Raw genomic sequence first — 144,179 nt, 5'->3', positions numbered from 1 at the left:
GTACCAAGCACCGTGACGATAGCGTGCTTAGGCCGCAACCGCCAGCCACTCCGGTACAGCGGACCCCGGCTGACTCCAGGCCTCACCGCAAAGGGCTAGGCCCCGGTGGGGGATGTTGCAAGTGGCGTCACGAACAGGATTGATACTTCTGTGCCTTATTACGACATTAAAGACTTTCCTTTATTGAAAAGACTGTGCTGCCTAACCCTGCTGCCATCCGGATTTAGGCCCAAGTATTTGTGTGTTTCTACATTGAACTTTATACTGCTGCCATGTGCTGTCGAGCGCCGCTCCAGCACTCAAGAGGTTAATTCCTGCAAGAACTGTGTCAGCTCTGCTACATCCGGCGCTGCTGCGCCTGAAGCATTTACCTCAGAGGCGTGTGGCGCAGCAAGTATTTCAAGCCCGCCAAATCTTCACTGGCGGGAACTCCAGAGGCGTCATTAGGCTCCGCCCCCTGCGCGAGTGGCGCAAACTACCGTGGAGGAGGAGCTGGAGCGAGTGTGGCCGGCAACGAAGAGGGTTAATCGGCCATCTTGGATTTCGGCGCAGGCCGCGCCTGAAGCCTGCCAGCAGTGTGCGCCTCATCCGGAGTTCCGGCGTACGTGTCCTGCAACCGGAGAACACCGCGGAGCATCACTGAGCCCTGCTGCCTGCCGGACATCGGGAACGGAGACCTTCGTGTACCGGAGCTGTCCTGTCACCGCGGCTGATCCTGAGTGAGTACCGCTGGGGAAGTTAAAGGGGGGTAGAGATTGTTTCCGACGCTAGGTTATTGGCTCACCTCCCAGGGAATAGTGACTGTGTCTTAAAGTGCCCACGTCCCATTCTAGCCATCGCCCATAGCAACGGACATTGTGTAACCCTACAGACTTCCCTCAGCTAGGCCAGTCATGTCCGCCCAGGACGAAGATACGGGACTGGCGCAAGTCCCGTCCCCTGGTCCCTCCTCAGGGTACTGGAGCATGTTAAGTCCTCCAGAGAGTCCCTTCAGCCCTGCTACAGCTAGTGTCCCTGGGACTCCCACCATGATGCCTCTGACCATGCCCTACTATCTGGGGGCCCCCTGGTTACCCTACTAAGAGGGAGAATCACATACTCTCCCTGAATTCAGGGACAAGTTGTTAGCCACCTTCGCCTTGCTCCCATTCACAGAGGAACAGAAAGTGGGCATCCTCATCGGGCAGTTGAAAGGACCCGCTCTCCGGGAAGTCAAGTCTTGGCCCCGAGAACAGTGTCAGAATGTGGTCCGGATTCTTGATAGGCTACGCAACACCTTTGACAAGTGTACTGTCTCCGAGTTGAAGCAGAAATTCTTCGGGAAAAGACAGAAGCCCCAAGAGTCCCTCCGAGACTTTGCCCTCTCCCTACAGGAGACATGGAAGGCCATCACCTGCCTTGAGCCCAAAGACGCTGAAACCTCTGATCAAACCTTAAGGGAACAATTTATTAATGGACTTGTTGATAGAAATCAAAGGTGTCAACTAAAGATCATCTCTTCTCAACATGCCCAGGCCTCCTTCCTTGAGTTTAAGGAAATTGCCATTGACATATTAGGGGACCGACCGCCTACTGGACCGCAGAAAGAGCCTGAATCCGTGGAAATGGAGGAATCTGCTCTAGCTTGCTATCCAACGCAGTCGACATCACCTACTCCTGCGACTACGGAAGTTGCTGACTTAGCAGGACAGGTCTCTAATCTGGCGGACACACTGCATAAAATCCTCGATCGGTTGACCCAGTTGGAAGTGACTGTCTCCGCTATGAGGAGGAAACCTCCAGAGAACCCGGTACGGTCAGCTACTCCTCGTGAATCTCCGACTAAACAGCGCCCAAAAGAAGCGAAGTCGTTAAGCACCTGGAGTCAGAAGAAACCCCGTCAGCGGTGCAGCTACTGCCATAAATATGGGCATGAAGAGAATGACTGTCGTCAGTTAAACGACAAACCCTTGGAGCTAAGGGACGACCTCCAAGGGAAGAACTTGTAAGTCCCCGAGATGCTAACTGGATGCCCAGGTTCGTGGGGACTCGCCCCATGGTTCATGTAACCATCAATGGAGTTACCCTACCGGCCTTAATTGATACCGGCTCTCAAGTGACCACCCTCCGGAGTGCTGCCTTCGAGAAATGCCGAGGAAAAGCATCCTTAGTCCAGCCTCCAAAGGCTTACTTGAACATTATTGCTACGAACGGAAAACCCGTACCCATCCGCGGCTACTGGGAGCCCACGCTAACCATTGGAGACACTGAGTTAACCAGACAGGGCGTAGTGGTGACACGTGTGCCCGAAAACGGTAACTTCTCCCTGGTACTGGGTACCAATGTCCTCCGCAACTGCTACCCTGAAGTGCTGAAGGCTCTCCACGACTCCCTGCCACCAGTGCCCAACGGTTCCCGGAAGGTAATTCAGGAGACTATGCAGGTTCTAGCGGCGCAACAGAAGTTTGCTGGCCCTACTGGAGAAATCTGCAGAGCCCGGATCAAGGATCCACAACCTGTCCGCCTTCAACCTGGGACTGAGACGTTAGTATGGTGTCGAGCCTGCATGGGCGTCCAAGGTCAAGACTACCAGGCGATAGTAGAACCTCTACCAGCTGATGAAGACCTGCCCATTCTAGCCGCCAGGAGCCTAGTCACTGTATCCCGAGGACAAGTACCCATTCGATTACTAAATGTGGGAGACTCCCCAGTGGATCTGAGAAAGTACCAAGCCGTAGCCACTCTCTTCAGTGTTCATCCTGAAGACTTGGTGGAAACCTCTCTGTCTGCCTCCCAACAGTTGGAAGTGAAGCAAGGTGCTGAAGATGAGCCTGCCGAGCAATCCTGGTGGCTTGAGCTCAATATTGGAGATGACGATTTTACTCCTGCAGACCAAGTACAAGGTGTCCTGGATGTCGTTATGAAGCACCACCGGGCCTTCAGCAAACACCCACTGGATTTTGGGCAGACTACTCTGATCCAACACACCATCCCTACTGGCTCTCATCCTCCTATCAAGGAACGATACCGGCCCATACCTCCAGCCCGCTACCAAGAGGTGAAAAAGCTGGTACAAGAGATGAAGACAGCCAACGTTATCCGGGAGAGTCACAGCCCATGGGCTGCCCCGCTGGTCCTTGTGAAGAAGAAGGATGGAACCCTTCGATTCTGTGTTGACTATAGGAAGATCAACAATATCACCCACAAGGACGCATATCCTCTGCCTCGAATCGAGGAATCCCTCGCAGCCCTAGGGTCAGCTGCCTACTTCTCTACCCTGGACCTGACCAGTGGCTACTGGCAAGTGGCCATGGCACCAGAAGACAGAGAGAAGACGGCTTTCACCACCCCAATGGGCCTGTTCGAGTTCAACAACATGCCGTTCGGGCTATGCAACGCCCCAGGCACATTTCAACGGCTGATGGAGAGATGTTTGGGTCATCGCAACTTCGAGACCGTCCTGCTATATTTGGACGACATTATCATCTACTCCAAGACTTATGAAGACCACCTCCACCATCTGGCTGAAGTCTTCCAAATCCTGACCCAACATGGGTTGAAGGTCAAGCCATCCAAGTGCCACCTGCTACAACCTAGTGTCAAGTACCTGGGACATGTGGTGAGCGCTCATGGAATTGAGCCAGATCCAGAGAAGATTGCAGCTGTCCACGACTGGCCTACCCCATCAACCGTACGGGACATCAAAAGCTTCCTGGGATTTGCCAGTTATTACAGGCGTTTCATCCCGAAGTTTGCCCAGCTGGCGGCTCCCCTGCAAGAGCTCCTAAGGGGCCTGCTAAAAGAGAGCCAACGTTCCCGAGTATCCATTGAGTGGACGGCCGAACGAGAAGCTGCCTTCCAGATGCTCAAGCAACGGCTGACTGAACCTCCGGTGTTGGGATATCCAGACTACAGTCTGCCTTTCACCCTATACACTGATGCCAGCAAGCAAGGTCTAGGGGCGGTATTATCCCAGCTCCAAAACGGAACTGAAAGGGTCATAGCCTACGCCAGCCGTTCCCTCCGAGAACCGGAGCAAAACGACCAGAACTACAGTTCCTTCAAGTTGGAGTTTCTGGCGTTAGTCTGGGCTGTGACCGAAAAGTTCAAGGACTACCTAGCTGTATCATCTTTCACTGTCTTCACAGACAATAATCCGTTGGCGCATCTGAACACCGCACGTCTTGGAGCACTGGAACAACGGTGGGCCTCCAGACTTGCCAATTTCAGCTTTACCATCAAGTACCGGGCTGGTAAGACCAATGACAACGCCGACGCTCTGTCCCGTCTCCCTGACCAGTGGGAGGGACCCTCCACGGATGCTCAGTGGGAAGATGTCGAGATGCCAGCATTCTATGCCCGGTTTGTGCGTCAAGATGCCCAGAGAGTTTACTCCCTACCGACAGAGGCAGCGCCAGCTACTCCCCAAGAAGAGTCAGAGCCCCCTGCGGAAAAGGACCTCTGGATGAGTCTTCAGGCTGATAGCCGTGCCATAGGAGAAGTAATGGACTATCTCTCTAGTGGGCGAGTGCCTGAAAGAATCCGGCGCAGAAGAGCTGAGGGAGAACTGTCTCAATTGTGGCGCCAGAGAAAGACTCTGAGCATGCACCAGGGTCTGCTAAAGAGAAGAACTCTGGACCCTATCACTTATGACTGGCTATACCAGATTGTGATTCCCAGGAGGGACGCCAAGATAGTACTGGAAATGTACCATGACCAGTCCGGACACTTTGGCGCTCAGAAGACTGAAGCCACCCTCCGAAGGCGATTCTTCTGGGTCAACATGAAGTCCGACATTGAAGCCTGGTGTCGAGAATGTCCAGCCTGCGCCATCGCTCGAGGAGAGCGACACAATCAAAGGGCCCCTCTACGTCCCATTGTGAGCCAACGGCCCTTGGAGATCCTGGCATTGGACCACGTGAAGTTGGAGCCCAGCAGATCCGGTCACAGTTATGCTCTTACTATCATCGACCACTATACCAAATTTGTGGTTGCAGTACCTGTCAGAGATCTGTCTGCAAGGACTACCGCAGCGGCCCTGTGGAAGAGCTTCATCCTCCCCTATGGCTGTCCGGACCAGATCCTTACAGACCAAGGAACAGCATTTGAGTCCCAAGTCTTCCAGGAGCTGTGTACTCTATATGGCTGCAAAAAGCTGAGGACCACAGCCTATCATCCCCAAGGCAACGGGCTTTGTGAAAAGATGAATCAGACTCTAATCAATATGCTGAGGACTCTGACCCCTGCAAAAAGGACTGACTGGCCAAAACTGTTGCCCGAATTAGTGTACCTGTACAACAATACCACTCATTGCTCCACAGGATACACCCCGTATTATCTGATGTTCGGGAGACACGGCCATCTCCCTGCTGATATGACCTGGGACATGGAGTCCCCTGATTCCCAGTCTTTACTCCCCCAGACTGACTGGGTTCACGAACACCAGAGGCGCCTGGCGGATGCCAGAGAAGTTGTGGATCTGCGGTTGGAAGAGGCCCGAGAGAAACAAAAAAGGGACTTCGATCGTAATGCCTGTGCTGAGCCTTTTGCCCCAGGAGATCGAGTGTGGCTGCGCAACAACCATCCTACCAGTAAGCTAGATGGGCGTTGGGAGCGTGAGCCATACCTAGTTAGGGACAGTCTCTCCCCTGAAGTCTACGAGATTTCAAGAGGAGACCGTCCACCACTCCGGGTACATAGGAACCGGCTGAAGAGATGTCTTCGTCCTTTTGCCCCTATGTCCACACCTCTCACCTCGACCCCCAACTTACAGACCTCCTTGTGTTCACCTACCCCCAGTTTCTTGGAACTTGTGACTGTGCCTCAATTCTGTTTTGTTTCCACTCCAGTAAGAGGTACCTCGGAGAGACCATCATCCCCACCGCAGTCTCCAATACTGCTGCCTGTGGAGGATGATCCGGCTCCACTGTCTGCAACCCCTGAAACATCAGAGCCAGCTGAGACTCCGACTCCAGCGCCTGAATCAGAAGAGGACGATGAGGAGATTGTTATCTTCTCCAGGCCGGAACTTCGAAGGTCTCAAAGGGAGACAAAAGGTAAAGCTCCTGCGTACCTGCAGGAGTATCAGCTGGTGTCACGCAGAAGGAGGAGGCAGGTACGTTTTTCTGACACCGAAGTACTTACCACCGAAGAAGATGCAGAGTAACCCCTGAAGGGCTGTAGCCCACTTCAGGTACTGTACATATTGTATATTTATTTCTGTCCTTACCCTATAGAGCCAGAGACTTTCCTGAGACTCTCACCCTTATTTATCTCAGTCAAGAGACATACCTTGAACTGACTCCTGTCATGTGCTATGATAGCACCCTTCCTCTGCCACAGCAGAGAATTTCTTCAAAGGACTCTGTCCCTCTACCTCTTTATTGCACTTTTCCCCACATCAAGGGCTGTACCCAGAAGATGGACTTTGCTATTAAAGACCTTCTGTGAGACTTTTGCCAACTCCAAGGAAAAGTTGCTACTCCATTGACTTATTTTTATATTGCACTTAATGCCTTCCTTTTAGGTATGGACATTCTGCTTGCACTTTTATGCCTTTTCCTTTGCAGGAAAAGAGACATTTACTATCTTGCTACCCTGAGTAGCCTATCTACCTCTGTAACGTTTGTAACGTTCAAGATGTGTACCCATTGGGCTCCTAAGCCAATGTGATATTAACCTGTTTGCACACTGTCAGAAGATATGCCAGTAGTCTGCATTAACCCTTTCATAGGCTTTTCAGGTTGTAGTGTGGCTGTGTCGGACCGTCTATTTGTAAAACACTGACCGCTACCTGATCCCTCAAACTGAGGTTTGCACGTAGGGGTAGTCCGTAAACTGCGGGTCTTTAGGGGACCGGGGGTGTTACAAAGTTAGCACCTGGATGCCACCCATACATGGGTAAGGATGCCAGTCAGGAGGTACTTGTGTCGCATATGCTAACGCAATGCAGATATACACACTATATAATTGCCGCCAGGGAAGAAGCGTTGATAAAACAAATATACAGGCCTTGGTGCAAGGAGTGGATTACAGGACATGACACCACACCTTTCCTACTGTACAGTTCGGTTTAATGGCGTCAGCGACCAACTGTCATACAGCTACATGTTTTTTTGTCTTAGTCCGACACCAACCCAGGTGCCTGTCTCCAGGACCATGGGCGGTTTGTCCCTACACCTCACATAGCCTGCACTTCCCAGAAGTGCCCTTAGCCCCCTCTGTGCCCCAAACATCTATAGTCGAGCCGAGGGCGGCTCTTTCAATTGCCCCCGGGGTATGCAACACCCTCGCCGATGCAATGGCGAGGTAGGGTTTGCGAATACGTCCCACCTGCATGTACCCACATTACACTACATGATCCTTATAGGACATAGGGATATTGCAGTGGTGAATCCTGCCTGGCAAGGCAGAGGTTAAGTATTTTGTATGATGCAAGATGCTGTTGTCCAATGATATGTGTTACATCCTGTGCTCTGTAAGCTGAGATGTGATTGGAGGAGCAGCCACCACCTGACCAAAGGGAGGTAATAAAATTCCCTGGCCAGGAATGTTCTGGAGATCTTCTTACAGGATTATTTTAGTGTGGAATCCTAGGAGAATCAGTGAGTGAGTGAGTAATCTCAGTCTAGCCCATACCAGAGCAGGAAGAGCCTAGCACCTGCCTCTGAAGAGTGGAGTAACAGATTAGAGTTAGTGTAGTGAGGAAAAGGGGTATCATCTTACCTTTAAAGGTGATACCTGAAGCCCTACAGGACAAGCTGAAGCTTCCTACCAGGACACAGCTGCCTGCCAGCCTGCTCTCTACATCCAGGCTGGTGAACTATCTCCTGAGGCTCCCTCCAACTCACATCTCAGCACTCCATCTACCTGTTAAAGGCACGTTGCTGCGGTTCCTGCCGGTTCAAATAAAGAACTGTAAGTTGTTTTCTTCAACTTCTGTCTCCGTCTGGTCCCTGCTAATACGGCTGCCTTCATCACCGGCACCCTGTCCATCACACAGAGACTCACACTCGGGACATTAAGGGGTTGCCCCAGGGAGATCCGCTATAGCAGCCGCTCCCTCATCATTTCTTGCCAACACCACCCTGCTGGAGACCTGCCAGGCTGTAGGACAGCCCTCCGGTTCCCCCGTACCAAGCACCGTGACGATAGCGTGCTTAGGCCGCAACCGCCAGCCACTCCGGTACAGCGGACCCCGGCTGACTCCAGGCCTCACCGCAAAGGGCTAGGCCCCGGTGGGGGATGTTGCACATTGCTGGTGTATTTTCATGTTCACACTGCGCTAATGCACATCTTCTATGGCGGTACTGGTCACACTTACTGATGATCAACCAATCAAGGCCATTGGACCATTGTTATGTGGTGTTCATCTGTAATTGTATACTCCTAGTTTTAAGACGTTTTAATGACCAGGTATCTGCTTTGTTTTTGTTTTTTTTTTAAATTAAAGTTAATAACACACCCAATTAATAAAAAGTTGTTACGCTTTGGTGATTTTCTCATAGTGCATGTCAGAAGTTGCTAGTTGAAGCCAGTCTGAGTGACAGGATATGCTTGAAGCTATTCATTAGCACAGAGAACTGGATGAGACTGCCCTATGAACATGGAGTTACTGGACACGTCTGGCGAGACATAGATCCAGAGTAAGGTTTTGTATGACTGCAGTATAATTATGCCTACAGCAAGTGAAGTCTTTTCAGTATTTTAATTACATTCACCTGTTTATAAAGTTTTGTGTTGTAATGGAATGACTCTCAGACTCAGACTGTGCCATAAGCTCCTCTACCTGGATTATACAGATTTACGCATTGTTTAAGCATGACTTCATTGGAGCATTTTGACAATTAATATTTTTTAGAATTTTGAGAAACAAAGGATTTTAACACATGGGGCTTGAGTTACTGGGAGGGTGTTTATGTCAATGTATGATAGATTTTTGACCTCATACAAGTATCACTTGTACAATACACTATAACCCACATTTATCAAAACTAGTACAAAGTTACATTTGCCTGTGGAATGTGCAGAATGCGCCAGATTCATGAAAAGTGGTGCACGGTCTTCTTTAATCTGGTTCTCCCTGCACAGCTCGGGAAGTGTGCACCCACTTTTTTTGTTGCACCTTTAAAATAGGGCATGCAACACAATTCTGTCGAGTCGCGGTAATAAATGTGGCGAACGGTCCGACTCTGTACCAGAATGCTCTATTATGTGCAGGACTTTGTGGCGTGTCGGGCATAGTGCAGACACTTTATAAATACAAGTGCAGGGAATTTGCACATTCTTTCTAGTGCAAAGTCAGACAGAAAACTGGCGCAAACGCTTTAATAAATGTGGGCCTATGTCTCCACTTTACAAACTGCCCCGACTATGGCGCAATGGTGCTTATTTACTAAGGGTCCACGTCCGCACTTTTGTCGGATTTTCCAACCTTTTAGGGGATTGCATGGCTGTGACAGGTAGTTAACAGGGGATTGTGTCGCACGTGATCGGATTTTGGCGATCCGACTGATTCGGAGTGCAAGATTTAACATTCGAATTGTGGTGCCAGCCCAAGCACTTACAATCGCCATGAAGAAGAGGTGCACTCCGTCTGACTTGAGCAGGGAAGCGACACATGCAGGATATTGGGCGCACGATCGTAGTGAATCGCGCCACATTGCATTCTCGTCGGACAATACACTTTAGGTGAACTCCCCCGGATGTGTAAGTAAATGTGCCAAAAATGTGTTTAGCACAAGAAATGATACAAGCAGCCACAAATCTTGTATCTGCATCTCCATATAAGATTATAAGGCAGTCACAGAGCCAGGGGGGTGGCCATACATTTGGTCACATTATTGTATTACTCCTAAAAAACCACTAATGTTTAATTTCCAGTTCCAGTCCGGGACTGAACCACTGATATGGGCAAAACGTTGCCAGAAAACAGCCAGAATGCAAACATCCTATAAATAATACAAATCTGTACATTCCCTCATAGACTTGAATGAATCAGTATCCATATCTGGGAACTCAAGCAATTACATAGGTTGTGTTACAGGTAAATCCATGTATAGCTATAGGTTTGCACACTTAGCGGACTTAACTTGGCCCTGGGGTGGAGTTTTATCATAGTCCAAATGGTGGTGATCTATGATCACACATTTAAACAGACCTGCTCCACTCCCGGTGCGTGCACCTCCAAGAATGCCTTGCTTCTCTTTCAGATGCAGTAAGAAAGTACAGATGAGGTTCGCACTCTTGCTTGTTCGTGGTAAAAAATCTTTATCTTTATTCGATCATGGATACAGCAGTTTTACAAAAAAGAAAGAAATCTGACGCGTTTCTGACCCTTCCGGTCCTTAGTCATAGATAAAAGTGAATGAGGTGAGAGAGACACTTGTATGCTGGTTACCGGAAATAGTAAGGTAATTAACCAGGTGTGAGTGTCTCAATCTCCTTTCCCACAAACTATGTTTACAAACATGTTAACATTAAAAACATCGCATAATGTAATAAAATAAACATAATATATAATAAAATACACACAATGACCTGACTCTAGAATTTAGTAGTTGACCAATAGATCGTTTCTCACATTGAATCCTTTAGGATATATGCAGTCTTTAGTAAGGATCCAGAAACCCTCCCGGTTTAGGAGTTTTCTTCTTAGGTCACCACCCCTATTGTTGTGTTTAACCCTTTCCAAGCCACAAAAGGTAAATCCTGATAAACCTCTATCGTGATATTTAATAAAATGTCTCGCAGCATTGGACGGATTTATGTAATCTGCGTTAGTAATACCATTAAGGTGTTCTCTTATGCGTTCCTTTAGTGCCCTACTAGTGCAGCCTATGTAATCCTGGTTACAGATAGTGCATGTAATGCAGTATACCACGTTTTTGGTATTACAGTTGATAAAATCACGTATGGTTATGTTAATATTTTTATTTTTATCAAGCGTGGTTTTACAATTGCGTGCATAGTTACAGCACTTACATATTTTAGCCCCACATCTGAAAAATCCTTTTGTGTTCAACCAGGATTTAATATGGGTATTTTTATGTGTGTCACTAGGGGACAATATGTTTCCTATAGTGGGGGCTTTTCTGGTAGAGAAGGAAAAACCATATTGTAACAATTGTCGTAAAATGTCATCCTGATACAACATAGGTATGTAGGTGTTAATAATATTTTTTATTGCTCTATGTTCAACACTATATGTTGTAACAAAGGTAGGTTTGATATTGTGAGTAGGAGACATTATAGATTTGTGGGAGTCGGAGAGTAAATTTTCCCTTGATCTATTATGACTGATGTTTTTAGCTCTTTCTAGGCTCCATTTAGTATAGCCTCTATTTTTTAATCTCTGTTCAATGTTATTAACTTCATTTGAGAATGCTATGTCCGTAGAGCAGTTTCTCCTTGCTCTCAGCATTTCTCCCACCGGAATACTTTTGATAGTGTGAACTGGGTGACATGAAGAACTATGCAATATGGTGTTCCGGGCAGTCTCTTTGCGGTAAGTAGATGTGAAAATTTGATTTGATCTAGGATATGTGTCCAGGTGTAAATCCAAAAATGTGATATTGTTTTTGTGCCACTGAAATGTAAAATATAGGTTTAATGGATTGTTGTTAAGGTACTCTATGAGCTCTGAGGCAGACGTATCATCATCACCCCAAATGATGATGACGTCATCTATATAACGACCGTATCTGATCATTTGAGTACTGAACGGATTGTTATCTGAAAAAATATACATCTCCTCCCACCAAGCAACATATAGATTGGCCAGCGAGGGGGAAAACTTGGCCCCCATCGCCGCTCCCGATTTTTGCAAAAAGAAAGTATCATTATATTGAAAGTAGTTACTATTCAATAGATATTGTACAACTTCCAATATGTACATGATGAGATCTTTGGAGTAATTAGAATATTTATTCAGGTGATATGACAACGCTATAATGGCTAAGGGATGTGGTATGTTGGTGTATAAAGCTTCTATGTCACATGTGAGCCATGAGTAGTGATCTTCCCATTTGGTTTGTTGTAGAACTTGTAAAATATGTTTACTATCTTTCAAATATCCATAACACCGTGTGACAAGAGGCTGTAACAATGAATCAAGCCATGCTCCTGTATGTTCATTTAAGGAGCCGATGCCGGCAACTATAGGGCGCATAGGAGGAGGAAATTTGTCTTTATGTATCTTTGGTGCACAGTGAAATATAGGAATAATAGGATTTTTAACATGCATATATTCTGCTTGTTTAGGTGTGAGAATGCCTAAACTAACTCCTTCTTCCAACAGTATGGTTAGACGTGTCAGAAAATGTTTCGTAGGGTTATATGTGAGTGGGGTATAGTTGTTCCGATCCTCTAATAATAGTTTAGACATTTTGTCATATAAGCCATGATTTAAGAGAACTACAGCCCCTCCCTTATCTGCTCTACGTATAGTTAGATCCCTGTTGGATTTTAGGGAGTACATGGCATGTTTCTCTCCATTGGTTAAATTGGATTTTAGATTTTTAGATGTGTTAATTTCACTGTGTAGTTTAACAAGATCAGACTGGATAACCTCCTGAAATTTGTCCAAAACTGGAGGTTTAGATTGTACTGGGTAAAATAGTGGGTTCGCAGTTTTAAAATTAGTAGCCATATTTGTGGTATCATTATCATTGAAGAACATGCTACCCTCTAAATTATCCAATGTATCACATACAATAACATCCTGGACAGATGGAAAATTCAAATTATTATCTGCTAGTTTAACATCCTGTACATTAAATTCTTTAGAGTCATCAGCAACATAACAATCCATATCTTCTACTTTATAAAAATGTTTTTTTACCGTTAGCAAACGAACAAAATTATTAACGTCCAGGATAGTTTTATATAAATCAAAGTGATTAGTGGGAGCATAGTTAAGTCCTTTAGAAAGGAGAGACAATTCAGAGTCATTAATGATATATGATGATAAATTTAAGACGCTTACTTTTTCTTTGCAGGCTTTGTGTTTCTCCTCGGATAATGTCTTTTTATGTTTTCTTCGCCCCCTCCTGGTGCGTTTTTTGCTTTGTTTTGATGTTTAGTGGTTTTGTAGTAGCTTGGAGGTCCCGTTGGAGTTGTGGATTCTGATATGATGGAATCATCTGAGTGATATTCCGAACTTTCCGCATCGGTGGAGCTAAAGCTGACCGTTTTCTTATTGCCATTGTCTTCTTCAGTGTCGTGTATAGAGGGTTTTTTCTTTAATATGGATTTGGGTATATATCTATTTCTTCTACCCCATTCATACACAGTGTTGGTCTGATAGTCCAAGAGGTCCCGTTGAAATTTATTTTTCTTGACTAGAGTGATTTGTTTCTCAAGGTCCGAAATATACCTTTTCAATTTGTTGTCAAGGTCTGCAAACTGGGCATGTTGCATATGGGGTTGCAGGTGTTTTTGTGTGCTTTGTATTTCTGTTCGTACACTGTCTAACGCCATTTTTTCATGTTTTAAAATTAAGTCCATCAGGCGTAACGAACAGGTAGTAAGTATTGAGTTCCAATTTGTAACGAATTCCTCTGAATACACGGTGGTGGGAATTTTTTTGAGGCGAAGACCTCGTGGAATCATATTCTTCTCTGCATATTGCTGTAGCGTTGAGAAGTCCCACCATGTGCGAGTTTCTTTAACGAGGAGTTTTTCCAGGTCCCAGAACAATTTTTGTAAATCCATATTTTGGGCGTTTTCTCCGGTTGACAGGTTAAAAATATTGTCCAGCATTGTATGTCTGGACGCGGAGTCGCAAAAATTAAAGACATTTGTAGTGTTCAAATCGGGTCCTGTTGCTGTGTTATCCATATTTAAGATAATACACGTATATGTCAAGCTATTTAGGAGGAGCGCGGTCTGTTACAGAAGGCAAACAATACACAGTCCAAATGGTGGTGATCTATGATCACACATTTAAACAGACCTGCTCCACTCCCGGTGCGTGCACCTCCAAGAATGCCTTGCTTCTCTTTCAGATGCAGTAAGAAAGTACAGATGAGGTTCGCACTCTTGCTTGTTCGTGGTAAAAAATCTTTATCTTTATTCGATCATGGATACAGCAGTTTTACAAAAAAGAAAGAAATCTGACGCGTTTCTGACCCTTCCGGTCCTTAGTCATAGATAAAAGTGAATGAGGTGAGAGAGACACTTGTATGCTGGTTACCGGAAATAGTAAGGTAATTAACCAGGTGTGAGTGTCTCAATCTCCTTTCCCACAAACTATGTTTACAAACATGTTAACATTAAAAACATCGCATAATGTAATAAACATAATATATAATAAAATACACACAATGACCTGACTCTAGAATTTAGTAGTTGACCAATAGATCGTTTCTCACATTGAATCCTTTAGGATATATGCAGTCTTTAGTAAGGATCCAGAAACCCTCCCGGTTTAGGAGTTTTCTTCTTAGGTCACCACCCCTATTGTTGTGTTTAACCCTTTCCAAGCCACAAAAGGTAAATCCTGATAAACCTCTATCGTGATATTTAATAAAATGTCTCGCAGCATTGGACGGATTTATGTAATCTGCGTTAGTAATACCATTAAGGTGTTCTCTTATACGTTCCTTTAGTGCCCTACTAGTGCAGCCTATGTAATCCTGGTTACAGATAGTGCATGTAATGCAGTATACCACGTTTTTGGTATTACAGTTGATAAAATCACGTATGGTTATGTTAATATTTTTATTTTTATCAAGCGTGGTTTTACAATTGCGTGCATAGTTACAGCACTTACATATTTTAGCCCCACATCTGAAAAATCCTTTTGTGTTCAACCAGGATTTAATATGGGTATTTTTATGTGTGTCACTAGGGGACAATATGTTTCCTATAGTGGGGGCTTTTCTGGTAGAGAAGGAAAAACCATATTGTAACAATTGTCGTAAAATGTCATCCTGATACAACATAGGTATGTAGGTGTTAATAATATTTTTTATTGCTCTATGTTCAACACTATATGTTGTAACAAAGGTAGGTTTGATATTGTGAGTAGGAGACATTATAGATTTGTGGGAGTCGGAGAGTAAATTTTCCCTTGATCTATTATGACTGATGTTTTTAGCTCTTTCTAGGCTCCATTTAGTATAGCCTCTATTTTTTAATCTCTGTTCAATGTTATTAACTTCATTTGAGAATGCTATGTCCGTAGAGCAGTTTCTCCTTGCTCTCAGCATTTCTCCCACCGGAATACTTTTGATAGTGTGAACTGGGTGACATGAAGAACTATGCAATATGGTGTTCCGGGCAGTCTCTTTGCGGTAAGTAGATGTGAAAATTTGATTTGATCTAGGATATGTGTCCAGGTGTAAATCCAAAAATGTGATATTGTTTTTGTGCCACTGAAATGTAAAATATAGGTTTAATGGATTGTTGTTAAGGTACTCTATGAGCTCTGAGGCAGACATATTGTCCCCTAGTGACACACATAAAAATACCCATATTAAATCCTGGTTGAACACAAAAGGATTTTTCAGATGTGGGGCTAAAATATGTAAGTGCTGTAACTATGCACGCAATTGTAAAACCACGCTTGATAAAAATAAAAATATTAACATAACCATACGTGATTTTATCAACTGTAATACCAAAAACGTGGTATACTGCATTACATGCACTATCTGTAACCAGGATTACATAGGCTGCACTAGTAGGGCACTAAAGGAACGCATAAGAGAACACCTTAATGGTATTACTAACGCAGATTACATAAATCCGTCCAATGCTGCGAGACATTTTATTAAATATCACGATAGAGGTTTATCAGGATTTACCTTTTGTGGCTTGGAAAGGGTTAAACACAACAATAGGGGTGGTGACCTAAGAAGAAAACTCCTAAACCGGGAGGGTTTCTGGATCCTTACTAAAGACTGCATATATCCTAAAGGATTCAATGTGAGAAACGATCTATTGGTCAACTACTAAATTCTAGAGTCAGGTCATTGTGTGTATTTTATTATATATTATGTTTATTACATTATGCGATGTTTTTAATGTTAACATGTTTGTAAACATAGTTTGTGGGAAAGGAGATTGAGACACTCACACCTGGTTAATTACCTTACTATTTCCGGTAACCAGCATACAAGTGTCTCTCTCACCTCATTCACTTTTATCTATGACTAAGGACCGGAAGGGTCAGAAACGCGTCAGATTTCTTTCTTTTTTGTAAAACTGCTGTATCCATGATCGAATAAAGATAAAGATTTTTTACCACGAACAAGCAAGAGTGCGAACCTCATCTGTACTTTCTTACTGGAGTTTTATCATACAGTGGCGCTAGGTGCACTAGAATATGATGTAATCCATGCCGCCCCTCCATGCCAGAATTATCACACCAGGGGGCAGTTGCACAGCAGGTCCTGCACTATAGCTGGTGCCTCTGCCCCCTTCTCACCTCTCCATACCAAGTGGCATTGAGGGGAAATTAGGCAGTGTGCTAGGAATTGCGCATATTTCAGGGCTTATATGCTCGTTTTCAGGTGTACAAGTATAAATCTGACGCCTGGTGTCTAAGACCCTTATAACCCTTATAAATCTGACGCCTGATGTCTAAGAAGGCCGAAAAATGCCTATGCCACACAAGATCAGGACATAAACTATCCGCTAAACTATTACTATTTTACTAATTTTGTATAGAATTAGCATAAAATGGAAACATCTCTCTGTAAAATGCAATTATGTTTTTTTTATCACAGACTAATATTTCCTATTTATAGTCCCATAGTCCTTTTTATAGTAGAGGGGCCTCCACACCCCCTAAGACACATGGGGTAATTACCACTACATTTTATACATCAGTAAGTATAACACTACAGGATAGATGTGGGTTGGAAACTTCGTAATTGTTACTTTAGCGAATGGCCTGGGTCCCATAAATCAGAAGCAGATGCTGTATCCTGTTGTTAATTTAGTATTTTTTTCCCAAAATAGTTTTACTTTTTCAATTTTTAAGTTACTGTACATATTTTCCCATATGAGGGCTAACCATAACCCTTCCAGATCACCAGTGATTTAACTCAAGCCTTTAAATCAGCACTGCCTTGGGAAACCGATAACATGATAATTCGAGAAAATATAAGATATCCTTTGATCAACTGGTTCGTATCTAAAATAAGCTTTTAAAAATAGTCAAATGAGCTGGAGGCACTCAAGGTTCCGTCCGACGAGCGCCTCCTGGCTCCTCCGAGACCTAATTTATGCACATCCACCGCCTCATTATTATTCAACGCTCCCACGTCTCTCCTCGGCCAGACAGCCGGTGACGTCACTCGGCTGTCTGAAATTCTTGAGCAGGCGCGAGATCTTCTATCTTGCGTGGCTTGCAGGTATCCTGGGCAGCTGCGCAAGAAATCAAGCAGAATTCCAGATGACGTTACTGGCAGCCTGGCCACAGAGAGACATGGGAGCGCTGAATAACAATGAGGTGGGGTGTGTGCATAAATTAGGTCTCGGAGGAGCCAGGAGGCGCTCGTCGGACGGCACCCTGAGCGCCTCTCATTTGAATATTTTTAAAAGCTTATTTACTCGCTGTAACTGAGGCCCCTGAGAAAGCAAAAAGATACAAAGATAGAGTGGAGAGACAGAGAGCGCTCCTATGGTATATTGCCCTTGAGAAATTGAATATTGATGGTGTAATGATACACTCACCTTTTAGGGTTGTGCACAAAGGGCACAACTCCTCTTGAATAAAAATTTTTATTGTTAAAAATTTTATTGCCATTTATGGTTTAAATAAAATAGTTTTTTCTAACAAAAACAACGCCATCCCGAGCAAGCCAGCGCCATTTCTTTTTTACATCCCAAAATTGGAGGAGAGGACAAACGCACCCCTATTGGATGCTTCCGAATACTGTACACTGTCAACAGGAAGCAAAAAGAGGCTCCCTCATGCCCTACAGATAACAAGGGTGCGTTATGGGACAGTCTACCGCAGAGAAATGGTAGTAGATGTCTTTTAAAGCTTAGTGGCTACAATGATTACATTAGCCTTCCGAAAGCCACTTTCCTGACCTGAATACAGAGAGCTTTTAATACAGGACAGAGGGTCTAAATTGGGTTCATGGTCTCTTACCTTTCAGTGGCTTTTTGTTGTTAACCCTTTGTGAGCGGGTCTCTATGTTATGGAGATGCCAGTATAGGTACTGCTCCTGCGGGTGATGACAGAGCTGCTGTCTGTGTCTAACTGACTGGAACCACAGAACTGTATCACACAGCCGCTCGCTCCCTAGGGGCGAACCCTTCCCTTATCCATTCCAACTGCTAAAACTTTCCACATTACTTTACTGTGTAAGAGATCTAAGCGTCAGCTTTGCAGTAAAGGTATATTGCCGATACATTGTAAAAAGTGCTTAGTCACAATATTACAGCAGTAAACTGTGTAAACATCATACAATACAGTACAAACAATACTTTAACCCTTTATACTTAGGGACACTACATCAAATTTTGTGGTTGAGGTCTCATATCAAGTTATTATATAGTAAACCTACAAGACACCCAGTGGGCTGTGGTTGGCAGGAAGTGCATCAATTTATAGTTGTTGGGTGCTAAATTACTGATTATTCATTAATGATGAGATCCAGTACCACCAAATAAATAAACTGGATTCTGGTTGCTGAGCTTACAGAGACAGGAAAAAGGAGAGTCCATGTGCTACTACCGTATATGGGGTTGGGAAGGATGAGATGTGCAGATGGTAAAGGACAAAACTAGAATGTGACTGATAGGACTGCAGACCCCAGTGACCATGGCTAACATCTGGTTAACACAAGGCTTTGGGGATGGGTTGTTTGGGAGGTAGGGGAGGGGGGGGGGGGGTGTTTTTGCCATTGCATTTCTTTAATCTGGAATTATACGCTTGGAAAATTCCCTCTGGACTTCTGTACTTGAGGACTGTAGAAGCCCTTACTAGGCCGTATCCAACTATGTCTCCTTACAATGTACACTCCAGTGTCGAGAATGCAATGTATGTCTTCTTGTCTATTTGTAATACAATATCACGTCAAAATCTATGTGATTTAAAAAAAAGAGAACGCTTTTAGCTGGTCTAATTGTGGGGCAAATATTGCACCAAAAAACAAGATACGCTGGAAAATTGTCAGATTCACAAGCGGCATCATAATTTTGCACCCCCCCCCCCACTGTTTTTATTTATGCATTCACTGTAAATACTGTGTTTAAGGTAATGTATGGATTCTCTTGGCTATACCAACTGCGTAATTTTACACATTTTAATTACATTTTCAGGTTGCGTTCAGATGTGGCGTTCAATGTTACTATACTTTTGCTGCTTTGAAGCAGCCAAACTCATAGTAACATGGAAACACATGTATTTTTGAGGCACCCTTAGGGATATACAGGCGGTCCCCTACTTAAGAACACCTGACTTACATACGACCCCTAGTTACAAACGGACCTCTGGATGTTGGTAATTTACTGTACTTTAGCCTCAGGCTACAATAAACAGCTGTAACAGTTATCACAGGTGTCTACAATGAAGCTTTAGTCTTTATCCTGGTTCTAATGACAATCCAACATTTTAAAAATCCAATTGTCACAGAGACCAAAAAAAATTTGGCTGCGGGTTACAATGATAAAGTATACAGTTCCGACTTGCATACAAATTCAACTTAAGAACAAACCTACAGACCCTATCTTGTATGTAACCCGGGGACTGCCTGTATAATGTATACATTATATGTATAATGTATTTATAATATATATATATATATATATATATATATATATATATATATATATATATATTTATTTGTATTTATGTACTGGCATAGAGACATATTTCTTTATTCTGAATTAAAAGTAGGTAAGAGAAAAAGATCTAGAAATAAAGTGAATATAAAAGGGATGTTGGGATTCTCTTCCAAGAAAATAAATATGTACTGAACCCACTTTCATTACTAAATGCGTAATAAGGAGCTAAAAAAAATTTTCAAAAACTATGTCTACAATTTAATCTGGTACTGAGGAGTAAAACAAAACTGGGACAAGAAAAAGCAGAGTATATGTAACCAAGGGAGCAACATGATTATAATTTTGCACATACATATTGGATTGGGCTCTGTATTTGGTTGCTGATAACATGTTAGACTTTTAGTAGTGAGATAATGGTAGGATGGTTGATGGTGGTAGAATGGTTTGTTTGTGACACAAGATAATGGGAGACAATTGTGGAGGTCTGACCACATATTCTATTCTACAGTATTTGTACAAATGTTAATGACTTAAGGGAGGCTATAGTTTGTAACACATTCTGTGTAAAACAAAATACTTAAATTTCATTGCAATCTATTATGAGCTGACAACACTGTTAAAAATTTATTTAAAAAAAAGACACTGTGTACCCATTGTTCTAATATTTTGTTCCATGTTTAGTGACTATACAATAAAAATGCATTGGAAAAAAATAATTGAAACTCAATGGGTAAACTGAGCCTGGATCTTCCATAGGCTGCTGTCCCTCTCTCATTCATTCCATCAAACTTTCCATCATCTTCTATGCATTACATCGGTCAATGAAACTGTATTCAGAAAATCTAACCAAACCTCATTGTAACTTCCTTTCATTTATGTGCTAGCAAATCTTTTTCCAACCCAAACACTTTCAGACATCCTGTCCCCAATTCTGCCCAACCTTATGTTTCTTTTGTTTTTCTCACGTTAGATTATAATCTCTGAACACCCTCTTTATCCTTGGCTTTGTTATTTTGTATATTTTATACAGGACTTTGATGTGTTGGTTTACATCATGTTTTACTCTATTATGGATATGAAGTCTTGAAAGGGAGGAAAGCCAAGTGGGAAAAATTACTGATTGGTTAAGCTGGTTTCATCATACAGAGGATCAGAACAATAGACACAGAGGGAACAGAAACATTGTAGATTTTCTGCAAATACAGACAGGTTGGGATTTTACATATACAGTGTAGAGTTGACTCCCGTAGAAGTGAATAGGAGTTAAGGAAATAGCTGCAAGAAGTGACATTGTAATAATAATAATAATAATAATAATATTTATTTATTTATTAAGCGCCATCATATTCTGTAGGAATATTCTGGGGAATATGTGCCAATACAATAAGACATTGTAGCTTCGTTTTATAAATATTTAAAGTGTCTTTTCAGGGAAAACCCCTTTAATAGATCATTGAAAAAAGACCCTGTCAATTGCCCCTTTTTGCTGCTCCGGTCCCCCGCTTCCTAGGGCACACACGCGCCGGCTTCCTGAGATTGAAAGGGCCAGCGTGCCAAAAATTGGTGCTGGCCAGCCAGCCGTTCTGTTTAAATTCTAGCCCTTTCCTGTGTCCCCTGACGGATCTTTGTGCCTTGTGCCCTAGAAAAGATGTGTTCCATGCCCCTTGCTGTTATTGTGATTTCCCGTTATGACCCCGTTCCCATTCCTGACTACGCTCCCCCGCTGCCCGGCCTGACCTTTGTACCTCGCCTTGGCTGCCACTGTGGACAAAGTCGCACCTTTGGAATGACCTTGTGGTACCATGCTGCAACAAGTCCAACCTCCTTTGCGGCGGTACCACTTAGATTCCAGCCCCAGGTGTCGGCTTACGTCCTCATCCGCGGTGGTCCAGAGGATCCACTACCCCTGGAGCCTGACATCAATGATTAACAGGTGCCATACTTGAAGGGATTCTCCAAGTATTTTATTGATTCCTTGGTCCCATGCACAGATAATAATAATTTGTATTTATATAGCATCAAATTCTGTAGCGCTTTACAAATCACAGGAGACATATACAAATATAATATTACATTACAGAGTACAAACAGTCATATGGAACAATAGGAGTGAGGGCCCTGCTCACAAGAGCTTACAGTCTATAAGGATGAGGGGGTGACACAAGAGCTTACAGTCTATGAGGATGAGGGGGTGACACAAGAGATTACAGTCTATGAGGATGAGGGGTGACACAAGAGCTTACAGTCTATGAGGATGAGGGGTGACACAAGAGCTTACAGTCTATGAGGATGAGGGGTGACACAAGAGCTTACAGTCTATGAGGATGAGGGGGTGACACAAGAGCTTACAGTCTATGAGGATGAGGGGGTGACACAAGAGCTTACAGTCTATGAGGATGGGGGGGCACAAGAGCTTACAGTCTATGAGGATGGAGGGGGGACACAAGAGCTTACATTCTATGAGGATGAAGGGGGTGATACAAGAGCTTACAGTCTATGAGGATGGGGGGGGGGGGTGACACAAGAGCTTACAGTCTATGACATTGATGGCAAACCTTTTAGAGGCCGAGTGCCGAAACTACAACAAAGACCCGCTTATTTATCGCAAAGTGCCAACACAGAAATTTAATTTGTGATTTATACTCCCTTCTCTGTCACAGTTTTCATTGATACCAGCACCCTGAGGCACCAATAAAGCAGAAAATAGTCCCAGGTACAGCTGTCACTTTAAAATAGCTCTGTGCACAGCAAGTCCTAGGCTGTCTGGGACTGCAGGAAGATACCTGGGGTCATCTCTGGTGATGGCCTGGGTGCCCACAGAAAGGGCTCTGAGTGCCACCTCTGGCACCAGTGCCATAGGTTAGCCATCACTGGTCAATGAGGATGAAGGGGGTGATACAAGAGCTTACAGTCTATGAGGACGAGAGGTGACACAAGAGGTTACAGTCTATGAGGATGAGGGGTGACACAAGAGCTTACAGTCTATGAGGATACGGGGGTGACACAAGAGCTTCCAGTCTATGAGGATGAAGGGGGGACACAAGAGCTTACAGTCTATGAGGATGAGGGAGTGACACAAGAGGTTACAGTCTATGAGGATGAGGGGTGACACAAGAGCTTACAGTCTATGAGGATACGGGGGTGACACAAGAGCTTCCAGTCTATGAGGATGAAGGGGGGACACAAGAGCTTACAGTCTATGAGGATGAGGGAGTGACACAAGAGCTTACAGTCTGTGAGGATGAGGGGGGGGGGACACGAGAGCTTACAGTCTATGAGGATGAGGGGTGACACAAGAGCTTACAGTCTATGAGGATGAAGGGGGTGATACAAGAGCTTACAGTCTATGAGGACGAGGGGTGACACAAGAGGTTACAGCCTATGAAGATGAGGGGGGACACAAGAGCTTACAGTCTATGAGGATAAGGGGTTACACAAGAGCTTACAGTCTATGAGGATGAAAGGGGTGATACAAGAGCTTACAGTCTATGAGGATAAGGGGGTGACACAAGAGCTTACAGTCTATGAGGATGAGGGGGTGACACCAGAGCTTACAGTCTATGAGGATGAGGCGGTGACACAAGAGCTTACAGTCTATGAGGATGAAGGGGGGACACAAGAGCTCACAGTCTATGAGGATGAGGGAGTGACACAAGAGCTTACAGTCTATGAGGATGAGGGAGTGACACAAGAGCTTACAGTCTATGAGGATGAGGGGGTGACACAAGAGATTACAGTTTATGAGGATGAGGGGTGACACAAGAGCTTACAGTCTATGAGGATGAGGGGGTGACACAAGAGATTACAGTCTATGAGGATGAGGGGTGACACAAGAGCTTACAGTCTATGAGGATGAGGGGTGACACAAGAGCTTACAGTCTGTGAGGATGAGGGGGGGGGACACGAGAGCTTACAGTCTATGAGGATGAGGGGTGACACAAGAGCTTACAGTCTATGAGGATGAAGGGGGTGATACAAGAGCTTACAGTCTATGAGGATGAAGGGGGGACACAAGAGCTTACAGTCTATGAGGATAAGGGGTTACACAAGAGCTTACAGTCTATGAGGATGAAAGGGGTGATACAAGAGCTTACAGTCTATGAGGATAAGGGGGTGACACAAGAGCTTACAGTCTATGAAGATGAGGGGGTGACACAAGAGCTTACAGTCTATGAGGATGAGGCGGTGACACAAGAGCTTACAGTCTATGAGGATGAAGGGGGGACACAAGAGCTCACAGTCTATGAGGATGAGGGAGTGACACAAGAGCTTACAGTCTATGAGGATGAGGGAGTGACACAAGAGCTTACAGTCTATGAGGATGAGGGGGTGACACAAGAGCTTACAGTTTATGAGGATGAGGGGTGACACAAGAGCTTACAGTCTATGAGGATGAGGGGGTGACACAAGAGATTACAGTCTATGAGGATGAGGGGTGACACAAGAGCTTACAGTCTATGAGGATGAGGGGTGACACAAGAGCTTACAGTCTATGAGGATGAGGGGTGACACAAGAGCTTGAAGTCTATGAGGATGGGGGGGGGGCACAGGAGGTATAACAGCTTGTATAATCAGCTGTTCAGACCCAACATAACACAGTGCATGGAACAAAGAGCAGATGAATCAACATTGGAGTTTCAAAAACCCTAACTTGAAGCACGACACTTGGTGTAAAAGTCTCCGCACCATCATTAGGGGCCATAATATTACAGAATAACTGCCATGAATCTAGATACAACATATGTATTCTCCATGGATATTCATGCAGATTTTGCTGATAATTTCTTTGTAGTTCTACGTATATAACCACCTTCAAATCTGCACAGAAAATTCATGGGAATATGGGCCATATGAATTTGCTCCTAGGGGCCCAAACATAATACAAGAAATTTTTTTTCATTTATTTAACCGCTTTTTAAAAAAAAGAGGAAGAGGAAAGGGAAAAGCGCTCATAGGGTGAGAATGTCAGGTATTTTTTTTCAATGAATAGAAATGAACGAGATTCAACAGATTGTTGAATGTTGTGCTCATCCTTAAGAACAACTATAGTAAAAGTAAAAAGCCTGGGCTGGAGTAGGAATAGAGGAATTAAAATCAGGCACACACAGGATAGGGGGACCTTAAAGTATTTGTCAAATCACCATAGTGCATTTTGGGGTCTAGAACGACCCCTTTTTTTTTTAGCAAATTTAACTGGCTCCTCATTTGTCTTGTCCAGCTTCCAAAATGGAGCCACATAGGAGCAACAAAAGGTTTACTCCAGACCCCAAACACGTTGTGATGTTTTCATGAATTTTGAAATGCAAAAATTTTGTGGATTAAAATCGAAAGATTATAAAAACCTTGCATAATGGCTGGGATACATTCCGCAGCCAATCCACTACATATGCACACATCCCTATGAGCACTCATAGCATTAAAGTGCCCAATTTGCAATGTCACATGACATATACAATACCATTACTACAGTATAGTGCATGTTACCGTTGGAACTACAGTGCTCTGAATGCTATAATCTCAACATTCTTTAATTTACAATTAAAGAATATTCTACATCACAGAATTTTTCAAGCTAATAATTAAGAAATCAAACCATATCTGATTTGTCAAAGCGACTACATTGAGTCCTCAGGATAAAGGAATATAACCCGACCACACTATTGAATGTGTCAATTAGAACATGTCAAAATATGCCACTTGGGACATTGGGTTTTAATTGGCATAAGTTACACCTATACACAGCATTGTTATTCCCTCCTCCATTGCATTCTTTCTATTTTCCTTAGAAGGATAAAGCAGATCACTCCCTCCCTCCTTCCTCCCACCCCCTCCTTCTGTCTCAAAGCTTCTGGTTATGCTTGTGCTGCCAGACCAAATGCATAGTGAGTACTAGGGAACAAGATCTGCCGCAGGAGCCAGTAGTCAAGGAGGAGAACTAACAGTAGGAGGAACACCGCACAAAACCACAATAACAAACAGGCACAATAACATGAGATTCGGTCCATCAAAGCTGCTGTCATTGGTACCTGGAGAGAGGCGTAGACATCGGTGACTTCTACATCAGCGCAGGGGTACGTAGTAGTGACTTTCTACTGGAAGGTTTAATTTTCTCTATATTTTATTGTTATTAAGTAGTGTTCTTCAGGCCACATATTATATATTTATATATATTTAAATAATAATAATATTTGAACTCATTGATGAATATCTATTTTTTAGATCTATTACTAGTGCAGATGCAACGTGGTAAATCAGAGTGAAAGCAATGAGAAAGATGTCCGATTTCATAATTTTTAGCTTTCTATGAAGAAAAAAACCTGCCTGACAAGTAAATGCTTTGGTTGGTGGGATGATATGAGGGTATTTTGTGCAATGCTTTGTATCACTGCACCAATCCAAACACTGCACAGAAACTGGTGATATCATATGGAGAAAATGATATTTAGTGGTGTTTGATGTTTGCATTAGAATAAAATTAGGATGAAAAACACCACAAATACCTATCCACAGATAGAAGATTATGTGTATGATGAAAGGTTAATGTCCATATAGCTGCAGGTCAGTAGCATCAAAAAGCTACTGCTACTACTGCTGAATACTAAGCAAATGCTCTATCTAGTACAGTACACTAGTCACATATAAACAGGATGACTGGTGCTCTATGTATTGCCCTCTATTATTTTGGGTTCAAATCATAAGTTATTGTGCAAATAATACCAATCACTCAATTAACTACAAACTGTACAGTAGGCACCAAATATGGAATAAAGCACCACTCTGGGTGCGCCCCTCATTAGCACTAACCCCCACCCCACCCCCAATCACTTGTGACAGGTGTTTCTCCCAAGATGAGCAGATAGTTTGCATACCTAAAACTCTATGTTATGATGTTCACTATAGTATTATCCTAGTGACCAACACCTGTTCAAACACAGTCTAAATATATATTGCTGTATAATTTTGTTACAATTTTAAATGGGCGGCCCTTTTCAGCGTGAGTCACTCCTTTAACTTATGTATATTATATAATATAATATTATATAATAATGTATTCTAAATCTCCAAAAATAATTCATTGTAAAGTCAATGCTGTTGAATGTATCATGTAATAACTGTACACCAAACCTTTTATTAAGGCACAGACCTCAGTATAGTTCCTTATAGCATACGGTTTAAAGACTGTCTGGGCAGTTCTGCCGTATGTCAGCTATTATAATGTAATATCGGTGACATTAGTACTTTTTTTTGTAATGAGTTACAATGAGATCATCATGGGAGGCATTGCAACATTCTTCATCTAATTCCTGCATTCTTTTAATAGGACACATATTTTATAAGCCTGCGTCTGTCAGGACTTGCTGGGAGTTATAGCTTGGGAACACAATTTGGAGACCACTGTTGTAGCCCATGACCAGGACCAGTTATATAGATAATAGGGCTCTACATAGTAATCAAATAAATCCAATCCCCTTCCCTCCTATGTTGCCATTTTTAGACAGTTCTCATAATTTAAGGTAACAAATACTTTCACAAATGACACCCATATAGTATTTTCAAAGATTTCCTACATATTTACTAGGTTACTGTCTTCAGGAACAATTTACCCTGTGTATTATGACAGATAGATAGATAGATAGAAAAATGCATAAATCCAGAGCAGTAAAGCTTTGCATACATAAGTGGTTGCTTTGCCAGAAATCCTTAATACAATCCAGAGAAGAGGCAGCACTTCAGTGTTCAAAAAGTGAAAATTGTTATACTTTATTAAATTGCAACATTTTGGTTATTAAACCTTCCTCAAGATGTTTAAGAAAGGTTTTGTAACTGAAATTTCGCACTTTCATGTGAAATAAATCAAATAAATCACCATTTTCACTTTTTGAACATTGAAGTGCTGCCTCTCCTCTGGATTAGATAGAAAGATAGATAGATAGATATGTGTAAAGAGAAAATGTAAACCTTCTTTAAAAAAAATACAACCATCACAGCCAGTAATGGATTATAATAAAGGCAGTTTGGACGGTAGCCTGGGGCCCAAGCCTTCTAGGGGCCCATTACCACCCAAACTACCACCAAATTTTATACTCAGAAGGACCCTTACCCATGAAATCCTCATACATCTATTCCTGATCTTAATACACATGCTCTCAAAACATTTGAAGGTCCTCCAAAGGTCCTGAGACCATATATTGAAAGCAGGGAGAAGCAACTCCTCCTCCATACCCCAAGAATCTTGATGCTAGCATCACATGTAGGAGGTGATTTCCAGACTTGTAGGGGCTGTAATATTCATACAGCCCAGGGTCCATAGCAGTGTGATTGACAGCAGTCAACAAGTCACTGACAATAACCCTCACTACTCTCAGCTTTTCTTGTTGCATTGTAGTCAGGCCAAGCCTGCCCTAGTTATGTTGTGTTTTTATTTGTTCTCCGCTACGCCTTCAGGAGTTACCCCTGTGCGTTGGTTTTAGGATCAACAGGGTCATTGCTTTCAACGAAATCCTTAGTTGACTTTTCAGTGCATTCCTTGGTGATCCTTCCTTGGCAACTGACCAAAATTAAGAGTTATAGCATCATTTTGTCTAAACTGACTTGCATGCATTTATTATTTCGGCTTATAATAAATAATTACTTTTGCCCTGGATAAATGTTGCCAGGTAACTGCTATACCTATAGAGTAAAGGCAGTGAACCTTAGCTTAAGCTAGGGTATAGGCCACATTAACCAAATCCGTATAATTTCTTAGGCTTATACATGAATCCAAGGTCTTGTGCATGTGCCAAAATAATGAGTCCATGTGGTCTGGAGGCTTAAAAACACAGCTTTATTAGGGCTTCATTTTATTCAGGGTTTCCATGATGGTAAATGGGATCTTCACTGTAACCTGGTAATACCCTAAGGCAGTGGTGGCGAACCTATGGCACTGGTGCCAGAGGCGGCACTCTGAGCCCTCTCTGTGGGCACTCAGGCCATCACCCCAGCATGAAGTTCACCAGACAGCACTCAAAGAATCTTCCTGGAGAATCTTCCTACAATGATAGATGAATTAGCCCTCCTCCTTTCAACTGCGTTGGTGTCTTTAGGAGGCTGAACGATTGAAAGTTGTCAAAGAACAAGGAGAAATAAATTACTGCTTAAATTGCTGCGCTGGCACTTTGCAATAAATAAGTGGCTTTTGGTTCAAATTTGGGCACTTCGGCTCTAAAAGGTTGGCCATCAGTGCCCTAAGGGGTTGCTTATATTCATAATGGTTGCAGCATTTACCCTCGGGTAAGTCTAGAGCCATTACACATGCATTAGTTTCTAATGTACTATGGTGCATATTTGTTACGGCAGGGGGTGGTGGAGCTCAAGTTTTGCATTATAAAAGTTGATTTCCGTACCACTATTCACAGCAATTAATGGCATGCCATTTATTTGCGTAGGATCATAATCCGGATTTTCCACTTCAGAGTTTTTTTGCACAATGTATGTAAGGGATTGTCATAAATCCCATACACTACTGTCCTACTGCGTGGCAAGCCTGTGCATAGTATGTTATTTGGTATGCTAATAGGAGAAATTATACTTACATGTAAATCAGTAAAGTCATGGGGTGGTCTGTCACTGAATTAAGAAGATATAAGAAGCATACCCTAGAACAGTGATGGCGACCTTTTAGAGACTGAGTGCCCAAACTACAACCAAGGCTCACTAATTTATCGCAAAGCGCCAACACAGAAATTTATTTAGTGATTTATACTGCCTGCTCTGTCACAACTTTCATTTATATGAGGACACCAATAAAGCAGAAAATAGAAGAAATTTGGATGATCATTGTACCTTCCCTCCAGGATCCCATAAACAGGAGCTACAATGATTGATAATCCAGATCTGTTTACACCTTCTGACTTCTCCCGGTAGTCCCAGGTACAGCTGTCACTTTAAAATAGCTCTGTGCACAGCGAGTTCTGGGCTGTCTGGGACTGCAGGAAGATACCTGGAGTCCACTCTAGTAATGGCAGGGGTGTCCACAGAAAGGGCTCCGAGTGCCACCTCTGGCACCCGTGCCATAGGTTCGCCACCACTGGAAGGAGTATATGTTCACTATAGAGAACATGAGGCCCCATGGAGGCACCTTACACTTGAAACATTTATGTAATACAGTGTTGCTACAAATTGCATATGCCGGATCTATGGATAGGTCCTCAAAATAATCAAAGCTGATAATTCCTTTAGGAAAAAACCCTTACCAGGGGTGAAAAGGTCTTGTTATGCAATTGAAGCTGTCCTGCAGAAAATATATAGGTTTTTACCTTTTAACATTCATAAATATTTTGTTTATCAGTTGTTGTTTTTAAAAAAAATTGCAATAAAAGTAAAAATCATGGAAAAAAAGAAATCAAGTTTGGATAATACAATTCCCAATGATCTCATGTTGTTTACTACATAGGATATTTAAATGGTTAACAGAGAGATAAGCCAGAAAGCAAATTTATTAGTCATCTGCTGGCAAAAGTGTAGCTGTCTACTGATAAATGCCATCTATATCCGGCCAAGAATGCTCAGTTGTAAAACAGATCAGACGTGGAAGAAATCCTGAGCACAGCAGGAGACTCTTCTTATGGTTGTTCTAGTGATAGGTGTAACGTGTTATTAAATGTACAGTCATTAGCTACTCAGCAATCTGCATCTCTTACTCATATGGTACATTTACTACAGACTGAGTACATAGGTGGTGGGTCACATTGATACCGTCATTGAAACAATATCTAGAACTGCACAGCAAAGCGCCAAACAATCCTAACCATCAAGTTTAATCATCTGCAATATACTACTTTCTGTTATTCCATCTGGTGTCTTACTAGCTAAACATCCATTGCAGAATACATTTATACATTCACATACAGTGTTCTTTGTGTATATTAATAGTAGCAGCAGGACTGTGCAAAAATGCATTTAATATTTTCCAATAAGTCACCAGACATTCACACTGCATGATCTGACCCCTAGGGTTAATTAAAATGAGTATGACGGAAATAAAAGGAAATGACAGCTGTAAAAGTGTTTTGGGCTAATGAGTACATTTTGAAGATACTCTCCCGCCTGACATTTGAGGCCTTATCAACCGGGACAAACGGCAAGTGAGGAAGACCTTTAAGTAGACACAGGAAAATGCTGCAAGGCAAAGATAAGAGGGCTTTACAATAGTGAGAGTGTAACATGGAAGTAAAGCTGGTGGCTTCATGTTTTCCTTATAAGACACCTGCAAATTTCCCACTTCCTTATAATAAAGCGATGTGATAGAGGGAGAAATTCTGTCTGCCAAAGCCATAAAGTTGCCTTTCCCTAGGATTTTAGGACATTGTTGTTGACACCATTGCCTTACTATGTGTTTCCTGAAGGATGCAATGTATTCTGAGCAGTCTGTGGCCAAAGGGCTGCCTCCATATGCCAGTATAAGTCAATGGGCACAGAGTGTATGGTAGGAGCTTTCCTGGTGCATGCGCTGAACGTGTTCACGAAACAGAACCTAAGTGCGGCACCCGTCATGTAAACGATATCCGGATCAGTGCTTTTCCAGAAACAGCTAATCTGCAGTTGAGGAACCAAATGAATGGCCTAGCCTCAGGGTCGAGTGCAGTGGGGTAAGAAAAAGTTGGTTTCACTGAATTATGGATACAAACAGAAGACTTTCTATTTATATCCTGATTTAGTTTGAATAAATAAAAATAGAAGGTCCCTTCAATTGGCTTTACTGTATTACTCCTACTCTTAGCTTAGCACTACACACATCAACTGCTGCACACATCTTTGTTGTAGTTTGAAGTCCATGTTTGACATCACAGTTGCCCTGACTGTATAGAAACGTATTCACTTCTCAGCTAAGAGGAGGACTATCTACAGGATGTACAGAATTAAAACAAGAAACTTACTAAATAAACTTAAACACTAAACTTTAGAATAATACCTAAAATGTAGACTTTGGTCATAGCCTTAGACTATTCCAATTCCCTAATGTTTTATGCACCTGAATCTCTCATATCAGAGGCATAACTTATGGCAACTGTGCACCAAAATCTGTACTCGAGCCTCCATTGATTATGTTATATTTATAGTATTGGTCTTTTTGTAAAGGCAAAAGAAATCTATAAGCTCCCTACTGGGTCCAGGTGCAACCCTCTGTGCCCTCTTTTGTCCCTGCATGCCCCTGATCTCTTTCTTCCTTTAGGGCACAGATAAAGCTAGACAACTAAGCAGCACAGACACGTTTAAGCAGGCAATGCCAAGGGGTAAAAAAGTGTTTATGGCTAGTGAATTACATAGGAAGGTCACGTCATGGCTGTAAGGCGGTAGGTTAGAGATGACACAAGCCTCCTTTTGTTCCATAATTTCTACTATGTCCCAGTCTTCTCTGTCAATAGCTCCTAAGTAGCTCTACTTTCTTGTGCTAGTTTGATGGACAAAACTACCGAATTATAGATAAACTTATACTGAATATTTATTGAAGTAATTAAGAAAAAGAGTGGGGAATTAGGGAAAGGGACATTGGTTGTATAGGGTTTGTAGCTAGATAGCAATCTCAGGAAGACAAACTAAGAGACTAGTGCAAAAGATAATAGGGACATTGTAGCACCAAAACAGGTTAGATATTCAAATGTATTTAATAAAATTTACAAATCTTTAATACATGACATATACAAAAACATATAGGCCCACATTTATCAGTAAGCTGTCCTTATTAGTAACTAAGAAACAAGAAGTGTGTGCTCCTAATCCATGAAAGTGTTATAGGAAGTGTCACTTTTATGGCCATAAATGCTAAAATGCAGGGGTTAAATAAGTCCATGATAACTTGAGGTAGAAGTATAAAAGATATCTGTTAGCAGGACTGTAGGACACTAGATGCTATAGACCTTGAAGAAAGATACTGAAGCAGCGCTGACAGTTTGACATAAACACTTAACTTTCCCAGAACATGGACCATCCAAAAATAACTCTAATAGAATCACGTTCCACTTGTAAGCCGTTGCCTCAAGTACTAAGAGTGACACTGAACAGTCACTAATGTAGCTAAAGTATGATCATAGATGGGGGTGGTGCGGATGCTAAACCAGCCATTCCCATAGACACTAGCTATTCAGAGTGGGTGAGGATTACACATGCTTTATGGGGGTCATCAGACATGTGCATATATATATGTGTATTCAGACACAATGGCAAAAGTGTTCAGAAGGGCAAAGAAGAATAACAAAGCAAGCACTCATAGACAAAGCCAACAGAAGATCCAAAAGGATGCAATTATAAAATGAATGGCTGATATTTTAGTTTTGTATCTGCCTGTATTTGTCCAGTGGCTTATTCTATACAGAAAAGGTCTAACAGTGGCGTAGCCCTCTATAATTATTGAAATAAACAAGTATGCACATGGACCTTGCTTGTTAATGGTCAAGTTAGGGGAATTAGCTTCTGGATAATTTTGTTGTTGAGCTGAAGCTTAACTATTTTATGGCCCACTTAAAGGAAATCTACCAACAGGATCAAAGATTGTAAACCAGGCACACTTACATAAGTGTGTGACCCTTCTGGCAGGATACAGTCTTCTTTTAGATGATTATGCCCTGTTTTTACAAAAAAGGTTTTAAAAATTATACAAATGAGCCTAAGGGGCTCCGGGCACAAATAAAAGCTATGGAGCTTGGAGTCTCTATGGTAATAACTGGGTCTAATGACGGATACCTGATGGATCCCATTGATTATAATAGGGTCTTCGGGATTTCCATTGCTGAATTTTTGCGGGATGTGTGATCTGCTACCAAATCAATGGCAGACAAAATATAAGTTTATAGGTGTAAAGGGCAAAGTAGTGATCATAACACAATACTTTTACAAACCTCACATATCTAACAGGGAACTATAACGTAGATTACTTTTAGCTGCAAAGAGAGAAATGATACAGGATTTAGCAATAATTTGAGGGTTAATAGAGATTTATTATGTTGAATTTTTTATCTTTTCCAGGGTTCATTCACATAAGAAACCTGATCCCAAGAATTGTTGTTCAGGTGAATGGAGGTTAATTGTGAAGTCCTGCACCACGCTCTCTAAACATGGAGATGCTACGCCGCTCATCTGTGTTTGCTGCAGAAGTATTAGAGGTTTTTGACAGGTCCCCCACAGATAAAGAACTGGTCGCCCAAGGAAAAGCTTTATGCAGGGACTATATCCAGGCGCGGCTTCAGCGTGCTGGCCTGGGATGGAGCAAGGCAGAACAAGGCATCTCTTCAGCAGCGGGTGGACGTATGGCGGAGGTATCTGCCACCTTCCTGAGACTGGGTCAGTACTACAGTACTACTTTACTACAGGGATATCTGTACTACAAGCCAATCAGAAATTTGTATTTCATTTTGGAACACCACCCCACCCCCCCAAATTTCACAAATTTGAACAAACCAAAAGTCTGGGATTGTTAGCAGATTCTTTAAGAAAATCCAGTATGTTTGGGAGCATAATGTTTCCCAACCTAACAATGCTCTCCACCTTCTTCTGCTCTAAGGTTAACAATACTTTGGTTTGCTTATCCAATGGGACATAAACCAGACACCTGTCTTAGGCAGATTTAGTTCATGTTTGTGCATATTTTATACAGGATATTAAAGTTCATTTTCATACATTCAACCTCTAGTCTTAACAATGTTCCTTGTTCTGAGTCGTGTACAGGACATCTTTATAGTAGATGTGGAGAGCGTTTAAGCCCTGTTCTGTATACACAGTACTTTCTGTGCCCCTGTTATATCTTCATGCCTCAAACCCAGGGACGCCAGTAGGAAGTTTGGGGCCCCTGACTGGCAAATTTTGTGGGCTTCCACCTCCCACAAATGATAATCTGGCCCTGTGTGCATAAGGATGGTTTTTTGTGACTTGGGGCCCCTTCCCCTCCACAGGCCCCCTGAACACAGTCACACTAAACCCCCCTAATGGCTGCCCTGCTCAAACCTGTCAGAAGATCTAATAACCCAAACTGACTGAATTACAGATTCCTATGATGAAGTGAACTTTGTTTAATGGATTTGCAAACAAACCAGGATCAGATATAATATGGTCTTATTGTATTTTTAGTTTGCTAAAAGTTACAAGTGGATTGGGGATCCACATCTGGCTTTGGCTCAAAACCGGACCTCACACTACATAAAAATCTGTATTATTAAATACGTATACCCATGTGTAGTTTCTATGCGGATTTATTTTAGATACAGATGCTGCCTTGATTTTGGGTCACAAATCTGCCACAAAATCTGAATGTGTCATTCCAGTCTTAAGGGGGTCTACCATGAGTTTTACAAAGTTACAGTGTTAGGAATTGTCCCTGTGTAACCATACCTGTGTGTGTGTGTGTTATTAGTACAGCAGGTCAATATTCCAGGGTTGTAGTTGAACATGGAGCTCTGGGGAAGTCTCCTCACAATGCTGTGTTTTTGGATCACATTGCTCAGCAACCTCTCCCCACACACTGCTGTAATATTTAACCATTAGCCTGCTACAGCTCTTACTCAGAGCAAAGAGTGGGGGAGGGTGGTGCTGTTAGATCTTGCACAGGAGTGCAACACAGTTCATCAAGTACAGCTATATTCCTGAATTGTGAATGCATTTTTCACTGTTCTGCGGCTACTATCAACACACAAAAAGGTATGATTACACTGATCTCCATGGCTGCTACCTAACACTGTCTGCAACTTTCTATAGTCAGAACCACTGACAGATTCTCTTTAAAGGGAACCTGCTAGCAAGTTAGAAGGTTTTGGCACACAAAACCACAAATATATCCATGTGGACCAAGGGTTTATTATGCCAAGCTTGCCTAGGTTAGGTCTGTCATATCAGGGATGTAAAACAGAAAAGCGCTGATGATTACTAAACGATGTTCTTCTGACATGATAGCATCTCTGCGTTGGAGTTAAGCACTGCACATAGGGGCACATTTACTAAGAATTGGTCAAACTGCGCTAACGGTGGATTGCCTGTGCATAATGCAGGGTGCACCAGATTCAAGGTTTCTGGCGCACGTTCTTCATGAATCTGGGGCTCCCTGAACTGGCCCTACAGAGGGCACCACTTTTTGTCTTGGCCATCTTTAACATGGGACGTGTGACACACTTCTGTCTGACTTGTATGTTAAATCTGGCGCATGGTCCGACTGAGCACCAGAACGCCCCCTAATTTGTGTCGTATGATGCCTAGTACAGCTGAGCCACAAAAGGGTCACGTACGACAGAAATGTGGTGCAGACACATCTTAAATACCTCTGTAAGCAGTTTGCACTAGAAAGAAAGTGCAAAGTCCAGCAGAAAACTGTCGCAAAGCACTTAGTAAATGTGCCCCATAATGTTCACTGTGAGACAAAGGTGTCCTTACGTGACCCCATTGGCCACATGTGCATGCAGACCTAACCTATAAGGACTTGTGGATAATTAAGTATTCGTAATTCTCCTTATAGGCCCCTTTAAAGATTTTCCCAGCTTAGGAATCCTCTGGCTTTCTCAAAATCGAGTCACGTTTTTCTCCAGACAGTTGGAAATCATTAAAAATTTGATGAGCAATCATTTTGCAATTTCCATGTGATAAACTTTAGTTTAAAGTGCAAACCATGCCAAAACTAAAATTCCATTTCTAAAAACGTAACTGGTGTTAAATTTAGCTTTATGACTGGTCAAATAGTTACAGTTAGAGGACATAGTAAAATGCACCACTAAACTTTAGCCAAAGAAACAGCTATAGTACATGGGAAATCATAGCATATTATGCTGCAAAAGTAACTGGATTTCTGTATAAATTACTACTAAAACAAGGTCAGGTTTTTATCACAACTAAACACAAATACAGGCTTAATAAACGAACACTACGTAATTGTTAAATCCATGTGTTTTACTGAGCACTTTGGGGGGCATTTATTATTTTTGTTGCAAGGTCTTGTTTTTCTGCCCCTATTCTAGCAGTGTTTTGCAATGTGATATATTGTGGCGCACAGCCTTAATGTGCTGGCGCTCCGTCAGAAATGACAAAACACATTGCTAAAGGGGTTTAGAAGTTGGTAGACTTGCTTTTGTTAATCTTATTATGCGCCAAAAAAATGTGTTTTTGCAAACTAAAACAGCAGGAGAAGTGTCAGGATTCCAAAGCTGTGACCGAATTGAGCAACTAAAAAAGGCAATGAGTGTCAGAAAAATTAGGCTTTTGTGGCACCAACACATAATAAATCTGGTGATACATACAATACAGAGTAAATGCCCCTAATTGAATAAATATTCTTATTATGGAAAATCACTTAAGGCTGCATTCAAACGAACGTACCATTATTTTACGGGTTACATACGGTATTTCAGTTCCGTATGCCCTTAGAAGTCTATGGGGACGTAAAATTACGGGTTAAATACGTCCTGCATATGGATGAAAAAGTAACGTATGTACGGGCTCATACGGCATGGAAATACTTGTCACGTGTGTGAATGCAGCCTAAAGCTATAATCACACAAACTTATGGAGGGCGTATATATATACGGCCCATGTATATACGGCGTATATATGTCACCCATAGCCGGCAATGGGCCACACAGTGCCTTACAAGAGCAGGACACGTGGGGCACCGTACCGCTCCGTAGCCGGGAGAAAGATAGGACATGCGCCATATATTACTATGGAGAGGGGCGGGGGTGAGCAGCGCTCACCCCTTCCTCCTCTCCCCGGTCCCGTCATGTGCTCGCCGTGCTACGGTACGGTGGGAACATGTTGTGTGAAAGTAGCCTTACCTTGTTTTCTAGACCCCTAAGTATAGGATATAGTAGAGGAGGAGACAACATTTAATTGGAAACGTATTTAGACGTTTCTGATTGTAGTGTAAATGCATCACTAATTAAATGCTATAATAACAATCCCTTATTATTTTGTATATGCCTCGACATTTTAAGGCTACAACAAACCTTGCAGTCATACCTCTTTCACAAAACCTCCAATTTTTACTGCCAAGTCAGACTACACAAGCTTTGTTTGTAGTCTGTTACTATAGACACATGTACATCTCCATAGAGGCTGATTACATATTTGGTGCATTGTAAGAATAAATATAATGGTGGGCCTTTTGAAAATCAAGTTATATGCAATTCAAATGACTGTAGGGGAAGCCTAAGAAATGTCTACTAAAAACCTACATATAAGCATTCAGCTTTTCATACCACAGTGATATAATTGGCTGCAGCGAGATGAATCTACCATTACAACATACAGTTAAAAAATTCCAGAACTTCTCAAGAAAAGTTTGCATTTGCTTCTACACTGACTGAGTTATATGTCAGTTATAACGTCAAAACGTTAGTAACAACCATTTTTTCTTGTTATTGTACTGCAGGGGATGAGCTTGAATATATGAGGCCGGCTGTCTACAGGAACATTGCCCGACAACTGAACATCTCCCTCACCTCAGAGTCCGTTTTGTCTGATGCGTTCCTTGCAGTCGCTGCAGAAATATTCTCAGCAGGTACTAATCTTGGAAATATCGTTTGTGCGTTTGACAGCATTTCTGGTATTTTTATTAAGTATTAAAGGGGGTTGTCCATAAGGTACAGTCTTGTTTTTTGCCAAAGATCTCAGAATGAAAAAAAGTATAATCTCAAAATGTATTCTCCCCACAAATACCCCATTCCTATGATCATTGGCTAAGACTAGTCATGTGATCTCTATCTGTCCATGGAGGGTCATGTGATCCCTATCTGTCCATGAAAAATTGCTTTGACAGGACCTTTAGATACTATTCATGAATATAAGATCAAGGTCCTGGTAGGGCGATTGTTCATTTACAGATAGAAATCACATGACCCTCCATCTGCGGCCATTTTATGATTAGGAATATCTTGTTGTGGTACGCAGGAGGCTTCACTTTATATTTTAAAAAAAGCGGTGCAGAACTTTAAATGACCTAATATCCTACACCCTACACTTACACTCATTACAAAATACATGAGGTTAAGTGGCCAACCCCTTTAAAAGTTCATTCAGTTTCTGTCAGGTCTGTCAATCACTGATTTTACTTGTTTTCCACTATTCAGTAGTAAAGCGTATAACTAATTCTAAGCATGTGATTACTCTTATGTCATTGCATGTAATGGGAACAAGCCATAAAAATGTAATTACCTCTTAAATCCCTATCAGGGAATAAGATCTAAACGCCTAATAGAGTAATACCCTACAGAGTCCTTGCTTGTGACTTTCTGCAAGTCCGCAAAGTTATTCTACCAAATTAGCTTTAGTCAGGAGATTATTTTAGTTAGAACCCTATGACATAATGTAAGTAGATAGTAAGATATATATATATATATAAAAACAGCAGCACAGTCCTAAGAGAAAGTAGTAATGGGTGCTATCCAGTACAGTACTCTCACCAGCCAGAGTCCATAGAATATCCAAACAAAAGAAAATGGCAGCACTCCAAAGTAGTGAAAAACACTGAGCTGATTTTTTCACTATTTTGGAGTGCTGCCATTTTCTTTTGTTTATATATATATATATATATATATATATATATATATATATATATATATATATATACACTCACAAGCCACTTTATTAGTTACACCTGTCCAACTGCTCGTTAACACTTAATTTCTAATGAGCTAATCACATGGCGGCAACTCAGTGCATTTAGGCATGTAGACATGGTCAAGACATTCTCCTGCAGTTCAAACCGAGCATCAGTATGGAGAAGAAAGGTGATTTGAGTGCCTTTGAACGTGGCATGGCTGTTGGTGCCAGAAGGGCTGGTCTGAGTATTTCAGAAACTGCTGATCTACTGGGATTTTCACGCACAACCATCTCTAGGGTTTACAGAGAATGGTCCGAAAAAGAAAAAACATCCAGTGAGCGGCAGTTCTGTGGGCGGAAATGCCTTGTTGATGCCAGAGGTCAGAGGAGAATGGGCAGACTAGTTCGAGCTGATAGAAAGGCAACAGTGACTCAAATCGCCACCCGTTACAACCAAGGTAGGCAGAAGAGCATCTCTGAATGCACAGTACATCGAACTTTGATGCAGATGGGCTACAGCAGCAGAAGACCACACCGGGTGCCACTCCTTTCAGCTAAGAACAGGAAACTGAGGCTACAATTTGCACAAGCTCATCCAAATTGGACAGTAGAAGATTGGAAAAACGTTGCCTGGTCTGATGAGTCTCAATTTCTGCTGCGACATTCGGATGGTAGGGTCAGAATTTGGCGTCAACAACATGAAAGCATGGATCCATCCTGCCTTGCATCAACGGTTCAGGCTGGTGGTGGTGGTGTCATGGTGTGGGGAATATTTTCTTGGCACTCTTAGGGCCCCTTGGTACCAATTGAGCATCGTTGCAACGCCACATCCTACCTGAGTATTGTTGCTGACCATGTCCATCCCTTTATGACCACAATGTACCCAACATCTGATGGCTACTTTCAGCAGGATAATGCGCCATGTCATAAAGCTGGAATCATCTCAGACTGGTTTCTTCAACATGACAATGAGTTCACTGTACTCAAATGGCCTCCACAGTCACCACATCTCAATCCAATAGAGCATCTTTGGGATGTGGTGGAACGGGAGATTCGCATCATGGATGTGCATCCGACAAATCTGCGGCAACTGTGTGATGCCATCATGTCAATATGGACCAAAATCTCTGAGGAATGCTTCCAGCACCTTGTTGAATCTATGCCACGAAGAATTGAGGCAGTTCTGAAGGCAAAAGGAGGTCCAACCCGTTACTAGCATGGTGTACCTAATAAAGTGTCCGGTGAGTGTGTGTGTATATATATATATATATATATATATATATATATATATATATATATATATATATGAAGATGCATATCTGCCATTATATATTAAAAAATATTAAAATATTAAAAAACTATTGTGTCACAAGGAAAATTCCCTACTATCAATGTTGTGTGTTCATGATGAAACCATGGATATTGTTAGATAAATGTACATTATTATCATGTAGATTGTACTTGTTATCATAGAGTTTATTTGTCTTTGTAACGTACCACTGGTCGGTGAGCCAACACCCAACAGCAAATGGGTAGTTGGGGTGGGGTTGCAATGCTCAGGATATTTCGATTATTGTGTGACCATTTCTTTTTCCCGTTTGCTTCCATAGGGATCACTTGGGGTAAAGTGGTCTCGCTTTATGCAGTGGCAGCTGGACTGGCGGTCGATTGCGTGAAACATTCTCAACCAGCGCTGGTTCTCACTATTGTGGACTGTCTAGGGGAATTTGTACGCAAGACTTTGGTCACTTGGCTGAAGCGGAGAGGAGGATGGGTAAATACTTTATTTTTTCTCCATTCTGAGCAAATCTCTGAATCTCTGGATAGTAACCCCACAAATATATCATAGGCTATGCGCAAAATTACAACTACATTTCAAAAGAAAAAATATCTTACCAATTTACATTCATAGGCCTCTATGGTTAAAACCTCAAATTGTGTGGGTCCCACTGGCAGGTTACCCTCCAGTACTGAAAGTGTGATTACAGCATAGGACAATAATCCCTCCAGAAGGGGCAATGGATGACTTTTCCGGCCTGGAAATATAGCCGACTTAATGACTGGCTATGCCAGTGTAAAGCACTAAGCCCAAGGACAGTGGTGGCGAACCTATGGCACGGGTGCCAGCGGTGGCACTAAAAGCCCTTTCTGTTGTCACCCAGGCCTTCACACCAACAGAGAGTTTGCCAGACTGGACTCAAAGCTTCCTCCTGTGGTCCAAGACCACATGCCATGCTCAGCGCCATTTTAAAGCAACATCCTTGGCTGCCAGTACTACAGGAGGAGCGGGAAGGTGTGGATAGAGATGGATTAAAGTTGGAGCTCCTGCTCTGGGTCCCTTGATTCTTCCTCTTCAGGGGACCCTGGAGGGAAGCTACAATCCAAATTTCCCCATTATCTTTCTATTGTATTGGTGAACTCAGGACACCAATATGATTGAAACCTGTGATACAGCTGGGGTTAATAAGTTACTACTTAAATTGTCATGTTGGCACTGTGCGACTTATAAATGTTGTAGTTTGGGCGCTCTGTCTCCAAAAGGTTCGCCATCACTGCCCTAGGATAAATAGTTAATTGTATTCCCCACAAAGCTATATAGGGGCAGAATAGTAAAAAGCAAAAAGTAAAAGCCATGCATCAAGCACATAGAAGTTTTACACTCATATTGATAGTGATATTGCCTGTTTCACAGAAGGCCAATAATAAATTATGTAATTTTACAGCTTTCACATTAGGACATGACATAATGCCTCATTTGAATTCCCTGCTACCAAGGAACAGATTAGGCAGTCTGAATCATCAGCACATATTCATTAGGAAACAATTATTAGTTCTCTTATGTTGCAAGTGGACACATGTTAGCAACGTAATATGTTCATTAATAGCACCTATATATTAAGCAAATACTATGGGTGCCTGTGCATGGTGCATTCTGGCCACACCTGTACTTACTACCAACAACATACTATGTGTGAATTACAGGTGTGGCCTATAGGGCATCCCTAAGGGAGTATACAGAGAATCTAAAAATATAGACATTTCAGATATTGGCCACAGTTGATGACCCTACAGATATTATGGCTATAAGCTAAGTCCACAAATATATTTGGCAAAAATCTGAAATGTTTCAGCAGTAGGTGTTTTTTAGCAAGCACAAAAGTTTCCTTTTTTCACACTTTGGAGATGACAATATGACTGTGGGTGTTTTTTTTACCCTAGAGACTTTATTATTAGGTTAAGTTAAGTTGAGAGAATACTCGGTGAGAGAATACTGGCTAATGTAGGTGCCTTTCTTGAGACAAATCTTATGTTTCCTTGCAGGGAATTAAATGTAGATTCATCAGTGTACAATAATGGTAGATACTTTTTGATTATACAAATAACATTGTGATACTGTGAACTATAATTAGTCGAAAAGGTGATAGGAAAATCTTTGTTAAAGGGAACCTGTCAGTAGAAATTGACCTAATAAACCACTACCAGTATGTCATCAAGCAGCTGAACACCTTCCAGAACATGTCGATTTCATGGTCCAGTGTGGTGGCATCGTCCAGAAAATAAACTCTGAAGTGACAAGTAATTTGGTTGTATAAAGTCAAGGAGGCGGAGAGTTTAACACTGAAGTCAAGCTTTCCTCACTGCAGAATGCCCTCTTCATTGTATTCATGCATTCATGCCCTCTGGCATCCCTGATCCGGAATGTCTGATGAGGATGAAGTCTGCCGAGATTCACTATGAGTGTGCGCCCGATATCCTGCATGTGTCGCTTCCCCGATCAGGTCCGCCAGAGTTCATCTTCTATTTCCCAGTGCATGTAAGTGCTTGGCTTGCGACAAAATTTTAAATGTCAAATCCCACGAGTTGTCTGAATCCGTCAGATCGTCCGACGGCCCGACCCCTGATTTGTGTTGCATGAAAGCCTGCGCGTGTGACACAATCTCCGACGTGATCCCCGAAAAGTCGGGAAACCCGACGAAAATGCGGCCACGAATAAGCCCCATTATGTCACATGTGAGCCAACAATATGATTTTTTTCCTTTCATATCCATTCAATAAAATAACCACATGTTTAGTATCACAAAGATAATCTTAACCCCTTAACGACGGAGGGTTTTTCGGCTCATTTCTCGCTCTCCAACTTCAAAAATCCATAACTTTTTCATTTTTACGTGTACAGACCTGTGTGAGGGCTTATTTTGTGCGTAACAAATTTTACTTTCCCGTAATGTTATTTATTTTAACATGCCGTGTACTGCGAAGCTGAAAAAAAATTCCAAATGTGGAAAAATTGAAAAAAAACCGCACGTGCGTCACGTTCTTGTGGGCTCAGTTTTTACGACTTTCACTCTTCGCTCCAAATAACACGCCTCCTTTATTCTTTGGTTCGGTGCAATCGCGGTGATACCAAATTTATATAGGTTTTATTGTGTTTTAATACATTTTCAAAAATTAAACGAATGTGTACAAAAAAGAAAAAAATTTTTTTGCCATTTTCTGACGCTAATAACTTTTTCATACTTTGGCGCACGGAAATGTGTGAGGGGTCATTTTTTGCGAAATGAGGCAACATTTTCATTGCTACCATTTTGAGGTCTGTGCGACATTTTGATCATTTTTTATTTCATTTTTTATGTTATGTAAAAAGGTGTGAAAGTCGCATTTCAGACATTTGGGCGCCATTTCCCATCTCGGAGGTCACCGCTAGCCGTAACCGTTTTTATATTTTGATAGATCGGGCATTTTGGGACGCGGCGATACCTAATATGTCTGTGATTTTTACTGTTTGTTATGTTTTATATCCGTTCTAGGGAAAGGGGGGTGATTTGAACTTTTAATATTTTATTAATTTTTTTTATTTTTTAAACTTTTTTTTTTCTTTTTTTTTTCACTATTTTTTAGACCATCTAGGGTACATTAACCCTAGATGGTCAGATCGCTCCTACCATATACTGCAATACTACAGTATTGCAATATATGGCGTTTTTGCAGGTCTTACATTACAATGAGCCACTGGCTCATTGTAACGAACCTGCATAAACCATGTAGCCTCGTGTCAAAAGAAGACCCGAGGCTACCATGGTAACCGATCGCCGCCCCCCGATGACGTTCGGGGGCGTGGCGATCGAAAAAAAGATGGCGGCGCCCGCGCGCCGCCGTCTTTTAAACGCCGCCCGTGACTTTGCGGCGGCGTTTAGAGGGTTAATAGCCGCGATCGGTGCAAGCACCGACCGCGGTTATTAGCGGTGGGGGTTTTGTGCAAAATGCAAAAACCCCCACCTCTGTATGAAGAGGACTCAGCCCGTGAGCCCTCTTCATACATCCCTTATACCTCTGCGCCGTAGAGCTACGGCGCAGAGCGTTAAGGGGTTAAATATACTGGACCAAACCCAGAATCACTGAACTCAGTTCAGTTCGCATCACACTCGCAACGCATGCTGCCGGGAACGCACGGCCTGAACGCTGCACACCGGGACTGAACTGACTTGCTAAGTTCACTCCTGGTGTGCAGCGTTTGGGCCGTGCGTTCCCGGCAGCATGCGTTGCATCACAACACACTCGCAACTGTGGAACAGCCTAAGTGTGTCAGTTGCATTGTTCACATACATGAAAAAGACTGATGAATGAGATCTATTGGGGTCATTTATCAAACTTTTTAGGTTTTTTTTCTCTCTTTTTGGGACTTTTTTTGTATACTTGCGCCTAAATTTGCAACTTATACTCCTTATACATTTTTGTACAATCATGGTAAAAAGTCACAATTTTGTGTGCAACCTCCAGTTCACAGCAGATGTAGGCAAGGGGTTGCTTAAACATTTGAGACTTTTGTGCTACTTTTTAGATAAAAGTCTCAAAAAAACAACAGATTCACATCCCTCATTTATCAACCACTGAGATAAATCAGGCAAGATTAAAACCTTCCAAAAGTGTCCCCCTAAATTTTCTAGGGAAAGGGATCAGTGAAAAACGCATTGCACTTGCATGTATCTCAGAGAGCAAGGTGTTAGTGATGTTTTTTCACTGGCGTGACTTGCAGAAATAGACTTCCTCATAGACTGTAAGCTCTTGTGTCACCCCCTCTTCTTCATAGACCCATAGACCAGGGGTCAGGAACCTTGTTGGCTGAGAGAGCCATAAGCCCCACATATTTTAAAATATAATTCTGCGAGAGCCGTACAATATGGTTATACAGATAGCCAGCCAGCCCCCCAGTATATAGCCAGCCAATCCCCGAGTATACAGCCAACCAGTCCCCCTAGTATATAGCAAGTCAGCCCCTCCCCAGTATAGACAGCCTGACCCCCCTGTATAAATCCAGACAGCCCCCCCTGTATATAGACAGACAGCTCCAACAGTATACAACCAGCCCCCAATATACAGCCAGCCAGTCCTCCCAGTATACAGCCAGCCCCCCCAGTATGTAGCCAGACAGCCTACCCAGTATATAGCCAGCCTGCCCACCCAGTATATAGCCAGCCATCCCAGTATATAGCCAGCTCCCCAATATATAGGCAGCCCCCAGTATATATCCAGCCAGCCCCCCCCCAGTATATAGCCAGCATGCCCTTCCCCAGTATATAGCTAGCCAGCCCACCCAGTATATAGCCAGAATCCCTATACATAGCCAGGCAGCCACCCAGTATATAGCCAGCCAGCCCCCCAGTGTATAGCCAGCCTTCCCACCCAGTATATAGCCAGCCAGCCCAGTGTATAGCCAGCCCCCTATATATAGCCAGACAGCTCCCCAGTATATATCCAGCATGTCCCCCCAGTATATAACTAGCATGCCACTCCCCAGGATATAGAGAGCCAGCCCACCCACTCAGTATATAGACAGCCAGCCCACCCAGTATATAGCCAGACTCCCTATACATAGCCAGACAGCCCCCCAGTATATAGCCAACCAGACCCCTCAAATTATAGACAGCCCCCCATCTCAGTACACAGCCAGCATGCCCCCAGTGTATAGCCATCCCCCTGTATACAGTCAGCCCCCCCTGTATACAGCCAGCCATCCTCCCCCTGTATACAGTCAGCCAGACTCTCCCCTGTATACAGCTATTCTGCCCCCCTGTATACAGTCAGCCACTCCCCATAGGTTCCTGACCCCTGTCATAGACTGTAAGCTCTTGTTTCACCACCTTCATCCTCATAGACTGTAAGCTCTTGTGTCACCCCCTCATCCTCCTAGACTGTAAGCTCTTGTGTCACCCCCTCATCCTCATAGACTGTAAGCTCTTGTGTCACCCCCTCATCCTCCTAGACTGTAAGCTCTTGTGTCACCCCCTCATCCTCATAGACTGTAAGCTCTTGTGTCACCCCCTCATCCTCATACTGTAAGCTCTTGTGTCACCCCCTCATCCTCATAGACTGTAAGCTCTTGTGTCACCCCCTCATCCTCATAGACTGTAAGCTCTTGTGTCACCCCCTCATCCTCATAGACTGTAAGCTCTTGTGTCACCCCCTCATCCTCATAGATTGTAAGCTCTTGTGTCACCACCTCATCCTCATAGACTGTAAGCTCTTGTGTCACTCCCTCATCCTCATAGACTGTAAGCTCTTGTGCCACCTACTTCATCCTCATAGTCTGTAAGCTCTTGTGTTACCATCTCAATCCTCATAGACTGTAAGCTCTTGTCTCCCTCCTCATCCTCATAGACTGTAAGCTCTTGTGTCACACCCCTCATCCTCATAGTCTGTAAGCTCTTGTGTCACCCCCTTCATCCTCATAGACTGTAAGCTCTTGTGTCACACCCCTCATCCTCATAGACTGTAAGCTCTTGTGATCAGGGCCCTCACTCCTTTTGTTCCATATGACTGTTTGTTCTTTGTAATGTAATATAGTTGTATATGTCCCCTATGATTTGTACATCACTACGGATTTTGATGGCGCTATATAAATAAAGATTATTATTATTATTATTATTGTTATTATTATAAAGGACTTTAGGGCTAAATGTGCCTAACTTGGCTTCAGTTCTTCCTCCATTTACAAACTCAGTGCAACACAAGCAATATTTGGCTGAAAAGAACAGTAACTCTTTGATTCTGATGTGATTCTTTTATTTTATGGTTATAATGATATTTCCTTGGTAGTTGTCTGATTCAGCTCCACCTACAACACTGATATTTGACCAGATTGGCTTCTCCTCTATCTATTCACCTCCTACACACAACTGTCATTGCATCTGTAGAGCTATTACCATGTGGCCTGTGATTATAATCATTTACAAACCCTACATTTAATATGGAGAATTTGCAAACAAACACGGCAGCATTTTTTAACATTTCATATCTTTTTTCCAATTCTTTTGGCTATGAACCACCTGGCCATGTAGTTGTCCTTCCTTTCCTTTCAGTACTTTTCTCATTTCCCCCCCAAATGAGCACCTTTCTGAATGCATATGAAGTCCCATAATAGATCCATGCAATGGCCATTAAAAATTCAAGAAAGTCTGATGTAAAACCTGACAGGTCCCACAACCACAAGTGTGAACAGAACCTAAATTCTGTTTAGAAGGACTGGGAAAAGGTTGATCATGGCTTTGTTCCGTGTCTCATTAAATTTTATTCTAAGAACGTTGGAATGATGTCTACTTCAGGTCAGATAAGCTCAGGTGAAGAGTCAGTACAACTGAATCTGAAAAGTTCTTCATTAATAAGGAGAAGAATATTCCAAAGGAAACAACTACCATACATTCTATTTTTTACAATCTCTTAAAACGAAATATTTTTGTGATTCCCTAGAGCAGTGGTGGCGAACCTATGGCACGGGTGCCAGAGGTGGCACTCGGAGCCATTTCCGTGGGCACTCAGGCCATCACCCAAGCACAGAGTTCACCAAACAGGAACAAATCCACCAAATCTTCTTGCAGTCCCAGGAAACTTAAGAGAAGCTGCTCGCAGCGCTTTATTTTTTCGCTGTTTGGAACTGCGGAAAAAGTGAGAAGGTGTTTACAGAGATGCATTATATTTGGAGGTCCTCTTGCTGAACCCACTATTCTTCCTCTACAAAGAGACCCTGGAGAGAAGCTACGAGAGTCTGAATGTTCCCTCCTTCTTTCAACTGTATTTGTGGCCTCAGGGGCTGATACGATTGAAAGATGTGGAAGAGCAGGTAGCAATAAGTTACTGCTTAAAATGCCAAGTTGGCACTTCACGGTGAATAAGTGGATTTTGGATGTAGTTTGGGCACTCGGTCTCTAAAAGGTTCGCCATCACTGCCCTAGAGTCTGTCTGCAGTCACTATCCAGTCTTCAGAACTAAACTTCCTGTAACTGTACATTGTGCCCTGGTCACAGTGGTTTCTGGTTTCTAATCTTCTCTGACTATATATCCGTCTTTCCATTTTACTTAAGCATAAGTCCAAAGTAAGCAAAGGGAAATTAGTATCACACCATATATTTAATAATGACTTGAAGTTCAGACGACTCTTAAGCCGGATTAAGACTTCTGTGACGCAGTTTAAATACCAGAAATTCATTGGGGAAGTAAGACCAGTCTGTGGCTTCATTCCTGATAGCATTTAGATTACTTGGTTACTGTTATTCGTAGAAAGTCATTTGTGGTTCTCTGAATGCTTTGTTCACTATAATACTCCCTCTACAATACACAGAAGGACATTAAAGGGATACTGACCCAAAACTAAAGTTTCTGATGTGTACCATAATAGAAATATATGTGTCCCTTGTAGTTTTTATCTAAGTATATTACATGGAGACGGTTGCTTAGCTCTGGTGACACAGTTTTAATACTTAAAGGGGTTGTACAGAGATTGAAAAACATGGCCGCTTTCTTCCAGAAAAAGCTTCAGAGCTGACCATGGTTTGTGGCGGAATTGCAACTTCAGGGCAGGTCAGGTTTTCAGAAGATAAGCATCCATGTTTTTGAACCTCAGGAAACTACTTTAAGTCTATGAATATCTCATATCAACAGCTCAGATCAGAGTTACTAATGATGATCAGACAGGTTCCTATCACACAAGTATAAATAACGGCTCAGTCTCCATGACTCTCTTTTTTGGTATAACAAATATATTAAACATAATCACACTGCACTGCAAAGCAGAGACTCTCTATGTGCAACTTTTTGGGGGCAGCATGGGATTAATAGTATAGTGGCTTATCGTTCTTGTTCTTTCAAATAAAGTGTTAAAGACATTGAAGGAGATTTATGATGCCTTGTCTGCCAGTTTTTTTGCTGGACAAGGCATTTATAAAACCTCTTTGCAGCCAGTTTGGAGGCTTCTTTTCCCTGCATGCCACTTTGGTTGTGACAGGACAGAGAGAGGGGCTGGCGGGGATGTGACACCAGAAAACTGGTGTAGACTACAGCTGAAATCTACACCAGGTCAGACCTGGTCTAAACATGTCCAACCTGCCAAAGATCCCATCCAGATCTACTAAGAGGAGGGAGCATTTTGGGAGATCCAGGACGTTATGTGTCTGCGGGAGAATGGGGGAATTTTAAGCTATTAAAACCCTCGTCTTAATGAACTCTCCCCATTGTCTTGTCAAAAATATATGAACATAAAGGAGGTTCCTCACTTTGTTCGTTGTGAATCGTTGGCATGTTATTCTATATATTGTACCGGAAATGTATGACTGGCCAGATCTTTGATCTGATAAAGGATTGTCTTCATGAGATAACCACAATAACAGAAAATGGTTAGGCTACCTATCTTTAAAGATATAGGTTACAAACATTTGCAATGCAATGTAATTGCAATGTGAATGGATAGCATGTACAGATTTGGCCTGGCTATTACTGTGTGTAGACGGGCTGCACTCTTTACGGTCACTCTCATGCACCTTGATATGTGATAATGGAAAATTGTAGGGCATGGCTGGTTCTTAATTGTTACGTGTTATTGCTTAAAAGAAACCTACCATGAGAATTCTACTGTCAGAAGGAGATATGATGGTAGATACCTCCTGCTGCCTCTGCCCTAATCTGTAATTTAATAATCCTGGAACCTACCCTAACTTTATTTTAGTAATATGTAAATTAACTGCAGAGACTACTGGGGCATGGACTAGTCTTAGCTCCCAGTGCCCGGCCAGTCTAGTACACGCCCCAGTAGCCTCTGCAGTTAAGAGGCTAGAGAAAGCGCTGTTTAGCGCCAAACGGCCCGTCGCCTTGCCGCATGTCGGCGTCCTGTACTGTCTGTGCCCCTATTAAAAGCATTGAAGTATTATCCAGGTGAGTGCCGCTTCATCTCTTTGTTTGCCTTGTGCAGTTAATTTACATATTACTAAAATAACATTTTTTGTTAAAAGTTAGGTTCCAGGATTATTAAATTACATATTAACGGCAGCAGCAAGCAGGAGGAATCTTCCATCAGGTCTGCTGCTTCTAGTAGTTTCCTCATGGTCGGTTTCCTTTAAATTTTGTTTAATGATGACATTTAACACTGAAGCTGGCCTAGCATAAACTGATCGACATTGGCTAAGCATCGGAGATAAAAGCTCTGAATAATAAAATCCTGGATCCTGTAAAAACAGATCCCATAACAACAGAGTGAACAGAGGATAATCCATATTTGCTTAATCTGTAATCATTTTAATTCTGTTTTTTTCCTTCTTTATTCACAGACTGATGTCACAAAATGTGTCGTTACCACTGAACCCGGTCTACGATCCCACTGGCTGGTCTCCAGCGCTTGTAACTTAGGTCACTTCTTGAAGGCAGTTATATTTTTTCTGCTTCGAGAGCGGTAAACTCGTTTTATGGGCCATTGTTTTCAACTTAATGCAGCTTGGATGACAAGTCATTAACTTCCAGACGTTGCTTCCATTCATTTTGTGTCCTGGTCCGGCCGCCTCTCCACAGTCAACTCCTTGTGGAATATCCATGATCACCAGAATGAACGGTTTGGCTTGTATACGGGTTTATAGAGAGACATCAGATTGTGTTGTCCCATTCCCTTCGTCTCAGAGCTATTCCTGTGCAGAGAGAATTTGGCACCTCCCCAGCTTCCGCCTGTACTTTTAATGAACTCTTTAAGATTAACCCATTATTCTTGTACTATGGACACATCAAAACACGAGGACGCACAAAACAAAGGACTGGGCTGTCAGAAATACTACACCAGTGTTAGAGAAGGACGTGGGATGTGTTCTGTGAAACACGACTGTACTTCATTTGTCATAGTGTATCGTTAGTGCTGATTGTTGCTGATTGTTGCCCTGTTGCTTCAGATCTCGTCAATATCAAGTATAATATGTGCTTTGTTGTCTACATTACATTATAGATTCCTAATCAGACCTGCAGTCTGAACTATCTCCAGATTTAGATTAGTTGTCCACCTTTTTAACGTCATAACATTTTTACAGTGAACCCGAAGATGTGGAGTACTCACTTCAGTCACTTTCATTCACCCGAAGTGTGACATTTTGACCATATTGGCCTTCATTTAGCACCTTGGAGTGATGTCTTCTCTTCTGGACTGGCAGCTGCATGGAGCTCTGTATCAGAAACGCTTAATAAAGTTTAAGGGATAGCATTCACTTTAATACATCCATAATAATATAATATTAATAATAATTATTATTTATTTATATAGCGCACACAGATTACGCAGCGCTGCACAAAGCATGTCAAATCGGTCCCTGTCCCCAATGGGGCTCACAATCTAATCATCCTAACAGTATGTTTTGGAGTGTGGGAGGAAACCGGAGTACCCGGAGGAAACCCACGCAAACACGGAGAGAACATACAAACTCTTTGCAGATGTTGACCTGGGTGGGATTTGAACCCAGGACTCCAGTGCTGCAAGGCAGAAGTGCTACTCACTCAGCCACCGTGCCGCCCCAATATTCCATATATGTGGCACTAGGATCTTGTCCATAATTTACAGGTGAACAATGAATGTGAAAATATGGTAATATAAGCCATTCCAAGACTTATAGATTATAAGGATTATTCTGGATCTTGTTATGGTCTGCTAGATGTATACAGAAAGTTCTTTTGAATCATCAATGATGATTGGACTCTCAGGTAGGATAAAGAAGTGGGAGACATAGATAATGGTATCAAGTTACCACTAGAGACTTAAATGTGAATCTTCTAATTGGAAACCCTAAGAAATGTGTTATATGTCCCCATTTCCAAACATGAGAAGAGACATTTGCAAAAGAAAGTTTTAAATAAACTTTGCAATAAAGCTATACAGAAAGTATATAGAAAGTGTGTAAGTGTGTTTAGTAAAATATGGTTGACTCCCACTCTCATTGCTACACAATACATTGTTGCTGCAGGAACATCACAGATGCCTTAACTTTTATATGAAATTACATTACAGAATATTACAGCTTAAAATTTTCTAAGACACCGTCTGCTTTAGCTTGGGTACAGTTTCTATAGAGCTCCTCTGGTCTTCATGCTTAATACCTACACAAAGGTGTGGACTGCAAGAGGAAACCCATTATAGTCAACAGGGTCAGCTCCAGGCTTCAGTAGGCCCCTGGGCGACAGAGCCTCAGTGGGACCCTTTGCATTGAACTCATGTGGCGGCATTAAAAATTCAGAAACTAAAACAGTCTTAAAACAGTTCTACAGTACTCCCTAGTTCCCTACAATATTACCTACATCATCTTACCAATCAGCCCCCTCGTGCTTATTTTGTATAAAGCCCACCTCACCCCCATGGATTCCTTATTCACAGCCTTATGTGGGCCCCCTGGCAGCTCTGAGCCCCGGCCCTAGCCCAGGTATGCCCTGTGCATATGCGCTGGCCCTGAAATCAAGAGATTTGAGCCAGTACAGAGTTTGAACTTCCACCATCACACAGGGCTTTATTTAGGTAGGACTGGGAAATAGTCAACAGAAAGAAATGAAGCCCAAAGGGCAGTGATGGCGAACCTTTTAGTGCCCAAAAAGCAACCCAAAACCCCCCTTATTTATCGCGAGATGCCAACCAAAAATTAAAGCAGTAACTTACTGCTCCATGTTCTTCAACAATCATATTGGCCTCCTGAGGACAGCAACACAGTAGAAAGATGGAAAATTTGCATCATTTTAGCTTCTTTCGAGTGTCCCTCTGTACACAGAGAATCGTGGGCCCAGTAGGAGGTCCTCCAAAGATAATTCGGCCCTGTCTATTCATTCTCCCTTTTCCTACAGTCCCAAGTTGCGAAGTAAGTATCAAAACATGACTAAAAGCAGCATCTTTTAAGTTGCTTCGAACTGTCTAGTTTGCTGCCTACAGAAAGGGCTCTGAGTGCCACCTCCTGCACCTTTGCCATACGTTCGCCACCACTACCATAGGGTAATAATATTTGTACAGTCTTTCCGAGTAGGTATTGTTAAAAAGGCTTAGCAAAATGGGTTGTGCATTTTGTAGGCGCAACACTAGGGAAGAGCATGTTGTAAGGATACTAGTATCATGGCTGGGATCCATATATGCAGGAGTGCACACCACAGCGTTGGCAAGGTAGGTTCAACAGAGTGAGATTTATATGGAACGTCTGATAAAAAAACAAAACACGTTTTGGGGAAAAACAGAGATCCCTTTATGAGACTGAGACTTATATGGCAGTGGGGTTATACCTGTTTGTATTAGGACCAGGGGCGTAATAACCGCCCGGACCCCTCTCCTTAGCGCTGTGATCCGTCACTGTAGTACTAGAGTTATATGCAACTCACCTGATGTGAGTCATTAACACTAATTGAGCCGTGCATAATAAAATTGAATTGCATTGTCCTGCCTCCTGATTGGCAGGTCTGAATGTTATAATATTCTGCTATATGGGACATTGAGAGAGAGCTCTGTTACATCATTGGGCATGTGACCAGAGTGACATCATCTAAGGTCCTGTTACATTTGAAACATCTACCTCATGTATGATCTGATCACATGAAATCATATATATGCATGGAGTAGTTTACTAATGTTAGGAGGCTAAAGGACCCGTGATGATGTTACCCTGGTCACATAATATGCCGAGAAGAGATGGGACATGGGGAGGAGATTTGCGGGGCTGGCCAAGCAGGACAAGCCTTCTCTAATACCAGGGAAAATGTAAGGGAAACTACTTTTATTTAAGAGTGTCAGTAAGTTAATAGGGCTAAATGGGAACTTGTCACTAGCTGTATTTGTAAAAATGTGGTGACAGGTTCTCTTTAAAAGACAGCGTTTTTGTAACAAATTTAGGGGGCATTGTGTATACTGTATGATTATTGATAAGGGGTTCTGTGATTTATAATTTAATTAGGGAGACCTTGTTCTAAATATTGTCCCACGCCCAGAGAACTAAATTACAACACTATGTCATGGCCCTACCCTCGATCCCCTGTATGGATCGCGGGTACACCCGTGCCCTCCTACGTGGCGCAATGTCCCCCCTGCCCATACTCACCTCTCCAGGCTCTGCTCGGGTGCTTCCTTCCAGGCTGCGCACTCCCGCTGCTAGGGAACGCTCGACTTCTCAGGATATAAATGGCCAGGGTCCTTCTAATTGGCGCTGGCTAATACGGCTCCACCTTATAATTCGGCACCTTTCTTCACTCTCTGCCGGATCTTCAAGTCATTCCCTGAAGTGAAAGCCCTCCTGTGTTTCCTAGTGTTTTAGCGTTCTCAAGTTTCCTCCATATGTCTATTCTCCTGTGTTCCTGTGGCATTCCCCTGTTCATGTGGTGTTCCCGTGTTCCTGTGGCGTTCCCGCGGCAGTCCTGAGGTCCTGCCTTCCCAAGGTCCTGTTTCCTGCTTCCCTACCTTGGCTGCCACCAAGGGCCTAGTCGCACCTATGGAACGACCTGGTGGCAACACCGCCGCAGCAAGACCATCCCGCTTTGCGGCGGGTTCTGGCGAAGACCAGGGGCCACTTAGATTCCGGTCCAGGGTTGCGGATAGTACTAGACAAATGGGGGATCCTGCACAGCAAATATAAATAGTGGGTATATGGACACAATTAACAACTCATGAACAGTTCCCAAGAAAGATGTGCCATAACAACCCAAGAGTAAATTGAAAATGTAAACTCCTGCGGTGGCCTCAGGCAATGAGATCCCACTGTCCAGGAAGAGGATTATTGAATCCAATAAAGGAAGCGTCAAGTTCATTATAGCAGTGGCTGCCTGCCTTGACATGGCACTAGATTCAGGAAACCAAGAGTAGCAGAGACATGTAGTGGCAACAATTACCTATTAAAATCCATTTTGAACTGGGTGTGCCATTACATCATAATGCCCTCTCCACACCTTGGGTGATAAGTTGTTACTCACCTTATTATTAGTCATCATAACATATTTCATTCAAAAAGGCTGCTTCTGTTACATCCGATTCATCCACGTAAGGGCTACAAAATAATATTAACACATTAATCAGCCGTCCATTCTCTGGTGAGTAATGTGGCTACCACTTCTCTTTCATCTCTCAGAGGTTATTTGCAAAGTCACTATGGATACGTAGTACCCTACAGCAAAGCATCCAAATCCGAAATTACATGGTCATTGGGGCACATTTACCTACAGTGCCGCTAGAGTTAATTGAAAGTGCATGTGTATAATGCACCGTGCCGCAATTCACTAAGATCGTGCGCCCGTTATCCTGCATGTGTCACTTCCCCGCTCAGGTCCAACAGAGTTCACCATCTTTTTAGTGGGGATGTAAGTGTTCGGGCTTGCGACACATTTTGAAAGTTAAATCCTGCACTCAGTCCGAATCAGTCGGATTGTCCAACGCCACGCCCCCTAAATTGTGTCGCATGAAAGCCAGTGCAGCTGCGCCAAAAAAGGATTGTGTGCGTCAAAATCCCGGCGCAGACACTTGTTAAATACCTGTGCAAGCATTGTAATCTACGAAAAAGTGAATCCAGAAATCCCCCACTCCCCCTTCCCGGGCGGTCCTTCATGTTACCTTATGGTCTTTCTATGCCCAGCTTCTGTCCCTCACTTTATACAGTATTTCCATCTAGTACCTATTTTCTCTTTTTTTCCGCTTTATTTTTCATCCCTCTCCTCTGTATATTGGTTTTCTGTAGTTACAAACTATTTGACTGATGATGGTGGCACCTTTAGTATTATTTTTCCTGGCATGATTTACTTTTGAAGGGCCACCTAGATTTACGGACTATGGTCCCATGCATTGTCTACATTACTCCCCAGTGGGACTTCTGACATCCGGTTCCATGGTGGGGGACATGTTCCCAGTGGCCATGCTTCAATTGTGGAGCAATTTATTATGTTTTATGTTATTACATCTCATGTATAACATGTGCACCCCTCTTTTCTTTTATTTTCAGTGCTTCACATCCTAGTCCAGTAGTAGGCCTTTCCTTGTGGAGCCAGGCTGTAGTTAAGCATTCACGTCTTGGTGAGACCTTGGTTGCTATGAGTACCATCTATATAGCTCCAGACAGAGCTTGTTGTTCTTTGATATAATGTAGATGTTGCCTATTTGAACTTTTACTTATATGTGTTTGCCTGCACTATGCCGTTATTGTTATCTTTCTTATTTTTTTTTTGTTTAATAAACTTGATTGAACTATCAGATCTAAAATTACGGAACAATCACAGATAACACGTCATACTGTAGTGTTCCAATAATACCAATAACATGGACTTATAGATATTCCCTGGGGGAAATGCTCTTGAAGACTATTATATACAGTCAGCTTTGACCTTCTCTCTGTGCGACTTAAATTTCCTGGACTTTCCAGTGGCAGAGGTCAAAGAGGGTTTAGAAATCCCACCACATCTTACAGGGCTCAGAATTATCACATGACCTTTCAGTAAGTCATGGAGAGCGGACAGGATTCTACAAGCAACATCAAGATTCCATGTCACTGTGAGACTCCCTCCATAGAAAAACAGCTCGGCCAGAATTTCATGGAAAACCATGTTGATGCTATAAACAAGCCCTAAAGGGAAACTCTGTTTGTGATATTTATTTTTTTTTCCTTTTTTTACCAAGTTTGTAGCTTCCTGAGCCAAACCCAACGAGCCATTAAGATGCTTCAGAAACTAGATAAGCCTGTCCCACCAGTACATCTATTCCAAAAGTACAGTGTATGCATGATAATTCTCAGAAATGCTAACAGGGTTCGAAAACTACATTATTCCGGTGCTCGTCTGTGTTTTCATTATAAAATATTAAACTTAAAGAGTTGTGCAATATCTAATAGTTTACCAAGGGAATCCTGTAGTAGCTGGCAGGGATCAGCTGTGGATTATATTCTCTTTTGCTCCATTCAAACTTTATGGGACTCGATAGACAGGCCAAGCCTTGGCTATTTCTGGAGTTCCATAGAGTCTGAATGAATTTGCGGTGTAAATGCTCCATCACCATTTACATAGGGGGTACACAGATTCCCACTCTCAAATCTACTGCAGTCAGGCCTGCAGCAATCATACATTTATCAGCAATTTCTGTGGATAAATTGAAACATCTAATAATTATACCTTTAAAGCAGGGATGGAAACCCTGCTGGGGTAGTGGTGAGTATGTCCGACATGTACTCATTGCTCAGGGTCCTGATGCTAGTTCTATGCGTTGGCGTAAGGACCCAGGGCAGTTTGGCGTCCTGAGGAAGAGGAGTACTCACCACTGGGTCCTCTGGGCACCGTACTTGGTCCTGACACTGTCACATAGAACCAGAGTCAGGACCCTGAGCATTAAAAAAAGAGGGAAAACACCTGTATGCAGGTGTTGTATAATCAAGCTGCCTGTGTCCTGTCTGAGAAGCACAGGGCTGCTGAAAGAGCTGGAAGCAGCAGGAGCGTCAGGAGAATGGTGGATGTTGTCCTGCAGTTTAAAGGGAAGTGCAGTGCTGCGTTTTAAAGGAGGTGTGGGGCCACATTTGTAAGGGAGTCCACCTGGAAGCACAGAGGGAGAAGGAAACAGCTGGAACCAGTAAGTGATCTTTGTGCCTCCCTAATGGCAGCCCTAGTGTGCAATACATTTATTGCGGATATATATTTATGTGTGCTGTATAGTCATTGCTGCTAAATATTTATATGTGTGCCTTATTCACTGCATATATTTATGTGTTCAGTATATTCATTGCAGATACCTATTTATTTACATTTCAGGTATATATTTATATGTGCTATATAATCAATTTAGGTACCCCATTGAAGTCAATGGGAGACTCGAGCATTTTTCACTGAAAGAACACATTGAAAGAACACTGAAGAAGAACACATTGCAGATGTTCCGTACATCTGCTAACTTATCGGAAGACGCGCGCAGAATGGTGTTCTTCATAATACTATATGAAGAACAATATGTGTGAAGAACAATTGCAGATGTGTTCTTCACACATATTGTTCTTCACATACTATTGTGAAGAACACCTTTCGGCGTGCGTGTCTTCCGATAAGTTAGCAGATGTTCGGGACATCTGCACTGTGTTCTTCACTGTGCTCGGGCTGGGCTGTGATGTGATCAGGGTCGGACTGTTGGTCCTGCTCCAGCCCGCTCCAGCCTCCACTTCAGCCCCTGCTCCGCTCCGCTCCTCTCCTCCATGCCTGCTCCAGCCCCCGCTCCGCTCCTCCATGCCCACTGCAGCCCCCGCTCCGCTCCTCCATGCCAGCTCCAGTCCCTGCTCCGCTCCACTTCAGCCCCCGCTCCTGCATGCCTGATCCAGCCTCCACTCCATGATGCCCGCTCCGTTTTGCTCCAGCCCTGTTTCACTCCAGTTAGCAGGTGTTCGGAACATCTGCAAAGTGTTCTTCACTTAAATGATCCTGTGTTCACTGTTTTAATTGTATTCTTCACTGTCTTTTCTTAATTAAATGCTCGATCTCGAGCAGGGGAAATACTCGTCCGACAATTATACTCGCTCATCTCTAGTATTTATCGATATGTGAAGTACATATTTTTTTTTGTTTTCCTGTAGCAGTTGGCCTTTTAGATTTTTTAATTATGATTTTTAATGGGCGTGGGTTTTATAAAATTTTTTCCCCTCTGCTCGATTTCCAAATTTTTTTTTTTTTGGTGGATGAGGGGGTTGGGCAGATAATTTCGCTAATCTTCTTAGGGCACTAAATACCGGATCCTAACCCTGCCAAGATCACACACAGAAAAGTAAAGGTGAAGTTGGACATCTACAATACAGAAAGACAATGTTACCCATCTCAGTTCCTACAATCTTCCACAAATACATCTTAGGTATTTCATGGAGATTCAAGAACATTCCAGAACAGCACAATGTGAGTCAATGGGGTGGATTAATCAAAAGTGCCTAAAAGTAGAACAGTGTAAATTTAGATGGACAGTGTTATACTGCTGGACGACAAATCTGGTGTAGTATTAGACTGTCTAGTCTAACTGTACACTTTGTATTAGAAATCTGCACCAAAATTGTATATTGTCTATTGCATAATTCCCAGTTTCCAGCCTATTTTCCCAAGTCACATCCCTCTGTAGTACTACTCTTAAAAGTATCTAAAAACTGTCTTAAACCCTTACAAAATATGATGCAAGGCATTGTTTTTGGGGCAAATATAGACAGAATCCTAAATATGCTGATTCATATATCCATATCAATGTGGACTGTTCGATTAAAATTTCTATTAACTGCTGTTTATCTCACCCTCTGTACCATCATGTATTATACTTTTGAAATTAAAAAGAACACATCAACACGATTTTGGACACTAAACCAACTACAGGTCCTTGTGGTGCAGTGCTCCAAATAAGGCCCCTTTCACATGGAAGTTGTGGAGACGTATATACGGCTGCAATAAGTCCCTATAGAGCAGTGGTGGCAAACCTATGGCACTGGTGCCAGAGGCGGCACTTGGAGCCCTTTCTGTGGGCACCCAGGCCATCACCGCAGCATGAAGTTCACCAGACAGGACTCAAAGAATCTTCCTGCAGAATCTTCCTACAATGATAGGCGAATATGCCCTCCTCCTTTCAAATGCGTCGGTGTCTTTAGGAGGCTGAACGATTGAAAGTTGTCAAAGAACAAGGAGAAATAAATTACAGCTTAAATTGCTTTGCTGGCACTTTGCTATAAATAAGTGGCTTTTGGTTGAAGTTTGGGCACTCAGGCTCTAAAAGGTTCGCCATCACTGCTATAGAGGGTTCTGTTGCCCGGCTGCGGTACGGTAACCACAAACATGTGGCACCATACGTGTGTGTGATAGAGCATATTCGAGTTTTCCCGTGTTTACAGGTGGATACTTCTCCATGCTTGACCCAGGCTACGGCTTGGCGGGAATACGTCCGTGTGAAAGAGGCCTAACCCTGTTATATCTGTCTTTATACTTAACTAGAGATGAATCCCATAACATTCATCAGATGAATATGTACCTTTATTAATTTTTTTGCGGGCAAAAAATACAGCAAGATTTTGGGGCACTAAACCATTAATAAATAAGGACTTGTGGGTGGTTTAGGATCCCAAATTGTCCTGACATGTTCTCCTTAACCCCTTTGCGTACCACAACATACTATAACGTTGTGGTGCTGCAGGGGGTTTATGGTGTGAGCTCACAGTCTAAGCTCTCTCCATACACTGAGGGTGTCAGCTGTAGAACACAGCTCTGCCTCTCACTGCTGGCACTGTTCGTGGCAATTAACCTGTGAAGTGCCGCAGTCGACCATGGCAACCAACAACGTTGCCAGTAGGCGCCGCCATCTTGGAAAACTGATCGGTTGCCATGTTTGTTTGTTTTTTTTACTCTCCTTCCTAAACCTATAACTTTTTTCCTATTTTTGTTAGTGTCAGTGAGATTAATTTCAGGACCAGTTGAATTTTTGAATGGTGCCATGTTTGGAGTGCAGAAAACTTACTGTAATATGTTTAATAAACAGGTGAAAAATAAATACAATTCTCGTTTAGTTCAAATGTTGTGGCATTCTGCTTGTGGCAAGAATAACAATTCTCTATACTTTTCATGTCACTATGATTATGGTGCTACTGAACTTATATAGGTGGGGATTTATCAGAATTCCTGGAGCATGGTCAGGAATTAAGACTGATTTTCCCCTTACGCCACCTCCATGCAATGTGTGCTTGGGGGGGGGGGGATGAAAAACTTTACCTGTAGTCGGAGTGGGCCGGAACAGGGTGTTCCTGCCCTGCACCAGCATCTGTTGCAGGTTACAGCACAATTCTGTGGCAGGCAGGACCTGGCGTAGAATTGCCCCGCAGCAGCTTCTTTTTTTGGGCACTGGAAAGAGACGTTGTACAGTTTATGCTTGCATGAGGATTTTTACAATTTTTTGTGGGTTAGTTATAGCAAGATATGTTTTGCAGAAGTTAAAGAGGCGTGATCATTGACCGCAGCCTCTTTCATAGGCTAGCTCCTGTGGTGATCACACAGCTTCTGTGCTGGGTTGGATCTACATGATACACAACATTGATTTTGCCAAGGATACGGTCAGTAATAGAGGGCAAAAAAAAATTGCCTCAACTTTGAAAAAAAAAAGCTCATATCAAAGTGAACACAGAAAGCATTATAACCCAGCAGCACTCATACCTAGCAATTATCACTTCACGCTGACATCTCAGATCAGAGGAATAATTGCTTTTCGCACATTACCTCAAAGGAATGAAGAGGGAAGAAGACTAGTGCGGACATGTCAATCTGAGGTGGACTGTTCTGTGTAATACATCACTGCACAGCTAGACATAATATATACTGTAGTATGCCGGATAAAAAAGTAATAAAGCAATCACCCTACATTTTAAATCATAGTATCATAGTTTATATGGTTGAAAAAAGACACTTATCCATCAAGGAAGGGAAGGGATTGCATGAGGAAGGGATTTAGGGGAAATAATTATATATAACATAACCATCAATGTTATTTATGTGTAAAAAGGCATCTAGACCCTTCTTAAAGCTCTCTGCTGTCCCTGCTGTGACCAGCGCCTGAGGCAGGCTATTCCACAGACTGACAGTTCTCATAGTAAAAAAGCTCTGTCGCCTCTGGTCATTAAACCTTGATTTCTCCAGACGGACACAGTCTAAAAAAAAAACTCTGTATCTGAAACTATAAGTAGGTAGCGAGTAATCCGGGACCTTAAGGGTACAACCTGAATCTATACTGCTCAGGTTAAGGGTCTTATAAATGGCAATCCATTTTAGTTGTTTCAGACAAGTGTCCCTGCATATTCCTGCACATGAACATACTCATCTTCTATAGGACAGTGTGTCTGGAATATATACACTGGAGATCTAGAGGATAACACACAATTCCCTAAATGTCAAAGTAATTGTATAGTAGCGTGAATATATCCTAACAAGAGAAGAATAGCTGTATAATTTCATAGTTTGTATATACAGGCGGTCCCCTACTTAAGAACACTCGACTTACATACGACCCCTCGTTACAAACGGACCTTTGGATTTTGGTAATTTACTGTACTTTAGTCCTAGGCTACAATAAACAGTTATAACATGTATCAAATGTGTCTGCAATGAAGCTTTAATGTTAATCCTGGTTCTTATGACAACCCAAATTTTTAAAAAATCCAATTGTCACAGAGACCAAAAAAAATTCTGGGAGGGGTTACAATGATAAAATATACAGTTCCGACTTACATACAAATTGTAAATGAGATAAGTTATCAAAATTAGATAACACTTTCAGGGTGCGTCCACATGTTGCAGTTATAACTGCATTATTATAAGTTTTTACGTGGTTTTAGGTGCAGTTTGTTATTTTAACATGTGAAAGACATGAACTGAACATGTGAATCCCATTTGTAACAGGTTTCCCCTTCAAAATCAAACTCACCTGTTCGGTTCATGTCTTTCACCTGGTAAATTAACTAACCGTAACCGTTTATACTCGAGTATAAGCCTAGAGTGGAAAATGCATTGGTTACAGCCTCCCCAGTGTATTGCCAGCAAGCACATGCCCCCCAGTATATACCCAGCCTCCTAGTATATGGCCAGCAGCCCCCTTCTATATAGCCAGTGCCTGTCCCCCAGTATATAGAGAGCAGCCCCCTGTCCAGCCTAAACAACCCGAAAAACTCTGCACTCACCTTTCCAACGCCCCCCACTGTACCTCTTCTGAAGCTACGGGTGCCCGCGCGCTGCCCTTGCATATACAGGCAGTCCCCGGGTTACATACAAGATAGGGTCTGTAGGTTTGTTCTTAAGTTGAATTTGTATGTAAGTCGGAACTGTATATTTTATCATTGTAATCCCAGACAGGACATTTTTGGTCTCTGTGACAATTGGATTTTAAAAATGTTGGGTTGTCATAAGAATCAATATTAACACTAAAGCTTCATTACAGACGCCTGTGATAACTGTTACAGCTGATTATTGTAGCCTAGGACTAAAGTACAATAAATTACCAATATCCAGTGGTCCGTTTGTAACTAGGGGTCGTATGTAAGTCGAGTGTTCTTAAGTAGGGGACCGCCTGTACGTCAGCCGTTTGCTGGTATCATAGTGTGTGCAGATGGAGGCACGCGCACACTATGAAGTTGGCAAGCGGCTGACGTCATGGTGTTTGAGATACAGCGGGCAGGGACCGGAAAACGGAGCTGTAGACAGAATAGAATCAGTGGGGGGTGTCGGGAAGGTGAGTACAGAGTTTATTTTTCATAGACTCAAGTATAAGCCAAGTTAGAGTTTTTCAGCACATTACTTGTGCTAAAAACTCAGCTTATACTCCAGTATACACAGTAATCTGGCACCTGGTGCCAATTTCCTTAATTATCTGACAAACCCTACGTAACTGGCAATCTAATTTACCAGTTTTCACAGATTTTGCAGCAGATTGCCCAGATGAAGACCAAAGTGGTGGCCCTATCAGCCATAGCAACTGAAGTTGGTGATTCCAAGTCTGTGATTTCTAGAATATGGCATCTTTATAACATCACAAACTCATTCAAGAAGGTGGGCCACCCGCGAAAGACAAATGCAATAGAAATCAGGATAATGCAGAGAATTTCCATGGTTAACTGTTTCAACACTACAGCTGGAATTTCTCATCAGTTCAGCAAAGAACAGGGAAAGGATCTGTTTTCTCATACACTTTCTTGACATTTAAGAGCATTTAGACTGAAAGCCCAGTCTGCAGTGACCAAAGCTTTCATTATCAGAAAGAATTAAAAGGCTAGGCTCACCTTTCCTGAGGAGCATGATGTGTGGACAGAGAAGTGGTTCACAGTTTGTTTTCGTGATGAAAGAAAGTTTAAATTTATTTGGATCTGATAAGAAATATTTGGCGACAAAGTGTGGAAAGACTGAACCCAAAGTGTGTAAAGAAATTAGTGAATGGTGGTGGAGGAAGTGTCATGGTTTGGGGAATTTTTTCTGCAATATGGGGGCTAAAACTCCCTCACAATTCCTCAATCCTAGGGACCACTCAATCTCCACTGTATACAAGGCCCAACTTCAACCTTGACCTAGGTACAACAGGCAGTTCACCATTGAGGCCAGTCAGTCATGCACCAAGCTCACCACTGAGGCCTGGGATTTGCTGTAGCGGTCACGACATGAACAAGGTGTCATTTCTGATGTCACAGGACTCTAAGTAAAAAGATGACTGCTGCTTTAAATCGATGGCATGGGAGGGATGCAAAGAATTTTTCATCCCCGCTTAGAGGAAACGATTATTTTCCAAAAATATGATGGAAAAAACAAACGTTAAGATCAAAATCACACCACAAGAAGGGTCTAATAAGGAGAGCAGCTTACATTTATTCAAGTATGGTGAGAATTACAGGCACTATTGCAATATTCTGGACGTAGAGTGTCATGAGGTCACTTTCTTGTACGTTACTCGTAAGTGAGGAGACATGGCATGGGTGCTTGTTGCCATGGAAACCATCTGTTCCAACTTTCCTTCAGGGGTCAGACGGAAGGTACGGGAGATCTGTAAGAGGAGTTACACAGAGTCATGCTATCATCTATACTTGGATTACATTTAGAAATCACATTTATAGTTCCATTACTACATTATTCTTTCCACTTTCCAGATCACCCCAGCCCATGTACCTGTAAGTGACAGGCTAGTGGGGCTTACAGGCAGGTTAGGAAATTACTGTATACATATCACAATGCACATCAGTTTAAGCAACCCTCAGGATTGTCCATTAGCCCCTGGCTGTAAAAAGGAATAATTCAGCTGCCTTCACAGTTCATCCTTGTGCTGTAGGTCTAATTTATCATTCTGTTCTTGTCTGCCCTGTTGCATATGTTACCGTATTTTTCAGACTATGAGAGACGCCCAAAATATAGACGTCTAAAAAAGGAAAAATATATTTGACAACATTTTAAAATTTCCCAAACAAAACACACAGCGCTGCTACAAGCATTCACTGACACACAGCGCTGCTACAAGCATTCACTGACACACAGCGCTGCTACAAGCATTCACTGACACACAGCGCTGCTACAAGCATTCACTCAGTGTTCCTCTATATCCCTATAGGTCTCTTGGTTTATAGAAATAAAAAAGAGATTTCTTCAAGCTCTGGAACTCTGTGTTTGCTGATTGCACCAAGCGCCTTCCTAAACGTCTCTTCGGGCTCTCTTCTCACAACCATTCACCCGCACACAGCAGTGCTCCAACCATTCACCCGCACACAGCAGTGCTCCAACCATTCACCCGCACACAGCAGTGCTCCAACCATTCACCCGCACACAGCAGTGCTCCAACCATTCACCCGCACACAGCAGTGCTCCAACCATTCACCCGCACACAGCAGTGCTCCAACCATTCACCCGCACACAGCAGTGCTCCAACCATTCACCCGCACACAGCAGTGCTCCAACCATTCACCCGCACACAGCAGTGCTCCAACCATTCACCCGCACACAGCAGTGCTCCAACCATTCACCCGCACACAGCAGTGCTCCAACCATTCACCCGCACACAGCAGTGCTCCAACCATTCACCCGCACACAGCAGTGCTCCAACCATTCACCCGCACACAGCAGTGCTCCAACCATTCACCCGCACACAGCAGTGCTCCAACCATTCACCCGCACACAGCAGTGCTCCAACCATTCACCCGCACACAGCAGTGCTCCAACCATTCACCCGCACACAGCAGTGCTCCAACCATTCACCCGCACACAGCAGTGCTCCAACCATTCACCCGCACACAGCAGTGCTCCAACCATTCACCCGCACACAGCAGTGCTCCAACCATTCACCCGCACACAGCAGTGCTCCAACCATTCACCCGCACACAGCAGTGCTCCAACCATTCACCCGCACACAGCAGTGCTCCAACCATTCACCCGCACACAGCAGTGCTCCAACCATTCACCCGCACACAGCAGTGCTCCAACCATTCACTCGCACACAGCAGTGCTCCAACCATTCACCCGCACACAGCAGTGCTCCAACCATTCACTCGCACACAGCAGTGCTCCAACCATTCACTCGCACACAGCAGTGCTCCAACCATTCACTCGCACACAGCAGTGCTCCAACCATTCACTCGCACACAGCAGTGCTCCAACCATTCACTCGCACACAGCAGTGCTCCAACCATTCACTCGCACACAGCAGTGCTCCAACCATTCACTCGCACACAGCAGTGCTCCAACCATTCACTCGCACACAGCAGTGCTCCAACCATTCACTCGCACACAGCAGTGCTCCAACCATTCACTAGCACACAGCAGTGCTCCAACCATTCACTCGCACACAGCAGTGCTCCAACCATTCACTCGCACACAGCAGTGCTCCAACCATTCACTCACACACAGCACTGCTACAACCATTCACTCACTTAGGTCTGCAACATACATTCACTCACACATCTCTTCTTCATAACCAGTTCCAGCCGCAACTTCTTCTCAGGACCCATCTCCTGGCACCTTAAAAAGGTTTAAGGACCTTGCAGTGATGCAGGAAGCATGTAATCAATCACATGCTTCTGCCATCAATCTAGATCCTGAAGGAAAACAAGGGAAGGGAAAGTGGTGCATATGCTCTTCTCTCTCAGAGATCGGGTAAACACTTTGGCCCTTCACCCCACCTTCAGGATAGTGGTCAGGAAGGTCTGACCATGCTGGATCCCCCTAACCTTCAGACGCTGGCACTTTTTACCAAGATTTTTTTCTAGCTAAAAAGTGCGTCTCGTAGTCTGAGAAATATGGTACATTTACATACTGTTTACTCTTCCGGTTCAGTAAAAGTGAGCTCAAATGATAAAGAAAAAAAAAATCTACCAATTTTTTGCAAATTTCCATCAAATCCATAGGAAGATTTTACATTCTCAACCTAAATAGTGCAAGGGGCTAGTTAGTATCATGGTGTGGTCTTAATATAATACAAATACTTACTTGTATTTGGAGCTATGAGCTAGTATTATAGCATGGTCTCAATACAATACATATACTTGCCTGTTGTACAGGAGGCTCTTTAGCAAAGCTGATACGGCTTAGAGAATGTGAGGTTAGTGTGAGCTGCTCTCCTTGCACCTCTCCTTCTTCAACCTCAACTACACCTGAAATGCAAAATATGTAGGAAAATTTAGATACATGTCCATAAATGAAGGTAAGTGAAACCTTTATAACACTGGAGAATAGGGTTGCACCAATACCAAACTTTGGAATGCCACTTCAATACTTAGTGCAGTATCATGATACTCGATACCAAAACATTACTTTGCCATGAAAAGCATCTTGGTATCTGCACACACTAGTGGAGTTGCTTCAGGATTTACTCCAGTCAAATTGGTTCCCTATTTATAAAATGCAGTGATTTTGCCGCTGCTGAACCTTTGTGTTGGAGGGTAAATTTTACGCACCGCCATTCATAACAATAAGTGACATTTTTGCTATGGATGAAAAATCTGTAGCGTTAAGGCAATTCTGCTGCTGATTTGTAGTGTATAAGTGCTAGTTATAAATTACACTCAACTGTATTAATTATATGCTTTATATAAAAATAAGGAAAGCAATATAGTGATATATAGAGAGATATCTTAGAAGTTAAATCTCTATATAAAACAGTTTATTAACAGTGTAACTCTATTCAAGCTCTTAGAGAGAATCCTCCCACACACAGCAGGTGTCTATAGTCTATAGCTCAGTGGTAAAAACCGTGCCTGCAGACGTCAAGGTTCGGATCACGCCTGACCAAAAACTTATTAAATGAACAACTATAAATAATTTAGAGACCTTGCAGGTCATTTATCAGGGATTGTGTGGCATTTTTTGGTGTACAAGCCCTGAAATAATTATCTGTCCCATTTACATCAAGTGGGCGTGTTAGGGCATAAAGATGGAAATAAGGAGAGAGAATTTGTAGGTTCTACATAATACAAAGACAATGTGTATGTATTCATGGGACGTCTTCCTTGCTGGTATAATATTAATATTACCTGTGTTCTGGGCACATATAAATGCCACTTGCTTGGTCCCAGGCTTTACACGAATGAATCCACATTCTCTATGCATCGGCTTCCCTGTGTCAGCATGAGAGGCACAAAACCTGCATGACCACATAAATCCAGTCGAGTTAAGTCCTGTTTACAGCTCATATTTACTTATTTCTTATTACCATGGAATAGACAAAATGAATAAGCACCAACCTAGACTATGACGCTAAATATCTATTTAAACATTACCCAATCTTACAACAAACTATGCATAAAACCTTAGTCTCCTCGAGCTGGTAGGTGCTATGCTGCCATACACTGCAAAAATAAAAATTGCTCCTCATGCTGTCGTAGGGCTCATACACACATCGGGCACGCTTGAGAGTGGCGAAGAAACCAGCGCTGCTCGCCCCTCCTCTATCCATACAGAATAGAGCCACACACGGTCGTTCTTACGGCAAAGGATACATACACTGGCGGTATGCCCGCTATGCGGGTATACCGCCGTGTGCTGGAGAGGAGGAGGTGGCCCCTCCTCCCTCCATAGAAAACAGCAGAGCACGGCCGCACACTCGCCGAAAGATAGATCTATCTTTTTGCGGTGTGCGGCCCGGATCGGTGTGGCACCATATCCCTGCCGTGCCGCTATTGCAGTCTATGGGGACGTACATGCGGCCACAAATTTGCGGCTGCATGTATGTCTTCGCAGATGGCCATGTGAATAAGCCCAAAAATAGAGCATGCTCTATGTTTTTTGCGGCCACGTCATGGTACGGTGAGCATACATTGTGCTCACCTTACCGAACCCGGGCGCCATAGACAAATATGGGGGACGTATATGCGGCCGAATAAACTTCACCCATAGTTAGTGTGCATGGACACTTACTCAGGACAAATAGAAGTATTAACCTGGGAATATAGTGTGGTTACATAAAAATAATTGAGCTACTGAGGAATGCCGGTGCCTGTGTATTTGCCCCTTCACTAATCTCCTACAAACCCCTGCCCTCTCCATTATATGCTCTCCAGAGCCATGTAATCCAACAGCACTAAATATAGACTATATTGAGCTACAGTCCGTCTCGTTCTAGCAAGATGGCGTTAAGCAGTTATTTTAAAGGGGTATGTCAATGGAAAAAGGATAAACTTAAAATTTTCTTTAAACAACACTCAGGATTGTGATTTAGACCCTGGCTGCAAAAAGGTCACATGGCATGAAAATAATTCAGCTGCCATGACAGTTCATCCTTGTGATGTCTAATTTATAGTTCTACTCTTGTCTCTCTCGTTTACCCTGTTGGGTAGATTTTCAGTGATATCTAGTTGAAGGTTAGTTTCCATGAAATTCTCTGTATGCAGGGGTAACAAGAAAAATGTTACTTACCTTGATCCAGCTCCAAGTTCTAGCATGACAGCAGTCTCCCGCACTTTGGCACTATCGGCAAGTCCAGAAGGTCCAGGGTTCACTGGACCTGCACTGCACCACTGCCAATAAGTGTCCTCAGCAGAGCCCAGGATGTCACTTGTTTTATGTCACAAGTGATGTCTGTGGGTGCTGCTGACACCAATAGCTGAATCAATACCTGTGACAACTACACTTATGGTAGTGCTGAAGAACAAGAGCTCACAATGCTAAAACTGGCCCAGGTAAGTAGGCCCTTGGTTACACCTCTCTTGGCCCCCAATGGTTTTGCCTTTAAAGGACACCTGTCATCAGGTCTGTGTCACTAGTCCTGTCACTACTACCTGTTGGAGCAGCTCACAAGGATCCCATCCCAGCCTTTATCTAGTTATTTCATACATTATTCATTGTAAAATCATCTATTTTTTATCATGAACATGAGGCTGGTCACATGGTCAGAGGCAGTGATGTCACCCCTGTTACCCCTCCCCTCTCCTCCCCCTGCTCATGTCTGTGTGTAATTGTATAGTAAAGCATGGCTAGTGTGTGCTGCATCCTCCTAATACACAGAGACACAGACATCAACTACACATGAATCTGACATGTTCTGCTGTAACATGGCTGCCTGGAGCTGCTGTACCTGTCCTATACACACACACATTCACACACAGGCTGCAGGGGGCGTGGCCACCAGCACCAGGAAGCACATCATTATACAGCCTCACATCATTATACAGGCTGTCAGTCAAGCACTGGGGGCGTGGCTGTGCCTCCCACTCATGAATAGAGTGGACAGCTTGAATATGCTAATGCTTCATTGGACATTTCACAGGTCATTTGCATACAGCTTTAGGACCTCATTGCTTAGGTTTACAGGCATGTAGAGGGACAATGAAGGGATAGATGCAATGCTCTCTAATGGCAGTTTATGAAAATATATTTAGTTTAGGGGGGTTATTTTGCATGACGGGTTCTCTTTAATGAGTATGAAATTTATTGTACATGCTCAAATAAAATAAAGTAAGCAGCAAAGACCCACCATTTCTTCTGCTGCACTACTCACGTGAAATTCAGCATTGGCTGCCCTACATGCGAGATGACGGCTTCTTCCATGTAGCGGAAAGAGGGGATTGAGGGAAACTCCCCTTCACCGGGGGGATCAGATACCCATGTCCCCAGCATCCAGGCCAGAGGTGCTACAGCCGGGTTCAATGGAGGTGCATCTGCAAAAGTCACATTTAGACACTTGTGATCCAAGTATTTACACACAAAGGTTGAAATGTGCATCTATAATCCAAAACAGTAAATGACCTGCTAAGGTCTCTAATCCTGCAGCCAGAGGTTGCACTACATTTTTTTCCAGAAGAGTAATAATACCCCCTTACCATCTTTGAGGGGTATGACATTTTTAGAAATACAAATAAATAACTTTTAGGTTTATATAGTGTTAACAGGGGGATATTTAAGAAACTCATTACTGACCCTGTTTTTAAAGACGACCCGTCACCAGAATTTTACCCACCCCTTTGTATTACATTCATGTCATGTGACCATGATGATGTCATCTAAGGTCCTATACCCTTTACATTTGCAAAATGTACCCCATGCATGTATCTTATCACATGAATTCACAGCATGTCTCCATGGAATATGGGGAGGAGTAGAAGTCTATGGAGGCTGCTGTGATTCCATGCGATCAGATACATACATGGGGTACATTTTGCAAATGTAAACAGTATAGTACCTTAGATGACATTACCCTGATCACATCACATGAACTGCTTTATAGTAAGGAGGCAAAAACATGTAGCAATTTTTTTTGCAACATGTGGATGAGATTTATATGAATCAAATCTACTATACTACAACTGTAAATCACTCTGGGTTAGCGACCGAAATTCAGCTGCAGCTCACCCACAGTGATTGTACATTCCGTGTCCCTGGCTTAAGAAAGGTCTGTAATACATGAGCATGGACCCTATAACGCATTGCTCTGTTTATTCAGAACACAAATCACAAAGGCAAAGTTAGTGCAGATGTAAAACAAAGGGAATGACTGGAGCATCCTGCAGCATTATGATGTAGGTGTGGGTGACAACAGATTACAATACATGATGTCATTCAGGATGTACTGGGTGTGACATATATATCATGTATCAGTTGGCAACAAAAAGAATGAATGAACTAATGGGAAGCCCTAGGATATTGCGTCAAAAAAAACTTTGTTGAAGTGATTAACTACCAGTTATAAAATACACTATAGTATAGTATGTAGCTATGTCAGGCTGTTTATTTCTGCATTAAGGGCTCCATGGGTTGCTAATTTTCATGACAAACACTGGAATGTGAAGGTCTCTCCAGGATTTTATATTACACATATCCATAGGAAAAATTACCAATAATAACATCGGAGACCCCATCCTATAAGCTTTATGAAGTCACTGCAGCATTAAGACTAGTTCTGATGTGCTTATAAGAATACATTGTATCACAACAAACAGCTTGAAAACAACTGATCAGCAGGGGTGTCAGATCACCATGGACCCATATTGATCCCCTATTATAATAATATAATTTAAAAAAAATCCCTTTTATGGTGTCTATTGTGAAATTGATCCATCACAGCATAGAGAGAACATTACAGATGGGAACAGAGTATTGCAATAAATAATATTTACTCAGAGTGTCTACTGCCTCCTGGTGGTTACAACAGTAACACATCTTATAAAGTTACACTTATTAAGCAGCTAGTGAAATCTGGGTATTAAGTTATCAGTTACAAAGTCTACAGTGGAAATGATTTAAATGGTTTAGTAAGAAACAGAAAAGAATTCTGGAATGTGGAAAACTCTTCACATGTTGCTTTTTTGAAACACAATCCAAAGGCTCGACTCCTGATCAATTAACTCCTCTTGGTCTGCCCATTGACTTTAGATGGTTGCTAGTTAAGGTCCAGAGTCTGCAGCAACATCTTTTGGTGTTGCTGCATATGTCTTTTACTGTATAGCGCTAAAGTGATGCTATTCAGTGTATGCAGGAGAAACCCAGCGCTGATGAATTTGCCGGGTCCACAAGGGTTAAACAGAACTGCTTGTTCCGATTGAAACCAGCACAGCTCTGACCCTGACATATGCCCCCACAGGATGCCCCAGTTACAGTTTAAGGGCACATTCACATGGCCGTCTGCGGAGACGTACATGCAGCCACAAATTTGCGGCCGCATGTACGTCCCCATAGACGGCAATAGCGGCGCAGCGCAGATACGGTGCCTGCACACCGCATGCTCTATCTTTCGGCGTGTGTACGGCCGTGAGCCGCTATTCTCTATGGAGGGAGGAGGGGTCCCCTCCTCTCCAGCACACGGCGGTATGCTCGAACAGCGGGCATACCGCTGTGTGAATGTACCCTAAGACAGAAAATACTCGAAAAAGAACAAAAACAGTGAAAATGTCCACCAAGGGTAATACAAAGTAAAACACACACAAAAAAACCCAAATATCAATAAATATTTAGAAATGTACATTAACCCCTTCCTGACATGCACCGTAATAGTACAGCGCACGTGGGCTGGGGGTGCATGGAGAGGGCACACGGGCATATTGCAGCAACACCCACATCTCTTTAAACCAAAGTATACAAAAGTTATTAGCGCCAGGAGGTTTTAATTCTTGTAAATGTATGAAAACATTATAAAACCTATATAAATTTGTTATCCCCATGATTTTTACCGACCCAAAGAATAAAGTAAACCTGTCATTTGGGGCGCACTGTGAAATCCGTAAAATCCAAGCCCACAAGAAAACGGCGCAAATGCCTTTTTTCACCATTTTCACTGCATTTGGAATTTTTTTCTTCCCAGTGCATGGGATGGAATAATAAATACCATCAATATGACCAGGTTGATAAGGGGTTAATATATCCCAATAAAATAAAAAGAAGGGCTTTTACTGCTGCTACAGTAGCGTTGGGGCTCTCCTAAGAAACATGCCGAGGTGGAGGCCGTTTTTAAAGTAAATCAGAAGAAAAGGTTTTAATTTCAGTAAAAGCCGTCCAAAACCAGACACCAAACAGTTAATTTCCTATGTGACATGACTCCTGAGCATACAATGTAACGCTGTGTGTGTTTATATAATATAATGTTTATATAATGCTGCGTGTGTTGCTATATATCAGCAGGGTGCTGCTCTGAGTTATACTCCAGTGAGTGCCCACTAGCCCCAGCACTCACTGCAGACTCTTATGCTACTGAGCTCACCTGCCATTCTCCTCTCTGCAGGCAGGAAGTGACATCACAAGGCAGCAGTGCACCCTGGGAGATGTGGTTTTAGGTTACATGGGCAGGACCACTACATGGTGTATGGCCGTGCAGGTTACTAATTGGAATGTGATCTTCAGTCCCTGCAGGATAATAGAGGCTGTCACCTTACAGGAGAAGAAAATGTCATAATGTAACCTGTGTACTAGTGCACATTATATCACGTGGGGTCGTTGTTACCCTATCTGCCTATCACAATGTGCAGCATTGAGAATGGCGGTGGATTGGTATGAACTATTTTAGGATATCACAACAATCAGAAGGGCCTAGAAGAGGTTTCATGAGAGCTCCTCCTGCTCTTTAACATGCTGTCTGCAGATAGGACACTTTGTACAACCTGCTCAGCTCCTCCTGCTCTATAACATGCTGTCTGCAGATAGGACACTTTGTACAACCTGCTCAGCTCCTCCAGCTCTACAACATGTTGCCTGTAGATAGGACACTATGTACAACCTGCTCAGCTCCTCCTGCTCTATAACATGCTGTCAGTAGATAGGACACTATGTTACTGATGGGAATTCTGGCTCTTCTCACTCACTAAGAAGACCCGGCTCTTCTCGCTCCTGAATGCCTCCCTATTACATGTATAATAGGGAGCCGCAGTCCATCCAGTACCCCCACTCCACACCACTTTTAACCCAAGTGTATTGGGTTAAAGGTTAGGGGCAAGGTTAAGTGAGCAGAATAGAGCCGGCTCTTATAACCACCTTGTTCGCGAACAACACATCACTACACTATGTAGAATCTGCTCAGCTCCTCCTACTCTATAAAATGCTGCCTGCAGATAGGATACAATGTACAATTTGCTCAGCTTCTCCTTATCTGTAACACATACCTCCCAACATTTGTGAAAGGGAAAGAGGGACAAAATGGCGGCACGCGTAGCCCCCCCCTAAGCCACACCCCCAATCACTCGCTGGCCACGCCCCAAATTTTAGCCATATTATAATAATAAAAATGATCTCAATAAAAAAAAAAAAATATTATCCTCATTGGGATTAGAACCCAGAACCTGCAGTGTCCATGTATAATAATGTCACAGCGCCCCAACCAACTGAGCTATAATCTCAGTGATTATCAAGGTGTAGAATTTTGGTAACTAAGAACTATGACTACTTTACACTGTGACACAGATTTACTGCCTTGGTATATAGAGAGGGATCTTCTCAGAGTTTATTGTAATTATTGAGACTATTATTATTATTATGGAGATGATTATTATTATTTTTACTATTATTAATAATCATCTCCATAATAATAAAAATAATAAAATTTATAATAATAATAATAGTCTCAATAATTACAATAATAATCTCTGAGAAGATCCCTCTCTATATATCAGTGCATTAGTCTGTATCACAATGTAACACTGGCAGATAACATGTCTTAGTTACCAGAAATCCTCAGCTCTGTATCACTGGGCTTATAGCTCAGTTAGTTAAGCTCCTGTCTGCAGTGCAGAGGGTCCCAGGTTTGAATCTCACCCTGGTCAAAACTTTATTTAATTTACTTATATAAATAGCTTGTGTCTGGGGAAGCCCTGGAGACCATATATGGACAGATGCTGATCTGACCTGATCACGTGGTCCCTGCTCTCTCTGCCAAGCCGACACTTCTCTGAAAAGGATTCCCTGCCCGATGTCTGCTCTGGGGAACCCTAGGAGTTGCAGTGACCATATATGGACAGATGCTGATCTGAAGCTGATGACGTGGTCCCTGCTCTCTCCGCTAAGCCCGACACTTCTCTGAAAAGGATTCCCTCCCGATGTCTGTAGAAGCCATTCTGTACTGTGAGTTAAGGCTTTCAAAGTATTTACTCTGCGGACACAGCGCTGGGACACAGCGGGACCTGGGGGGAGAATCCGTGACAATCTCATAGCTGCCCGTGACGCGGGGCAGAGGTACGAAAAACAGGAATGTCCCGTCAAAATCGGGACGGTTGGGAGCTATGTGTAACATACTATCTGCAGATAGGAGACACTGGGGCACATGTATCATAGTTTTCAGCTGCCGCTTTTTTAAGTTTCCTGAAGTTGGGCTACTTAATCATTTTTCCCTTTGTCATAGATGCGATAAGTTGCCTATTTAGGTGCAAGAATGGGACAATTTCAGAGAGACCAAAAGTCACGCAAGTTGAACAAACATCTAGGCTACAAAGATAAATCTGGTGCACTGCCTTAACCAGTTCGCGACCGCCCGCCATGTATTCATATTGCAGCAAAGGCTTACCGGTAACACCCGCGATCGGTGCCAGCACCGATCGCGGGTGTTATCACAGCGCAAAAAATGACACCACCCACAGCTCCGTACACCAAAGTATTAAAAATGCATGCATTTTTAAACGCATGCGTTTTTTTACAATCTAAAAACGCACTAAAAACGGACTAAAAACGCCATGTGTGACATCACCCAAAGGTCTACATATAGGACTCGAGGTTCAATCCGCTCAATTTCTCTTGCTCCTCTTTCTGCAAATAGGCCTCTATTAGTAAACTGCTCATTGGAAAAAGGGTCATGTCAAGGCCATGAACAATTTAACAAATGTTGGTAAAAACATTTTTCTAGGAAAAACTATTTTTGTGAAGAAAATAGTTATATGAACACCAATGGCACCAATGAAAATGATTGATTTCTCAAACCTTTGTACAATTTAGTTCTAGTGTTATACAACAGTTATATAAGGTATTAAAAAAGTGTCTTGGTCATGGCCCAAAATAAGCCTCTCCGTAAGGGGTCAGGATACTTAGACTGTGGACCAGCAATACAACCACCTAGGTAAAATTGTCATATTTTGAATCCGTACTAAATGCATGACACTTCCACCGTGTAAGTATCACATACTCTTTCTGTTGTCAAGCTGAGGTGGTAAAAATACCTTTCAGATTCTTGCTGTATTGTGCCTGTAAGATAATTTTTCCTAAATCGGAGGGACCAAAATAAAACAGTCTTTAAGGAGTTGCTAAGGAATAAAAAAATGTGTTATACAATTTTGGGGGTGACTGTGATAATAACAAAGTACCCTGTTCTCTTTCAGCATCGCCTGTCACTGCCAGGCCTCTGTGTGCTTACAGAGGATGGCGCCCCCATCCTGACCACTGGCGCACACCTGCTTACACCGATACTGATACTGTAGCAGGCGTGCAGAAGTGGTAGGGACGGGAGCTTCAGGCCAGTGACAGACTGCTGAAAGATAACACAGGGGGCCGGAGGAGGTAAGTATAAGCAAATTGAGATTCTCACATTCACCCATTCTTTGACAACATTCATGGGATATTCCGGAACAATGACTATGTTTTGCAGTATCATATTCTAATTACCAGCAGGACGTTCCTTTCAAATATTTGAATAAATCTAGTCACATTGGACTGGTAACCTCATAAATGCTGGGGATGGGGGGGGGGGGGGGGTTAGTGTAGTTGTCTTGTGGACTAAACTATGTATTTCTGTTTGTTGGAAACTACAGTATTCATCTGTCCTTGTTGTTTTCTCAGTGCAACCATTAAGTACTTTCATCTAACCTGAATCTCATGTCTCCTTTTATCTCTCTGACATGTATTGTACGGTTTGCATTGTACCTCTTTGTTAATGTGTTGAACTGCACAAAATAAAAACTTTAAAAAATAAATTAATGAATAATACATCAAAAACCTGAAAAAGGTGAACAGCCCGAAACATGCATGAAAAGTTTTTATCAATTACCATAAATAAATGTTTTACTGTTAACACCACCCAAGTACTTATATAAAGTTCTGCTCACCTTGTACTCTATAGTTTAGCGGGTCAATACGGAGTTCCTCTCCTGCCAGTTCTCCATCACTGTTCTGTTGGGTTTGGCCGGTTGGCAGCTTTTCCATGGAGCAATATGAATGTACAGAGTCCGAAATGGTCAAGACCTCAGAGTCCTTGTCTTGAAGGAGATCCTTGAGCTGAACACCTGAGATTGCTTCCTGTACCACATATCTAGATGGCTCCAAGACGTCACTGTCCATTAAGTTTACCTCAAGAGGAACTTGTCCCACTGCGGCCAAGACATTATTGTTGTCCCCAAATGGTTCCCCATAGGCTTTTACAGTAAGGGAGATATCTCCACAGCCATGTTCAAAAGATGGCGAGAGCTTGTTTTCTTTAGGATTTAGATTGTGTGTGTGTGCAGCTCCTTCGTCCAGTGGATTGAGTGAAGAATCAGGAGTTATTGGGTCTTGTGACAAAGGGGTCACTGAAGACCGACTATAAGAGTGTAGGGAGAAGATAAAACTGGAGGCTATGTGTTGGCTGCAGGGATAAAGAAGATCCCTGGTGTCCACGGCATCATGTTTGTCACAGTTTTCATGGGTGTCACTTACATGGACAAATTTTTCAGCTTGTGATACAAGAAACCTGTTCTCTTCTAAGGAAAAGGATGCTAGCTTTGTTTTTACGTGTTTTCGCTTTCCCAGTCGCAATTCACGTGGCTCATAGGCCCTCTTTCTCTTGAGCGCTCTACCACCATGGAAGAGAGATGGCACAGCATCTGGCTTGAGGAGAGGGTGCTGGTCGGGCATACGTGGGACAAAGCTGTCTTCACTGAAATGATCACTGCACAGAAATGAATAGGGACCTGGGGTCCAGTCACTTCTCTGTATGGCGGCCGTCCACAGGAAGAGGCGAGCAGAGTCTTTAAGAGGAAACCTGGAAGAGAGAAGTAGTTATATTATTTCTTATAACAATATAAAGAAAAAACACTAGACAGAAATCCTGGATTTATTGCATTCTGAAAAGCAGTTTGTGTTTCTGATTTTTTTCAGCAATGTGTGTATACGGGATAGTCATAAATTGCATAGACTACAATGATGCTTTATTACCAGGCAATGTAATATGTTGCATGTCATTTGTAACGTGTGCAGAAATCCTTAGGCCTAATTCACACATTAAAAAACTGTACAATTTTTGACATTTAACTTTTTTTTTTTCATTAAATGGGTTGCCCAGGTATATCATTTTTGTTTATATATACACTCACCGGCCACTTTATTAGGTACACCTGTCCAACTGCTCGTTAACGCTTAATTTCTAATCAGCCAATCACATGGCGGCAACCCATGGGGAAGAAAGGTGATTTGAGTGCCTTTGAACGTGGCATGGTTGTTGGTGCCAGAAGGGCTGGTCTGAGGATTTCAGAAACTGCTGATCTACTGGGATTTTCATGAACAACCATCTCTAGGGTTTACAGAGAATGGTCCGAAAAAGAAAAAACATCCAGTGAGCGGCAGTTCTGTGGGCGGAAATGCCTTGTTGATGCCAAAGGTCAGAGGAGAATGGGCAGACTGGTTCGAGCTGATAGAAAGGCAATAGTGACTCAAATCGCCACCCGTTACAACCAAGGTAGGCAGAAGAGCATCTCTGAACGCACAGTACGTCAAACTTTGAGGCAGATGGGCTACAGCAGCAGAAGACCACACCAGGCGCCACTCCTTTCAGCTAAGAACAGGGTACTGAGGCTACAATTTGCACAAGCTCATCGAAATTGGACAGTAGAAGATTGGAAAAACGTTGCCTGGTCTGATGAGTCTCGATTTCTGCTGTGACATTCGGATGGTAGGGTCAGAATTTGGCATCAACAACATGAAAGCATGGATCCATCCTGCCTTGTATCAACGGTTCAGGCTGGTGGTGGTGGTGTCATGGTGTGGGGAATATTTTCTTGGCACTCTTTGGGCCCCTTGGTACCAATTGAGCATCGTTGCAATGCCACAGCCTACCTGAGTATTGTTGCTGACCATGTCCATCCCTTTATGACCACAATGTACCCAACATCTGATGGCTACTTTCAGCAGGATAATGCGCCATGTCATAAAGCTGGAATCATCTCAGACTGGTTTCTTGAACATGACAATGAGTTCACTACTCAAATGGCCTCCCCAGTCACCAGATCTCAATCCAATAGAGCATCTTTGGGATGTGGTGGAACGGGAGATTCGCATCATGGATGTGCAGCCGACAAATCTGCGGCAACTGTGTGATGCCATCATGTCAATATGGACCAAAATCTCTGAGGAATGCTTCCAGCACCTTGTTGAATCTATGCCAAGAAGAATTGAGGCAGTTCTGAAGGCAAAAGGGGGTCCAACCCGTTACTAGCATGGTGTACCTAATAAAGTGGCCGGTGAGTGTATATATACATGGTTTGGGTCGGATGTAAAAATAATAAAAGTAAATGCCTCCATTCAGCCACGCTCGCTACATCATTAGTTCCAGGCTGTAGAAAGCGCATGGCTGTGGTCAGCATAGCACCGCTGGCTTCTGTATACGTACAGAGACCAGGCAGTGCCACGGCTGAACAAAGGCACGGAGAGAGGCAAGTATATTTTGTTTATTCATAAAGCCCCCCCAGTCATATATAAAAATGTTTATACCTGGACAATCCCTTTTATTCAATTAACATAAAGGGGTTCGTTCATCTTTAGTCAGGACATTTGTGTTCGTCCTTTTCCGGGGTTAGGACATGTTAGATATATATCCCCCCTCCACCCCTGCAAATTCTTCCGCAACCCCCTTCTAAACTTTTCCCTACGCCTGCTCTGCAGTGTTTATCTGCACCAAAATTGCTACTTTTTACTGTGAATTGCGCCTTTTTCAGAAGTGTCTACATCTGAATTGGCGAGTGGAAAAAGTCAGAGACGTTCGCTCTAAGTAGCAAATATACAGAAAAAAAAGGAAAAGACTAAGATAATTTTCCACCAAAGTGACAAGTCATTGCGCAACCAGTGACTATCGTAAATATGGAGAAAAAGAGATTTAAAGGAAATCCATCATGATAAACCAGAGACACTTACTCATACATCCAGGCACCCTCGTTGTGTTAATCATCATATATTTGTTATCCATGGCCTCCTTTCTATTTAAAATTAAAATCTTTTAAAATTATGCTAACAAAGGGCTCTGGAAGCCCCACTGGGCTGTAGCCTCGCAGGCTGTAACACTGTGCTTGAGCACTTCCCCCTCCCTCTATGTGCTGAAACTTCCTGCTAGATTACATCAAACAGTGGGAGGGGAAAGTGCTGAGACATCAGAGTGAGGGGTAAACAGTTAAAAATCCTGGGAAGCTGCAGCACAGAGGGGCTGTGGTAACAACCCCAGGAGCCCTTCTGGCTTATTAGCATAATTGTAAAAGTTGATTTTAGAAGGAAGGAAGGAGGCCATGGATAACAAATATAAAAAGATTATCACAGTCACTGTGCTAATAGTAAGTGTCCCTGGTGTATCATGATTTAGATGGTAAATTCCTTTAATTATAGCAACAACTGACACTAGATTGAATCTTCAGTGGATGTAATGGGCAACTGCTCAACTTTTATTCTTGTTGATAGCTGGCACCAGGGCAGATGTACAGCTCAGCCACTAAACATACTTTATTTCTAAACCCATTTCAATTTTGACATGTGTTCTGCAAACTACAACTCCCAGCATGCCATGCTGGGCGTCATCCTCATAACTTGTGCAGAGCAACAAGTGGCTCCCTTACAAAGTGATGTAATGCTTATAATATCCGGCACAGACCAGACTAGCCGATACCTGTGGAACGAAATAGCTCCTCTCTTTCCCTTCCCTTGCCTGTTGGTGCAATTCGGCGCTGCACAGCATATCACCATGACAGCCCTTTTTAGTGTTCCGTACAAGATGGCAGCGCCCTTCTTCCCGGAAGACAGTCCGCTGTACGGAAGCAGGATGGCTCCTATGATACGTGTGCTTCTTTTTGTTCCGAAAGCGCTTCTAACATGACGCAGAGGCCTAATGTACGATATTTCATTGCTACGACGCCCGGGTGCGGCCTGGTTCTGTAAAATAGTATGGCAGCCTCTACATTGCCATCAGGCTTCCGTGTTTGTTTACGTTTCAGGCATCCTGCAGCAATCTCGCTTGTGATTGGTGGGTTTTAGATCAGCTGACATAGATGTCTGTCACTAGGCTAGGTTGTCTTACTGCCATATGAGTGGGTGAGAGGAAGGGAATGATGGACGCAGGTGAGTTGAGCATTGGCTTGTCGGCTGCGGTTCTTACCTGTGTGAATTGTAGTCTGATTGTACTATGGTCGTATATGAGGCCCGCTGTGGTGTGGACGGGCCTGGGCGCGGGACACAGCTGTGTATGTGCCCTGTATCTCCTGGCACAGGCCTATTGTCTAGACTGTATGAGAGTATTACACAGCCACAGTACAGGGATATCACATGTGTTATTCACAGCACTTCCATCATCAGAGTACAGCGCCCCCTTCTGGCTGATACCCATCATGTTATCATTACTCAGGGACAGGCGTCATCCCCATTCCCGGTGCCATGAAGGGCTCAATATGTCACTGATAACAATGTGACTGATACAGGAGAACACAGTCTGATCCGTGCCTACAGAACCTGATATTTAGCATAAATCTTTATTACAAATTCAAGCATATAACATACTGGTAAACATATGAGAGAAGTACGACAATATACAATAAAATTCGTACATTAAGATGTCTAAGGTTTTGTTCACACTTGCCTTGGAAGTAGTGACGCTAACTTTTGAGGGCAGCATGCCAAAAAATCATCAGGTTTAGGCTGCGGTCACACGTTTCGCTAGGCGTCCGTTCATAACGCGACGCTAGCGCACAGGGGGCAGGCCCCCTGTGTGCTAGCGTCGCGTTATGAACGGACGCCTAGCGGAACGTGTGACTGCGGCCTTAGGGAACTGAATGTACCATAAGGGTGATGTCACACGTTCAGTTTTTCAGCTGCAGTTTTTGATGCCCAAACCAGGAATGGAGTAAAAGTACTAGGAGGAGCACCTTTCAATTATTTGTCTCACCCATTATGATCCACACCTGCTTTTGGCTTCAAAAACTGCATCTGAAAAACTGAATGTGTGCCATCACCTTAAGGCTGGTGCCACACGTGGCGCTTTTGTCACCGGGGCGGGCCTCGGCCCGATCGCATCGGCGTTTCTATGGAAACGCCTGCGATCGGGAACGAGACGCCGGTGTTTCGCGTTAAATTAACACGAAACACCGGCGGCTCGTTTCCATAGAAACGCCGATGCGATCGGGCCGAGGCCCTCCCCGCGACTTGCGAACGCAAACGCAGACAAAAGCGCCACGTGTGGCGCCAGCCTTTGTCTGCGCTTGCAAACGCAGACAAAGCCGCGCCCGCCAGGCCTAGGCCCGATCGCATCGGCATTTTTATGGAAAACAAGCACCATATTACCAGGAGTACTGTAGTACTATTCCCAGGCGCCACCAATCTGCATCTCTCCCCACTCTCTACTGGCCTATGTGTTTGATAAAGGCTACTAGCCGAAAACGCTTTTTTGCATATTGGAGTGCTTGGATTACATTTTGTGTATATATTGGAGTTGGATTCCTAATGCACAAGTACCCTCCTATTTACCTTATTGAAATGTGGCATATAAATTTGGTATCACCGTGATCGTACCGAACCAAAGAATAAAGCTGAGCTGTTATTTGGAGCTCACAGTGAAAGTTGTAAAAACTGAGCCCACAAAAATGTGACACAAATATTTTTTTTTTCCCCAATTTTTCCACATTTGGAATTTTTTTTCCAGCTTTCCAGTACACGGCATGGAATAATAATTAAGGTGACGGAGAAATACAATTTGTTATGGACAAAATAAGCCCTCACACAGCTCCTTACACGGAAAAATGAAAAAGTTATTGATTTTTGTGGAGTGTGAGAAATGAGCGAAAAACTCTGCGTCCTTAAAGCAGCCAGTCGCTGCGCCCGGCAATTTACGTCAGTTCCGTAGACATGAATGGAGCAGAACGGTCATGCGTGGCCGTCTGCTCCATTGGTCTGACAGAGGTACGTGGGACCCCATTGAACCCCTTATTTTCGTGATCTGTGGGGGTCTCAGCACTGACACCCCCCCTGATCAGCACATTGGGTCCTATCCCGTTTATAGAGCCTATCTCTTGTTTGTGGGAATCCCCTTTGATCCAGTTTCCCCCGTTTTTCTCACAGTTGACATGAGAATTCATGTGTGACAGAAAAATCGACGGAGCCCTTGAAAATAAGACAATCTGTGTTTTATGTCTTTCTAGCAACACTTACTTATGATACTCTGCGGTTTTCCGATACGCCGGATTTTCCTGAAACTGCCGAGCCTGTCTGGATATTGGGGAAAAAATACAGTGCGTTAACAGGTACTACAATATAACTGATATGTCTCTATCTGATGTGCACAATTTCTATATACAGTACTTTATCTTCTGAAATGTCCATCTTGGTCAAACGTGACTATAATGAATATACACAGCTCCTTCTCCTGACCGCTAGGAGGGTCAGAAAACAAAAACCTAAAATGATTCAGTTTTCACAACTCCATGGAGGGAAAAAAGCTGAGATATGCTGTTTCCATTACCACTATTTACCTTTATGGATGTTACAGAACATAAAACCAATGTATTCTGCTGTTTCTGCAACTGCACACCATAAGGAGGCAATGAAGAGGCTCTAAGGATGAGACATAGTCATAGATCCAGGGGCTGTGAGTGTTCTTTTCTTCTTATATTTGTTTTCCATGTCCTCCTTACTTCTAAAATCAATTTTAAAATTTATGCTAATGAACCAAAGGGCTCTGGGGGTGTTACCAGAGCCCCTCTGTGCTTTAGCTTCACAGGCTGTTACAGTGTGCAGGAGAACTTCCCCGTCCCACTGTAGCAGGCAAAGGGAGGATGAAATGCTGAGCGAGGGGGGAAGACAGCGTAAAAGCTTTTGAAGCTACATCACGGAGGGGCTATTGTAACACCCCCAGGGGCCCCTCAGACTCATTAACATCATCTTAAAAGTTGATTTGAGAAGGAAGGAGGTCTTGCATAAAAAATATAGGAAAATTACCATAGTGATGGTTCCTGAACCTACCGGTATGAGCAAGTGTCCCTGGTTTATCATGATGGATTATGTTGGTAATTTCCTTTAATTATTCTACAGAAAAGTGAAGCAGTTGCCCATGGCAACAACTAACAATAGATTGAATCCTTTAGTGGTTGTAATGAACAAGATGCCACCAGGGCAAATGTACAACTCAGCCACTAAACTGATCTTATGAAAACTACAACTCCCAGCATGCCATGCTGTACACCATGGTAGATTTCCTATAAGCCTTTTATTATCTAGTTGTCAATGTATCTGACTACTTCACGTAATCCCCTCTCCACATGTTATGACCACGTCATGGTAATGAAAATAGCCGAGTTGTCCTCTCACCTTGTTTCAAATTTTTTTTGTGTAGAGAAGGAGGAACTTCTAAATGATGTCACATCCAGATTGTGGTTCACCTACAGACGGAACTTTCCGGCAATAGGTATGAATGATGATAATCATTAATAATAAATCTTTATTTCTATAGCGCCATCATATTCCACAGTGCTGTACAGAATGTGGGGAACAACTCGTATACATATGAAATAAGATATTAAAGGGGTATTCCCACGAAGGAAAGTTAGGCCCTATCCACCAGTAGGGCCTAAATTGCTGATCAGTAAGGGTCTCAGTGCTGAGACCCCCGCAGATTGCGAATGACCGTTCTGCTCCATTAATCTCTATGAAGCGACGAGGGGTCCCCTCGTTTTTCGCGATCTGCGGGGGTCACAGCAGTGGATAGGGTCTAACTTTCCTTCGTGGGAAAACCCCTTTAAGGATTAAACAATGGGAATGAGGGCTCATACGAGCTTACACTTGAATGATGTAGAGACTGTGGACTGGAGTTGGTATATTCATACCTCTTGGTATTTTTGAGAAAATGCTATTTTTAACCCTGGTCATGCAATTTGACAGTTTCCATTGAGGGTGATGCCACACAGGGCGTTTTGAACTAGTTTTTTGCAGTCCGTCCATAAATGCATGCATTTTATGAAAATATATCTGTTTTTGACCAGTTTTAATTAAGATAATTGGTAAAACCTGTTAAAAACGGATGTGTTTTCAAAAAACGCATGCGTTTTTTAACGGGCTGCTTAAAAACAGACCAAAAATGGGTTCAAAGCGGCATGTGTGGCATCAGCCTCAAGCTTTCGAGTTGCCATATCCAGAAAATCAGGATCTCAGTCAGTCTACAGTCAATTTTATTGATTGCTACCTGCAATCTCTGGACAGTTAAGTGTTAAAAATAGAACAAGCCATTGCTGTGACTCGCAGTCTGACTCAGCCTCCCATGTTATATATCTACTAGAGTACCAAATGACACCATTTACAGTAAAATAAAGGATAAAAGTACCAAAGATCAGTGTATAGAAGGAACTGTTTGTATATAGTTTTATCTCCCTTTACTTTCCTTACAAAAATGTTCATTTTTGTAGGTGGGACCGGTCCGACATCTGACACTGGCTGGGGCTGCATGCTACGATGTGGACAGATGATTTTTGCTCAGGCTTTGATCTGTCGGCATATAGGACGAGGTGAGATGCGGAAGCAATACACATTCCACTATTGGATTGGGGATCAAAATTAGTGAAAGAAAAGGGGAACATTTGGGAATGTCTAGGCACAGTGAGATAAGGAGAGGGAGGTAAAAAAAATAAAAGAGGGGGTCCCACCCTAGCAGACTCCCCTGGCCATATTCCTGCCCCACAGAAGATACGAAATGCAGGCCGGGGCCAGCACTGGGCATACCTGGGCAAATGACGGGGCCCAGAGTTGCTGGGGGGCCCACATAAGGCTGTAAATAAGGAATCCATAGGGGTGACAGGCGCTGTATCTATTGAATCCATAGGGTGTGAGGGGGTTTATATAAAATAACCATGAGGGGGCTGTTTGGTATGATAAACTATGGAATATTTTTAGGACAGGAGACTTTTAGTTTCTGATTTTTTAACGCTGTCACGTGTCACTGCAAAGGAGCCACCTGAGGCTCTGTCACCCAGGGGCCTAATGAAACCTGGAGCCGACCCTGGCAGGCCAGGCTAATACTTTGTTACGTACCAGAGGACAGATTGGCCACTAATATTGTATAGGTCCATTATTTGCTTATTTTACGTCTGTTATGCTTCTGTTTGTTTTTTTTCATGTTGCCCGAAAAAATCTGAAGATGTAACATTGGTCAGAAAACATAACACCTAGTTGACAAGCATCATCAGTTTTTTGTTTTTTTTCCCTTGTGGACCCATATACTTCTTCTATCGCTTTCCGTGATCCGCATGTGTGAAAAAATAGGACAGGTTCCAAAAATTTTTAACAGACAACGAATCAGGGTAAATAAACTGAAATGTGAGACAACCCATAGAAAAGAATGGTTCAGTTAGGCATTCATGAAAATCACAAAGTCATTGTGAAAGAGCCCTAAATTCTTATAATAGAGAGAGAGCGGAATATGCCGCTAAGATAAACTTTACCTGAAGTACAAAGTAACTTCCGCTACTCTATTCTTCTTTGTTCTAAAATCTGTCAGGGCTTTGTATATGTAAAAATTGTTAAAAAAATCAATAAATTAAAAACCATCCATCAGGACACAAATACATTGGATCTTTGACTGCTTAGGGCTCATTCACATGGCCGTCTGCGGGGACTTACATGCGGCTGCAAATTTGCGGCCACATGTACGTCCCCATAGACGGCAATAGCGGCACAGCGCAGATACGGTGCCACACATGTGTAGCACCGATCCGGGCCGCACACCGCAAAAAGATAGAGCATGCTCTATCTTTCAGCGTGTGTGCGGCCTTGCGCCGCTATTCTCTATGGAGGGAGGAGGGGTCACCTCCTCCTCCTCTCCAGCACATGGCGGTATGCCCGCACGGCGAGCATACCGCGTGTGAATGTACCCTTAGGGTGTGTTCACATGTGTCAGTAACGCATGCGTTTTCAAATGCAGCAGAACATCTGAGAAGAGATTTTCCTGATTACATAGCTGTTAACATTGTAATCAGGCGAATCTACTCTTCTCGGCTTTTCTGAAAACGCATGCGTTACTGACACGTGTGCACGCAACCTCACATTAAAGTTCTCAGTATCAGCTAAAGTTTATCTATTCTGTGTATTGTTTAAGCTAAAGGAAATTTCCATTAATGAGAAGCATTATGTAAATAATGTGTTTCTAATAAGAAGCTGTGCAGGCGTGGCATATGGTGGCTATATATACATTTTTCTAGTGTTATATATAGACAGGGTGAACCTGTTATTCTGAAATAAACAAGTGAATCTTTTTTTTTTTTTTTTTTTTGTTCATTTGTTTTAAGAATGGAGATGGGACAAGAAAGGAGCCACGGGAGAGTACCTCCGTATCCTGACAGCTTTTCTAGACAAGAAAGATAGTTATTACTCTATACATCAGATTGGTAAGAAAACAATGTGGATGAGACATATCGGGGGCTGTTATCAGGAGACTCCCATCATAAGAAACAACTGGTTTAATCCTTTTACTAGTTACAGGCTACGTACAAGGTTCTATAGGTTCTTAAGTTGGATTTGTATGCAAGTCAAAACTGTATATTTTATAATTGTAGATCCAGACAAAAAGATTTTTTGCTTCCGTGACAATTGGAATTTCAAAATTTTTTGCTGTAATGGGACCAGGGATTATCAATAAAGCTTCATTACAGACACCTTACAGCTGATTATTGCAGTCTGGGACTATAGTAACATCCAGGGAGCATCACCAGAGGTCACAGTGGTCAGAAGGGGTCCGTGTTTAACTAGGGGTTGCTTTTGGGACCACTGAACAAAAATAATGGGAACCAGAGCAGGGCTTATTCACATATATATGTTCAGCCCGTGAAACAGACTACAGGCGGTCCCCTACTTAAGAACACCTGACTTACATACGACCCCTAGTTACAAACGGACCTCTGTATATAGTAGCCACTTTTCAAGGGATGAACACTGCTTCAGGTAAGGGAGTCCTTGCATCATAGTTACACATGATGCAGATAGTCCCCATATGGGGCAGCTGTGCCTTATTGAAAACACGATTACAATGCGACATGGCAATCCTGAGGGACCATGGGAAATCCTTGCATCATATATCACTATTACGTTTGGATTCCTGTCCCCGGAGCAGTGCTCGTGCAGCCCCCATACAGTCTGTGTATCACGGGCTGAGCTTGCTCCTGTTAATAAGCCCCAATTTATTTCTACTGTTTATCTACTCCTCACTATCCGGGTGCCAGGTCTCTAACAAGATACCAGCGGATTTACATAAAGGGTCTAGTATTTTACAAAACAAACAAAAAAAAACCTACTGTGATGCAACCAGATTGTACACACAACCATCACAAAGATATTTTGTGTTAGTAAAATGTGAATGTAGAGCGTGTGTCTATTTATACAAGAGGCGGGTAAAATATTTAGGTGTGTGACAGATATGATGGGTAACTTGCTGTACAGGTATGATGTAAGATTAATTGGTAAATATTCAATTGTCATACATTATAGGTCTGTGTGGTCATTGTTTGTCTCTTTATTACAGCCCAAATGGGAGTTGGTGAAGGGAAATACATTGGCCAGTGGTACGGCCCAAACACTGTAGCACAAGTGCTGAGGTATGGGAGACCATAGCTGTTATCTGTCCACCGCGTGTACATATGTCTTACCCTATACGTAGTCTTCTCCATAATTTGTCTTACCCTATACTTCCAGTCTTCTCCATTCTCTCCTTGTAGGAAGCTGGCCGCGTTTGATAAGTGGAGCTCAATAGCAGTTCATATAGCTATGGATAATACTGTTGTGACTGATGAGATAAGTGAGTAAGGCATCTACATCAATGTAAGCAGTGCTGTAACAATAGCAATAACACCAAAAAGACTTGTGTCATCACTCTGGTTGTATATGGAATAACATACATCTCCCATTCCTCTGATGTAAGCAAGGACATTTCACATCTGTATCATTGGCTTGTCCAAACACTAAAGGAAATCTAAATTCTGATCAATAGGACATTTAAAACCAATCTTTATTTAATACATTTTTAAAAGGATTTACGGGGTACACGAGCTTGCTGAACACTAAGCTCAGATACAGGCTGGGCTTCATTCATTTCAAGATACAGAGAGATCATGTGTCGGGATGACAATATTTAACTGGTTGATGACAAAGTCTATCCCTTTAATTTGTTTGGTGACACAGGATTCTCATAGGAATACTCCTAACTAGAAGTGGAAACACCCAATCACTACTACACAAGAGCTAGCTGCTCTTGGTCCAAGTTGTAATATAAAGCCGAGAGCTAAGCCCTTAGTGTAACCACTCTGTCAGATTAGACCTAAAGGAAATCTACTATCAAATTCAGGCATTATAAACCAGAGACACGTAGTGATAGATCCAGGCACCGTGACTGTGGCAATCTTCTTATATTTGTTATATACGGTCTACTTTCTTTGAAAAAATTTATGCTAGTAAGCCTGAAGGGCTATATGTGTTGTTACCAGAGCCCCTCCATGCTGTAGCTTTACAGGCTGTTGCAGTTTTAGGAGTATGTCTCCCCCACAGGTAATGCCATGTAAAGTCCCCCACAGACCTTCTGGCTCTTACACTGTTTCCCCTCTCCTCCCTAAAGACTCTCTTCTCCCTCTACCTGATGTAATCTCTCCCAGTCTTTGGGGAATTGCTTACTGCACACTGTAACAGCCTGTGAAGCTACAGTAGGAAGGGGCTCTGGTACCACCACCCCAGAGTCCTAGCTCAATAGTGTAATTTTAAAAGTTTATTTTAGAAGGATGGAGGCCATGGATAACAAATATAAGATTAGCCCAGTCACTGTGTCTTGATCAGACACTGCTCTACTTGATTTTCATGGTAGATTTCCTTTGGCCCCCCCTTCCTTGTTCACCAGGGCGTATTATGATGTTGTGGTGCTGAGCTCTCTCCATACACGGCGGGTGTCTGCTGTATAACACAACTGACACCCGCCTGTAACTGCCGCAGTCACTGCTGGAACTGATTGTGGAAGCAACCTGTTAAGTGCCACGGTCTAAGCTAACAGAGCTGCCGGTGGGCGCCGCCATTTTAGATGGCTGATCGTTGCAGTTTACAGTCTCCTAGAGTCTCGTAGGCCTGCCATGTACAGTGATCTCTAATAGCCTGCAGATGGCGGGCTATTAATGATCAGCATTAAAATGGATATTTATACTGCAATACAGTAATATTGCAGTATATAGTATGAGCAATCAGACCCTGCAGGGTTACAGTACCCCAGAGGGTCTGAAGAAATAATGGTACAAAAAAGTGAAAGTTTAAATTTTCCTAGAACACATATAAAAATAAACAGTAAAGAATCAGAAACTTGTTAGGTATCGCCACGTCTCAAAATGCCCTTTCTACCAACATATAAAAAAGATCATTCCCGGCTGTGAACACTGTAATGGAAAATAGTGACCAAATGTCCGAATCGCCAGTGTTTTTCTATTTTTCCCTTCCATGAATCACAAATTGATATAAATTAAAATGTCAGCGCATACCTCCAGAAATGACACCTTACAAAGGTCCATACACCAAAGTGTGAAAAAATTACTGGCCTCAGAATTTGGCAAAATGGCAAATATATTTTTTTTTGTACAAAAGGTTAAAAAAAACTTTTAAATCTACTAAAACCTACGTAATTTGGTATCCCTATGATCATACAGACCTAAAGAATATAGGGAAGTTGTCATTCGGAGCACAGAATGAGAGCTGTAAAAACAGAGCCCACAAGAAAATGCAGAAAATGTGGTGTTTTTTTTTTTTGTCAATTTAACTGCACTTGAAATTTTTTTTTCCAGCTTTCCAGTTCATTTGCTTGGAACATTAAACGCTGCCACTTAAAAGTACTATTTGTCCCACAGATAACAAGACCATGTACACTTCTGTTAACAGAAAAATGTAAAAAGTTATTGCTTTTGGAATAAGGGTTGTAAAACAAAAAAGGGCTGAGTCCTGTAAGGGTTAATAGACTGCGTCCAATGATCTCTACTAAACTCCTTACCTTTTGGTTTTTCAAATTATAATGCATCTGCTGATGAAAGTGAATAACCTTTACATTCTCAACGTCAAATACAGCGTCACAATACTTCATCTAATATAGAGCCTGCTACTGTGGAGTATGTCATGTAATATAGAGCCTGCTACTGTGGAGTATGTCATGTAATATAGAGCCTGCTACTGTGGAGTATGTCATGTAATATAGAGCCTGCTACTGTGGAGTATGTCATGTAATATAGAGCCTGCTACTGTGGAGTATGTCATGTAATATAGAGCCTGCTACTGTGGAGTATGTCATGTAATATAGAGCCTGCTACTGTGGAGTATGTCATGTATACAAATGTCATTGTCATTGTTACACCTAAATGTTCGTTTTGGAGTTGAATGTGATCCTCTCTGTAGGGAGATTGTGTAGACTTGGAAGCTGTGACTCTGGGCCGCTGTGTAATGGTTACGCCGGAGCCCCTGACTCGCACAGGTTGTGGAAGCCTCTAGTATTACTCATACCCCTGCGGCTGGGCCTCAGTGAGATCAATGAAGCTTACATTGAAACCTTGAAGGTATTTTTATTACTGTACATTTATTTTATTGAGAAACAAAACCTGATGTTGACTTCTGGATTCGCCCGCAAAGCGTTTAGTGCAGAATCCAGCCGTAATACACAAACTTTATCAGCTGTGGTATATTATTGTCTCTTTCAGCACTGCTTCATGCTGCCACAGTCTTTAGGAGTTATTGGTGGTCGGCCAAACAGTGCCCATTACTTCATAGGATATGTTGGTAAGATAAAAGCTTCTTGATCGCCCTCTGAGATTGTACACATAAGTGTATTTGGAATTCATGTCTACAGTAAAAGACAGGGGTAATGCTAAGCACATAAATATCCTGTTCTCTGAACCGCAAACATTTTTGTAGGTGACAATTCTACAAGTTGCATCTTATACACATTAACGTTATAATACAGTTAAGGATATATAAAGAGGGCTCACAATTTGAGCCCTCTTAATGCATGGTGGGTATTTGCTGCATTAAGCATCAGACACCCACTGCTGACACCCATGAACTTTGCTGATACAGATTGCGGGTGTTGGCTATTTAAATGCTGGCAGCACATGGATGTTGTCATCTTTGATGGGATTGTCACTCCCCTGTGACCACATCGAAAGACACATCACTAATCAAACATAATAATACCTAAATAAGTTTGGTGTCCCCCTGACCCTGTGATTGTACTGACCGAAGATTACATGAGTGTTGTCATTTGAAACGCAGAGTGAAAACCATAAAACCGTGTCCTCAAGAAAAGGGGGCACAAATGGGGTTTTTACTACAATTTTATCAGGGCATATGAAATGTGACTAAGAAGGATAATTTGTTAAGCCCTCATACAGCTTTTTTAAAGGTGTTTTCCCAGGAAACAAGTTTCCAAAGGATAGGGTCTATCTTGCTGATCAGTGGGGGTCTCAGTGATAAGACCCCAAAAGATCACAAGAACTGGGGGCCAAGGTACCTCTGTCGGACTACTTGTCGCTCCCCGAGATGAGTGGAGCAGATGGCCGCTCATGACCATTCTGCTCCATTATTCTCTATGGAACTAACGGAGATTGCTAAGCGCCACGCGTGATTGGGTTAAGACGCACTGTCAGGAATTGCACCTATTTCCCGCCTTACACCACAACAAGTGGACGGCAAGGGGCACAGGCGCATTTTATAGCACAATTCTACAATCTACACACTGGCTTTGGGTGCATCAGGGATCTTGAGCCTTTAAATATATCTGGCGGGAGGGGCAGGGTTTACCTCAAGCACCATGAGTCGGTACATGATACATCCCTTCCCCCCACAGTTCATGAGGATCCATACAAATCTGTGAAAAAGCATCTAACCAGGTATAAGCAGTCTAACCATTATACCAGTACATTTTTTTAAAGCACAATGAGCACTAGGTATCAGTTTTGCTTTTCTCATAATAATTCTGCTGTAATGTTCCCAACAGGAGATGAACTCATTTATCTAGATCCGCACACCACGCAGCCGGCGGTGGAGCCCAGCGATGGGACTTATATCCAAGATGACAGCTTCCACTGCCAGCATCCTCCGTGTCGGATGCACGTGTCAGAGATCGACCCTTCCATTGCTGTGGTAAGTGTTGTTATAATAAGCTGTAGAAAGGTAAATCAAGGAAAGAAGTTACACATTACATAACCACAACACATATTGGTTAGCACATTGCAGGAGTGTTGGAAACATCCCATAAAATAAGTGCATGAATTTTCTTTATTATAGGGATTCATCTGCAATTCTGAAGAAGATTTTGATGACTGGTGTCAGCGCATAAGAAAGGTCAGTACCACCAATAAAAGTATGGACAAATAGTCTGTGCTGTCACACAGGGTGCATGTGCTAGTATGGAGGCCACAAAGCCTTGGTCCGGGGAATTTAGTACAGACCTTGAGCAGTAAAACGTAAAGAAATTAGTCTTAAAATATATTGAAACTTTTAAAACAGTTTTTTTTATTACAAAAAAGTGACAGTGCAGGTGATAATAGGAAATTTGTAATATACTTTATTAAAATAAAATACTTTTTTCTCTTTCTTTCACAATGAGCGGCAAAACCTGATACCGTATATACTCGAGTATAAGCCGACCCAAGTATAAGCCAAGACCCCTAATTTTACCACCAAAAACTGGGAAAACCTATTGACTCGAGTATAAACCGAGGGTGTAGTATACAGCCAGCCAGCCAGCCCCCCTGTAGTATACAGCCAGCCCCCTGCCAAGCGCATAAAAAATAAAAATACTTAATACTCACCCTCTGGTGTCCGGATTGTTGGTGCGGCTCCCAATCTTCAGTGCGAGGCTCCCGATCTTCGGCGCGGTTCCCGACGGCTCCTCTTCTTTCTTCTCTAGCCGGCAAAGTCGCGTCCATGCGATCTGCTGGTGGACGCACACTATGATGCGGCGGTGTCGCTGATGAATCATAGTGTGCGACTCTGCCGGCTAGAGAAGAAAGAAGTGGAGCCACTGGGAACTGCTCCGAAGATCGGGAGCCTTGCACCGAAGATCGGGACCTGCAGCGGAGGGTGAGTATTAAGTTTTTTAGTTTTTAATTGACTCGTGTATAAGCCGAGGTGAGTTTTTTCAGCACATTTTTTCTGCTGAAAAACTCTGCTTATACACGAGTAATAAATGCAGCAACAAAGTGTAGATAAATAAGGGAAAGATTGTTAAAGTTTCTAGTTAACTCTTTGGAGACATATTGCTTGCCTCCACAAGGCTCAAGTGAAGTATTGTCTAGTTCTAGAAGGAGATAATGTTTAGCATCCCCTCCTAATCTGTCTTTGTGTGTATGAATTTCAGAACAGTTTACTTTTCACTATTCGGGAATAAATAGGACAAAGAGGTATTTTTCTTTCACAAAGTTTACTGTTATCGCCACTTTAGTAAAAGAGACTGTAATTCCACAGTCCATGTCTACAAAGGAACAAATAAAAAAAAAAAAGGTCAGACCACCAAACCAACACATATCAGTGCCCTTTTTTATTGAGGAAAGGTTGCAATCCCTCCCCAAGCGCACTATATTCTTTCTCTAATACAATAAAGGTGGGCGAAGGTTTGTGTACCAGTCAATTGCAAAGATCTTTGCAGTTTAGTCTTGATGTGGAAGTTTATTCTGCGTGCATAGTCTTAGAGTGACTTGTAACTTTATGATTGGTTTTCAGCTATCGCTTCCTGGAGGATCTTTACCTATGTTTGAGGTGGTTGATCAGCTGCCTCTTCATCTATCAAATCCTGATGTTCTAAACCTTACCCCTGGTAAGTGCAATCATTCTCACTTGTTAGGGTACAAAAAAAAGAAGTGTTAGTTAAATTTGCTTAACCACTTAGAACAGTGATGGCGAACCTTTTAGAGACCGAGTGCCCAAACTACAACCAAAATCCACTTAGTTACCGTGAAGTGCCAACATGCCATTTGAAGCGGTAACTTATTGCTACCTGTTCTTCCACATCTTTCAATCGTATCGGCCACCTGAGGCAACCAATACAGTTGAAAGAAGGAGGGCACTATCATTGTAGCTTCTCTGCAGCGTCTCTCAGCACTTTTCCTGCAGTTCCAAACAGACAATGGAGTGTCGCTTTAAAATAATGCTGAGAGCAGCATCTCTTCCTGGGCCTGCAGGAAGGTTTGGTGGATTTGGTCCTATTTGGTGAACTCTGTCCTGGGCAATGATCTGAGTGCCCACAGAAATGGCTCTGAGTGCCACCTCTGGCACCTGTGCCATAGGTTCGCCACCACTGACTTAGAGGTTTGTCCAGGATTATGGAATTTTTTTTTATCAGAGGTTTTAGCCATCATGTCATTGTTCAGTTCAAAAGTAGGCTGCGGGAAGAGTGATTGCCACTGATGGGGAATGGGCTGCACTGAACCAGAGTGGTCCAGAGCCTTCTGAAAAAACATAATCTGTTTTTTAAATTTGTTTTGCATTTTTCTGTTATTGTATAAGGAGAGCCTTGACTTTATTTGTCCATCAATGTAGTTGTATGAGGCCTTGTTTTTTTTGTAGGACAAGTTGTGTTTTTTAATTGTACCATTTTACATGCTGTCAGTCTGCAACTTGCATACTCTACTGGCAGCCTGGGGGGACTTCTTTAGCCACCCTGCTGTCATGTAACCCAATCAGCACCCTGTGATTTCTCTTATGGGTTGCTGATGTCCATTAGAAGGTCTTTCCCCTTGTCCATTGTGGTATCTAAGGGATAAAATACTTGCATGCATGTTTTGGGCTGAAGCCTATTAGTGACCAATACAAAGACCGGTTTATATTTCTATATATTTTTTTAAATATATTTTTCTTTAAACATGAAGTGTTTTTCACAGTGTACAGCACAGCAGTGTTTGTTAGCGTCATCAGAGGTTTCCGATAACGCTAACAGTGTAAGACTGCTGCGTCTGTTTTAGCACTAGGAGCTGCTTATTGGGTTGTAGTAAGAACCAGGCTTAACAATAAAGCTTAGTTGCAGACACCAGTGATAACTGTTACAGCTGATGATTGTAGCCTGGAACTAAAGTACAATAAATTACCAACATCCAGAGGTCCGTTTGTAACTAGGGGTCGTATGTAAGTCGGGTGTTCTTAAGTCAGGGACCGCCTGTATCTTTACTTTTGTTGAGATTTCTTACTTGGGATTTTCATGAATGCAGGAAATCTGAATGAGTTGCAATAAATGTCTGTGTTAGATTCCTCAGATGCAGACCGCCTTGACAGATTCTTTGACTCAGAAGATGAAGAATTTGAAATTTTATCTTTTTGAAGAAAAAAAAAAAGACAATATGACTGATATAAAGGGTGAAACACATAATATTCCACAGTAAGGAGACTGCTGCTTTTTTTTTTTTTGTTCATAAAAACCCACAGATGTTGCTGGATATAAGAATTGTCCTACTTACCAGGATCTGTTACAGCCTGTATTTTAATGGGGTGCCTAGAGCTTAGGACACCCAGACACGCGCATTGTAAGGAGTCTGTTCTGCTACATTCCATGTGCTAGAAGGAAGTCCGGCCATCTGCGGAGATGTGGAAGACCCTACACCCATTCCGGGATGGAATTGGATACCATCAGAGGGAATATACAACCTCCAAGTTTACTGGGATGAAGAATTCCATAAACAAGCCTTTATCTGCCTTCAGTGAAAAATATTTTTTTGATTATTTGAAATGTCTGCATTGTCTTCTTCTAATAGAGGTTTTCCCATCATATAAAGTGGTGGTGTATTGCTAGATTATTCCATCAATCTATGATCACTTATTCTGCACAGCCAAAGTCAACCATCCAGCCCCCTTCCCAGAACGTGGATCCCCAATGATCATCAAGTGATGGCATATCCCAGCAATATGTGATGAGAAGGCCCCTTATAAGCCTTGCATGGTCTTTTGACCAGATCACGTTATGCTGAGCTCACAGATTTATAGACAGTTGTGATATGACAGTGCTTGTTACTAACGTTCAGTATAGAAGTTGCCTAGATAAGTGGAGCAGCCATTCTGTGGCTGCAACTAATATTTATGTCATTAAAAGCTTCTCCGTCTGACTGTATTCTTGGAGAGATTTTTTTAAAACGCGTACTAATGTCAAGAAAGGTATATAAAAATACATCATTCTTAAAGGACAACTCTGATGTTATAATTTCTGAACTCTTAGCTACACACACAGAAGACATGATGCCCCCCCCCCCCCATATCTCCATGAAACCATATATCTAAACAAGTCTATGGAATGGTAAGAGAAATAATTACAGGAGACACAGCTACTGCAGACCCAGGCTAAACTGATGAGGATAGCAAAGAAACTGATGCACATAAGTAATCAGCAAAGTTGTTCTTCATGATTTGTGTGCTTTAACCCCTTACCGACATGTGACATAATAGTACGTCACATGCTGGTGCATGGAGAGGACTCACAGGCTGAGCCCTCTCTATGGTAGGTAAGTCTTTCCTGCATATTGCCAGGATGTTTTCCCGCTGATTGCCGCTGGCTAAGCTGCTGGGCGCCGCCATCTTGCCATGGATCGTCGCTCCCCGTGACGTCATCGGAGAAAGGCAATCCATCGCCATGACAGCCTCGGGTCTTCCGAAGGCTGCTTTGTGTTAACCCATTCATTACAATGTGCTACCAGCACATTGTAATGAATGAGGAGGAAAATCCCCATATACTGCCAGTATGGCAGTATATGATAGGATCGTACAGACACCCTAGGGTTAAAGTACCCTAGGGAGTCTGGAAAATAGTAAAAATTAAAAAGGTAAAAAAAAAAAAAAAATTATAATAAAAACTCAAATCACCCGCCTTTCCCTAGAACTGATATAAATAAACAGTAAAAATCAAACACATTAGGTATGGATGCGTCTGAAAATGAAAATCTATCAAAATATAATCAGTTTTTCACTGCGTTTTACCCCGTAACGGAAAATAACGCCCAAAGTCGAAAATGGCACCTTTTTGGCATTTGAAAAAAAATTTAAAATTCTATAAAAAGTGATCAAAAGGTCATACAGTCCTAAAAATGGTAAAATTGTAAACATCATCAAAAGTCGCAAAAAACGACACCTCCCAAAGCTCCGTACACCAAAGTATAAAAAAAGTTATTAGTGGCAGAAGATGGCAAAAATCCCCCAAAAAAAAATTTGTACAAGAGGTTTTAATTTTTGTAAATGTATGAAAACATTATAAAACCTGTACAAATTTGGTATCCTCGTAATCGTAACGACCCAAAGAATAAAGTAGACATGTCATTTGGGAGCACACAGTGAAATCCGTAAAATCCAAGCCCACAAGAAAACAGCACAAATGCGTTTTTTTTCTATCAATTTTACTGCATTTGAAATATTTTTCCCACTTCCCAGTACACGGCATGGAATATTAACCCCTTAAGGACCCAGGGTTTTTCCGCTCATTTCTCGCTCTCCACCTTCAAAAATCCATAACTTTTTCATTTTTATGTGTACAGACCTGTTTGATGGCTTATTTTGTGCGTAACAAATTTTACTTTCCTGTATTGTTATTTATTTTAACATGCCGTGTACTGCGAACCTTAAAAAAAATTCCAAATATGGAAAAATTGAAAAAAAAACTGCACGTGCGCCACGTTCTTGTGGGCTCCGTTTTTACGACTTTGACTGTGCACTCAAAATAACATCTCAGCTTTATTCTTTGGTTCGGTGCGATCGCGGTGATACCAAATTTATACAGGTTTTATTGTGTTTTAATACATTTTCAAAAATTAAACAAATGTACAAAAAAGAAAAAAAAAATTTGCCGTCTTCTGACGCTAATAACTTTTTCATACTTTGGCGCATGAAGCTGTGTGAGGTGTCATTTTTTGCGAAATGAGGCGACGTTTTCATTGCTACCATTTTGAGGTCTGTGCGACATTTTGATAATTTTTTATTTCATTTTTTATGTGATGTAAAAAGGTGTAAAAGTCGCATTTCGGACATTTGGGCGCCATTTCCCGTCTTGCAGGTCACCGCCGGACATAACCGTTTTTATATTTTGATAGATCGGGCATTTTGGGACGCGGCGATACCTAATGTGTCTGTGATTTTTACTGTTTATTATGTTTTATATCAGTTCTAGGGAAAGGGGGGTGATTTGAATTTTTAATATTTTATTAATTTTTTAATTTTTCCACTATTTCTTAGACCATCTAGGGTACATTAACCCTAGATGGTCAGATCGCTCCTACCATATACTGCAATACTTCTGTATTACAATATATGGCATTTTTGCAGCTCATTCATTACAATGAGCCACTGGCTCATTGTAACAAATCTGCAGAAGCCAGATAGCCTCGGGTCAAACGAAGACCCGAGGCTACCATGGCAACCGATCGCCGCCCCCCGATGACATTCGGGAGCGCGGCGATCGCAATAAAGATGGCAGCGCCCGCGCCCCGCTGTCTTTTAAATGCCGCCGGCAACGGAGAGGTTAGTAGCCGCGATCGGTGCAATCACCGACCGTGGTTGTTAGCGGTGGGGGTTTTCTGCAATATGCAAAAAACCCCACCTTTGTATGAAGAGGACTCAGCCCGTGAGCCCTCTCCATACATTCCCTATACCTCTGCGCCGTAGAGCTAAGGCGCAGAGCGTTAAGGGGTTAAATACCACCATTTTGAAGTGTAATTTGTTACGCAGAAAATAAGCCATAACACAGCTCTGGACATGGAAAAATAAAAAAGTTATAGATTTTTTAAGGTGGGGAGTGAAAAATGAAACCGCAAAAACGAAAAAGGGCTGCGGTGGGAGGGGGTTAATCTTATTCCTTTGTGAGGAGGAAAGTTTTTCTTTAGTACTTGTGAAATGGGTAACATAGGGATAATAAAAAGGCTACTTGGGCCGTGTACTAATTAGCATTTTTTGGCCCGATAGCATATAGGTTTCCACTGAAGTGCATGTGATAGGTAAGGCGCACCATGTGTTTGCCCTTGCAAAACACAATTCCAATGCCACGTGTGAATGCTCCCTCAGGTGGTGACAGGTAGCATGCAGCAAATACTGTCTGCAATGGAAATCAGCTACAAGGAGTTTAATTACCTCGGTCACTCACAAAGCTGGTGGGTACCAGACAGAACACAGGAACTTCTATAGCTTTACCACATTCAGGCTGCATTTACCCCATGTGCTTGAAACACGTATTGAAATGCATTTCAAGCAACTTTCTCCTGAATGCTTGTGTGTTTAGATCTTCAGGAAATAGCAGCACATGATGAAGTTGATTTGCTATTCGTAGTATGAGCTCTACAGCCAAATTGCAGCAGGTTTCTGATGCTTGCTGAATGGCCAGTTTAGCAGTTTCTGTGATCTTGGAAAGTGAAATGTGCTGGGTCCTGGACTTCAAAACTACCGGGGACAAGACCCTGTGCATCATTTATTACAGCGTGCTGCACAGAGTTTACTATTACCCTGATATGCATCATATACCAATATTTCCACCACGTTCCCACGACGGTCCCCACCTGGAGGATGCTCCTTACTTCCCTTGGAGTTCCAGTCAGTCCGATGATTTTTCTGCTCCACGGCCTATCTTAGGGGCCTCATTGGCATTAACAGAGGCACATGCCTTGGGGAGCGCCGCCCGGTGCGTCAAATACAACTTCTGGCACATCGTTGGTTACGATGCGCCCTGTTTGCACTTCCGGATCAGCCCGCAAAGGGAAGGGAGTGGAGCCTTACCGCGTGAACGCCGAATCCACATTCAAAAGGCGTCCGTGGAGAGTGTACACCGTGGCTCCAGTGCTTCCCTGTATAAGACAAATGGCAGACAAAGCAACAAACCTGTTCCAGGTCCTGGTTCCCGTAAGTACAAGCCCTGGGCTGACCTCTTTCCTACATATAGAGCAGATCTGTCTTAGTAGTTGCTTGTTATCATATATACTTTCTCAGGGAAAGGAACAAAAAGAACCTAAAGAGAGAACAAACAGGGAGAGAAAAACCTAAGAAACAATCTGAAAGATGTGGTTTATGCAGTGCAAAAGTAGCAGAGGATTATAAAAAGATTTTATGTCCAGAATGCTTAACTAAAATCCTTAAGGAGGAAAGGTTCTCCCTAATAGACGAGCTGAGACTAGCAAATAAAGAGGGGGTATCCTCCTCCATTGCCGTACGTTTGCCTGAACCCCCCAGGAACAAGACTAGATACATCCAATCCTCCTCCTCTCATCTGGATTCAGATTTCCCTTCCGGTTCTCTAAGTGAGAAATTTTAAGATGATTTAGACGAAGTCCAACCTAAAGAAGAAGGTCATGCAAAATATCTCTTCTCTTCAGAAGACCTAGACAATCTGTTTAAAGCATTAAGAGACACCTTAAATATTGAAGATATCGTTGAACCAACCTCTGTCCAAAACAATCTCTTTGGGGTACTAAAACATAAAAAGAAGCAGGTCTTTCCGGTAGTAGACACACTAAAAGATCTAGTCTTAGAGGAATGGAAAGATCCAAAGAAAAGGATATCAGTCCCTAAGGAGTTTCGTAATAGATTAATATTTGAAGAAAATGCCTTATGGGACTCTATACCGAAGGTAGATGTCCAGGTCCCAAAAGTAGTTAAAAAACTGACCTCCCCTTTGAAGATAAGCTTAAAGACCCCCCTCTCCTTAAATCTTCCACTGCATTTCTAGCTGGGGGGGGGGGGGGGGGTGATGTTAAGTCTAAGACCATGCTTTGAGGAATTCCCTTTCAGGGAGAGATTGTATTTGGTAGCAAACTGGATTCTATCCTTGTAAAGGCTGCAGATAAAAAAAGTGTTTCCAGTTAATAAACCTCCCCCCAAAAAGCCCTTTTGTCCCTCTAGAGAAAACAAAACACCATTCAGTGGCAAGGGAAAGACAGGTAGATGGAGTTACACGAAAGGTGGGGCAGGCCGAGGTTACCTTTTTAACCCCGACCAGAAACAGAACTCGCTCCATGTCCTCAAATCACAGGGAGCTAAAAGCGGTCCTAGAGACTCTCAAAACAGTCCACAAGTCCATAAAGGACATATCAGAATCCTCTCCAACAATAATTGCATATCTTCACAGACGGGGGTACAAAATCAAAAAACTTGACATGCTTATGCCGTCAGATCTTCAAGTGGGTAGAATCCTACCTCCTTTCCATCTCGGCAATTCACCTCAGGGGTAGAGAATGTAGAAGCAGACTTCCAGAGCAGATTCATACTGGATCCCAACGAATGGTCTCTAAACCCAGAAACCTTCGAAGAAATCTGTTATCTTCGAGGGACTCCAGTATGGGATCCGTTTGCAACTCACCAAAATAGGAACACAACCCACTTCTTTTCTCTGGACCCCAGGGGCTCTCCATCCGGCCTAGACGCCTTCAAATCAAAGGCCTCTCTAATGAAGTTATTAGTACCATCAAACCAAGCATGAAACCAAAATTCAATGCCATTTATCTAAAGATTTAGAAGAAATTCTCCTCTTGGTGCAGGGACCACCCTTCCTTTCAGGGTGCCCCAATTCTAGCACAAATTTTTTTTTTTTTTTTTTAAATCAAGTTTTTCTCTGGGGCTCAGACCCAGTACCCTCATGGTCCAAATTTCTGCAATAAGTGTTTTCTTTGACTTTCCCCTAGCAGACCATCAGTGGGTTAAGAGGTTCAATTAAGGCTGTTCCTGTATCAGACCATATTAAAAAAAACAAAAAAAAACAAACAGGTACCCCCTGGGGATCTTTCCTGATTTCTAAACCATTTCACAGGGCCTCCCTTCGAACCTCTAGATTCAGATAAAATAAAAAAATCTTACTCTTAAAACAGCTTTTTTGTGAAATTCAGGCCCTTTCTTGTAAAGATGCTTTTTTAAGAATACTAGATGATAGAATAGTCCTTAAGTTAGACCCTTTCTTCCAAAAGTAGTCTCTGTTCAAACCCCAAAACAGATTGTGAGAGAAGACGGCAAAGCCTAGATGTTAGAAGATGTGTACTTTTTTTTATCTAGAAGTTACACAAGGCTGGAGGAAAGACTCAAACTTGTTAATTAATTTTGCAGGGAAAAATAAAGCCTCTAAAGCAACTTTAGCTAGATGGATAAAATCTACTATCATTCTCTGCCATAATTCCACAAACACTCCGCTTCTGGAAACCATTAAAGCCCATTCCATTAGAGCCATGGCAGCCTCATGGGCAGAAAAAAAAAAAAAAGAGGTGCATCTCTAGACCAGATCTGTCATGCTGCAACGTGGTCAAGTTCCTCCACATTTGCAAGACACTACCGCTTGGAAATTGCCTCCCAGGGTGATCTGGTGTTCGGCAGAAAAATTCTCCAGGCAGTAGTCCCTCCCTAACAATGGTTTGATCTGCTAAGTCTCCAGATGGGGGCCATCATGGGAATGTGGTGGAAAAAAAATAGAATTAGTCTTACCGGTAATTCGGTTTCCACTAAGTGACCATGATGGACCTCTCTTTATGGTAATAGGTCCAAAACTTCTATACACTTGCATCCTTCCAGGTGGTACTTTGTTAGACACTGGTGTTGGGTGCTAGGAAGGAGCCTTTTAACCTCTCGGGGGCCGTCGTGGTCACTTACCGTATATACTCGAGTATAAGCCGCCCCGCGTATAAGCCGAGGCCCCTAATTTTACCACCAAAAACTGGGAAAACCTATTGACTCGAGTATAAGCCGAGGGTGGGAAATGCATTAGTCACAGACCCCCCCCCCCCCAGTATATAGCCTGCCAGCCCCCTGTAGTATACAGCACTGCCCCCCCATTTAAAAAAATAAACTTATATACTCACCCTCCGGTGGCCCCGATGTGCAGCGCTGCTCCCCCGATGTCCGTGCGGCTCCTCTTCTTGCTTCCGCGCCCGTCTTCTTTCTTCTGCTGGATGCCACCACCGTGCTCCCCCGGCCGGCAGGCGCATAGTATGCCCAGCCCAGCAGATAAAAGAAGACGGGCGTGAAGGCAAGAGGAGCCGCGCGGACATCGGGCCACCAGAGGGTGAGTATATAAGTTTATTATTTTTTAAGAATTTTTTACTCTGCATTGACTTGTGTAAAAGCCAAGGGGACGTTTTTCAGCACATTTTTTGTGCTGAAAAACTCGGCTTATACACGAGTATATACGGCAAGTCTTACCACATTCACTAATGGAAATTCACTTTCCATTAATTCTATATTTTTGAATTCTGACCCCGGCAGTGTTATCAGTCAATGACACAAAACTTTTCCCGTTCAGAGGCCTAATATGTGTTCTAAAGTAATAGATGCTTTAAGTAGCAAGATGAACCGCATCAGTAGAGAAAGCACCAGTCTTAATAAACTGGTGCTGGGGGGGGGGGGGGGGGGGGGCATGTCACTGCAATGAAAGGTGTATGTGGGCATTAGAGGAATAATACAAGTGTGATATTGTACCAACTCAAAGAACAAAAAGTAACTGACTGGTGAGTTAATAACATAAATAAAGGCTACAAGATTACAGCACATCAATTTTACCACTTTCCGATGTTTTGGCAGCTTCTCAGTGCATGAAATATAAAATGTTGCCACTAGGAAGCATAATTTGACCAAAATGATGGGTCATGTACTGCCATTACAGAACATTGAAGAGACCTCAGTTCTAAAAAAATCTTTATTCAGTGTTCCTTTAGATTGTGAGTTTGGTTTAAGAGCAATAACGCACATATGTTTACAATATAGATCAGTAAGATAATATATTGGACATATTACAAGTGTCCTCTGGTGACAATACATTATTCAAGATAACTTTTATGTATGAATGTACATGGGAATTTTAACCCATTTAGAAATTATATGATATATAAGTTACCTATGCAGCATATTGCACCAACAAGCTTCCCTGGATGGCACATGCAACTTACCCATTGATTGCACTTAAATTTTCCACACTGGTTAAGACATCTAAAACCAATATCCGCTTTTTGAAGACATTCATTTTAATGTTCAAGGAACACAGCGGTCAAAGCCAATTGATTGAATAACTCGTGGGGCAGGTTCTGAAGGGTGGAAGAGGACTCCAGGTTCCAGCAATACAAAGGCCCTGCACCATGTATTATTCAATGAATTAGCTTTGACTAAAGTATTCCTGTAACTTTAATTAAATACAGTTTCTGTTCTACAATATCCACAAGTTACATAAAGTGCCCAAGTCTTGTGAGGAGGTGATCAACCAGGATTTTCATTGCTCAGTCTGCAACCCACAGCTTCCCAATTGGTTGATCACTGGCTTCCTTTATGATTGCCTCACTTAGATGTTTTATAGCATCGTGAACATCTTCCAAACTCTGTGCAGCATCAATGACCTGAACAAAAAACATCAAATGTTAAAATCCTCATGCAGTACGCAAAGTAAAAAAAAAGCCAGCTGATCATTCCATTGGTTACAATAAGGTATCCTGCATTGGCAGCAGAGGTAAATCTGGATATAAATATGAAACATTCTCCAGCATTAGGAAAAAAATATATTTCTTTATTACTACATAATTACAAAGGAATGTACATCTACAGGGGAAAATACCATGGGGTGCCGGACCTATAAGTTTCGAGGTGTTCAAATGTAGCTCTTAATCTACTCACTTTCCCATGTACATCTCTTTTTAATTATGGAATCAAAGGGATTTTCCTACAAAAAATAAAATAGGAGAGAGCCACAGGATAGGGCCTAACTTGCTGATCAATGGGAGTCTTAGAAATAAGACCCCCACAGATCATGAGAACAGAGGTATGATGTACCACCGTCAGACCCGTGGTAACTCCTCGAGATCACCGGAGCGGCCGGTCGCACATGGTTGAGCTGCCCTGTTAATCTCTATGGAGCCGACGGGGATTGCAGAGTATCTAACATGTTTCTTAGGAAAACCCTTTTAAAAATAGCTGGAGACATCTTTGTGCAGTGCTATTCTGTAGATGGAAACCTGTGTTGAACCAATAGTTTGTGATAAAGGGAATCTATTATTAGAATCCAAAGCAAGACATTCAAGGACCAATCACCCTTCTTGACTTTCCTTCTAAGTAGTAAAAATAATTTGACAACTGGGCGGTATACTAATTTATCCCCCATCAGAAAGGGTCAGAATGTTGGTATCCTCCAACAATATAGATAATGGGGGTATTGTTCTCATCAACAGGCGAATTATTAGAGTGCCAGAAATTGGCAAGCACAGTTCTCCGCTACCTCCAGCACTCTCAGACAGCGAATGTGACCGCCAGAGAACGCAATATGCAGTGCAATGTCCAACACTCCCATACTATTGAATGGAGCATCTGGATTCTCTCACCCTGCCATTCCACTTCTTGGTGAGAAAGGAATCTCAATTCTACAGATTACTGGGGACTTGTTCTCAATCTAGATTTCTAGCAGGAATTTTTCAAAATCCCAGACAGCAGTGTTACTTCTAGAGAATATAAGTGCGGTAAATATGGCCACTTATCTAATTGGAATGAGGCTAGACGGAGGTGTCGGATTTTATAACACTTTAGCTAGCCAAGTGTTATATTATCTAACACTTCAGAGTAACTCTGGCTCGGGGGCCGAGCTTCAAAGCATTTCCCCAGCCGTGGGGAGCGAGTCAGAAAAACTCTTAAACCAATACATTATCAGGGACAGTTATGGTCCATCTCAGCCCAAGGGCAACTACATTTTTGGATTTGTTATCTTCAAGGGATCATAGCGGTCCAATTCCAAAGGCTCTAGCACCCTTGGATCCAGAGATATAAATATCTCTGGATAGGACCATAGCAAAGGGGTCAGTTGTGGTATAAAAGCGAACCAGGTATTCAACTGGATCCAATGATACCAGAACCATGACAATATGACTTCCACTTGAGAAGCTAGGACTTCTCCGAGGTTCTGTATGAAATACCAGGTAGCAGGGACCTTATGACCCCTCCTGGGGGTGGACAGAGGTGTGTCTGCACCTAATATAATCAGACCCCTCTGAGGCCACATAGTCTTTGTCTGGGAACCCATTTTATCATCAAGTGTACATAGCCTTAAAAAAAGCATTACTTAAAATTCTTGAAGAATAAAACTATTTTAAACATAAGCTTACATCACATTTTTAGGGCAGAACACTGTTACAGGTTCACACAGGTCGTACAACTAAATATACAATGTGCACGCAAAGGACTTTACCTTCCAGTTTAGAGATTTGTCCTCCATAAGTTCAGCATAGCGCGTCTGCACTTTTTTCTGGAAGGCACTTGTCTCATAGCGTTCATTTCCAAAATCCCCACGTTTAGAAGCCGCCTCAGGAGTTATATTTAAAAAGAGAACAAGATCTGGCTTTGGAAGTCCAACATCAGGCTGCTTACACCAGTGCAAAGAGAAATTCTGAAAAAAGACCCAACAGGTTACTATTGTGCTGTACACAGGACCTACAAAAGTGCTCATACTAAATAAACAAATCAATAACCAGTTATGCATTGGAATCAGTAATCCAGAAGTGCTTCTTTACAACAATGTCCTCAATTAAGAGCTATTTCGCACAGGGCTGTCTCCTTACATTTATATGATGCAAGGAATCCTGTCTCAGGACTCTGCATGGTCCGTTATTGCAGGGTTATCAGGGACTATGTGAAACAGCCACAACTCTGTAGAGCACCAACATTTTTCTTTACGGCCTTTTATTTTGGTTTCTTTATAAATACAACTTACCAGTACAGATGAATTTTAAATTTCCCACCCTCTGAGCAAGACAGTTTGCATGCATTGTCCAACACAGCTTAGATTCCTCAAGAAAATCTTTGAGTAAGATTCGGACAATAAATCTCCTCTCTCCCCTCAAGCACAAGACTATATATTCTAGCAAGCGAGGCAGTTTAGTCACATCCCTCACATCTCACAGCAGACAGCTCAGAGTGATAGAGCTCCTTCACTGCCTCCCTCCCTTAACCCCTGCTCTTCTTCCATGTGCAACACCAACTCACTGTCCAGTCATCTCCCACATCTATAGTGTAATTAAGTTAAACAATATCTTGTGAAAAATCTCAGTACATAGCCGTTGGCCACAAGCAAGTTTATCCAGGCAAACTTGCACTGCACAAGTGTGCAGGATTTAACATACTGAACCTAGGATTGCTATGCACAGTTCAATAGTTGTAGGTTTAACCCCTAAAGGACGCGGCCTTTATGGTTATAGCTTTGGAACGCTATGAGATATCCAGGGGATTTTGAGATTGTACTTCAAATTAGTTTCAAAATTTGGATGAAATCTTTTGCGTTTAGGTTATGAAAAAAAACTAAATTTGGAAAAATTCTTTATTTTCAACGTTCTAAATTCTCTACTTTTGATGCAGATAGTCATAGCGCCCAAATAAATAACTACATTTCCCAAATGTCTGCTTCATGTTGCCATGGTATTTTAAGATTCCACATGTTTTACTAGAATGTTATGAGGCTCAGAATTTGGGTGCCATTTTTCACATTTTTTGTAAAATCACCAAAACCCAAATTTAGATGGACCAGCTCAACTTCTAATTTACACTGAGAGGCCTAAATAATAGAGAGGCTCATAAATTACCCCTCAACGTATGAAAAACCACTTTTCAGAAGTTTGTTAACCCTTTAGGTGTTTTAAGGGGTTAAAACAAAATGGAGGTGCAGTCTGCAAATTGTAATATTTTTTCACAGTACACTCATTTTGGGTAGAAAATTAAACATTTACAATGGATTAGATGAAAAAAAGCTCCACAAAGTTTGATACCCAATTTCTACTGAGTGCACGGATACCCCATATGTGCTGGTAACCTGCTGTATGGGCGCACGGACGGGCATAGAAGGGAAGGAGGCGCCATCCAAATCAGATTTGCTATGCCACATTGTAAAGGCTATAATTTTTTTCTTTTTTTTTTATTGAGGACCTATAGGGGCTTATTTCTTTTGCCACATGAGATGCACTTTTCTGGTACGTAATTTTGGGGCATCTATAGCTAATTGGTGAGATTTGATCAACTCTTTGTTGGTGGCGGAAAATCATCAATTTTTAGGAAAAATTTTTATGTGTTTTTTTGGCTGTTAACCATACCATAAAAAAGAGTATATTATTTTTATTCTATGGGTCGCCACGGTTACGAAAAAACTTCACTTATATTTTTTCCCATTTTTACTGAATAAAAAGTAATTTGGCAAAATTGTTGTTAATTTTAGCATCACCGTCTTTCATATGCATAACTTTATTTTTCACCTCTCAAATCTGTTTAAGGGCTTATTTTTGCGAGAAGGATTGTTCTTTTTAGTGGGCTTTTAGATTGCGTAACTTTTTAAAATCACTTTTTAGAGCATTTTTAAAGGGCATTAATAAAAAAATCATTTTTTTTTCAGAGAGTTTTTTGAGGTTGTTTTTTTACGGGGTTCACTTTGTGGATCTAATAATGATTTTGTTTTATTATGCAGATTGTTACAGACGCAGGGATACCAAATATGTGGGGGTTTTGTGTATTTTATTCAATTGTGCTGAATAAAAACTAATTTGGAGAAAATCTTATTTTAGCATCACCATCTTTTCATATGCATAACTTTTTTATTTTTTGGCTGACAAATCTGGTTAGGGGCTTATTTTTTTGCGAGAACAGTTGTCGGTGGGCTTATTTTAGAGTGCATAAAATTTTTTAAATCACTTTTTAGAGCATTTTTTATAGGGTATTAATTAAAAATTATCTTTTTTCGGAATGTTCTTTGCGGTTTTTTTCCTCCGGCGTTTACCGTGCGGGTCCAGTAACAATTCTGTTTTATTATGCAAATTGTTACGGACGCGGCAATACCAAATATGCAGGGTTTTTTTGTGTTTTTATACTTTATTAAGTGTTTTTATGGGAAAGTGACATTATAGGGGCTTTTATTTTTATGTATTTATTTTTTATTTATTATAATGTGTAGTGTTAAGTGTTTTTGCATATTTTTACTTATACATACTTGAACTTAAACCAGCGATGCTCTGCTCTGATCGGATCCCCCGGTAAGTGGCACGGGGGATCCGATCCATAGGGGGAAGACCAAGCATGACCGCGGCGTGTAAGGGGTTAACACCCGCGATCGCCGTCGGCTCCGATCGCGGGTGTTACAGCGCGGTGTCAGCTGTACTAGACAGCTGACAGCCGCTGCTTCTGGTACCGGCTCCGTTCGTGAGCCTGTGCTAGAAGCAGGACATTATAGTGCGTCCGGGTGCGCTAAGTATCTAGCCACCGGGACGTACTATAACGCCCTGGTGCGCCTAGGGGTTAATTTGGTAAACTCCATGTTGGCAACAGTGCTACACTGGAGAAGGCAAAACCATTGTGTTGCACTGTACTGCATTGAAATTTATGTAACATTACCTCTTTTGCACTTGTGAACGCAACTCCAGAAAATGCATATCTATCCACCACTAGTGTGACTCCATTCCTTAGCTTCTCTTTTATGAGAGGGCTGTGGAAAATAATAGTAGAAAATTACTATTTTATATACTTTAAACTTTGTGTTTACAGACACCTTTATAGTTTTGAATGCTCCAGAATCAACCAACAACGGATACATGACGATTTATCATCCAAAACGGAAAAAATTACCATATATACTCGGGTATAAGCTGAGGCACCTCATTTTATCACCAAAACCTGGGAAAACCTATTGACTCGATTATAAGCCTAGAGTGGGAAATGAATTGGTCACAGCCTCCCCAGTAGTAGATAGCCAGTCACCCAGACCTGTCGCTGCAGCATATGAAGAAAGAAGAGCTGCCCAGGGCGTCAGAATGGTGAGTACTTAGTTTATTTTTTTCATATAGTAGTGAATTTTCTGCACAAAAGTTGTGCTGAAAAACTGATACTCAAGTGTATACGGTATTTGAAAAGATTGATAGACAGTTTAAAAAATGGACATGTGACTCCAAATGGGGCTTACGTTACCATGCCTATGCTCCTCAACTCACAAAGAATGCTTGTAAGTTGTTGAGGTTGGTCGCCGCCGCAATAGCTACCATTGTCATTCATTTTAAAGAAATATTTTTATTTAAAAAAAAAAAAAATCCTGTAAGGCTGGAGCTACATCTCATGTTATTATCAATGTGAATGGATGCATTCTGAGGGTTGTATGAAAAGAGCTTCATGAATGTACAGGTAATTGATAAAATGTGTCTTACACATGCTCCCAGCGGTTGGCAGAAAACAGCAGGTGAACCGTATGGTCTTCAATGTTGCTCTTCTTCTCAAGGTAAGATCCAACAAGTCGACCAATCTCTGTTGTTCTCTCTGTAAAAAGCAAACATGCATGAGGAATTGTATAAAAGACTTATAGGAAAACATCCCATAAATAGCCTCATCTGCATGGCCCCAAACATACAGTTTTCTAAGTGCATTATCTGATGCTCCCTGTGAATTAGCTCTTAGGGGATTGCATTCACATGTCAGTTTCCCAAGACTGGGCTTCTGGGTCTGAGTGTGGCCCACACTTTTTAGCTAATTTCCGGTGCCAATATCACTGCAAAATAACATTCATTCTAACGCAAAACTTCTCTAAATAGTCATTGGGTAATGCTGAGATCACTCCTGGGTTCAGCGAACCCATTCACACATCCTGTTATTGAAGGGGTTATCCCAAGTTTAGAAGTAACAAGGTGATTGGTCTGAGTGCTGTCACCCCGCTAATCATGAGATTGAGACTCTCGGGATCCTGTTCTTATTAATGACACGGCATCACTGGATCCACTAAGTGCTGGAGATTGCTGAGCACAGCGCTCCCCTACCTCCAGCACTACATAGCATGGAATAGCAGGACGCTCCATCCATTAGTGAGAACCAAATCCCTGTTCTCCAGTGCAAGGGGATTCCAGCAGTTGGAACCACCATCTTCTCACCCTTTGTCAATAATGGACACTAAGAAGATTCATTACAGTCTAGGGGGGTGGGGGGGATTTTTGTATGAGTTAGATTCCTCTTAGAGCAGATGCAGGTGTGAACTAGGTCTTATATGGCTATAAAAGCATAACCATCACAGTTGTATTGTTTAGCCTTGAAAATAATATTCCAATGCAAAAAATGTACTGGAATCAGTGTGAACGATCCCCTATTTTATAACCGCATCCACCTTCTGCTCACTCCCTTTACCAGCAAGGGGGTCACTCAAACCCAAACCCCCATTAGACAAGACAGAGGCTCTCACCAGGGAAGCGCATGCCCTCGGCCTTGTACCCCTGTTCTATTAAGGCCTCCACTAGCCTGCGGGCCTGGGTGCTCTTCCCGGCCCTGTCCGCGCCTTCCAGTACAATCAGAGCGCCGCGGCGTCCTGCCATCTCCAGCATACACCGATATACAAGGCGACAGACAGGGCCCTGTAGTCAGAATCAGCGCGCTTACTACACGGCCAATCACGGGCGAGATCCCTTGGCGCGCTCCAATGATCAGCGGGCGTGTCACTGCCCGCTCTCCAGCTACTACCTTACCACAGCCAATAACCTCCGAGCGCGAGATAACGCCTGCCAATCAGAACAGTCCCTCAGCTCCGACAACTCACCAATTACAAAAGCGCACAGCTCACCCAGTGGGCGGGATTTCAGGAAATAACGCCGCCGAGTCCCGCAGGGCGCGTGCCGCCCAGGCTAATGAATATTAATCAAGCAGGCATCCAACCCGCCGCGCCGGAAACGCACTGCTCATGAATAATCCAGCGGCTCGCTGAGCGGGAGTGAGATCTGAGGAAGGAAACGCTCGCACTTTGCGAACATGGCGACGGCGATGTACCTGGAACACTACCTGGACAGTGAGTGCGGGGGCAGCAGGGGTGAACGCGCGGGGAGGACGGGGGTGTTATCACATAACGTAGGGGAAATTAGAATAAAAATCACCCGAGCGTGTTATTAGCAACTGCGTCACCACAGTGCGGGCGCGCGCTCTGGGGTTTGCAGCTGTACGCGATGACGCGAGGGGCTTACGTAAATGGGCTTTGAACAGAGAGAACTTTATTGAAACTTAGGACTGCTAATATGGCGAAAACACCATGGTTACACACACACACGCACGTATAACTATGGGGAGCGCTACCTATGATTTAGGGCGCTGTATCCCTGGAGTGAGGTGTGGTGACACCCTGCAGCGGTGCACTCATGCGCTATATATATCACAAGTGTCTGAGGGGAAATCTGTTCCAGTTGCGCATGGCAACCAATCAGAGCTCTGCTTGCATTTTTTAAACAGCTTTGTGAAAGTAAATACTAAGTAATTTCATTTAAAGGGAACCTACCACACCGATTCTACCTATAAAGGTAGAAGGGATGGTAGGTGGATGGATGGGACGTGAGGATAGCCCATTTTTGGGCTAATCCCCACGTCCCGGGTGTCCTTTACAAAACTTTATTACATCTATATGCTAATTTTTTTATGCGGCTACTGGGACGTGGAGTAGCCGGACATGAGGCTACTAGTCGCGGCTACTCCACGCCCCAGTAGCCGCATTAGTCCGCCTACCAGATAATCTTTGGCGCGCAGCTACCAGGAGCTGCGCGCCCTCGTCCGGGTCCCCTGTGGCTGCGCGGCTCCGGAGCCGGAACTACTGCGCATGCGCAGTAGCCGAAGATTAACTGGTAGGCGGAGTAACGCGGCTACTGGGGCGTGGAGTAGCCGCGACTAGTAGCCTCATGTCCGGCTACTCCACGCCCCAGTAGCCGCATAAAAAAATTAGCATATAGATGTAATAAAGTTTTGTAAAGGACACCCGGGATGTGGGGACTGGCCCAAAAAAGGGCTATCCTCACGTCCCATCCATCCACCTACCACCCCTTCTACCTTTATAGGTAACCCCTGGCCCTTTGTTTTTTCATTTCCATTTTTCACTCCCCACCTTCTAAAATCTAACTTTTATTTTTATATGTAAAATGCTCTGTGACTGTCTGCATAACAAATTGTACTTCATAGTGATGGTATTAAATATTCCATGCCGTGTACTGTAAAACGGGTTGGTGTGATCATGGGGATACAAAATTTCTATAGGTGTTATGTTTTCATACTTTTACAAAAATTAAAACCTCCTGTACATAAATTTTTTTTGGGTGGATTTTGCCATCTTCTGGCACTAATAACTTTTTCATAGTTTGGTGTACGGAGCTGTGGGTGGTGTCATTTTTGATGCTACAATTGTTAGGACTGTACAATCTTTTGATCACTTTTTATTGAAAATTTTTATTTTTCAAAATGGCAAAAAGTGCCATTTTAACCATAGGTTGTCTGATCCTACCACATACTGCCATATTACAGTATGACAGCATGTGGGGATTTTCTACCTCGTTTATTGAAATGTGCAAATCGCAATGAATGGGTTAAAATGGTGACTGATCATCCCATCATCGCCATCTTTATTTTAAGCCATCAGCAACGATCAAGAGGATAACACCGCGACCTTTGCTGGCACCGATCATGGGTGTTACCAGTAAGTCTTTGCTGCAATGTGCATCAAAGACTTACCGGCTATTGAGGGGGCTCAGCCAATGAGGGTTAACTGCCATTGTGTTACTTTAAAAAGCGGTCTCAAGCTGAATTTCCAGATGGGTTTTGAAATGCAATGGTAAGGGTGCTGCCACACGTCGTGTTCTTGGACCATTTTTAAACTGATGCCTTTTTGTATATTTACCATGTGTTTGGCTGGTATTAATCAGTTTCCCAGATGCCTACACTTCTAGAAATGAAGATAAACACATTCAAAGCAGCTAAACGCATGGTAAACATCCAAAAACAGACTGAAACACATGCTTTAAAACGGTCCAAAGAGTTTTAAAACAAGACAAAAACGTCATGTAGGAATTGGCAGCAAGGTAGGGCCTCTGCTCGATTATAACTTTTGGTGAGAAAAAAAATCTGTGATGGGCAAAACCCTCTAAGCAGCCTCTGAAATGCGTTTTAAAAAGCACCACAAATGCTCCCTGGTTTCCTATCCTGGGTCTTCTGACTTTAGGGTCGGCAGGTATCTTATCTGACACTGTGGAGATGAGTTGTTCTCTGCCTCTAGCCCCGACCCTTGCATTCCAGGACGAGCTCACACTGATACACACAGACTTCCTGCCAGCAACCACCACATCATAGCGTGAGGATAGCTAACAGCAGATAAGTCCTTTATCTGGGGGAAGGTGGATGGAGGCACATCAGATCTGATAGTGTGTTGTGGCAGAGCAGATATGTAGTAGAGCTTAGAATGTCATTGTGTGTAATAGGCGTCTCATGGATCTCATCTCTCTGTGTCAGATACTAGTACAATGTTCAGAATGTAAATGAAAGGGTAGATAAACCTTGTACCCTGATAACCTAAGCACATTTTCAGCTCACAGAACTAGAGGGATCATAATGTGTCTGCTTAGAGAGATTTAGTGGTGGTTTATATTGTTTGACATTCGGAAATTTAAAAAAAAGCCATCTAATATATCTTTATTTTAATAAATGTCTTTATATTACATTTCCTTTTTTATATAATTTATTGTATTTATCAGCATAAAACCAGCACGACTGTATTGACTATAAATTGCTGTTGTGACTGATTTCTCTTTTTGGAATTTTGCAGGCATAGAAAATTTGCCATGTGAACTCCAAAGGAATTTTCAACTTATGAGTGATCTGGATCAAAGGACAGAGGGTATGCTTTGTCTACTCAGTTTTCAAAGGTTATTGTGATGGCACACATTATATGGAATATTCATAGATGTGGGTCATGCTACAGGGAACTGCATCAATCATGAGAACTCTGCCTCTGCCTTTTTGAACATCTGAAAGTAAATGAGCAGCCAGAAGCTCAGGGTGCAGTCACACATTGCGTTTTGGTTTAGTTTGTTGCATTTTGAAACGCATTACAACAGCTGAGGAGAGGTGATTTGCCTAATTACTTGGCTGTTAACATGGTGTTTACATTGCGTTTTGTAACCACAAATGTTAACAGTAATTAAGCAAATAACCTCTCCTCACCTGTTGCAACGCCTTTTAAAACGCAATGTGTGACTGCACCCTCGATCACAAAGGATTCCATTCTCAAGATGTAGCTCCGCAGAGTTTTTCCCCATGGTGGTTTCTTTTTCTTTTAATGCTATGTTACAAAAAAATGATTTGGTGTTTAATTGAGAATTTTCCAGTTTTTTTTTTTTTTTTTTTTATAACTGAGTCAGTGACCAGTTGCAATTTAGTTTGCATTCCCTTGTCTGGGTGGTCAATTTGGCAAGGGAAGTATTGTGCACAGGTCTTAATTAAATAGGCCCTGTCAATGCATGCTAGAAACTGTACAGTTGATGAAAAAACCAGCGGGTGTAGCACAGCTACAATATTGGCGAGCCAAATGCACAAAAACAAAGTCCAACCAAAACGAAAAGAGAAAGAATGCATTCAAAAGAGCTCATAAGGTAGTGCAAAAACAATCATCAAATTTTATTAATACACAACAGACAATGACCAGTGCTCTAAAAACATTTAAAATACAAAAATGTACATATCAAAAGCAATGTACAGTGACCTGGTATAGGTGCACCGTAACTGCCCACTGTCAATCACTAAGTTAGTGATAAAGAACCTCCCCAAAGTTCTCAGCCTGGAAATGTCATAGATATAAGGTGCCAAGAAAGTGCTATGTGCATAAAGATCAAACAATGCTCCGTATCTCCAAGGCTGGAGAGAAAAACAATGACCATAACCTGCGGTAAAAGGTGCCTATCAATATGCTGGTAAGCGTAACAAGTCAAAGCCATGCAGGACAAAAGAGATGAAGGATTACCACAAGCAGACCAGCATAGAAAGACGGGAGGTAAGTAGGGACAGGGGCACTGGGCTCCCCACGCGTTTCGTCGCCAAAGAGGGCAACTTCCTCAGGGGTATAGAGCCCTAGATGAGCATGTCTCACCTTATAAGCAGTCCAAGAGTGAATTGAAGCTCCATTAGCGTCTTGTCCGGTCAGCGACGCATGACCGGAAGTTGAACGGCGTGTACCGGAAGTAGCTACAGCAATTTAGCGCATGCGCATCCCCGGCCGGGGTGGCGATGTTGTGAGTGTTGCCTAGGCAACAAACAAGTATTCAATACAAAAAGAGCATCAAACGGTATACGGGATGCGGCGCTATTACAAGAAAATGACGAATAGACAGTATATGACGCTGTGCCAAGGATAAGTTATAAAGTAGCATTTATGCGACGCTATACTGAAAATCAATTATAACATGGCGCTTATAGGTATAGAAAAGGTGGCAAATATATAGGACTGCCAACAGGGAAAGTTCTTTGACACTTATAGTGCTCGAATATGTACTAGATAATTAGTGGTTTAAAAAGGCAGTTGTTGTCTGTCATGAAGCACGCATCTTAAGCATATATACATATGACAAGTGTAAGAAAATACATCAGAGGCGTTGCTGAATGGATACACGGTATAATCGTATGTGATATCAAACATAAATAATAAGGACCCAAATTAGAGATCTCATACTCTCTAGTTGAGTTCGGATGAAAAAGAGGTACGTAGGTTTCAATATGCCCACAGGCTTAAACAGTAAAGAACAGGTTTCTTAGGGTCGACAAGGAGGATCACATTGCCTGGGAACTCCGATAACAAGAAGTCCAAAGGGTGTGGATGAAGGGGTGAACAGGTTAAAACCCATATATATTGAGGGGATTGCAATCCCAAAGAAAGTCAGTCTGGGAAGGTCAGTAGGCACTATTCAACAAATGGTGGTATAAACGGCTATTAGAGGATCCAAGTATCAGTCCATATACTTCCTTGTCGTTGTTTTTTTCTTTTTTTCCCCCCTTCCGTTTTTTTCTTTTCCCCCTTCTTTTGTGTGACTTGTTTGTAGGGGTGTTTCTGTGATGGCCAGATCATCGTGGACTGTTAAAGGGTCCCAGGTGCGGAAAACGTCATCTGGATCCTGATGTAAGATCGGTGTCTGAAAGGTAATCATCCAGCCTTGAGGTGAACATACACCGTGTCCTTAGATAAGAGTAAGTGTAAGTTAAACAGCAACAAATTGAACATAACCGAATTGTATGGGTGTGTGGTTAAATGAAATGCACTGCATATTTTCAATTCATGCCCAGCGGTAGGTTTGAGTGTATGGAAGAAAAATAATAGTATGACGTGTTAGTGATGTGAGATGATGTATGGAAAATGCCGTAAGCAGTGTACCGGTAAGGTGTGTGTGTCTGAGTTAGTAGAGAGTGAAGTGTATAGTTACGGAATGCCTGTGTGTGAGTGCAACTTGTGTGTGTATATATGGCTAAAGAAAGAAAAATGAGCTTATGTTTGTGCATGTAACTAGAAGGAGGAGTGGGTGCAGAGAAGCGTGGGGTGGAGGAGTGATATGAGGGCCATAAGGGTCCATATGTATAACAGTGAGGTGAAAAGAGTGATATGAGGACCGTAAGGGTCCAAACCTGAAAGGGGCCAGAGAAGCCCAGGCTGCAATGTGCTGAAGTGATAAAAAAGGTTAAGGACAGAGGTGAGATGGGGCAGAGGAGTGAAAGTGACAGGGACGGAAAAAGGGGGAAAAAAAAGGGGGGGGGGAGGGGGGAAGGGGAAAGGAACAGAGAAAGAAGGAGTGTGAAAGAAGAGATATGTGTGTAGTGAAAGTGGAGAGAGTGCACAACCTGGTGTATATATGGTGGTGGTGTGAAGATGATGAGGTGAAATGTGTGCTAAAAAATATATATATAGCTTACCTTTTACCCGTGGCCGGGTAGGAAATAATTCAGATCGTGTCTCGAATATCCCAGATTTCCATTCCTCCATGGACTTTACAGGAATCGTCAGTTTCTATCTTTGTTTATAGAATCCTGTGAACAAAAGCTCTTCATTAAGGCCTTGGGGAGAAAGGCAGTTTAGTCTGAAGATCCATTGGGCTTCACACCGTAATAGATCCAAGGTGATGTTGCCCCCTCTCATATTTGGGCGAATCTTGTCCAAGCCAATCACTCGTAGGTCCCTACTCTTGCCCCCATGTAGGCTCCGAAAGTGAGCCGCAACGGAAGAGAGAGACTTACCTTGGGAAAAATGGGAATGAGCGTTGTTAATACTGGATATATGCTGCTGGACCCTCTTTCTTAGCTCTTGGGTGGTTTGTCCCACATATACTTTTTGGCAGGGGCAGATCAGGGCATAGACGATGTTTCTGGATTTGCAGTTAATGTAATTTGAAAGGTAGAAACTCTTCTGATCAGGTGGGTTGATAAACTCTTTTGTAGGACGTAGTAAAGCACACACCGAGCAGTCTCCGCAGGGAAATGAGCCTTTGAGTCGCAGGCCCCTCCCCAATGGTTTTGTTGGGCGAGCGAAGTGACTTTTTGTCAGTTGGTCCTTCAGATTGCATGCCCGTTTTGCTACCAATTTCGGTCTCTTATCAATGTGGGGTTTTAAACGTGGTTCCGTTTGTAGAATGTGCCAGTTTTTATTTAGGATCTTCCAGATGTCTCCCCATTGGTTATTGTATTTGGTGTAGATCCCCAACTGTGATGATTCCCTCGGTTTTTTGGGGGTCAAAAGACTAGATCTAGTTGTATCACGGGCTCTTTGATAAGCTTGTGAGATCACACGTTTGGGGTATTGTCTGTTCCTGAATCTTGATGTTAAATCCTGGGCATTACTTCTGAAGCTATCCTCCAATGTGCAATTTCGTCTCAAGCGAATAAACTGGCCCACCGGGATACCAGTTTTTAAATGCCTTGGATGGAAGCTTTGGAAATGGAGTAAGCTGTTGGTGGCAGTATCCTTTCTGTGGAGATCCGTGCACAAATGATTGTTCATGATGGAAATCTTGAGGTCCAGGAAGTCCACAACTGTTTGTGAGAAGGTGGAGGTTAAAATGATATTTAATGCATTCTGATTTAGTTCTGCAATGAAATCCTGACACAGCTCAATTGGACCCACCCACAGAAAAATCACGTCATCAATGAAGCGATGCCACCATTTGACATGTTGCCCAAAGAGGCGCGATGGGTACACGTGTGCGTCCTCCCACCAACCCAAAAATAGGTTAGCATAGGAGGGCGCACAACGTGCACCCATCGCCGTGCCAGACATCTGCCTGTAGAACCTACAATCAAACGTGAAGTAATTGTGCTTGAGTATGAAGTCCAATAGGTCAAGCAAAAAGGAGTCGAACCTTCGGTCTCCAGTGGAACATTTATCCAAGAAATATGATGTGGCCCTAATACCATCATGATGGGCAATATTCGAGTAGAGTGACTCTACATCTAGAGTGACCAGCCAAGCATTGTCGGGGAGCTGGGAGTGTTCCATTTTCAATATCAGGTCTGTAGAGTCCCGAATATATGAAGGTAAGGACAGAACAAGGGGTTGCAAGAAAAAATCCAGGAACATGCATGATTTTTCACAAAGGCCCCCAATCCCTGACACGATGGGTCTGCCCGGAGGGCAGGTCAGGGATTTGTGGACCTTTGGAAGCATGTAAAAAGTTGGTATTACGGGGTCTGATATCGTTAAAAATCTCTGTTCTTTTTTAGTGATTATCCCGTATCTCAGTGCTGCCTCAAGTAAATTGGACAATTTCTTGGAGAAGGTCGCTGTTGGGTCCGAAGGTAGGACGGCATAGTAGGTCTTGTTACCCAATTGTCTCTGGGCTTCATGTAGGTATAGGTCAATAGGCCACAAGACTACATTTCCCCCCTTATCTGCTTCCTTGATAAGGAAGTCTGCATTGGATCTTAGTTGTTTAAGGGCCACTCTCTCCCCAGTCGATAGATTCTCTCCACGGTGGGGATCCACCTGGAGGTTCTGAATGTCATGTGTGACGACATTAAAGAATATTTGTAGTGCTGGTATTAAGCCCAAATTCGGTGTCATTTGTGATGGTGTCCTTAGGGGACACACCCTCCTACCTGTAGTACTTGGGGCTTCGTTTTCCTGAAGAAGATCCATTAGATCATTAAATGTTTGTCGGTCCTCTGGTGGAACACCATCCAACAGGGAGGGTTGATGGTAAAAGGCCTTGAATGCCAGCTGTCTGCAAAACAGAAAGGTATCCTTAATGAGCTCAAATTTATCCAGTTTTTGCATTGGGGAGAAGGTGAGACCCCTCTCCAATACAGCTATTTCATCACTTGAGAGGGTATAATTGGAGAGGTTAATAATCTGTAGTCCACAGTTCTTACCAGCCTGGTCTTGAGCAGTAGTGTCTATTTCCTGGTTGTTGTTTGGGGTTTGCCTCTCTTGTATGCGGGGGATTTGTCTTTGTGGCGTAAGCCTCTCTTTCTGAGGTTTGGTGGATCTGTTCTGTCCCCGCCTGATCTTCCTTCTCCCTCGCTCGTGTCTGTGGATAAAAAATCCTCACTTGATGACTGTTCTGTGGGTGACTGCGGTCTGCCAATTTTGCCCTTTGATCTACGGTTTCCCCTATGCGTCCATCTATATGCAGCACCTCTCTCAAAATCATTTTTGTCCCTCCTTAACTTGTCACGCTTACCCTGTATAATTTCTTTTTCCAGATTGTCAATGGTCTCTTTTAGTTGTTGTTGAAAGGGTTGAACCAGTGTAACCTGGTCAAAACCCATAAGTTTTGTTTCCAATTTCTTTATTGTCTCCCTCGTCACCGTGAGAGTTTCTCTATCACGTGTGAGGAGGGTATGTATAAGGATGTTCGAGCATTGAAGGAGACTTTTTTCCCAAGTATCCTTAAAGCCTTCGTCAGGTTCCCACGAGGGGAAAATCTGTACCCTTAGGCCACGTGGGGCAATATTGAGGCGAATGTATTCTTCAAGACTCCTGATATTCCAGTAAACTCTAGTTAGAGTTCTATGTGCCTCCGTAAGTTCCCTTGTAGTTGTTTTAAATTCATTATCACCTGTGGGTGCATCACTAGAAGGTTCAAGTAAACCAAACGTCTGACTAGACCATAGAGACTCTCGTGTCTTGAGGTCCATAATAGTAAAGTTCATCAAAAAAAACCCCAGTGGGATATTTTCGCGTGCTAATACACCCAGAAATATTGACCACACAGATAGGGTGGCAATAAACAACGCATAAATGAAAAAACCAGCGGGTGTAGCACAGCTACAATATTGGCGAGCCAAATGCACAAAAACAAAGTCCAACCAAAACGAAAAGAGAAAGAATGCATTCAAAAGAGCTCATAAGGTAGTGCAAAAACAATCATCAAATTTTATTAATACACAACAGACAATGACCAGTGCTCTAAAAACATTTAAAATACAAAAATGTACATATCAAAAGCAATGTACAGTGACCTGGTATAGGTGCACCGTAACTGCCCACTGTCAATCACTAAGTTAGTGATAAAGAACCTCCCCAAAGTTCTCAGCCTGGAAATGTCATAGATATAAGGTGCCAAGAAAGTGCTATGTGCATAAAGATCAAACAATGCTCCGTATCTCCAAGGCTGGAGAGAAAAACAATGACCATAACCTGCGGTAAAAGGTGCCTATCAATATGCTGGTAAGCGTAACAAGTCAAAGCCATGCAGGACAAAAGAGATGAAGGATTACCACAAGCAGACCAGCATAGAAAGACGGGAGGTAAGTAGGGACAGGGGCACTGGGCTCCCCACGCGTTTCGTCGCCAAAGAGGGCAACTTCCTCAGGGGTATAGAGCCCTAGATGAGCATGTCTCACCTTATAAGCAGTCCAAGAGTGAATTGAAGCTCCATTAGCGTCTTGTCCGGTCAGCGACGCATGACCGGAAGTTGAACGGCGTGTACCGGAAGTAGCTACAGCAATTTAGCGCATGCGCATCCCCGGCCGGGGTGGCGATGTTGTGAGTGTTGCCTAGGCAACAAACAAGTATTCAATACAAAAAGAGCATCAAACGGTATACGGGATGCGGCGCTATTACAAGAAAATGACGAATAGACAGTATATGACGCTGTGCCAAGGATAAGTTATAAAGTAGCATTTATGCGACGCTATACTGAAAATCAATTATAACATGGCGCTTATAGGTATAGAAAAGGTGGCAAATATATAGGACTGCCAACAGGGAGTTGGCCAATATTGTAGCTGTGCTACACCCGCTGGTTTTTTCATTTATGCGTTGTTTATTGCCACCCTATCTGTGTGGTCAATATTTCTGGGTGTATTAGCACGCGAAAATATCCCACTGGGGTTTTTTTTGATGAACTTTACTATTATGGACCTCAAGACACGAGAGTCTCTATGGTCTAGTCAGACGTTTGGTTTACTTGAACCTTCTAGTGATGCACCCACAGGTGATAATGAATTTAAAACAACTACAAGGGAACTTACGGAGGCACATAGAACTCTAACTAGAGTTTACTGGAATATCAGGAGTCTTGAAGAATACATTCGCCTCAATATTGCCCCACGTGGCCTAAGGGTACAGATTTTCCCCTCGTGGGAACCTGACGAAGGCTTTAAGGATACTTGGGAAAAAAGTCTCCTTCAATGCTCGAACATCCTTATACATACCCTCCTCACACGTGATAGAGAAACTCTCACGGTGACGAGGGAGACAATAAAGAAATTGGAAACAAAACTTATGGGTTTTGACCAGGTTACACTGGTTCAACCCTTTCAACAACAACTAAAAGAGACCATTGACAATCTGGAAAAAGAAATTATACAGGGTAAGCGTGACAAGTTAAGGAGGGACAAAAATGATTTTGAGAGAGGTGCTGCATATAGATGGACGCATAGGGGAAACCGTAGATCAAAGGGCAAAATTGGCAGACCGCAGTCACCCACAGAACAGTCATCAAGTGAGGATTTTTTATCCACAGACACGAGCGAGGGAGAAGGAAGATCAGGCGGGGACAGAACAGATCCACCAAACCTCAGAAAGAGAGGCTTACGCCACAAAGACAAATCCCCCGCATACAAGAGAGGCAAACCCCAAACAACAACCAGGAAATAGACACTACTGCTCAAGACCAGGCTGGTAAGAACTGTGGACTACAGATTATTAACCTCTCCAATTATACCCTCTCAAGTGATGAAATAGCTGTATTGGAGAGGGGTCTCACCTTCTCCCCAATGCAAAAACTGGATAAATTTGAGCTCATTAAGGATACCTTTCTGTTTTGCAGACAGCTGGCATTCAAGGCCTTTTACCATCAACCCTCCCTGTTGGATGGTGTTCCACCAGAGGACCGACAAACATTTAATGATCTAATGGATCTTCTTCAGGAAAACGAAGCCCCAAGTACTACAGGTAGGAGGGTGTGTCCCCTAAGGACACCATCACAAATGACACCGAATTTGGGCTTAATACCAGCACTACAAATATTCTTTAATGTCGTCACACATGACATTCAGAACCTCCAGGTGGATCCCCACCGTGGAGAGAATCTATCGACTGGGGAGAGAGTGGCCCTTAAACAACTAAGATCCAATGCAGACTTCCTTATCAAGGAAGCAGATAAGGGGGGAAATGTAGTCTTGTGGCCTATTGACCTATACCTACATGAAGCCCAGAGACAATTGGGTAACAAGACCTACTATGCCGTCCTACCTTCGGACCCAACAGCGACCTTCTCCAAGAAATTGTCCAATTTACTTGAGGCAGCACTGAGATACGGGATAATCACTAAAAAAGAACAGAGATTTTTAACGATATCAGACCCCGTAATACCAACTTTTTACATGCTTCCAAAGGTCCACAAATCCCTGACCTGCCCTCCGGGCAGACCCATCGTGTCAGGGATTGGGGGCCTTTGTGAAAAATCATGCATGTTCCTGGATTTTTTCTTGCAACCCCTTGTTCTGTCCTTACCTTCATATATTCGGGACTCTACAGACCTGATATTGAAAATGGAACACTCCCAGCTCCCCGACAATGCTTGGCTGGTCACTCTAGATGTAGAGTCACTACTCGAATATTGCCCATCATGATGGTATTAGGGCCACATCATATTTCTTGGATAAATGTTCCACTGGAGACCGAAGGTTCGACTCCTTTTTGCTTGACCTATTGGACTTCATACTCAAGCACAATTACTTCACGTTTGATTGTAGGTTCTACAGGCAGATGTCTGGCACGGCGATGGGTGCACGTTGTGCGCCCTCCTATGCTAACCTATTTTTGGGTTGGTGGGAGGACGCACACGTGTACCCATCGCGCCTCTTTGGGCAACATGTCAAATGGTGGCATCGCTTCATTGATGACGTGATTTTTCTGTGGGTGGGTCCAATTGAGCTGTGTCAGGATTTCATTGCAGAACTAAATCAGAATGCATTAAATATCATTTTAACCTCCACCTTCTCACAAACAGTTGTGGACTTCCTGGACCTCAAGATTTCCATCATGAACAATCATTTGTGCACGGATCTCCACAGAAAGGATACTGCCACCAACAGCTTACTCCATTTCCAAAGCTTCCATCCAAGGCATTTAAAAACTGGTATCCCGGTGGGCCAGTTTATTCGCTTGAGACGAAATTGCACATTGGAGGATAGCTTCAGAAGTAATGCCCAGGATTTAACATCAAGATTCAGGAACAGACAATACCCCAAACGTGTGATCTCACAAGCTTATCAAAGAGCCCGTGATACAACTAGATCTAGTCTTTTGACCCCCAAAAAACCGAGGGAATCATCACAGTTGGGGATCTACACCAAATACAATAACCAATGGGGAGACATCTGGAAGATCCTAAATAAAAACTGGCACATTCTACAAACGGAACCACGTTTAAAACCCCACATTGATAAGAGACCGAAATTGGTAGCAAAACGGGCATGCAATCTGAAGGACCAACTGACAAAAAGTCACTTCGCTCGCCCAACAAAACCATTGGGGAGGGGCCTGCGACTCAAAGGCTCATTTCCCTGCGGAGACTGCTCGGTGTGTGCTTTACTACGTCCTACAAAAGAGTTTATCAACCCACCTGATCAGAAGAGTTTCTACCTTTCAAATTACATTAACTGCAAATCCAGAAACATCGTCTATGCCCTGATCTGCCCCTGCCAAAAAGTATATGTGGGACAAACCACCCAAGAGCTAAGAAAGAGGGTCCAGCAGCATATATCCAGTATTAACAACGCTCATTCCCATTTTTCCCAAGGTAAGTCTCTCTCTTCCGTTGCGGCTCACTTTCGGAGCCTACATGGGGGCAAGAGTAGGGACCTACGAGTGATTGGCTTGGACAAGATTCGCCCAAATATGAGAGGGGGCAACATCACCTTGGATCTATTACGGTGTGAAGCCCAATGGATCTTCAGACTAAACTGCCTTTCTCCCCAAGGCCTTAATGAAGAGCTTTTGTTCACAGGATTCTATAAACAAAGATAGAAACTGACGATTCCTGTAAAGTCCATGGAGGAATGGAAATCTGGGATATTCGAGACACGATCTGAATTATTTCCTACCCGGCCACGGGTAAAAGGTAAGCTATATATATATTTTTTAGCACACATTTCACCTCATCATCTTCACACCACCACCATATATACACCAGGTTGTGCACTCTCTCCACTTTCACTACACACATATCTCTTCTTTCACACTCCTTCTTTCTCTGTTCCTTTCCCCTTCCCCCCTCCCCCCCCCCTTTTTTTTCCCCCTTTTTCCGTCCCTGTCACTTTCACTCCTCTGCCCCATCTCACCTCTGTCCTTAACCTTTTTTATCACTTCAGCACATTGCAGCCTGGGCTTCTCTGGCCCCTTTCAGGTTTGGACCCTTACGGTCCTCATATCACTCTTTTCACCTCACTGTTATACATATGGACCCTTATGGCCCTCATATCACTCCTCCACCCCACGCTTCTCTGCACCCACTCCTCCTTCTAGTTACATGCACAAACATAAGCTCATTTTTCTTTCTTTAGCCATATATACACACACAAGTTGCACTCACACACAGGCATTCCGTAACTATACACTTCACTCTCTACTAACTCAGACACACACACCTTACCGGTACACTGCTTACGGCATTTTCCATACATCATCTCACATCACTAACACGTCATACTATTATTTTTCTTCCATACACTCAAACCTACCGCTGGGCATGAATTGAAAATATGCAGTGCATTTCATTTAACCACACACCCATACAATTCGGTTATGTTCAATTTGTTGCTGTTTAACTTACACTTACTCTTATCTAAGGACACGGTGTATGTTCACCTCAAGGCTGGATGATTACCTTTCAGACACCGATCTTACATCAGGATCCAGATGACGTTTTCCGCACCTGGGACCCTTTAACAGTCCACGATGATCTGGCCATCACAGAAACACCCCTACAAACAAGTCACACAAAAGAAGGGGGAAAAGAAAAAAACGGAAGGGGGGAAAAAAAGAAAAAAACAACGACAAGGAAGTATATGGACTGATACTTGGATCCTCTAATAGCCGTTTATACCACCATTTGTTGAATAGTGCCTACTGACCTTCCCAGACTGACTTTCTTTGGGATTGCAATCCCCTCAATATATATGGGTTTTAACCTGTTCACCCCTTCATCCACACCCTTTGGACTTCTTGTTATCGGAGTTCCCAGGCAATGTGATCCTCCTTGTCGACCCTAAGAAACCTGTTCTTTACTGTTTAAGCCTGTGGGCATATTGAAACCTACGTACCTCTTTTTCATCCGAACTCAACTAGAGAGTATGAGATCTCTAATTTGGGTCCTTATTATTTATGTTTGATATCACATACGATTATACCGTGTATCCATTCAGCAACGCCTCTGATGTATTTTCTTACACTTGTCATATGTATATATGCTTAAGATGCGTGCTTCATGACAGACAACAACTGCCTTTTTAAACCACTAATTATCTAGTACATATTCGAGCACTATAAGTGTCAAAGAACTTTCCCTGTTGGCAGTCCTATATATTTGCCACCTTTTCTATACCTATAAGCGCCATGTTATAATTGATTTTCAGTATAGCGTCGCATAAATGCTACTTTATAACTTATCCTTGGCACAGCGTCATATACTGTCTATTCGTCATTTTCTTGTAATAGCGCCGCATCCCGTATACCGTTTGATGCTCTTTTTGTATTGAATACTTGTTTGTTGCCTAGGCAACACTCACAACATCGCCACCCCGGCCGGGGATGCGCATGCGCTAAATTGCTGTAGCTACTTCCGGTACACGCCGTTCAACTTCCGGTCATGCGTCGCTGACCGGACAAGACGCTAATGGAGCTTCAATTCACTCTTGGACTGCTTATAAGGTGAGACATGCTCATCTAGGGCTCTATACCCCTGAGGAAGTTGCCCTCTTTGGCGACGAAACGCGTGGGGAGCCCAGTGCCCCTGTCCCTACTTACCTCCCGTCTTTCTATGCTGGTCTGCTTGTGGTAATCCTTCATCTCTTTTGTCCTGCATGGCTTTGACTTGTTACGCTTACCAGCATATTGATAGGCACCTTTTACCGCAGGTTATGGTCATTGTTTTTCTCTCCAGCCTTGGAGATACGGAGCATTGTTTGATCTTTATGCACATAGCACTTTCTTGGCACCTTATATCTATGACATTTCCAGGCTGAGAACTTTGGGGAGGTTCTTTATCACTAACTTAGTGATTGACAGTGGGCAGTTACGGTGCACCTATACCAGGTCACTGTACATTGCTTTTGATATGTACATTTTTGTATTTTAAATGTTTTTAGAGCACTGGTCATTGTCTGTTGTGTATTAATAAAATTTGATGATTGTTTTTGCACTACCTTATGAGCTCTTTTGAATGCATTCTTTCTCTTTTCGTTTTGGTTAGAAACTGTACAGTTCTCACAGCAACAGTGCTTACTGTATTCTTTTATATATTTACAGATAAAAAGAAAGAGATTGATGCATTGGCTAGTGAGTACATTTCCAAAGTGCGGGATCTGAACCCAGAACAGAGGGTGCAACATCTACAGCGCATCCAGAATGCATACAGCAAGTGCAAGGAGTACAGTGATGACAAAGTGCAGTTAGCCATGCAGACCTATGAAATGGTAAGAAGGTGATCTTCTAGGTTTTTCTAGACTAACAATTCATGTGATCAAAGTGGTTGATCTTCCACAGAAACAAAGCATTGGTCATTTTGGTGCTCATTATGCCTGATCCTGTTAAAGGAAACCTACCACTTCTGACGGTAGGTATGAGATACAAACACCGGGCACCAGCTCAGGGTGAGCTGGTGCCGGTGCTTAGTCTCGTTAGTGTTAAAACCGCGGTATCGCGGTTTTAACACTTTTGAAACTTTCTAGCAGAAACTGCTTCGGCGCTTCGTGCACACGATCGTGCGCGCGCCTACATTGGAAACGCCGCAGCCGTTGCGCGCGCACGATCGCGCGCAGCGCCGAAGCAGTTTCTGCTAGAAAGTTTCAAAAGTGTTAAAACCGCGATACCGCGGTTTTAACACTAACGAGACTAAGCACCGGCACCAGCTCACCCTGAGCTGGTGCCCGGTGTTTGTATCTCATACCTACCGTCAGAAGTGGTAGGTTTCCTTTAATGTCAAAATCTCCTTATTTTGCATTTCAATGTGCTAAATTGAGTGACATATGTTCTAAAATATGAACCAAAGTTTTTTTGTTTTGTTTTTTTGCTATATTTTATTGGATTTCAAGAAACTATACAAAAATTAAAACAAAATCTATCCGTAGTGTCACGATATAAGTTGGAAATGACAAAATACAAGACATGTTGGAGTCATTACATGCAATGTACAATTTAGCGCCCTGTCCATATATCAGCATAAAGAACAATAACACATCATCCATTGACATGTATACCACCAGGAGAACCTTTCAAGTTTTCCAAATTATAGCACTGTGTGCAGCAGGAGACAGAGACTACATTATTAGGGCACATTCACATGGCCGTCTGCGGGGACGTACATGCGGCCGCAAATTTGCGGCCGCATGTACGTCCCCATAGACGGCAATAGCGGCGCGGCGCCACACATGTGTGGCACCGATCCGGCCCGCACACCGCAAAAAGATAGAGCATGCTCTATCTTTTGGCGTGTGCGGCCGTGCGCCGCTATTCTCTATGGAGGGAGGAGGGGCTGCCTCCTCCTCCTCTCCAGCACACGGCGATATGCCCGCACGGTGGGCATACCGCTGTGTGAATGTACCCTTAATCTTCCTATTCAAATATTGATTTAAACTAGCTTGCAGAATAAAGATAACTTGTTACTTTTGGCTTATGATAAACGGCACACGTTTTTTTAGTTAAATACACTATCCTAAAGGAGTTAATAAAATTCAGTTATGGGGACACCAACACAACTTGTTTCGCAAAAAAAAAGAAGCGACATGCATGGAATATGAAAAAGGTTATGGCTTTTAGAACAAAATGTAAAAAAAAAAAGGAAAAAGTTGTAAAGTGGTGTAGAAACTGTCCTTACCGTCTGTCATGTGATTAAAGGTGGATAAGCACATCAGACGTCTGGATGCAGATTTGGCGCGCTTTGAAGCTGACCTCAAAGAAAAACTAGAAGGCACAGAATATGACAGCCCATCTGGACGCGGTGTTAAAAGTACGGCCAATAACTATTGGAAGACACTGCCATTTTACAAATGGCAATTACTTGTACATGGTGTCTTTGGATATAATATATTTGTTTTTACTGTGTTCTACAGAGAATCGTGGTCAGAAGGATAAGCGTGGGTCTCGAGGCCGCCGTGTATCTGAAGAAGATGCAGTTAAGAAAAAGAAATTAAAAGGAGGGCAAGTACTTGTTAAGCATCTTCATGGAATTGTACAGAGCTATTTCTTTTCTGATATTGCTGTCCGATTAAAAGCTATGAAATTAACAGTTCTCTTTTGTCCAACAGACCAGTTTTTTCAGATGCGGTCCTATCTGTGCATCCGTCAGATGTCCTTGATATGCCTGTAGACCCCAATGAACCCACATACTGCCTATGTCATCAGGTCTCCTATGGGGAAATGATTGGCTGCGATAACCCAGATGTAAGAATTCTATAAATGAATTTACGTTTTGTTAGAGATTGTCTGTCTGAACTGGTAATCTCATCTAATAGCAATCTCTCAATCACTTGCTATTTTAGTGTCCCATTGAATGGTTCCATTTCGCCTGTGTAGATCTCACTACTAAACCAAAAGGAAAGTGGTAAGTAAATGTTACTGATGCCTTCATGAATGTTATTTGCTTTTAACTTCTTTTTAAAAACCTTTGCTTGTATGTAAGTGTGTAAAGGCTGCTTCAAAGCATTTTTTCTCTTTCCACGCTCATGTATATTTGTATATATTTCTTTCTGAAAAAATATTTGGAGAATTTCTGTTACGCTTCTTAATAGGCTAATTTCTTTTTCAGGTTCTGCCCACGCTGCACTCAGGAGAGGAAGAAATGATTACACCACCACAACTCCTGAGATTTCGTCCTCATTACTTCCACATACTTTTGTTAATTTCATCATCCCCCCCCCTTTTTATGCCTAATGGATGGCTTCCTATAGATTAAAAATGGAAGCAACAGATTGTCTTAACAAATCTACAACCCTCTTCCTACAAAGAGAATTTGTTGCACTTTGGATTGGTACTGCTATTATGTTTAAATTTGTATTTTTTTTCGTTATGCGATGTAATCTTTGTTCATCTTATGTTGTTGAAAGGGGAGTACAAAGTAAAGTGACTTGCCTTACTCCATGGTTACTACGTTGCACATAGCCAGTTTGTGCTTGCTTATTGACAAGGTAATGTGCAGGTCCTTTCATGTATGAACATAATGTAAGTGACATGAGATGTATTAGTACATTTTTTATAAAGATACCCTGGATACAAAATGCACAAACTGTTGACTGTACAGTAAGGCTATATATGTCCATATACAATCAGTGAATTTGTGGTGTGGTAAATCCAGTTCATCATATGTAGAAGCTGTATACTCAAGAGCAAGGGGGCTTTCATTTGGCTTTATATGAACTCACATGCAGTTGTGTTCCCATGCAAAGGTATGTGTCTAAGATTACTACAGTAGTTCTCGTGTAGGCACAGTCCTAATAGTTCTGACGTATAATTCTTTTGTGAATTGGCAACACCAGCGAGCAGTAGATCTCTTAATTCAGTTAAGGGACGCAGAATGCATTTCTATTTGCACTAAAGCGTGTGCTGTATTTATCAACCACCTTTGGTTTTACTGTGTAATAGACCCTTTATTCTACTGTGTGTGTATATACATGTATAGTCATGTTAGGTAAAATGTATGCATGTAATATATACACCTACATGTGTTTAGATGTGTGCAGATGTATTTTTGTAACAGTTACAGTATTTGATCTCTATTCAAACCATATATAAAGATTAAGGTTTTGTAATGTATGATGAGACCTAAAAAAAACTCAAGTTATATCTAGTTATGTTGTAAATACAAGGTTAAATCAGCAGCAGAACTGCATCAATTGTGCAATGAATTCTTCCTTGAAGACTACACAATTGTGTTAGTAATTGATGAGTAAAGCACTCCAGAATGTTCTCTAGATGATTGGGGGTCCCAGCAGTGGGAAATTCGCCAGTTACTTTGTTTCCATTAGCCAGCTTCCTAGCTTGGGACAACCCCTTTTAACTTGCTTGGGTGACATGGACTGGCCAACATTGCTTTTTTCCTATTTAGTTGGATCACCTAGATATATTTTGAATAAAGATTATATATTAAGAATTACTTTTTAACATGGCTACTTCTGTACAGTGACATCAATACATGTCCTGGTAACCTGATCATATACTGCCATGGAATTCTATATTGTGTGAGAGCTCATGGAAAATGTAAATTAGAATTGGAATAGCAATCTGTCCCTCAGAGAAGCTTCCAGAACATTAAGCATGTAGTGCCAGTGCCTATTTATGTAGTGTGGTAGATGTATCCTAGAGATGCTGTATGACAGCACTTGTCTTCTACTATAAATGTGACCTGGCTCGCTTGGTTAATATGCAATGCACCAAAGAGAATCTTTTTCCAATACCATTAGACTGCATATATATATATATATATATATATTTTAAATGGAGGTATACAGAGAAGATAAAGAAGTGGATAATATATTTAAGTATAGAGCCAGTTAAATTATACTATTACACTGCTTTTTGGGAGGGGCTTGTCTCTTGCAAGCCCAAGAAATGATTCGTGTATATTGTAGTAGAGTGCCAGTTTTATTTTTACATGTAAATACAAAAGATGTATATCTATGTGGAGATCAGATTATATGTATAAATCGGCGATTGTTGGCAGTAGTAATTATGTATAGTTTGCCATACTTATGAAAAGTTGTGAAATCTTACATATGGAGGGCTTCCATGTGGGGATGATTTGAAGTAAAGTCATAAATTTCATACATTTTGTGTCCTATTTTTACCAGATTTCATATTTTATTTACTATTCTACTTGCTCTAGATTGATCTATCTGTCATGAGGTTGTACAGCTCCACCCATGTCTATAGATTGTGTGGTATTGCAGCACTACTCCATAGAAGTGAATGTTTCCCATCTGTAATTTATAGACAGATGTTGTGGTATGTTGTGTGAACATCCATTTATATCCTACTGACACAAGTGTAATAAAACCAACTTCAATACCCCTGGAGTTACTCACCAAACTTACAACTTTAAAGTCCCCCTTGGGGGTCAGTCCCCTTGTGTTCTATAGACCGTACAGAACTATAATATAAAAATGAAAGTGATTTATTCAGCCCTGTGTGGTAGTAGCGTATGATATAGAAAGTTGTTTTAAGTGCTCTGGTATTTGGTTTATGCTTTATGGAGCAGGATCTGTGAATATTACAAATGAATAACCTCTTTTCTGGGGCATAGGCAGCTGTCTATCACAGTGTGTGGGCAGAGTAATCAGGACTCTTACGATCTCTTGTAGGAGTCCTGCCATGATTTATTTATCTTTCTATATAGAAATCTTGCTCTAAAATGATTTACACTTCTATATCAGAGTACAGCTTCTTCTCTATAACATACACTGCAGAAATCTGTTTTGTATAATATGAATTCTTGTGTTCTTAAATAATACATGATTCTTTAAATTAAACAACCTTTTGCCTTAGATTACATTCAGATGACCATTGGGGTACCGTACCATTCCATACCCAGGGTAAAGATAGGACATGTCCTATCATTCCACATAATACCGCGCCGTGCACCATGTATCTCTATGGAGAGGGGCGGGGGCGAGCTGACGTGTGTAGCACGGCAAGCACACTTTTGTCTGAATGTAGCCTTACAAATGTATTTGAGATCTTTTAGGCGTTCCACATTTTGGATCAAGCACAGCTCATCATGAGGAAGCTACTTCCTACTTAGACCTCCTAGAATATTATTTTTGTGTTGAGTCTCCATTGAAATGCAGGGCTACATTATTAAAAAAAAAAAAAAGTCACCCTTAGGGCACTGACATGTGATATGTATTTTGTTTGTAGAAAATCTGCAGTGTAATAGATTGGCAGTGTATTGCAATGCAAAACTCCGCCACCCCATAATATTTCAAACCTCATTTTAAGGAATCAGGAAATTTCTGCAACCATTCTGCTGTGTGTGTGAACAGAGTTTTAGTCGCATACCTTTTAGTCCAGGCCTGTATGATATTGGGCAGTTTGGAAAACAAAATCCCTGATTCCGGCTTTAACCAATCAACCTTCAAGAAGCGGCTCTAGGGAATGTCCCATCACAAAAGACTCATTTCAATACCCAAATGTGATGTGTGGTTTGTTTTTCACCCTCCCCATCTAAGCCAATAGCAGGATACAGTCGCTAGAATGAATTATGCTGCATTTAAGTTCCCTCTGGGATAATAAAGTTATTATTAATTATGCTGCATTGTGTGAATGGGTGTTTAAAACTGGAAAAGGAAAATTACAAGTACGGTCTGGCTGGATGTCACTGACCAACCTCCGTGCAGAGCACAGGACTACATTCATCTAATACAGGCGGTCCCCTGCTTAAGAACACCTGACTTAGACAACCCCCAGTTACAAACGGACCTCTGGATGTTGGTAATTTACTGTACTTTAGCCCTAGTCTACAATAAACAGCGATAACATTTATCACAGGTGTCTGCAATTAAGCTTTAGTGTTAATCCTGGTTCTTATGACAATCCAACATTTTTAAAAATCCAATTTTGGTCACAGAGACCAAAAAAATTGTCTGGATCTACAATTATAAAATATACAGTTCTGACTTGTATACAAGGTCAGAACTGTATATGGCCGCGCAGAACACAGGCCTGCGGCTGCACGACCATAGCTCCGAGGCCCGAATTACTGTGTACTTGGACAAGCACCGAAGATAAAATGATAGGAGGAGAAAAGAGGCTACTGGGGCGCGGAGTTTAGCCTCATGTCTGGCTACTCCACGCCCCAGTAGCTGCTTAAGAAAATTTACATATCAGCGCTACAAAGTTTTGTAAAAGATACCCGGGACGTGAGGATAATCTCTAAAAAAAAAAGGGCTATCCTCACGTCCCGTTCATCCACCTACCACCCCTTCCACCTTTTTATAGGTAAAATCGTGGTGGTAGGTTCCCTTTTAAGAGTAAACTTATAGAACCTATCCTGTATGTAACCCGGGGACTGCGTGTATATGATGGAAGGAGTCCCTGCTTCCTTGTGGTACACAAGATTATAGTCCTATACAAGTCTATGGGGATGCATCAAAAATTGATGTACATGATACATCAATGTGCCACTAGGGGCTGAACTATATACATGTTTTATCTTGTAGAAAATGTCCTATTGAATGACAATCAGACTCCTGTAACCGTTTATTAAGTAAGCCTTGTCATTCATCCTGGCAATGCACATCCTACTGCTTCCATTTGATTCATCTACAGTCTGACTGTATTAGAAGTCTGAATGTAGCTGTTCTTGTGATCCAATGTGTTAAGCTATAATCCTGATAACTGTAACCAAAGTTCTGGTGTGATACTTTGTGTGTAGAATATTATCACCGTGTTAACAGAATGTAAACGTAATGTTTCTTTTTTGTTTTCACTGCAGATTTAATATGAGGTTAGTTACAAAGTGTTCTTATATGTGAGAACCTCTTTGGCTCAAAATGTTCAATTAACAATGTTTATAGGAGGCTCCTGTCACAACCTACACAGCTGATACAGAGTGGTAAAATTGTTTATGTAGTTTATTTTGTTTGTAGGTCATTGACAATCATGATTATAGATCTTCAGTGGGATTTATCCATGGTTAGGACACACTGGACTGGTCACCATGGGTTAGGCCACGGTCATACATTCCACTAGTTGTCCATTCATAATGTGACGCTAGCGCACAGGGGGCGGTCCTTGGCCCAAACACGCATGCGTTTCCAGGGAAACTCATGCGGTCGAAAAGCCGCCCCCTGTGCACTAGCGTCCCGTTATGAACGGAGGCCTAGCGGAACATGTGACCACGGCCTTAGTGGTTGATAACTCCCGGTGGTAAACCTGCTGCAATGGGGATGTAGAGGCTCAAAGCCATCGTCAAGCTTCAGCAAGTTCAAACCTGTGTTCGGGCCTCTTATCTTCTGGCACAAAATTAATGATAAGTCTCTGTTTGCACCACTAGCGTTATATCAGACAAATGTCCATTGAAATCAATGCTCCTTCTAACCGATGTGTTAAACTAAATTTTATTGTAATTTAAGTTATGTAAGATAACGGAGGTCTGGTCACAGGTGTGAACTGAACCTAAACTGAATTAAAAAAAAAACACAATGACAATCATTTTGTTGGGTGTTTTAAACCATTTGGTCCATGTTTAGCAACTGCATTTTCTTCAATATGAAATCCACACCTAATTTGCCTCAAATCACTAACCAGATTTCCACCGGTCAATTGTGGCCTTGCTGCTATGTAAAAAATCTTATGGGTTTATTCATAATGTATACAGACTATAAGACCTTGGAAATATATTCCCCGGTGAGCCCAGATCTGACACTAGATAAGTTTGCTGAGCATTAGTGATCTAGAGGATCATGATGGAAGTTTCATATGATCAATGCAATCTGTAGAAAAGCTGTACACGTGTAATAGCTGCAGAACCTGTGGTGTCTCAGTTTCGCCTTATATTGATATATCATAATTATTGTGAAATATGTCCCCTTCATATTCATGTACAGAAGTTTCTATTAAAGAGAATGTATTAGTAGTCAGGCCACTGGCAGTGTTGTGGGCCACATGCTGTTTATTGAAGGATTTTGCAAAGCTGGACTAAGATTTCTGTATTTTTGAATCTTGTTGAATCTTTGTCATCCATAAATAAAGTATTTTGTGTTATCTCGTCTACATTCAGTCTTCAATCATTTTATGTGTTTAAACTTTAAAACTATAAACAGTTTAAAAAACAAAACTTAAACTATATTCAGAATTTCCACACAGACAGAACAAGTTTTAGGGTGGTGGCACATGTTAGCGTTTTGAACCCGTTTTTGGGCCGGTTTTAAGCAGTCCGTTAAAAAAATGCATGCGTTTCTTGAAAATTTTTGTCCTTTTTCCAATAATAAGATAATTGGGGAAAACTGTCAAACTCATGCTTTTTTTTTTTTTTTTTTTTTTTTTTTTTAACGGACTGCTTAAAAACTGCCTAAAAACGGGTTCAAAGTGCCGCGGGAGCCACCACCATCATGCATGTTGCAGAGTTGGGGATCATCCACGGGGGGTAGGTACTGGAGTAATTTTACCCACTGCAGGAATAAAAATCTATTGTGGAAATTGACCTGTGTTGCAGATTTTTAAATCCAGTGTGAATTTGTGTTTTTTAACGGACTTCTTAAAAACGGCCCAAAACCGGGTTCAAAATGCCACATGTGCCGCCGGCCTTACACTATGGTGTGAGTCAGTGGCGTAACTAGGAGAGACCGATCATATTGGTGTCCTGAGTTCACCGATACAATAGAAAGAAGATGTTGAAATTTGGATTGTAGCTTCCCTCCAGGGGACCCAGAGCAGGAGCCCCAACGATAACCCATATCTATCCACACCTTCTTGCTCCTGTAGTGCTGGTAGCCAAGGATATTACTTTAAAATGGCGCTGAGCATGGCATGTCCTGGGCTGTCTTGGACCACAGGAGGAAGCCCTGAGTCCTGTCTGGCAAACTGTTGGCATGAAGGCCTGAGTGCCCATAGAAAGGGCTCTGAGTGCCACCTTTGGCACCAGTGCCATAGGTTCGCCACCACTGTCCTATAACCTATGGCTGCTGCCCCTGTAAGGAAGTCTTGCTAAGCTTCCAATATCTAACACCATTTGTGTACCTCCCGGCAGTGCATTGTCTCTTGCACGGGTCTAGTTGGCTTTTCCTTTTTAATTTATATAATTGTTTAGGAGTGAGACTCGTCTTATGGAGACTGTGTTGCGGGTGTGTGTGTAGTCTTATAGGCCATACTGTACATGCAGCACTTTTGAAGGTGGGGAGGGATCCATATCTACCTTCCTGGTTGAAATAGAAATAATTGTCCCACTTTCAAAAATCATTGTGATGAAGTTTCTTCCAGAAGAATTAGGTTCTAATCTGTGCAGTGTTTTGGGAAATTTAGTTTTAGGGTGACGCCACATATGGCGTTTTTGGTCCGTTTTTAAACATGCGTTTTGTCTTTTTAAAAATGCATGCGTTTTAAAAACAAATGCATTTTTAAAACATCTGGTTTTCGACCATTTAGCATGCGTTTGCCTGCTTACAACCTGTTTATCTATTAAGATAATTGGGGGACACTGTCAAAAACGGATGCCTTTTAAACAGACCAAAAACGCCATGTGTGGCATCACCCTTAGGGTGAAGACACACGTGGCGTTTTTAGGCAGTTTTTGGGCCGTTTTTAGTTAGTGCGTCTTCAGATCGTTAAAAACGCATGCGTTTTTGTCATTTTTTCATTGCGCAAATTCGGGAAAACTGACAAAAACATGCGTTTTTGACGATCTGAAAAAGCACTAACTAAAAACTCAGGCACATGCTCAGACAGTTTACAGTCAGACCCGGAAGGGATCTGACTGCCAGGGAGAGCAGGCAGCTCCGGGGCACGTGGCAGTCCTCGGAGCTGCCCAGAAGAGGATCGGATCCATAGCGGAAACACCCTTACATGCCGCGGTCATGCTTGACCGCAGTGTGTAAGGGGTTAAAATGTGGGTGTAACAGCGCGGTGTCAGCTGTGATAGAAAAAAGACAGCAGCATGATACAGATATCATTGGAATTGTTGTCAAAGGTTCTCTTCAGCTGTACCAAAACTAATTTTTGTCAGTTACGTTTTAAATTAGAATTGGCACGCCAAAACACTTCTCTGACTTATGAAAGGTTCTTAACCCTTGTTTTATCCATCAGGGTGCGTTCACACGTTGCGTTTTGGATGCGTTTTCATTGCGTTTGAAACGCATATACAACAGCTGATGAGACAGTGGTTCTCAACCTGTGGGTCGGGACCCCCACAGTCGAACGGGGGTCGAACGACCGAAACACAGGGGTCGCCTAAAGCCATCGGAGCCACGATTTTATTGCATTTTTTGGCACAAATACAATATTCTTGTACATGGTTTGGGGTCACCACAACATGAGGAACTGTATTGCGATACATTTCATGACGTAAAAAAGAGATTGCAGAAAGCCAATTTGAGATATGCTTTACTGTTTCCCTCTAAGCTTAGAGTTATACATTGTGACAGCCATTTTCTTTAGTACCCCGGAAGAAGCAGTGGAGTGGTAGGACTCTAAAGGTCTGTAATCCATACTGGATATAAGAAAGATAGGAGTCATTATAGATAAACTTGGGTTGGAAGACTTGTAGATATGGCTATTATCCTAACTTGGTGACTATTAAGGAATTATAAGTAGAAACGTACTCCGCAAGGAGCTGGTCATGGGGGGTGGGGTGAGGGTATGGAGGAGTGGGGTTCGAGGTTTAGAGACCCTCAAGATGAGTGGTGGGTCAGTTGTTGGGGGAGATATATGGGTTCTTTTTTTTTTTTTTCCTTTTTGAATTATGAATGTTAAAATCCTGACATGGAATGTTAGAGGTCTTGGGGACTCCTTAAAAAGAATAGCTATATTTGACTGTATACATAGACATTTGCCAGCCATAGTGGCCCTGACTGAGACACATCTCACACAGGATACTCTATGGAGAATTAAGCGTAACTGGATTGGTACACAGTATCATTCCTGTCACACAGCATTTTCTAGAGGGGTTAGTATACTCGTACACCAAAGAATAGATCTTAAAATTTTGAAGGCCAGAGTGGACGAATATGGCCGATTTATTTTTATAGATGGGATACTGGAGGGACTGCGCTGTGTGCTCTCTTTTGTGTACATCCCCCCGCCATATTCCTTGGATATTCTTAAACAATTGATGGTTTTCTTGGAAAAATGTCCTGACTGTCCAGTTCTGTTGTGTGGGGATTATAACTGTGTGATGGAGGCAAATACAGGTAGAATTTCAGGAGATCGAACGAGGAAGGTGGTAGGGACCTCCCCTTTGAAAACCATTTGTGATGAGATAGGCTTAGTGGATGTATGGAGAAAGAAATATCAAAATAAAATTGCCTTCTCATGTTTTAACAATACGCATAAAACAATGTCTAGAATTGATTTGGCACTCTGTAATAGTAGCTGTCTGGCACATATAACTAGAATGAGGTACGAGCCAAATAGTATATCTGACCACTACCTGCTGACAGTTGATATCGGGGCTTGAAAGGCCAAAGCGGGAATGCCTATTCCACTTAGAGTCAATTCGCATTGGTTATCAATCCTGGATAATGATCAGGAGTTGATGGAGGAAATAAAAGAGTTTTGGGTAAGGAATAAGGAAGAGATGGATATTAGAACCACTTGGGACTCATTAAAGGCTTATATCCGAGGTTTCCTATACAATAAAATTCAATGGGTTAAAAAATCTAAAAAGATACAAGAAGATACACATGAACAGTACATACAGAAATGTAGGGCAGAATTTACTTCTAATCCCTCAGATGATAACTTTGAAAGGCTTAAAGGGGCTCATAAGGGGTACACAGATTTTCTATTAGAGAAAGCACACCATGTAGCCCTATTTGCGGGCTTTAAAAAATTTTATGAAGGTGGGAAATCCGGGAAGACGCTAGCTAAGATCATTAAAAGCCAAGAGCCTAATTCAGGAATTAGCGCCATCAGAACTGGAAGGGGTAGAATTACCAATGATCAATGTGAAATTGAAAGGGAATTTGTTAAATTTTTCTCTGAGCTATATGCTTCTCAAGTAGGGGCTGGCGAGGCAGATACTAGGGAATATATAGGAAGGACAGGCCTTCCTCAAATAACACCCCAACAAAGGGAGAGCATGGATAGGCAAATATCTGAGGAAGAGTTGGGAGCTGCATTAGACTCCATAGAGGGCAACACGGCCCCAGGATCAGACGGTTTGCCCTTTGAAATCTATCGTAGATGTAGAAAGACCCTATTGCCTATCCTAGCTGAAGTACTGAACTGCTCCCTTCAGGAGGGTAGATTACCTGTCTCCATGAGAAACGCCATTATCACCCTAATATTAAAAAAAAATAAAGATGAACTTGAGGTGGATTCATATTGCCCAATTTCACTCTTAAATACTGATGTCAAACTTTATGCTAAAGTATTGGCACTGAGACTCAGGTTGGTTCTGGCGGATATCATACACCCCGACCAGTCAGGCTTTATTCCAGGTAGGCACGCGGCCAACAACTTAAGAAGGATATTTTCGGGTATCCAGATGGGTCGGGGGGAGACCCGTTCCATCCTGTCGATAGATGCTGCTAAAGCGTTCGACAGGATGGAGTGGATCTTCCTCTGGGAAGCCCTGAAAGGCTTTGGATTCGGGCATGAATTTATTAAATATATAAAACTGATGTACTCCGAACCGACAGCTAGAATTAGAGTGGGACGAGGTCTAACAGAAGAATTCAGGATAACAAGTGGGACAAGACAAGGTTGTCCAGTTTCTCCTATCTTATTTGTGTTGTTTTTGGAACCCCTAGCAATCAGATGCAGGAATAATCCAGATGTAGTGGGATGGGGATGTAGCGGCCCGAATGACAAACTACTATTATATGCCGATGACATTATGTTTACAATCGATCAGACAGAAAGGTCAGTCCGGACTATAATGGAGATAATCCAGGATTTTAGTAGAAGGTCAGGCTTAGAGGTCAACTGGTCTAAGTCACACCTCCTCCCGCTAGACCATTTTGAATTTAATGGTTTGGAGGATCTGAATGTATTATCAAGGGAGGGAAGCATAGAATATCTAGGAATTAAAGTGGCCTCCAGCCCCAGTACTTACTTAGAAGATAACCAAACCCCATTAATACAGCGAATTAGAAAAAAAAAAAAAAATTGGTCTAAATTACAGCTCTCACAGGTGGATAGATTGGCGTTAATAAAGATGATATTGCTACCCCAACTATTATATTTTATCATTGCTACCCCAGTATGGATAAACAATAAATATTTTAGAATTATTGAGAGGCTAATGAACGATCTCATTTGGGGGAGGAAAAGGATTAAGAATTAAGCTGGAAATTTTCTACAAACCAAAGGGTAAGGGGGGATGGTGAATGCCAAATTTCTTTCTATATGTTATATCAGCAATGCTGCAGTACTTAGTGGGTGGTTGTGATGGAAAAGTAATAAGGGCTATAGCAAGGGTAGCGGGAATAAACACCAGTAATGGGTTAGTATTATTAGAGTCAGGTCGATTAGACCTTCCTAAAGTTAAAGGTTTACCACTATGTCGTTGTTTTCAGAAAGTATGGGAATGGGTTAAAAAGAACTTCTTAATAACCACAAGCACAAAATTTACACCACTATGCTGGAATCACAGTTTAAAAAAATTAGAGCACTTCCAAAGTAGAGCGTTCTGGGAAAATAAAGGAATACAATTAATCTCACAAATATTTATAGATGGATGACTAATGTCATTCGAGTTAATAAAGGAAATATATGATATAAGTAATAAAAATTATTTTCACTACTTTCAGTTAGCTCACAGGATAAGAAGCTTAGGCGAGAATAAGATTTTAAAAGTAAGTAATTATAATATTATAGAATTTCTTGGGGGAATAACGGGGAAGAATAAATTACTATCCAAAATATATAAATTCATTATTAAGAATGTAAGTGA

The 144,179-nt window shown here is 42.4% G+C and overlaps 5 protein-coding genes across 6 annotated transcripts; 3 read left to right on the top strand and 2 right to left on the bottom strand.

Moving 5' to 3' along the window:
• Window positions 1–25,545: 25,545 nt before the first annotated feature.
• On the top strand, window positions 25,546–56,704 carry BOK (BCL2 family apoptosis regulator BOK). The gene is made up of 5 exons (XM_072143195.1): window positions 25,546–25,799; window positions 33,730–34,044; window positions 38,108–38,236; window positions 40,887–41,050; window positions 50,868–56,704. The coding sequence occupies exons 2-5, from the start codon at window positions 33,819–33,821 to the stop codon at window positions 50,991–50,993; spliced, it is 645 nt and encodes a 214-aa protein (XP_071999296.1). The 5' UTR covers window positions 25,546–25,799; window positions 33,730–33,818; the 3' UTR covers window positions 50,994–56,704.
• Window positions 56,705–64,871: 8,167 nt separating this feature from the next.
• THAP4 (THAP domain containing 4) lies at window positions 64,872–81,937 on the bottom strand. The gene is made up of 6 exons (XM_072143194.1): window positions 81,806–81,937; window positions 78,012–78,922; window positions 71,003–71,162; window positions 68,541–68,650; window positions 67,558–67,661; window positions 64,872–65,071 (listed from the first exon to the last, which is right to left on the bottom strand). The coding sequence occupies exons 1-6, from the start codon at window positions 81,880–81,882 to the stop codon at window positions 64,952–64,954; spliced, it is 1,482 nt and encodes a 493-aa protein (XP_071999295.1). The 5' UTR covers window positions 81,883–81,937; the 3' UTR covers window positions 64,872–64,951.
• Window positions 81,938–82,011: 74 nt separating this feature from the next.
• Window positions 82,012–98,266, top strand: ATG4B (autophagy related 4B cysteine peptidase). Of its 2 annotated transcripts, none has more exons than XM_072143192.1 (13): window positions 82,012–82,159; window positions 84,324–84,425; window positions 85,514–85,585; window positions 86,580–86,678; window positions 88,455–88,553; window positions 89,684–89,756; window positions 89,877–89,956; window positions 92,572–92,729; window positions 92,871–92,949; window positions 94,166–94,311; window positions 94,456–94,512; window positions 95,893–95,986; window positions 97,410–98,266. In XM_072143192.1, the coding sequence occupies exons 1-13, from the start codon at window positions 82,081–82,083 to the stop codon at window positions 97,481–97,483; spliced, it is 1,212 nt and encodes a 403-aa protein (XP_071999293.1). In that variant the 5' UTR covers window positions 82,012–82,080; the 3' UTR covers window positions 97,484–98,266. The 2 variants fall into 2 exon arrangements, with proteins under 2 accessions (XP_071999293.1, XP_071999294.1); XM_072143193.1 differs by having other exon boundaries at window positions 82,130–82,254.
• A 7,513-nt stretch (window positions 98,267–105,779) lies between these two features.
• DTYMK (deoxythymidylate kinase) lies at window positions 105,780–113,583 on the bottom strand. The gene is made up of 5 exons (XM_072143191.1): window positions 113,318–113,583; window positions 112,299–112,407; window positions 111,496–111,586; window positions 108,317–108,514; window positions 105,780–106,484 (listed from the first exon to the last, which is right to left on the bottom strand). The coding sequence occupies exons 1-5, from the start codon at window positions 113,454–113,456 to the stop codon at window positions 106,368–106,370; spliced, it is 654 nt and encodes a 217-aa protein (XP_071999292.1). The 5' UTR covers window positions 113,457–113,583; the 3' UTR covers window positions 105,780–106,367.
• A 90-nt stretch (window positions 113,584–113,673) lies between these two features.
• On the top strand, window positions 113,674–138,340 carry ING5 (inhibitor of growth family member 5). Its single transcript, XM_072143190.1, has 8 exons — window positions 113,674–113,914; window positions 116,699–116,770; window positions 129,884–130,050; window positions 131,471–131,582; window positions 131,686–131,773; window positions 131,881–132,016; window positions 132,115–132,176; window positions 132,381–138,340. Exons 1-8 carry the CDS (start codon window positions 113,878–113,880, stop codon window positions 132,415–132,417), a joined length of 711 nt encoding a protein of 236 aa, XP_071999291.1. The 5' UTR covers window positions 113,674–113,877; the 3' UTR covers window positions 132,418–138,340.
• Window positions 138,341–144,179: the final 5,839 nt, after the last annotated feature.

The sequence above is a fragment of the Engystomops pustulosus genome, chromosome 3 (assembly GCF_040894005.1).
Source record: "Engystomops pustulosus chromosome 3, aEngPut4.maternal, whole genome shotgun sequence".
Lineage (NCBI taxonomy): Eukaryota > Metazoa > Chordata > Amphibia > Anura > Leptodactylidae > Engystomops > Engystomops pustulosus.
This window is presented reverse-complemented; position numbering and strand designations above follow the sequence as displayed.

Excerpts from the sequence above, each read along its gene's own strand:
- BOK (XM_072143195.1), top strand. The coding sequence starts at position 33,819 with ATGGAGATGCTACGCCGCTCATCTGTGTTTGCTGCAGAAGTATTAGAG. Across the intron at positions 34,045-38,107 it reads TGCCACCTTCCTGAGACTGG|GGGATGAGCTTGAATATATG; the intron begins GTCAGTACTACA and ends ATTGTACTGCAG. Across the intron at positions 38,237-40,886 it reads TGCAGAAATATTCTCAGCAG|GGATCACTTGGGGTAAAGTG; the intron begins GTACTAATCTTG and ends TTGCTTCCATAG.
- THAP4 (XM_072143194.1), bottom strand. The coding sequence starts at position 81,882 with ATGGTGATATGCTGTGCAGCGCCGAATTGCACCAACAGGCAAGGGAAG. Across the intron at positions 71,163-78,011 it reads GCTAAACTATAGAGTACAAG|ATGCACCTCCATTGAACCCG; the intron begins GTGAGCAGAACT and ends TGACTTTTGCAG. Across the intron at positions 68,651-71,002 it reads CAGCCAATGCTGAATTTCAC|GTTTTGTGCCTCTCATGCTG; the intron begins GTGAGTAGTGCA and ends GTGGTCATGCAG.
- ATG4B (XM_072143192.1), top strand. The coding sequence starts at position 82,081 with ATGGCAGCCTCTACATTGCCATCAGGCTTCCGTGTTTGTTTACGTTTC. Across the intron at positions 94,312-94,455 it reads TCGACCCTTCCATTGCTGTG|GGATTCATCTGCAATTCTGA; the intron begins GTAAGTGTTGTT and ends TCTTTATTATAG. Across the intron at positions 95,987-97,409 it reads TGTTCTAAACCTTACCCCTG|ATTCCTCAGATGCAGACCGC; the intron begins GTAAGTGCAATC and ends TGTCTGTGTTAG.
- DTYMK (XM_072143191.1), bottom strand. The coding sequence starts at position 113,456 with ATGCTGGAGATGGCAGGACGCCGCGGCGCTCTGATTGTACTGGAAGGC. Across the intron at positions 112,408-113,317 it reads CGAGGGCATGCGCTTCCCTG|AGAGAACAACAGAGATTGGT; the intron begins GTGAGAGCCTCT and ends TGCTTTTTACAG. Across the intron at positions 108,515-111,495 it reads CGTTCACAAGTGCAAAAGAG|AATTTCTCTTTGCACTGGTG; the intron begins GTAATGTTACAT and ends GTCTTTTTTCAG.
- ING5 (XM_072143190.1), top strand. The coding sequence starts at position 113,878 with ATGGCGACGGCGATGTACCTGGAACACTACCTGGACA. Across the intron at positions 116,771-129,883 it reads TCTGGATCAAAGGACAGAGG|ATAAAAAGAAAGAGATTGAT; the intron begins GTATGCTTTGTC and ends ATATATTTACAG. Across the intron at positions 130,051-131,470 it reads CCATGCAGACCTATGAAATG|GTGGATAAGCACATCAGACG; the intron begins GTAAGAAGGTGA and ends ATGTGATTAAAG.